Source organism: Furipterus horrens, unplaced genomic scaffold (genome assembly GCF_987537825.1).
Source record: "Furipterus horrens unplaced genomic scaffold, mFurHor1.1.pri manual_scaffold_11, whole genome shotgun sequence".
NCBI classification, from domain to species: domain Eukaryota; kingdom Metazoa; phylum Chordata; class Mammalia; order Chiroptera; family Furipteridae; genus Furipterus; species Furipterus horrens.
In genome coordinates, this window is record NW_028327181.1 from 77131672 (window position 1) to 77275850 (window position 144179).

Consider the following 144179-nt stretch of genomic DNA (forward strand, 5'->3'; position numbering starts at 1 on the left):
GCTTCCTTCTTTCATTTATTCAGTCCTTTATTCTCTTCCTTTGTTTTTTTCCTGATTATCAAAGTAATACATACTCCTCACTGGCAATATTTTAAAAAGCATCAAGAGTAAAGCAGAAATTAACCTGAAACCCCAAATTATATCTACCATTAAAATAATTGGTATATTTTTTCTAAAAAAGTTGAAATTTAAATAAAAGCCAAGGTATTACTGTGTAAAACTTTTGTCACCTCTCCACAAAATGTGCTTTTCTGGTTCGATTCCCAGTCAGGCACATGCCTGGGTTGCTGGCAACCACACATTGATGTTTCTCTCCATCTCATGCCTGTCACTAGTAGTGGGGCCCCAGGTTGTCCACAACTTCTGTCTGACTTGGCTACAAATGAGAGATCCCCACGACCCCTTTCTTGGGTTCCGCTAGAGTGGTTCATAGAACTCAGGAAAGGAGTTACTTATTTTTACCTGGTTATTAAAAGGTATGATAAAGGATACAGAACAGCTAGGTGAAGAGTTATGTAGGCTGAGGTCTGGGATGGTCCCTAGTGCAGGAGCTTCTGTCCCTATGAAGTTGGAGTGTACTGTCCTACCAACTCATGGCTTTGTTCATCCACTGGAAGCTCTCCAAACCCACTATCCTTGGGATTTTTATGGAAGCTTCCTCTTGTAGGCATGGTCAATTATTAACTCCATTTCCAGATTCTCTCCACTCTAGAGAAGTTGGGGTCAGCAGGCTGAAAATTTCAGTTTCTAATTATGGCTTGGTCTTTCTGGTGTCCAGTGCACATCCAATACCATCCAAAGTCACCCATGTAATAACACTGGAAGATGCTCCTAGTGTTCTTATTACGTGGAATGTGCAAGGGTTTTAGGAACCCTGTGTCAGCAATGGAGTAAAGACCAAATATTAGATGAAGTGGTAGTGCTCTTACCACTTAGGAAATTACAAGGGTTTTAGGAGCTCTGTGCCAAGAACTGGGAACAGATATATATATTTTTTTATTTCACATTTGTATATTTTGTGTACATACAGATCTTTTATTCCCATAGACTATAACTCAGGGTTTTCAGCCTTGGTGTTTTGGAGGCCTGTCTTGTGCATTGCAGGATTTTTTTTAGCAGCATCCCTAGCCTCTACCCACTAGATGCCTGTAGTACTACACCCCTGACAATCAAAAATGTCTCCAGCCTTGCTTATTGTCCTTGGGTGGCAGAAATTGCTCCTCTGGCCCCTGCAGTTGAGAACCACTGCAATAGCTTCTTGAGGTCAGAGGCCATGTCTTATAAATTCCTGTATCCCCTAAGACGCATAGCACATAGTAACCATTTTTGTTGTCCAAACAGTATCATTGTCTCATTAAAATAAGTTAATATTTGTAAAGCTCTTAATCTTTGTATTGTTCTAAGCTGTTTACATATGTTAACTTATTTAATCCTCACAAACAACTCTTATGTGATAGGTACTATTATGCCTTTTTACAGCCAGGAGGCTAAGGTTCAAAGACGTTAGGTTTGTTGCTCAAGGTTACTTAGTTGGGAAATGACAACTGGGATTTGAACCAGGCAGTCCAGCTATAGATTCTGGGCTCTCAACCATTTTTGCTCTCTACTGCTTTTATACAAAGGAAAAAAAAAATCAACTTGCAAAAAAAAAAAAAAAAATCCAGACATTCTTCATCAGTCTACAGAATTTGTATAGGCAAACACATCATAAAAATAAAATTTCCTATTCTGCCTTTTTGACAGAACATGATATAGCAAGGAATTTACTATGTTGCAAAAAATTCCTAAATTGTTTTAATGGATACATAATATTCTGTCAAGAGAATAGACAATACACTAACATAACCAGTCCCTTATTGGGCATTTTGGTTGTTGCTAATGTATTTGAAACATAATCAAAATTTTTGAAGTATAGTTTACATGCAATAAAGTGCACCCATTTTAAGGATACAGTTTGGTAAGTTTTGACAAATGTATAAACCCATCTTCCACCAACCCAATCAAGATGTAGAGCATTTTCATCACCTTTGTTCCTTTTTGTAGTGGTGTATAAAGTTGGCTAATGTACTAGTACCAGCTTGGGAGAATCAATTATGTACATTCCTCAAATCTGCAGTTAGTGACATCACATTAGTAGCTCAAAATTGACCATATTGGGAGTATTTACACCACAGAAATTGATAAAAGTGCCACTAACCAGGGCTTTATTTGAGAACCAGTATACCAGCCCAATTTACTCTTCTTTGTAGTCAGCCCTCTATCCTGCAATCAGAGACTGCTTTCAGACATTCTATTGTTGGTTTTAAAGAACTCTATATAAAATTCAGACTAGATCCAGCCAAGATGGAGGCCTAGACTGACATGCTCCATCTCCCTCCACAACTAAGAAGGAATACAACTACCACAAAACCAGAAATAACCAGAAGTTCCAGAAAATAAAGCTACATAGAAGTCCAATGTATGAAGTTATAAACAAGTGGTGCTCGTCTGGATGGGTAGGAGGGGCAAAGCCGGGGCGGAGAGGTCAAACTGTGCTGGCGGTGGCAGCTGTGGCGATGGCGGTGGGACAGCAGTAAGCACAGACACCCGTATTTAAGGGGAGGTAAGAAGTGCCTGGGAGCACCCCTAGCTGCAGACCAAACCCGTCAGCTTGCAATTCCAACACCAGGGAAGGCAGACCCCCATTGCCTCGAACTGTGAGGCCCAGAGGGCGTGGAGACAGAGGAGGAGGCTCCCGGCCTCTCAGCAGAGAGTGAATGGCAGGAATCCATCTTGGGCCCCCGCCCCTGCACAAAGGTCCACAGTGCGGTGAGAAGGGTCTTCTGGTAGTGACAAGTGCACACAGCTCCACCCCCGATAGCATAGTGGGGTGAAACCCCCGCCCAGGAAGCAAAAAGCTGCCAGGATGGTAGGGATAATGATAGAGATCCTAATCACGCAGCTGACCAGAAAGCAAAAATACATGAATTAACAGACAAACAGATAGATAACCTTTCTGGGGCTCAGTTCAAAGCTATAGTTATAAGACAGCTTACAGAAATAACAGCGGGACTTAAATCAAGACAGGGAAGGAATGAAGGCTAGTCCTGCTGAAATGAACAAAAACACATACGAAACAAGTGGTGAGGGAAGGAAAACCAGGGATCAAATCAACAAATCAGAACATAGGGAAGGAACAGTCAACCAGTGCAGAAAGAAGAAACAAAAAGTGAGGAAAATGAGGAGAAGCTCAGAAACCTCTGGGACAACTATAAGAGCAAACATCCGAATTATAGGGTTGCCAGAAGGTGAAGAAGAAGAACTAGAAATTGAAAAATTATGTGAAAAAATAACAAAGCAGAACTTCCCTAACTTGGGGAAGGAAATAGACTTACAGGTCCAGGAAGCATAGAGAGTTCCAAAAAAACTGGACCCAGGGAGAACCACACCAAGACACATTATAATCAAAATGTCAAAAATTAAAGATAGAGAATCTTAAAAGCAGCAAGAGCAAAGAGAGTTACGTACAAAGGGATCCCAATTAGACTATCAGCTGATTTCCCAAAAGAAACTGCAGGCAAGAAGGGCTGGCAAGAAATAGTCAAAGTAATGAAAATCAAAAACCTACAGCCACGATTACTCTCTCCAGCGAAGCTGTCATTCAGAATAGAAGGGCAGAGAAAGTGCTTCCAAGACAAAGTAAAACTGAAGGAGTTCATTAGATCCAAACCACTGTTGTATGCGATGTTAAAGGGACTTGTTTAGAAGGAGGAGGATCAAAACTATGAATGTTAAAATGAAAACTGTATCACAACAACCAACAACAGAAGCTAGGGAACCGAAACAAAGGCAAACTAAGTAGGCAACGAGAGTGGAAAAAGAATTAACAGGTATGGGGAACATTTAGAGGGGAGTTCAGCGGAGAGGGCGAAGTGGGGGAAAGGGAGGGAGATGATGCAGGAAATAAGAAGCATAGTAGGAGGGAGTGGAGTAGACAGGAAGATGTTGAGAAGAACTATATGCACAACCAATCGGCATGGACTAAGTGGGGGGACAACTGGAAGGAGGTGGGGTCACTGGGTGGAGGGGAGCAGAAGGAAGAGAAATTGGGACAGCTGTAACAATATAATCAATAAAACATTTTTTAAAATTATAAGTAAAATAATGCAGTACATGCACTTTTGTGCCTAGCCTCTTGCATATTTTTGAAATTCATCAACATTGTTGCACTTATCAAAAATTCATTTCATTGTACAGTATTCCGTTGTATGCATATACAAGGTGACCAGAGCCTGTATTGTGGTAAGCAGGTTTAGGATGGGCTAATTTAATAATTTCATTGGGCCCTTGGGCATAGGAACTGTCTCTAGTCTGGTACCTGGCCCTGGAGAGATTAGAGGAGAGGAATAGTGACCTAAGAGTGAGAGCCTGCCAAAGTGGGTGGTTGGGGGAAGGGTTTTGGTTTGGTTGGTTTGTATATAAAAGGTACACTGGTAGGAGAAGAGTTTACTTTTGGCTAGCCCTGGAATGGGCAGTCTCTCTGGGGTCAGCAAGGCCCCAAGAAAATGTTTAAAAACATGATTAATACACATTCTTGAAAGGTTAATCTAGAAAAGCTCTGAACTCTGGGATACTAAGCATAGCTGAGGCAAAGCACTATACTGTAATGAAAAATGGAGTTAGGTGAAGGACTACATACCAAATGGTGAGACACCTTAGCCCCCTTTGTCACGTTTGACCCTAAGATTTTCCCAGCCAGGCTAATACCCTCCAAGCAATTGACTGTTAGGTCCTTCTGTGGGAAAACTGAACAGCCCAATAGGGAATCCCTATGGATACTGTGTTAGTTTCCTAGGGCTGCTATAACAAATAGCCAAAACGTAGTGGGTTAAAACAGAAGAAATTTATTCTCTCACAGTTCCAGAGGCCAGAGCCTGAAATCAAGATGTCAGCTGGACCATGTTCCCTCCAGAGGCTCTAGGGAGAACTCCTTCCCTTACCTCTTCCTGCTTCTGGGGTCTCCGTGTGTTCCTTGGCTTACAGCTGCATCACTCTGATCTGTCTCATCATCAGGTACTTTCTCCTCTTCACTCTGTCTCTCCTCTCTGTTTCTTATAGACACTTGTTGGATTTAGGATCCACCTAGATAATCCAGGATGGTCTTATCTCAAAATCCTTAATTTATATTTGCAAAGATCCTTTTTCCTAATAAGGTCACATTCACAGGCTATGGGTATTAGGATGTAAACATATTTTGTTCTACAGATACTAAGAGATGAGAAGTCCCAGTGAAAGTCAGCTCACTGTAGTAATGCCCACCCACTGAGGAGCCCTGTTTCATGAACACAGAGCTTCCAGACAATTTTAGTGCCTCAGTATTTTTTAAAGAATTTATTTTTAATTGAACTTATTGGGGTGACATTGGTTAATAAAATTATATAGGTATCAGGTATGCAATTCTATAACACATTGTCTGTATATTGTATTGCGTGTTTGCCACCCCAGGTCAGGTTTTCTTTCATCACTATTTATCCTCCCCCATAAAGGTAAACCTCTTCTACCTCCCCCGCCCCACCTTCTGGCAATCACCACAAACGTTGCCTGTGGCCGTGAGTCTTTCTTTTGTTTTTCTTTGCTTAATCCTTTGACTTTTCTCACCCATCCCCCAACCCCCTCCCCTCTGACAGCTGTCATTCTATTTATTCTCTGTATCCATGAGTCTGTCTCCACTTTGTTAATTTATTTTGTTCATTAGATTCCACGTGTAAATGAAATCATAATGGTACTTGTCTTTCTCTAACTGACTTGTTTCACTTAGCCTAATAGTCTCCATGTCCATCCCTGCTGTTGCAAATGGTAAGATTTCTTTCTTCTTTTTTTTTTCCAGCTAATTAGTATTCCATTGTGTAAATGTACCACAGCTTTTTCATCCACTCATCTACTGATGGACACTTGGGCTGCTTCCAGGCTGCTTCCAAATCTTTGCTAGTGCCTCAGTCTTAACCATAAATGGACTGTCAGTGATCACCAGGTAGTTGAAGAAAGTCTCTAACATGAGACACAGAGACAAACAAATAAATAAATAAGAAAATTGGAGAATACAGAAATAGCACAGAGGACAGGACAAATTCTAAACTTAAAAAGACGACAAATATTCTCAGAGTGATATGGAGATGTTGCATACATGAAACAAGAACAGAAGGTTATAAAAAATAATATCAGGGGATAAAACTTTTAAAATAAAATGTGATAACCAATAACTTCAAAAGGCTGGAAAATAAAATTTAGGAAATATCCTTTAAAAAAAAAGAAGCTAAGAAATAGGCATGAAAAGATTTTTAAAAGCTAGAGGTAGCCTAGGAGGACTAACATTTAACTAAGAAGAGTTCCAGAGAAATAGAAAAATAGAGGGCAAGCAATCATTGAAGGAGTAATTCAGAAATCATCTCCAGAATGAGAGCCCCATATAATGAATCAAAGAGGAATAGAATTTCAGATCATTGAGTAAACAGAGGAAGGTTCCTAATCCCTTCCAGAGAGGAAACACAGTCACACTTAAAGGAAAAGTGGCCAGAGTGGCACTGTGCTACTCAGCAGCTGTCCTGGAAGACTGGGAGAAGGCTTTCAAGTTATTTGTGACCTGTCACTTAAGGAATTAGCCAAATTGTGAACTCACAGAAGTAAGCACATTTTCAGTTGTGTGAAATCTTAAAACTTTTACTTCCTATCCATGTACCTTTTCTCAGGAAACTACTGGTGGAGGTGGTGCATCAAAATGAGAAAGTAAAGTAAGAAACAGGAAGACATGTGGCCCCAGAAACAGGATATTCAACATGTGAGACATGAAGAGAATCTCCAAGGTGATGAAGGGAAATCCTAGGGTGACAGCAGCCTGGCAATAGGCTTAGAGAGTAGTCAGTCAAGATTGGGGCAGGAGGATAGAAGGCACCAGAAGGGATGTCTCCAAGAAATAAAATGAAAGGAATAGAGGGAAAATGTACACTTTTGGTGATAGTGGAGAATAAACTCATTATAGGGGTATGGAAAACTAAGCAATTAAAAACCAATTTGTTTTTTATTAATAATCCCAGGAAGTTAATTTTTCTAAAAACTGAAAAAGAAAGAAAGCTTAATTATAGCAGACTAAGTAACTTGGCTGTGAGTGGTATTTATGGAGACATAATTGTGTAAACAGTATATGGATCGCCACCAACCCCAGCATTCATGGGCTTCCACCTTGCAGACTGCATTCCAGCCAGCAGGGGCTCCATTCCAACCATCCTGGGTTTCTTTTGGTTAAGCAGGAGTTGAGTTTCGTACTTCAATTGGTAAATTAATACATTAAGAAATTAATTGTTGAGTTAAAATATCAACAAGAAAAATGGGTCTAAGCAAAAGTCTCTGTGAACAAAAATACACACATTTTTTTCTCTTTTATACTAACCACCTGTAAAAGATTGCCTGAAGCTTTAAACTTGTGTAACTAATTTAAGAACTTTGATTTACATATCATATAAACTATGTATCATAGTTTATACCCAACCTTCATCCCCTTATGGGGAAGTAAGTGGTGTATATTTGAATTCAGTGTATGGTAGATTGACGCTTACCAAATTATACTGTAAGTTTTATTTTTCAACTTCTGTTTTTTTTGTTTGTTTGGTTCCCCCACCTCCCCCCACTATGCTGTGATCAGTTCAACAGCAGGTTCTGGCACCTAACACAGACCTTGGCTTTTTTTTTTTTTTAATCTAAGATTTATTGAATCACCACAGAAAGCAGTTTGAGATGATGGTGATCACATCTGATATTTGCAGAGCATTCAGTTACTCACCAACACTATCACATATCTCTGTCCCCCACTGAGATTGGTGTTTTTATTATCTCTTCCACTCTCCCATTTTGCAAAAAAGGACTTGAGCTCCTAAGAGTATCCTGCCCAAGGTCACACAAGTCAGTGTTTGAGCCTCTACCGGTATCCAGGTCTTTTTACACCCAATAATGCATTTTTATATTTTCATTGAGGTTTTAAAAGTTACCATTTTAACCATTTTTTAAAAGATTTTATTTATTTACTTATAGAGACAGGAGAAGGGAAGGAGAAAGAGAGGAAGAGAAACATCAACATACAAGAGACAGATACATCGATCACTTGGTTGCCTCTCACACGACCCCAACTGGGGACCTGGCCTGCAATCCAAGCATTTACCCTGACTGTGAATAGAATTATTGACCTTTCAGTTCACAGGCCAGTGCTCAATCCACTGAGCCACACTGGCCAGGGTACATTTTAACCATTTTTAAGTGTATAGTTCTACTGAATTATATTAGGGATATTCACATTATTGTGCAATAGATCTCCAGAACATATTTTACTTAAGATTTTTTTTTTTTCTTATTTATTGATCTGAAAGAGAGAGAGGAAGCGGAGGTGGTGGGGAGAGACAGACATTGATTTGTTGTTCCACTTATTTATGCACTCATTGGTTGATTCTTATATGTGCCCTGACCAGGGATCAAATTCACAACCTTGGCATATGGAGACAATGCTCAACCAACTGAGCTACTCCAGCCAAGGCTTTACTTTTTTTTTTTTTTTTAAGATTTTATTTATTTATTTTTAGAGAGAGGGGAAGGGAGGGAGAAAGAGAGGGAGAGAAACATCGATGTGTATTTGCCTCCCTCACGTCCCCATCTTGGGACCCGCCCCACAACCCAGGCATGTGACGACTGGGAACTGAACCAGTGACCCTTTGGTTCACAGGCCAGCGCTCAATCCATTGAGCCACACCAGCCAGGGCACATTTTTTACTTTTCATTTTTAAAAAATACTTTTTCTTTTTTTAAAAATATTTTTAAAATTTATTTTTAGAGAGGGAGGGAGGGAAAAAGAGGGAGAAAGCTTCAATGTGTGAGAGAAACATTGATCTATAGCCTCTTATATGCCCCCAATCAGGGACCTGACCTGCAACACAGGCATGGGCCCTCTGCCTGATCAGGAATCAATTGGCAACCTTTCAGTTTGCAGGATGATGCCCAACCCACTGAACCACACCAATCAGGGCTGAAATAATTTTTCTTTTAAATTAGTTTACATGACAATTTTATATTAGTTTCAGGTGTACAATCCAGTGATTGGATACCCATATAACTTGCAAAATAATTACCCCAATAAATCCAGTACTTATCTGGTACCATACATAGTCATTACAATATTATTGACTATTTCAGAACTTTTTCATCTTGCAAAACTGAAAACTCTATTAAACAACAACTCTCCATTTTCTACTCATCCCAGCCTCTGGCAACCACCATTCAACATTCTTTATGAATTTTGAGTAGTCTAGGTACCTTATATAAGTGAAATGATACATTTTGTCTTTTTGTGATTGGCTTATTTCACTGAGCATAATGTCTCCAAAGTTCATCCATGTTATAGCACGTGTCAGAATTTCCTTCCTTTTTTATTTTTTTAATCCTCACCCAAAGACATGTTTATTGCTTTTTTTAGAGAGAGAGGAAGGCAGAGAAGAAAGGAGAGATAGAAACATTGATGTGAGAGAGAAAACATTGATTGGTTGCCTCCTGTACGCACTCAGACCCAGGGATGGAACCACCAACTTAGGTATGTGCCCCAACTGAGAATCAAGTCTGGAACCTTTTGGTTCCGGGATGACACACCAACCATCTGAGCCACGCTGGCCAGGGCCTTTCCAACGACTAATAGTCCATTGTATGTATGTACCACATTTTGTGTAGTCATTCATTCATCTATGGACACCTGGGTTGTTTCCACCTTTTGGCTATTGTGAATGATGCTACTGTGAGCAGGATCTTCAAGATCCTACATTCAATTCGTTTGGGTATATACCCAGAAGTGGGATTTAAATTCTCCAGCTAATTCTGAAATGACTTGAGGCCACTGTCCCAGCACCTTCATAAGTATTTAAAAAATGTTCTGCCCTGGCTGGTGTGGCTTGGTGGATTGAGCACTGGCTTACAAACCAAAAGGTTACAGGTTTGATTTCCAGTCAGAGCACATGCCTGCGTTGCAGGTCAGTTCCCTGGTTAGGGGCATGTGAGAGGCAACCAATTGATGTTTCTCTCACACATCGATGTTTCTCTCCCTGTCTCCCTTCTTCTTTCTCAAAAAATAAATAAAATCTTTTTTAAAAAGTTCTGAATCTTGAATGAATGAATGAATGAATAAACGAAGGGGCCAGAATGGAACAGAGCAGACAATGGAAAGGAGGGACCTAATGGAAGTCTTGATGGAATAAGTCTTTTCACCTTTACCGTAACTCAGGAGGTAGCTGCAAATAAATTTAAGATCCATTAGAGATGGACCAGAGTGGCCATCTACACAAAGGTGCCTGAAACATTCCCAAAGTCACATTCAGAGTAAGCCTTGTACATGTAAAAATGTCACAAAGGAGGGATACAGTATTCATAGGACTTGGTGTACATGGAGACAGAGATACAAAATCAGATATTCTGGGCTGGTTGTGGGAACTTCATAAAGGAATGATCTAGGCAAAGAGACTATGGCATAATATGCTGGTCATATGCCATTATTCACCTCCAGACATTTTTATGTGAAATACCTTGATTTTAAACAGCTGGATTTAATTTTCAAAAAGATTTAAAAAGCATCGCATAGGTAAAAGAAAAAATGTGAGTTTGCAATGTCTGGTGTGCAGCAGTGTGGAGCATTTATTGTAGTCAGTGACCTCTGGGGAGGAGACGTATCTGGTTTGTTTGACCAGAGCTGGGAAGGCTGCAATCAAATGCTTACACCTGCCAAAGCTGTGCCCTTCTGCACTTGGGTAATGTTTAATGTGTTGCAGGCAGAAAGGAAGTGGCCCAAAATGAACCATTAAGTTCTCCATGGTAGTTTATCAGTGCTGGTCGGATTGGAGAAGTAAACCCCAGGTTTCTCATCCATTCTGTGAGATTTGGTTGTGCCTACCTCACAGAATCATTGTAAGATTAAATTGTTGCAGATTTGTAAAGCTGTTAAATTTTTCCTAAGATGTAGTGCAGATGCTAACCAGGATAATTATTTTGCCATGACCAACAGTTCAGAGGAGTGAATGTTTTTGGAATGATGGTAGCTTCTGCAAATGCTGACCTCAGAGAGATGCTGGACCCAAGCGCTGGCTGGAAGAAATCAAGAGGAAGGAATGTTTTAGTGGTTCTGCTCTGGGGGGTTTGAGAAGGAGGCAGAATACTGATCTTCTCTGGAAGTGGTGTTGGGAGTCAGCGTGGAGTTAATACCCATGGCCATAAATGGTGTGATGCGGCTCCAAACAGCTGAGCTCACCCCTTGGCTTCATGGACCTCACACTGGAAATTTCGACTGAAATAAACTTCTGACCTTTCCATTGGCTCCTTGAGCAAGTCAGGTTTTTATAGACTATTTGATATTCCCACTTGGGAGATTTGAACTATTACTTCTATTACTTAAGGAGGCAGCATAGCTTATAATTACTGCTAATATAATGTTAGTAGTATTCCTATAATGCTTTATAACTTACAAAGACCTTTCACTTTTATTCTTCTCGTTTTGTCTCCTGGTAACTATGAGACAGCAATTATTATTCTCACTTTACAGACAAGGAAACTGATGGTTTCCCATTGTCCTTCAGCTAATGCGTAGACTCTAACGTGGCCTAAGTCCCTCCCCAGTCTGACCCCTGCCTTACCTCTCCAGATCCCTCTTTTGCCACTTTCCCAAGACCTGACTATGCTCCAGCTATTCGGCTTTTGGTTCCTTAAATAGGTTCTTTGCAGCCACAGGCCCATTGCACATACTATTTCTTCTGCCTAGACCACTTTTCCATCTCCTCTTTGGCTAGCAGCTAGTCATTTTTCAGGTCTCCATTTAACCATTTCTTCATGGGAGCCTTTCCTGCACATTCAGACTACATTGGACTCCCTAATATCTTCATATTCCACCCTGCACATCCCATTCCAAAGAGTCATCACACTGAAAATTACTTATTCAATATATTCTTGTTCCTGCTAGATTGTAAGCTTCACAAGGCAGAAACCAGATGTGCCTTATTTGATACCACAGCTTCAGTGCCTAGTACAGTAACCTGTTGCCCTGAAAGCTTTTGTAATCACTGTCTGCTGCCTGAACTCCATGGAACTGATAGCCATGGAACTAATGTGTCAGAATCTTGCTCTCATGTCCAGTGCTGAGGGGCTTTTTGGACAAGCTTCTCCCAATAATTCAATGACCAAGGCCTTTGATTAGTGACCAAAATGTACACACCTCCCACATCAAACAGCAGATTGTGGGGTTAGAGCGCAGTGTGGCTGTATTCTATTTGATAACGACTGAAAATGGCTGGTGTTCTCACCTCTTCTGTCGTTCTTGTGAGGTTCACATAACAATGAGAACCTTTGCCTAGCACCCTATTTGGGGTGCTCAAGGGTGGGTCACAGATGACGGGAACATTTGAAGCTATCCAGACTATTCCTATCGCAGATCTTTGGTTCGATGCACACTTGGGTCGGGTCATTTACGGATGGCTGGTACAGGTTTTTTTTTTTTTTTTTTAGAAGCAGTGATATTCAGTCACTAAATTAATGGTGCAAGTATAGGAGTGGATGTAACACAGTTGCTCAGGCTTGCGTGGCAGGCATTCGGCAGGTAAACAGGGCCCAGGGGAGGAGCTGGTGGCCTCATTTCAATAAGCACAGCAAGCTGAAGTCCCCGCAGGTTGCAATCTGTGAAAAGGGTGCGTTTTTTTTTTCAAGCCAGCTACATCTCTCCTCACCAAAGTCTTTATGAAATCCATCACCATATAATTTCCTATATCCAGTTAATGGTGATAATAACCAAAATTTGTAGCTAAACACCCAAGCAGCACTATATAGGGTTGTAAATGTTCCAAATACTGTGCAGTTCACATCTATGTGAGGAATGAACATTGAGTGAATTCATTACATGAGCCACTTCAACTGAGCTGGCAGCTTAAAGCTACCTTCCTCAAATGTGTGCACTCCACAAAATGGGCATTTAACATTGGGCATTAGTGACCAGTCTGGCTAGACAACTTTCATGAACCAATGGTTCTAAACAGGAAGTCCTTCTCAAGGTATACATTTGCCAACTGTTACTCGGTTCTTCTGTCATCTTTGGTGATTAGCTTCATGACAGAGCACGACATCAGGGTTGCAGGTCTGAGCCTGGCACACTTAGCTTCATGAGGCAAAGACTGAAATGTGTGGTGCTGGTTACAAAGGAGATCAAGCAAAGAGGCCACAGCCTATCTCCATTGCTAAAAATAATTGAATGCTAAATTAGATTGTAATAACGTAACTGGAAGAATATGCTCCAAACTTACCTGTTAATCATGACCGTCTTTGGGAGGCGGCTTTATAAGGAGCCTTCAAAAGTTGGAAAATGAATGTCTATTACATTGGTGAACAGAAATAAAACTTAAAGTGGATTGGGGTTAGTGATACAGTGTTCTTAGATGAATAGAAAATTACAATGAGGTTGGTAAAGAAAAATGTATGTTTTCTACTATGCACAGATATACTTGCATATATTAGGTACAGAACAGGGTAGGTAGACCAATATAACTTCAGTGATGGATATGATCCGTATCTGTGCTGCCCAATGTTGTAGCCACTAGCCATGTGGCTACTGAGTACTTGAAATGTGGCTAGTCCAACTAAGGAACTTAATTTTTTTAAATTTATTTTTTGTTTTCCTATTACAGTTGTTCCATATTTCCCCTTTTGCTCTCCCCTGGTCCACCCACCTCCTTCCTCTCCCACAGTCCATCCTCATTTAGTTGTCCACGTCCATGGATCATTCACACTAGTTCCTTGACTAGACCCTTTCCCCCTCCTCTCTGGCCACTGTCTGTCCTCTTTTTACATGTCTCTGGTTCTGTGTTGCTCATTTGTTTGTTTTGTTCATTAGTTTCCTGTATTAGGTGAGATCATATGTTATTTACCTTTCACTGCCTGGCTTATTTCACTTAGCATAATACTGTCAGGTTCCATTGGTAGGAGTTTCTTCTTTCTTTTTGCTATGTGGTATTCCATTGTGTAAATGTACCAGTTTTTTGATCCACTCATCCACTGATGGGCACTTAGGCTGTTTCCAGAACCTGGCTATTGAAAATAGTGTTGCTATGAACATAGGGGTGCATAGGGTTTTTTGAATTGGTGTTTCAGGATTCTTTGGGTATAAGCCTAGCAATGGAATCACTGGATCAAAAGGCAGTTCCATTTTTAGTTTTTTGAGGAAATTCCATACTGTTTTTTAAAAAAGAATATTTTGTTTATTTATTTTTAGAGCAAGGGGAAGGGAGGGAGAAAGAAGGGGAGAGAAACATCGATGTGTGGTTCCCTTCACGCTCCCACTGGGAACCTGTCCTGCAACCCAGGCATGTGCCCTGATTGGGAATTGAACCGGCAACCTTTTGGTTTGCAGGGTGGTGCTCTATCCACTGAGCCACACCAGCCAGGGCTCCATACCGTTTTCCATAGTGGTTGCACCAGTCTGCATTCCCACCAACAGTGCACTAGGGTTCCCTTTTCTCCACATCCTCACCAGGACTTGTCGTTTAGGAACTTAATTTTTAAATTTTATTTAATTGATACTTAAATAGCTGCATATGACTTTATTATATATACTGTATTTGGATACACAGGTCTAAAGCCTTTCATTTGCTGGGAATAAGAAGTGTCAGCAGGGGCAGGGAGAGAAGATCAGACTTGGAAGCCAAGAGATTTACGTAAGTCATCTACTGTTTTGCTGTCTATCCAGTAGAGATAGTCTATGTATGCTATTACTGTTTTAAGAACGGAGAGAATTATTTACACTTGTAAAGACAACAGCATTAACTTCATCTTCAACACCCCTTTTACATCTTCCTAACTTTTAAGTGCTTCACTGACAGAAGAGGGAACTGACCTATTAGAAAAGCAGTGATCTCATTAATCTAAAAAATTTTAAATGTTTTGTATTTTTTATACACTGTTTCTCTCCCCTCCATTATCTTGTATATTCAGTGTTCTTGTTCTGAGACTTCACTCATTAAACCATAAGCCATTCAGTATATGATTTTCTTCTTAACTTTTTTAGAATATCCCTAAGATTAGTACATATAATACAAGTCCCCTAATACATTAGACTGGGTTGAAATTGCAGTGTAATGTAATATACCTGCACAATCTGTCAAAATGATAATAGTTAAAGTGGGTTGGGGGCTGGGGGTAGAGAGGGAAGGCAGATGTCTCGAGAGGACCATACTGGTATGGTCAGCTAAACTATAGCAAGATTTATTATCTTTTTCTTATGGGTTGTCATCTTAACTAGTGTATAACATCGGCTGTCTGCTGCTGGCAACTTTCCTGAGAAAGCCCAGATTATGATAGTAAGCTATGTTCCTTCTCTGTTGCTAATTTCACCCCAGTGCTGGAACCAGAAATTCAATAGTGAAAGCTAAAGCCGCCAGTTACCAGCAATAGAACTGCAGGAGCAGTCAGTTCTTTACAAATGGTAGTAACAACCCAATCGACTTTTCTTCCTCCAGCACTGCCATCTATCATGTTTGTTATCAAACGTACTAGTAGAACAACCAATCCTCTGATTTGGTTTCCCAGGGAAAGCAGTTGTTTGGCATAGTATTTTATGAACATCAGGTTCTCCTGTCTTACTCTTGCATTTGAACCCAAACACCTTGACCAGTTTGCATGCACTGGGGTTGGTAGAAGACACAGTCCTTCGTAGTTGGGTACTTTGCACTGTCACAAAAGATAGTTTTATAAACAAAACAAAAACAATACTGAGACGCTAAAACTATCTTAGCAAGAAGACTTTCAAATCTCATCAGTTAAGTTATTATTCAGTCAAAAACGATGCTGTCTGTGTCCTGACTGGTGCGGCTCAATGGATTGAACACCAGCCTGCAAACCAAATGGTCCCCCGTTTGATTCCCAGTCAGGACACATGCTTGGGTTGCAGGCCAGGTCCTCAACTGGGAGGTACACAAGAGGCAACCACACATTGATGTTTCTCTCCCTCGCTTTCTCCCTCCCTTCCCCTCTCTAAAAAATAAATAAAATCTTAAAAAAAAAAAAAAAAAGATGCTGTAAGTACAGTATTCCTTCACTTACGTGGGTATTACGTTCTAGACCCCCACCCCAAAGTAGAAATCTTACATTTATTCTATACTCTTAAACCTACATAACTTTAACAACATACATATACAGTACCGCAAAATCCCGTGATATAGTGAAAAATCCTTGATAAATAACTAAATATAATATTTTTAAAAATCCCGTGATAGTGAGGCCTCGATAACTGAACCACGACATAGAGAGGGACTATGTAAAGATTCAGCACTAAAAATATATTGCCAAAAGCTTGTTTTTCTGACTTGCTGAGAAAAAAAAAATCACTAACCTTACAAATGTAGCACCGAGTCTTTCCGATAACATCCTAGGACCTTTTTGCGTAATAAAATAGAAAAGATTTATTTAAAGCTAAAGAACTCCTCTTATAACCCTCAAATTGCACACTACAAAAAGATACATTCTTCACAAATAATTTCAAGGGATTCCTTGAAAACCCATACTTAAAAACTGAAGAATTCACCCACCACTGCCCACTGTTCCCAAAAGGCTTTACTGCTTCAATTACTAAAAAAATAATATAGCCTTGGCTGGTGTGGCTCAGTGGATTAAGCGTGGGCCTGTGAACCAAAGGGTCACCGATTCAATTCCCAGTCAGGGCACATGCCTGGGTTGTGCACCAGGTCCCTGGTTGGGGGCGTGTGAGAGGCAATCAGACATTGATGTTTCTCTCCCTCTTTATTCCTCCCTACCCTACCCCTCTAAAAATAAATAAAATCCTTAAAAATAAAAATATATAAAATTCTCTAAAGCAAGTATCAACACATTCATTTTTTTTAACATTCTGATTTCCACTAAAATTTTAAACTAAGAAATATTAGGGAAAAGGCAAATCATTAAATATCTTTAAAGCTATTGCCTGGGTAGTCAGACTATATGGTCCTCTAATTGTGGAAACATGACAATTAGCTGGAAGAACACAGGTTTTGGACACTGTCAAGCTTGGGTTAACCACTGGTTCTAAATGTTATATGTGGCATTAACTATGTAATTTTTCTGAGCCTGCTTTCTCATCTGTAAAGTATATTACCTATGATAGAGCGCTATTTGGAAGACAAACAATAAATTAAAACACCTGACACAAAAAAGGTTGGATTAAAACCTTTAAAGATCAGGACTATGGTGCCAAATCAGTCAAGATATTAGTAGAAAACAGAACACACTCAAACTGGGTAACTCAAGGAAGGTTTAATGAAGGGACTATTTACAAAGACATGGGCAGAGTTCAGAGAAACCAAAAAATGATGGAACCCACAGATGGTAAAGGAATCATCCTTTCTGTCCCTAGATTTGAAAGGGTGAAGAGAAGGAGCTAGAAGCTAGAGAGGATTGCTTCATAAGGAGCGTGGTCTTCGATAGAGGGACATAGACAACCTGGGTGACCTGGCAATGAGGAAGGGAGAACAAATTCCCTAACCATCCTTTTCTCATGCCTTTTGATCTTCCGAGGATGTCACTAATCGGATCAACACAACCTGAAGTGAGAGGGCAAAGGAGCTTGTTAATGCCATCCCTATGGGTCAACAACTCCTGGGGCCCAGAAGAGGACGAAGTAGTTCTGAAGGGAAAGTGGACGAAATTCAGCAAACCTCTCCCTAAATGTAACTCAAACTGCTATATTGTTATACACAAAATTTGCATGTATGCTGAAACTATTCTCTTTCCAGTATTTATTTTTCTAGGGGGCAGGGAAAGGAGAGAAGAGAGGGGTGAGACAGAAAGAGGAGACTTTCCAGAATTTCTGATTGTAAAGTTTTTTGTTAAAACAGAATTCTGCTCAGTCTTTTTTGTGGCCCTGTTTTGCAGGTGTCCCTTAAGCACATGCCTAGGATGGCCTGCAGGAAAGCCCTGAACTCGGCACTTGTATAAGGAAGCCTTAATTTCAACTCCTGAATGCCCTCTCTAAGGAGCTCCAAGATTTTTGAGAATCCAGAACTAATTTAGAAGGAATCTTAGGATTTTTCCATTTAGATACTATTCATAAGGAATTTAGAAACTAGATTTTCTTAAGGTTCAAAAAATCCTATGGTAGTAAAATTTACATCCTACTGAATGATAGGAAAGTTTTCAGTTTCTTATCAAAGAGATAAAAAGAAATCAGGACATCAATTTCACATTGACATTTTTATTAACGCCAACTGTTTTTTAATTATTATTTTTTTAAAACAATAGCACAAAAATGTTTCAAGGAAGCAGTCTCACAATCTGATGACCTTCTGAAATACAGTTAAGCCACACCAAATATGAATTCCTGTTAGTAACACAAAAATATTTTTAAAAGAAAAATAAAAGGAAAAGGGGGGAAAAAAGGAAAGAAAAACCACAGGGACAGAGAAAGGAATGAGATTTAGAGTTAAAACTCACTGGATTAGATAGGTGAGGCTTGTTAGTAGGATACACTGTTGAAGCAAAGAGTGGCACACCACAGGCTTATAGTTTTTGTTGCTGTTTTTTACCAGTTACCACTAACATATAGGCCCTGTAGCGGCCGCCACTGACTCCTTACATGCCCAAAATGAACCAGAAGAAGCCAGTGTTGATACTGTCATAAAGAGGTTTCATAGTTGGCCTAAGACAACTATGACCATTTTCAGGAGAATAACTCCTTCAGAAAGATCTGGTTGAAAACCTTTTCATTTCTACTGACTCACCTATATGCCTTTCAGGGTTCTTAAAAGTCATTTAAAAAGAAAGCAGAAAATAATGTATATCAGTTTCTCTTATTTAATGTGGCTATAAAAGATGTTTCCTTATTATTTCTTTATCTCTAAGAAGGACACCGGGGATGGGTGCTGGGAGTAGAACTAAGGGGGGAGAAAAAAACCCAGACCAGGATAGGTCCTTTTTTTTTCTTTTTTTGTCTTTTTTTTTTTTTTTTTTTTGGCCAAGGGGTCACACAGAAGGGAAGGCGAGGAGGAAAACTACAATCCTTGGTTTGGATTGAGTTATGCAGGAAAGTACGTCTTCCTGATCAGTCCCCATGCCAAAGAAAAAACTCACTTGGAATATGCACAGATTCTGCCTATGTTATACCAGCTATGAGCCTTTCATGTTTAACCATCCCCACAATGGACACTACCCTTGGCTTGTAGGCTGCTTGCAGAACCCAATTCACAAAAATCCTCTTCACCCAGAAGCCCCTAGTTTCCTTTTGGTAGGTTATAAAAACAGAACATCTGTCATTAACAGGAGAGTGTTAAATACTTTTAACCACTGACAAGGCTTCAGGAAGTTTCACAGTTTCATTATGCTCTATTTTATTACTATCATATTTACATTTTTATTTTTTATTCTTATTATTATGTTCTCTCTCTCTCTCTCTCATTTTTTTTTTTTTTTTTTTTTTTTTTTTTTGCTGAATTGCTGATTTTCCTTTTTTAATAGAATTTAATTCTGGAGTGTGAGCAGGAACCAGTTAACTACATTCATTGTCCAACCCCCACTGGTTTGAAAGAAGACTCCAAATTCTTGGTATATGAATCAGCTGTTTGGTAGCTCCACCTTATCCCTGCAGCGAAGCAGCAGAACCGCAGTGCCGGCATGCTCAGGGTTCACACTGTGGGTGCCGAGGCTTTTCGCTGAAGGAGGTACTGGTGGATGCTCTCAGCATCTCGCTTTAGCCAAGCAGCATTTAGCAGGATATTTTCACAACACTGCTGGATGGTACGCTCAGCAGAAGGAGCTGGGTGACTCTCGAAGAAAGCCTAGTATAAAACAATTCAGAATGTAGGATCATTACTAGCAATAGTAAGAGGTTAGTACCACAGGTCATGAAAAAATACCCACTGGTCAGTAAAGGGCTCATAAGCTTCACTCTGATGATTTAGCACTGGCCACTCCCAGGCTAAAAGAAAAGAAGCAGCTCCTTGGATCTGCCTATAGGAATTCTCCCCTAAGTATTATATGCTTAAAACCTAATAAAAAGTTAATCATAAAGAGACAAACCTACAACCTTTCTTTCAGGTTCACTGTCCAGTGGTTAATCTAGGCTTTGGAAGAAGGCTTGAGACTTGAATGTAGGCTCGATCATGTACTAGCCTATGACCTTGAGTAAATTAACTGCTCTAAGTCTATTTTCTCATCTATGAGAAAATATTTGGTCCAAAAGATTAAGAAGACATATAAACCATCAGCATAATACTTGGCACAGAGTATTTAGGACTCAACACATTCTGGCTGCTTCAAATAAAGATTTTTAAGGAATGATAAAACCAAGAAGCTTACGTTGCTGTTATACCCTAATAATTTAATACTCCATTGACTCACATTTTTCATACAAAACTATCTGATTTTATTATAATTTATTACAATGATTACTGATTCAAGATTGAATTCATTTTCTAATGAAGTCTACCTGGTTTTACAGAAAACAAAGCCAACTCTTAAATACCAACCAGCAAAAGAATGGGGTCTTTCCTTTGAACTAGTAGCTACTAAGAGAGAATGACTAATTCATTAGATTAAGTCTAGACCTTGTAAAAATCAATGATCTTATTTACAGAGAAGACAATGGCTCCTGCTCCAAGGCTCCTTATCATAGGTGGATTCTTAGGGGCCGAGTAAGATGCAAGACTTACTTTTGTAACAACACCATCATTTACACAAGAGAAACCCGGGAAATATCCTTGACTTTCTCCCCAGCCCCCAGATATGTTCAAAACACAGAAACCATTCAGTAAATATTTGTTGAGTTAAAGATTAACAAAATCAGGCCCCTGAACCTCTTTCATTACGCCACTTCATCCAAGCTACTATATCATTCTTGCTTGGAGGGTTAGCTTCCCAACATCTTCTCTTTCCCTTTTCAAACTACTCTCACACTGCAACCAGGTTGAAATTTTTATAATACAAATTGGATCAAGTCACTTCATTGTTTTTAAGTCTTCAAGGCCTTTCCATTCTTTGGAAAATTTTAATATGGCCTATAAAGTCCTCCATGGTAGGGCCTCTACCTACCTATCTCACCAGCCTTAGCTGGCCACTGCCCTCCCCTTCAAACCCATTATTATGTATTTCTCCTTCAGAGTACTTCTCTTTACAATCAATTGTTTCCATAATACAATGCACAATACTAAATGAAGGCAGAGATCAAGCCTTTCACTGTTTTCTCAAGATCTGAAATCCTAAAATTTTATTCCTACCTATGGCTCGGAGAGTGAACCAGGTGTGGAATTTCCTGATAACCGTATTGCCTTCAAAAAGATGGTGAAAATGACACTTTATATAAATATTTCACAATTAAATGCAATGAAAAGCTTAAAGTTAAGGTTTTCCTAATCAGTGCAGATTTCTCCCACCAAATGCTGAACTTTACCACTATGCTGATTATTAACCTTTTAAGTGCTAAGAGGGATAGTTCCTACTTAGGTCACCTACACAGGTTATTAGAAAGGGAAAAAGGAACTAATATCAAGGACCTACTGTCTTCCAGCCCCACTATGTTACTTAATCTAAATAACAATCTTATCATCACCCCATTTTATAGATAAGCAGAGCAGAGCTTTACACCCAGGTCAACTGATTCCAAGTTCCACATTCTTTGAACCATATTTCAACTCCCTCAAAGCTGATTCCAACTCTAAATTCTTCAGGCATTAAAGAATCAACCTAAGCTGTCTTTCTCCAAGCAAAAAAAAAAAAAAAAAAAAAAAAAAAAAAAAAATCGGAGACACTAAAGTATATTACCCCAACATGCTATGATTATAGTTCGGTTAGTGTTTTTGTTTACTAGATTGAAAAGTGAAAAGTTAACAGTACTTTCCTTACCTTAACCTCTCCAGCCATTTTATCAACTGCAAAACCCTCAACTGATAGCTGGAAAAAAAAACAATGGTTTAAATATTAAGTGCAACTGAAAGAGGCTTGGAACAAACTTCACTCACCCCCAAAACAAATCATTCTATTCTCTCCCAATTTCAGTTTGTTCTAGAAGGTGCAGGATGGGTGACGGAGAAGCCCTTTAATAAGGCTAATAACTAAGGAAATTCTTAAAGAGCAAAGACCATAATCTATGGCTCTAGTGAATAATGAATGTCTCTCAATGACATCCATGATGAGTAAGCTACTCGAAATAAAAATCTTCACATACCTTTATTAGTCTGGATATTAAGAATCCTCCCTGGTATCGATTATAAAGTTCTTCCCAGTTGTCCTTTATAAATTTCCAAGCAGCCTTCCTTCCATGCTTGCTGCCTCCAGCCACTCCACCAATTACTGATACAGTGTCCTGCGGACGTACCTCTTCCTAAAAATAGAAAGAGGACTAAAAAAGTCTACTGTATCCAAAACATCTTCTGGTGCCAGAAAGGGCAAATATTATTAGGTACCCAAGTAATTGCATTGAAGATACTCATTCCCTGTTTTAGAAATAAATGGCACCAGAAGCTTCCAGCGAAGGGGACATTTAACCTAAAGATCAGCCAAACTGAGAATAAGGCATTGAGATAGGTATAAACAGGCCATTCAAAGATACTTGCTTGGGCAGCTTCTACAGGGTGAAAAAGGTAAGAGACAGAAAGTAGGCACAGGGGTAGTCAGCTTTCCAGTTTATTTCCTCTCCCAACTATTTTGATTCTTACCACTAGAGGAAGATACAGAGGCCAAAAACAAAAGCTCGTTCCAGTTTTCCTAGACCAGCAATTTTCAACAAGTGCGCTGTAAGAATTTTTAAAACATGTAATACCTGACTATTTAGTCAGGGGCACTGACCTCTTATCCCTTAGACTGTCAAATAAAATAAACGACAACAGTCAATATAACAATAGCCATCAGAGTCAATGAATCAAAATTATACCAATTTTTTTGCCAGATTGGCAAAAAATATATTTTTGGTGTGCTGCAAAATTTCAGTAATTAGTTTTTGTGTGCCACGAGATGAAAATGGTTGAAAAATCACTGTCCTACTCTGTGGTTAAGGCAGATCAAGAAGATACTAAATCAAAGATACTTGCCACAAATCAGTGGGTAACAATTCCCTCTAAAAGTGGTTTTCGTTGGTAACTTACTGAAAGTGCAAACGTGAGGACTTTCTGAATCAGTTCAGATGAAGAAGTAGCCCCAAGGACTCTTTCAATACGGTTTTTCTCTTCCTGCATATCTGCTTGCTTGTGAAGCTATAGTGAAAAAATAAAGACAGAGATAGTTAACTCTCCCCTGGATGTTATACATATGCTTATACGAGCTTCTTCCCCAATATGATGAAACTTTTGCTCTACATTCTCATTGGCAAAGACTGCAGGGTATGTCCTGGCTGGTGTGGCTCAGTGGATTGAGCACAGGACTGTGAACCAAAAGGTCACTAGTTCGATTCCAGTCAGAGCACATGCCTGGGTTGTGGGTCAGGTCCCCCGCTGGGGACATGCAAGAGGCAACCAATCGATGTTTCTCACACATAAATGTTTGTCTCTCTCTTTCTCCCTCTCTTCCCCGCTCTGAAAATAAATAAATAAAATCTTTAGGAAAAAAGATTTCAGGGTAACAAAAGAATACTTTTCAAGATGTCTGGGCACTAAATTCCTCATATGTCATTTTAGTAAGTCACTACATTTAAGTGCTCACTATATGAATGGCTTGTGCTCCGTCTGGGCAGTCTGTATCACGATCTTCATGGCCAGATTCTTTACATCATTGATGTCTGAATAATGTCCTATATTATATGAACAAACTAATCACTACTAATACCACTGATGATCATCAATTTAATTTACAATAGTGAAAAGCATATGAGATGCATTATTGAAAACACTTTAAGAATGCGTGATGACATAAGCATGTTCTTGATATATTAAGTGAAAAAAGGGGAGACAAAGCAAAATTATTCTAAATTAAAAAAAATTTAATGTGAAGGGGGAAAAACCCTGAAAACACATCAAAATGTTAACATTAAGTAATAATGGTTTCTGAACAGTAGTATTATGCATCATTACATTTTTATTTTAAAAATTACATTACTAAATAAAAAATATGATCTATTATATGTGCTATTTTTGTGACCTGATATTTTAAAATTACAGGTTAAGTTTTATTTTCTCCTTTCTACTTTTCTAGTCTCTAAATCTTTCATAGTTAATATACAAAATCGTTTATCATACTCAGGAACAAAATAGTATATATTCTTAAAGATTAGAATTATAAATGTATATGACATGAGATCTCTATAAGAAAACTTAATTTATAGACTCTCTCAATTGTTTCTTTCCCTCTGAAGAGTTAACACTGACCAGTGTCTGGAAACCCCATCATGGCTACTACTAGTTTCCTCTTCCTTTCCTTGGGACTCTTGCACAGTGGTGTGGTAAAATAGGTAGGAAGTCAGGAGACCTGGTTCTAGTCCCAGTTTGCCTCTAACTAACTGTTTGATCTTGACTAAGACCTTAACCTCTCCAGGTTTCAGTTTCCTCTTCTGTAAAATGAGTGGGGTGTACAGATGATTTCTAAGGTCCTTTTCAGCTCTAGTACTCAAGGTCTGAAAAATGCTTTCAGGAAGCATTTTCCCCCCAAGGAGAACCTATTACACTAGTCCTCTAGATGGCACCATAACACCGATTTCAAATATACTTTGAATTAAGTTATTTTTTAATCCTGCCTCTTTATTCCTAAATTTCTAACAAAAAACAATCCTTCTCCTCTCTCATCAACTGCATTTTTTTTCAAAGAACTCTGATTCTGTTTTCACAAGAGCTCTTTCCATAGTAAAGTTCAATTATTGTGAACTCCCTTGTGTTAAACAGATGCAAATTTCTCATTAAATATACATACTAATATAAATTCTTAAAAGTATGCCATGACATGAAAATGTCAAGGTATCTGTCAGGAAAATTTCAGAACCCCTATTTTGTCTCATACCCTTAATGGAATAGGCAAACCCACAAAGTATCTCATTTTGTATGCAAAGAAATACATGATTTATAGTGTGCACAGGTTCACAGAATATTAAGAATGAGAAGGGACCTTAATATCATTTAGTTGAAAAGTAAACCCAAAGTATGCTTTTACATTAGGAAGGAAACCCTTGTACAAGATGGGTAGTTAAAGGAGTACATTTTGAGATGCAGTTTCTTAAATAATGTTTATATTCTTCAGAACATTCTAATCTTTTAAATAGGATTTGCTTAAAACTAAAATATTAGAAATTAGATTTGAAATTCTGATCCATTTGGGATCAGAAAGTATTCTTAATATATTATAGGAAAAAGTATTAAAGCACATACCACGCCTATCCTGTTCATGGCCCTAAGTGTTGATCTTTCAATTAGTGGACTTTACAGGTCTGAGAGATGATCTGAGTATTTAGGCGCACTTTGCACATTTTATTTGATGGTAATTAGAAGACTCAGTTCCCTTTACCTCTAATGAAACCAACAGAGTCAAGTTATTTTTTAGACTACTAACTCCATGGGCAAGGACTAGAGATACCTGTTCCACAGTATTAGGACTTTCAAACAGGTCACTGCCATTACAAATACATGGGAAGTTGTGCCTATATATTTTTCTAAGCCAGAGTTTAATTATATACCAAGCACCTTGGGAAAACTATTGAAGCTATGCAGTCAGGTGAATTAATTTCTTGTCCATTCATAAGAGGCACTGGCATAGTTCAAACCATAGAGATACCTGATCATCCATCCCTTTTCTAAGTACAGAAACAAACATTTGTTTAAAATGGGCAGAACCCCAAGTAAATTTACAATGAAGGGGAAACTTTTAAGAACTTGACGTGTTAATCAAAAGAAATGAACATTTCAGTGTTATTATTGAAGGTACATAAACTTATGAGTAAAAATAATAAGTGAAAAAAATTGGATTTTTAAAAATATCATGTTGGTAGTATACATGAACAGGCATTATATGAGGTCTGTCCAGAAAGTATCCAGCCATGCCATATGAAAAAGAGGCATTTATTGAAGAAGATACAAGAAACATTGTACACAGGACAATGACGCATCAGTCCCCTTCAAAGCAGGCACCTTGGGACCTCACACAGTTTTCCCAGTGTCTCTTCCACTGTTCAAAACACTACAAAATCCTTTGTTGGAATCACCATAAGCTACCCCGTCATATTTTCCTGAATCTCACTGACGGTCTGAAATCTCTTCCCTTTCAAAGGTGATTTTAGTTTTGGGAAAAGCCAGGAGTCACAGGGCACCAAATCTGGACTTGGGGTAGCTGAGTCACCTCGGTGATTTGATGTTTCGCCATAAAACTGTGAGACGTGATGCATAAGCGGGTACATTGTTGTGATGAAGCTGCCAATCACCAGTTGCCCATAACTGTGGCCATTTTTGTCATATTGCACCTATCAACTGACGAAGAACACTGAGGTAGTATTCCTTATCGTTTGGCCTAGAGGGGTGTACTCATGATGGACAACACGTTCCCAATCAGAAAACAGTTAACATGGTCTGATCTTGCTGCGACTTTGCTGCGCCTTGTTCGGGTGTGGAGAACCAGGTGACTTCCATTGGGACGACTGGGCCTTCGTTTCTAGATCATAGCCATAGACCCACAATTCACCTCCAGTTATGACCTTCTTGAGGAAGTCTGGTTCATTGGTAGCAGTTTGAATCAAGTCATTAGTAACTGCAGCATGATATTCCTTCAATAGTAGCAGAAGCCACAGAACGAATTTTGCCACAAGTTTCATGCCAAGATCCTAAGTCAAAACCCCAGATCAGCTTTTAGTTCTTGCACTGTCAGTTTCCAATCTTTGTTGATTGCAGCCCATATATGTTCAACATCCTCAGGTGTTCTGCTTGTTGCAGGCCTTCCAGAACATAGATCACTTTCAACAGACTCTTGACCATCTTTGAAGAGTTTCTGCCACACTTTTATAATATTTGCACTACACTCATTGCATCATTCCTGAAAGCCTTCTTAATTATCCAGATAGTTTCCATGGAGGAATGTTCAAGCTTAATGAAAAATTAGACACAGATTCGTTGCTCTACTCGCTCAGTCATTTTGAACGCGATGGCCACACAGTACCGCTCCCACTGACTAGTAAAGTGAAGTCATCATTGTTGATGCATGCGCAGTCCAGTCCACTCTCCTTGGCTGCCAGGTTACATCAATGTCACGCAATCTGTTCTCATTACAATAACAATGGATAGACTTTTCCCAGATAGACCATGTATACTTCTCCCATAGTTTCTTAATATTTGGTGTCTGAAATATGCATTTTTCCATATACTTCTTTTGCCAGGACTTTTTTTTAACCACATAAGCTCATAGTATCTATGTTAATCCAAGCTCAGAAGCAGAAAATGGGAGCCCTTTCCAAATTTACTCACCTTCATCATAATGTCTAAGGTAGTACCGTCACCATGCTTTAAGACAGTCAGATAGACCTATAAGAAAATACAGGAACAAAAAAGGAATCTGATTAAATGTATCTTGTCCTAAATATTCTAACATTAAGAAAAAGTCAGGAAGCAAGTTAAAAAAATTGTAAATAACTACATGTAGATGCTACATACAAATTGTGGCAAGGAGCTAAGAGCCCACATGAACCAGAAAGGTAGATGGCATGTTTTAAGTAACAGCACAGCACACCAGCTTTCTCAAGGGAATGTGCACTGATAGTCACCTTTCAGCACCATAATGTGAACTGAGAAACTTTAAAAAAGTGAGAAGCTGGCTACAAACTACCTACATGGAATATATTAAAATAGGGTCGAACATGACTTTTGGGTCAGTAGTTAGGTCACTTTAGTTACTATTAAATACATTCTACACTACATAGAATGATATCACCTAAAAATCAAGGTAATTCATTATGAAAACCTACAGGACTCCTCAGATCAGCAGAGAGAATCTGTTTCCCTTCCACATGGTCCTTAAACCGACGACGGGCTTCTTCTAATGTTGTCTTATGTCCTGCTTTTCCTAGTTTGCCCAGGACCAAGCCCCTCAGGAGTGCATCTAGATGACCTGATTGAGAAGTAAGAGAGACGAAAAACTACTTAAAAAGCCTATTTTTACAAATATGTCCCCTAGATATCTTATAATTGTGTTATACCATGTCTACAATCTTGAACAAATGGAATTCACTTACCACAGTACTTGAAAGAATGCCTGATTTAAATTTATCAAATCATAAGAGTGAAATGAAGAGCTAAACAGACTAGACAGGCAAATAAATCGCTCACTTTGTTTCTATTCCCAAATGCTAACTATCTTTATTTAAGTGTTCACTCCATCTAGGTAATTACACAGTAAAGGATTATGTGTGAAAGAACAGGCTTAGATCATGCAATTATAATGCAAAATTCAGAGAAAGGCCACACACAGAACTAATAAACTATATATAAGAAATAAAAATCTTAGATTGTTAAAAAATCAAAATCTGACGGATTTACTACTCCAAAGATATGCAAATGGCCAGTAAGGACATAAAAGATGTTCAACATCATTTGTTAATAGGGAAACGTAAATCAAAACCACAATGAGGTACCACTTCACACTCAACAGGATGGCTAGTATAAAAAGAGACAATAGCAAGTGTTGTCAGGGATGTGGAGAAATGAGAATCTGCATGCATTGCTGGTAGGAATGTAAAACACTGTGACCAGTGTAAAAAACAACCTGGCAATTCCTAAAAAGGTTAAACAGTTACCATAGGACCCAGCAATTCCACTCTTAAGTATATACCCAAGAGAAATTAAAATATATGTCCACACAAAAACTTGTATACAAATATTCATAGCAACACATTCATATTAGTCAAAAAGTGAAAATAATCCAATAGCTATCAACTGATAAACAAATGTGGTACTGTATATCCATACAATGGGATATTATTTCACCTACAAAAAGGAATGAAGTAATACATGAAGCATGAATGAACCTTGAAAACATGCTGAGTGAAAGAAGCCAGACATAAAAGGCCACAAAGGGTATGATTCCATTTATTTTCATCTATCTATGAGATAGAACCCTGACTGATGTGGCTCAGTGGGTTGTCCTGCAAAGTGGAAAGGTTGCCAGTTCAATTCTAGGTCAGGGCACATGCTTGGGGTACAGACCAGGTACGAGAGGCAACCTATCGATGTGCTTCTCTCGCACATTGATGTTTCTCTCCCTTTCTTTCTCCCTCCTTTCCCCTCTCTAAAAATAAATAAATAAAATCCTAAAAAAATAAAAATCCATGAGCTAGAAAGAACATTTAGTAGGTTTCCCGGGACTGGGTTTACCAGAGAATGGGAAGTGACTATCAATTGGTATGGAGTTTCTTATGAGGGTAAAAAAACTGTTCTGGAATTAAATGGTGGTAAAAGTTGTACAACCTCTGAACATACTAAAAAATACTGAACAGTATACTTTAAAGGGTGCATTTTATGGTATGTTTGTTATATCTCCAAAAAAAAATAACATTAACACACAAATCTGATGACTTGCAATAGTACAGTGGCCAAGTGAGTTGTGGTATATTCGTGTTCGCTTCAGCAACACATACACAGTAGTCCATCTCTATATTGTGGTTCACTTATTGCAGCCTCACTGTATTGCAGGATTTTAAAAAATATTATATTTAATTATTTATCGTGGATTTTTTGCTATATTGCAGGATTTTGCGGTACTACTGTATACGTATGTTGTTAAAGTTACATAGGTTTAAGAATGTAGAATAAATGTGAGGTTCCTACTTCGCGGGGAGCGGGGGGATGTTCTAGAATGTAAAACTGGAATGATACAGAGAAGATTAGCATGGCCCCTGCGCAAGGACGACATGCAAATTCATGAAGCATTCCATATTTTTGAATGTTCTAAAATGTCAAGGAAGTTGCTTGTATTTAACTGTGAACAAATAAAAATCGATCATTTTGCACTAAAAAAAGTTGTGGTATATTTATACAATGAAATACTACTCAGCAATAAAAAGGAATGAACAATCTGGGTCATATGGAGTGACAGAACCCAGATGTAAGAACAGAATAAATATGATGATTCCATTTATATAAAGTTCTAGAAGAGACAATATTAACCTAGGGTAAAAGAAGTCAGAATAGTGTTTGCCTCCCAGCACAAGAAAGGTCAGGAGGAAACACCACTTTTAGTTATTAGCAGATGGTAGAAAATAATCGTATTTATAGCTCTGAAGTCACCATTCTCAACCTTCTCTCACAGAGAACATATGTAGAAGGCCAAATAATGTCCTTAATTCAGAAAACTGGCCCCTGTGTCTCTCAACACCTTCACAAGTTGTATATAAAGTACTTCGTATTTATGGTAATAATAAATAAAATAATCCAAAATTCCCTATAGCTTTTCTTGACTATAAATGGGCCTTTGGAACTCATAAAAGACTTTTATTCCCACCATTTGCTTATGCACAAATCATATTTGGCGATGAATGCACATAACATACCACCACTGTTTTTATGTCAGTAACCCATGCAACTTCACAAGCAGACATAAAAGACCCAAGTCTTAATTTCTAGCTAGCTGAATACACGGTGACCTCTAGCAGATACAAAGATGATGCCACTGCCATTGTTAACCAAAGGTGAGTAAAAAAGGACCAGTTTCTGGCCAATTCTTTCCCCATTCAGTACATCCATTACCTTCTCCAGGTTTGGGGTCCCATCCTAGTCTCTCTCCTATAGGTGAAAAGATATCTTTCACAAACTCCTGGATTTCCTCATAGAAGTCTGTGTGGGACAAGAGAGTTGAGAGAATCCCCAGGTTACAGCTCAGGTCGCTCCATACAGTATAATTGGGCTCATTCACAAAAGCCTCCATGACTTTTAGAACCTCTACAGTGCTAATGATTCCAGCTCGAGCCTGGGATAGGAAAAAATATAAATTAATCTAGTCTTCAAGCAAAAACAAAACAAAAAACACAAGCATACATTTTTGGCATTATCTACTGCTAGTCATCCCTTTGGTTTAAAGGAAATGAGACGGCATAAGCTCAGAACACTAGACTTTCATAGAATAAAAATCCTATATGACAACATTACTTATTTCCTTTCTTTGCTATTTATAAAAGAGCCACTTAAAAAATTGCTAAAATTCCACCAGTTTGGAAAGAATTTTAAAAATAAAGAAAACAGTTAACTTTCGATTTCTAGTCAGTTTCAGGGGCCTTTTGTTTTTCTTTTGAAAATTTTCACACTTTAAGAAAAGTTGCAAAAATATTTGGGGCTTTGGTTTTTGACAGAGGCTCTTTCAAAACTGGGCCTGCAAACTGTGTCAACTTTAGCCTATCCTTTACTCATTTCTAAAAGAATGCATACTGGAAGGCACTACAAATTCAGTCCTTTCAGAATTAGCTAAGAGAGTCAGGAAAAAGAACTTCTGTTACAGCAGCCAACTGCACAAACACACCACTCTCCTGGGACAGGTCTCTTTCAGCAATGAGATCAGCAGATGTGAGGTTTTGTGCATCAATGCTAATCTGTGTTTATACAGACAAGGAATCCAAAACCAGTTACTGCAGGGCAGGGAAAACTTCAAGTCCAATTTAAAGGAACACTAAGAGGAATCTGACAATTTTATCACAAAGACATCTAGAAATTATCTAACCTATGTTGGCATCATAAAGATAACAATACTAATCACTGCTTTAAATCTCTTCTGGAACAAAACCAAATATAAATTAATTTTAAAGTTAATGGACTATTACACTTGAGTAGTAATGGGATGTTAAAAATTCTAGACTTTCCCAGCAAAGCACAGCCACTATTTTAGAAAAATATAAATCACTTCCAATCAATTAAGTATTTTTTAAAAATCACATCAGTAGGGAAGTTTCTTCAAGGCTTACATCTATTTCTATTGAAAAGAATTTCTGCGATACAAAAGATAGTTTAAGTACAGTGGTAAAAAGCTAGCTTAGGAGTATTGAAATGGGATTTGTTTCTGGCAAATTATATAGGTTCCATCTTGTCGTGTTAATTAATAATTAGTCATTTGCTCTAATCCCAAAGGCATTCAACCTTCAGGAAGAACTACAAATATATTCTTCTAATTATGTTTCACTTAGACACTCCAGGAAAAACAAAATCCTTTAATCAAAAAAATCCATCATACTACTTGAGAGAGGCTCACCAAGGAGAAGAGGTCATTCTGTAATCCAAGTCGATCCACAGGGGGCAGAGAAAGGTCACGAATGCCTGGTAATAAACTTTCCAGCATGGCCGAGCTATACTGGGTCCGATAAAACCCAACTGTTCCCAGGTTTAACTGAAAAGATATCCAGTAAGCATTATTAAACAGTTGCAGATATTTTTTAAGTCAATCTTTTGTAGGTGTGAAAGGAGCTCTGGCTTTACTATATCTGGATGAAAAACAACAAAGATCACATTTGCCAACAGGCATTAAAATGAAACAACACAAAGATAGAAATCAGTTATCAAAGATGAATGCAGAAGTAGGAGAAAACAGAAACCTGACATGGTAGGGGCCCAAGTGAAGGACAATAGAAAGAACATGATGAGGAGAGAAGAAATAATATGGGTAAGTGCCTATATAACCTCAGTAGATAGTTTTACAGAAAATATTTACTATAGTGGAATCTCTGAGGAAGACTAAGCCTTTACAAACATTGATCTATTAAGCCAGAGACTCAAGAGAATAACAACTGTCAGGTCCTATATTTTAAAGAATTACATGAACTTTAAAAAACAGTTCATATGATTTTTTAAAAGTTATTTTTATTTTGTCTTTTTTAAAGATTTTATTTATTTATTTTTAGAGAGAGGGGAAGGGAAGGAGAAAGGGAGAGAAAACATTAATGTGCAGTTGCCTCTTGCATGCCCCCAACCAGGGACCTGGCCCACAACCCAGGCATGTGCCCTGACTGGGAATCAAACTGGTGACCCTTTTTATCGCAGGCGGGTGCTCAGTCCACTGAGCCACGCCAGCCAGGACTCATGATTTTTGAAGTGAGATTATTAATGACTGTCATTCTCTGTAGGCTATTTACCAAAAATCAAAAATATCTGTGATACTATTTACATACAAAACATTTAAATAATAATAAGATATAAATATTTTACTGTTTACACATATACAGTAAAAAACATCTCACAATTCTAATATAACTATTATTGTATTGATTACCTTTATCTTTTACTGTAGGAATAACACCTTTATTTACCTAAATACTATCATAATATACATACTTTTTTCTCTTTTGTAAGCAAATGTTCATATTGCTATTTAACCTTTCAGATTATAATTTCAAATGGAAATATAGTATTCCACTGAGTGTATTTAAAAAATTAAAACAGAAGGAGAAATGGCTTTTTCAGAAAAGCACAAAAGTCCAGCCAATGTGTCATTCCTATTAGGAAGGTATAATCGGGAGAAAAGTTTATAGTAGATTCTTTCATTACAAAAAGTACAGAGTATAGGATAATTAAAAATAATATTTAGCAACTGTTATTTCTGTAAACTCGTTTTAAAAAACCAGCTGAACGAATTTCACATTTCAGTGACACAAACTGATCATTATACGTCTGCTCTCACTTGATTATAGTTGTATACATATGATGACAACACATCAATTGAAGTTAACATGTCATTACAACGACAGGATGGTATGAAATTGCGAGGCTACAAATGTTTTGGTTCATGTGACTTTACACAGTCTACTTATTTTTTTCTCTTTAATCTTATCCCTTTGTAACTGCTTATCTACCACTCTCTTACCTGACATAAAGGCAAATATCTAGACAATACCATTTGAAAACTGGCCCTAAATTTCACACAAGGAAATTTAAAATGTTTTTTTCTTTGCCAAGTCCTAGTCTAAACTGAAGCAGAATTTAGAACCAGCCATAAAATGCCTAAAAGAAGTGAGAGAAATAAATCAAGTTAAATAAGATAAAAATGGCCATGCCATTTTTGGACTCACCTTTACCCACTGGTCTGGTTTGACATTCTTCAAGACCACATTCATCTCTGGCTTATCCATTAGAATTTTCAGTTTGGCATGATTGGGATCTTCGCTAGTAGAGATTGTGATAGGAACCATCCACTGGGGACAGTCTTCTCCTTAAACAAAAGAACAAATAGAAAACTTGGAAAATATTTATCACTGTAAAAATTATAGGGCAAGGTTGAGAGACAGATCTGGTATTCCATGCACGGGCTTGAATACCAATAGCTCATTTTATTTTTTAATTTTTTTTTAAAAATCTTTACCCAAGGACACACTGAAAGAGAGAGAGGGAGTGAGAGGGAGGAAGAGGGAGGGAGGAGAGTGGGGGCGAAGACAAAGAGAGAGAGAGAGAGAGAGAGAGAGAGAGAGAGATCGGTTGCCTCTTTTATGTGCCCCAACCAGAGATGGAATCCAAAATCTAGGCATGTGCCCTGACTGGGAATCAAACCCACGACCCTTCAGTTTATGAAATGACACTCTAACCAACTGAGCCACCCTGACCAGGGCAATAGCTCATTTTTAATGGTACAAAAACTCTTTCAGGTGACCTGAATAATATTGGTGGCAAAGGAAGAGAGAATAACAAAATCACAATACAGTATTCCCTCACTTATCGCGGGTACTACGTTCTAGACTGCCCCCCACCCCGCAACGTAGGAACCTTACATTTATTCTATACTCTTAAACCTACGTAACTTTAACAACATATGTATACAGTACCGCAAAATCCCCCGATATAGCAAAAAATCTGTGATAAATAATTAAATATAATATTTTTAAAAATCCCGTGATACAGTGAGGTCACAATAATTGAACCGTGATATAGAGAGGGACTACTGTAATCTAATAATAATAATAAAAATAACAGTTTACTTACAGAATAAGAAATAACAAATAACAATGATTGTTTTCCCTTTACAGAGCAACAGAGACGGACTTTACTATTTTAAAGAAATTTTGAGTGGGTGAAAGCCCTTACGTAGCATTTAAAAACAAATACAGTAGTCCCTGATATCACTGTTCACTTATCATGGCCTCACTGTATTGCAGGATTTTTAAAAATATTATATTTAGTTATTTATCACGGATTTTTCGCTATATTGTGGGATTTTGCGGTACTGTATATGTATGTTGTTAAAAGTTACACAGGTTTAAGAGTGTAGAATAAATGTAGGTTCCTACTTCGCGGGGGGTGGGGGCGGCGGTGTGTCTAGAATGTATTACCCGCGATAAGTGAGGGAATACTGTAGTAAGATGCAGTCTTTCACAGGCATATAATACACTACTGAAACATGAGAGGGTTGGTTTTTATTTTTCTGACAGGATATATCCTGGGAACTGTTGGTCCCCATCATGAACAAGTCATATTTAAAAGCCAAAGCTTTTGTATCAGACAGCAAAATTGACTTTGCATTAAGATGCCAAACAAAAGATAGTCACTCCCCAATAGTACATTGAAGGGAATATTTTAACAAGTTATATATAGCTTTATGCTATCAGGCTAAGCCACAAAGTAAAATTTCCTCTTGACACTGGGATAGTTCAGGTTTTAACACTGCCCATATTGGTCACAGAGTATTAGAAAAACCTGCAAAACCTGTCAGTCCTACAATGCAGATTGCAGGTGTAAGGCAGAAAATGGCAACTGTGACACTTAGGGATTTATTTGGATAATATACCTGTCACTTTACTTATCACACATAATTATTAAGAGTAATTCTAAATGCTAAGGAAGGTTTTAAGGGTGGAAGGCTGTACCTCTTAACATTAGTAGGGTGCATCACATTTTGGTGGGTGAAACATGAAAAGGCATTGGTGACCCTGATATACCCCTCCCCCTGTTGAGGCCTGCTATTTTAAAGGAAGTAAAAAAGGTGTAGAAAAACCAGTTTATTTTTTGATTTTTCAATTAATCTTTAATTTTCTGAGTAAAAAAAATCTAATGACATGTACAAATATTGAAAAAAGCAGAGGTAAGTGGTATAAACTCATAGAATACAACTATTTTGTCTGAATTTCTACACTGTAACTCATTAGAGAATTAACTGAAGGTGACTTTTAGCAATTTACCTCACCTACCTATGCCTCAGCTCCCTCGTTTGTAAAGTGGAAATAATTTTACCTACCTAACAGGGTTGCTAAGAGTTTAAAGTAAGGGTCAGTTATAGTGCTTAGCACCATAATACATCTAAATAATCACTAGGCTTTGTTTGTTTGTTTCCATACTTATTATGCCCAAGAATTTAAAAAAATAATTAGCCACCCACAAATACATGTATCAAGTCTCCTTTTAGGATTAAGGCTAGAGATGTCACTTCTTGGGTGTTCCTATCCTTCTTCATACACTGAGACACATAATTTAAAAAATCTAAGAATATGACAACATTACAAATACTTCATGAATCTCCTTTCCTGATTTTCTGGATTTCATTTTTATTCCATTACCACTTCTTTGTTCTTATTTAATTATATCAAAAATATTTTAAAATGGATTATTATTTCCTATTAGTTGGAACACTACTGGTATGGTATCCAAATGCACTGACTAGCTGCCACTTATAGCCATTTGCTTACCAACATATGGTCCACTCGCACAGAACTTCCTTTGGGACAGCTTCAGTAATCTGTCATCTTCTACCTAAAGAAGCAAAACAGAGGCTATTATAGTATAAGATGTTTTTCTTTTTTGGAGGGAGCAATATTTCTGTGACAAAGGAGAAGGTAAAACCAGTATAATCAAATGTTTCATAAGTACATGAAATGCAATGGTGATGAAGATGATGATGCTACAGAATGGTGAAAATTCACTATTTCTTATTTAGACTTCAAAATAACGATAGCCTAAATAAAAGAGCAAGTTCTATGTAATATGAGCCTTGAGAAAAGATATGTAGCCAGATAGGAACTTTAAAGGATTAAAGTTTTCAAAGAGACACAACAATAAATAATACCACGGCAAGTTATTTTAGCATGTGGACTCATATTCAGAATTCAAATTTTTAGAATGACTGATAAACAATGAAAGAACACACACCTTGTTTTCAAAGGATGAGCTTTGCAATGAAACAAAAGAAGTGGGGGGAAAAGAACTGCAAAAAAACTAAAAAGCCAGAAGCAATAAAGTACATATTTAAAAAAATACTTCAACAAAATCCAGTCATTTGTTTCATTTATCATTAGTTACTACACCCCAGAACATTTTAAGTAACATAAGACATAACAAATTTAAGACATCAAAATTAAAATTGGCCAATGACCTTTATGGATAAATTGATTGACTACTGAAGATAGAACTGAAAAACTAAAAAACTTGAATGAGAAAGCAATGGCCACTTGGATGCCATGGAGAAACAACTAATGAAATTAAATTATACATCATTGATTAGTTATTATTACATTGATTTCCCTGAAAAAGTTGAAAGGTGAATTTTAAATTCATTCAGAAAAAAAGCAAAAATATTTAAATTTAGGAATTAAAAAGTGAGAAATTGATCAAAATATTTTATACACAGCTCTCCTATTTTTAAAAGAATTAAAGAATCATAGGGTTTTTATTGTAATGAAAATCGAGAATGAGTTTGACCATGTTTATGGTAAAAAAAAAAAATTATAACCTAATAGCTAATAGTAATTATTAAATAGTTTAATAGTTTTGAGGTGTCGATAGTTTTTGAAGGAAAAAAATTCACAGAGGTGAAAGGAACATCTTTATATGTTATTAATTCTTAAACAGTCAGATAAAATGAAAACCACTTGTCTATATAGAGTGTCAATGTCAAGTTTGATCAGACATCTCCTATGAAAGATTAGTCCAAAATGGAGAAGGAAGGCTGGAAAGAAACAGAATAGTCACAGCGGTAAGTCACTAAACTTATTGATATTCTTTTCCACAGAATATGATTAATTGCATTCCCTAGAACTGCCTTTTCAAATGCTTACAGCCAGTCTGAGAGGTTCTCCAGTGTGTGTACTTTATTATAAAATATAATTGTATTTAAGGTTAAGATGTGACTTTGGAAGGTTAACTTAAACTGTAATGTACCATGTAAAATTAGGTGTATTTTGAGAATACAAGGGCTGATTTAAATGTCACCCAGAATTCTTAGAGTACAGAGAAGCAAATTTGATACCACTGATTGAATTTCATTCAATCCAATATCAGACAAATTGAGGGATTTTTTTTGTAAGTTTACCTGTTCTGCTTCCACATAAATGAGGGGAAATCCCATTTGTTTGGTCCAGGTATTCATCACTGCTGCTATAGGTTTACCACTAGCACTTTCTAAACTTTCCCAAAGGTCCTCTAGAAGGTAAACACAAACAATGAAAATGTAAATGTTTATATTTTTATTTTCCTAAAAAGACCCAGAAATTTTATATAACTCTTGACACTGCATTGCTGACCACCTCTTTGGTTCTTTCACATTCAGGAAACAAACAGTGGACCAAATTAATGTTCCCCTTGTCTCCCCATTAAGTAACTCTATTACAAAAACTGGTCTTATAGTCTAAGATGTTCTTAATTGTTCCAATTTATTAAAAATTACAAATTATAATAAACAAAAAACAGGTAAGTTTGAACAGGAATAGAAACAAAAAAATGGGAATATAGTCAAGATCACTACTAAACAATCATTCACAAACATAAAATCGTTATACCCATTCAATTAGCAGAGTTAAAAAAAAGGCTAAGGATAGAGGACACATGTGTGGGAGTAATGAGCAATGAGGCTATAAAAGTAGGCAGGCCGAACTGCTGAGAACTCTGTATGGCTTACAAAGTACTGACTTTATCGTTTAAGGGAATGTGGCGCCCCACATTTAATTGGTAGGGTTATGCAATCAGATAATCACTTAAGAAAGGTAACCCTAGCTAGCCTAAGAATGAGAGATGCAATTGAAGAGAGTGGGACAAGCCAAGCACTGAGCTAATAGGCAACTGCAGAATCAGTGAAGAGAACAGAAGGCATGAATTAAGGTAAACGCAGTGAGAATAGAAAGAGGGCACTGCATGAAAACGATGGATGATAACTCAAATGTATTTGAACTGCCAACTATCTTACATAAACCAGAAAACAAACCAGGAAAAGGTACATGGTAGGCCTTGCTATTCAAATGTGGCCTATGAACTAGTAGCACTGGCTTCACCTGGGGGCCTCAGGCCTCACCCTAGACCTACTGTATTAGAAACATTTTAACAGACCCCACATGATTGTATGTCCATTACAGTTTAAGCAGCACAAGGACATAATCAATAAAATATAATTAAAAAAAAAGAAAAAGGCACAAGTTTCTTTCCTCACATTATATAGAGGCATACCTTGGAGATATTGCAGGTTCCGTTCCTGACCACCACAATAAAGCAAATATCTCAATAAAGTAGAGGCACAAAATTTTTTGTTTCCCAGTGCATATAAAAGTTATGTTTAAAATACACTATAATCTATTAAATGTGAAATAGCATTATGTCTAAAAATGTGCAGTTAAAAAATACTTTATCACTAATGGTGCTGACAGACTTGCTTAATGTAGCGTTGTCATAAACCTTCAATTTGTAAAAAACACAATATCTGCAAAGTGCAATAAAACAAGGTATGCCTGTATATGCATGCCAAAAAACCATAAAACTTGCAAGAGTACATTTTTCTGTAGTCCTTCTTTAAGAAACAGAATGCCTATTTCATAAACTAAGATGGAACTTTATGGGGGTCAGGAGGTGTTAAGGTTACATCATGTCCTTAACAGAGGAGATATTTTATTTTTAAATCACAGGTCACAAACAGGAACAGCCTATGGCCAGGACTCTGAACTTTTGTCATTATATTAGACACTAATGACATTACATAAATCTTGTTTTTTTAAAAACTATTTCTGTTCACTAAAGAACCCAAAACTATGACTATGGCTCTTTTTCAATATCCAATCAATTCTTAAGCCTCTATTCATTCTTTTGACTATGATAGCGAATAACCTATAACCCATCGTATGCTAAAAATTTTAAGACTTTACTTCACTGAAACTCTGCAGTTCCGTAAGTTCACTTCTAAAAATAGTTAATTTGCAGCTAATTTAATGGCCAATGATTAATTTAGGGCAATAAAACCAACAAATCACCAAAATGAACAAGCTCTGGCAAGGTAAACAGAACTGTTGGACTCTTTAAGTGGCAAAACACTGAGCTATGGAAAGCTGACTACTGAAGGATGACCAAATGGATGATGGGCCTTGACTTAACAAATGGCATCAAATAAGTCAACTTTATTTCCTGCCCATCACAAAGAAAGTTAAGCAGTTAGAAAAAAATTAAATGTCCCCTTCTCAATAGAATGCTAACACCTTGCATTTTTATCTCAAGCTACTAAAGATTACCTGTGGCAGCATTCTTTTGCTGGAACTTGGTTAAATACATGTTCATTCCTTTCTTAAAGTCCTGGGAAAACACAATTTTTTAAATCCAGGAGTCAGACCTCAGAATTTATAGTATGCTTACATATTAATACTCAAAAGCTACTTTAGTCAAATTCTTATCAGTTACTGAAATGCATACATCTACTGCCTTTTATTTAAGAATGCACATTCTGCCTTCTACTCTTAAGTTTTATACCAGCCTTCCACCCACTCCCAAACATATCTGTACATCATTCAGCTAAGGGATCACACAAGTCAGTATTAAAAAAAGTAATGAAGATAAGCTAGAGCCGTGTAACATCCTTTTAGATTCTAGAAAAAAAATTACTTAGGAACTTAATCTAAATAAAATCTGACAATTTTCCAAGCAAAATTCTATGATTTCACCACAAAAGAATGGAAGACTTTTAAAATTGCTTTCTTACCTTATCTCCAATGTAGTCGTGTAGCATTCGAATGACAGATGCACCTTTGCTATATGATATAGCGTCAAATATCTCATCAACTTCAGAAGGATGGCCCACATTAACCTGGATGACAGTGTGACAAAAAGTTATGGAAAATAAAAGGTTATGACAGGGACCAGACATTCTGTAATACCTAATTACATAAAAAGCTTTCTATCCTGACTGGTGTGGTTCAGTGGGTTGGGCATCATCCCGCAAACCGAAAGGTTGCCAGTTCAATCCTGCCTAGGTATTTGGCCAGACTTACGGTTAGTGGTGTGCAAGAGGCAACTGATCCATGTTTCACTTGTACATTGATATATCTCTCCCCTCTCTTTCTCTCTCCCTTTCCCCATCTCTAAAAATAAATAAATAAGCCCTGGCTGGTATGGCTTAGTGTACTGAGCACCTGCCTGCGAACCAGAAGGGCACCAGTTCGATTCCCCGTCAGGGCACGTGCCTGGATTGCAGGCCAGGTCCCCAGCTGGGGAAGTGCAAGAAGCAATCAATTAATGCATCTCTTTGCACATTGATGTTTCTCTTTCTCCTTCCCTTCCTCTCTCTCTAAAAAGTAAACTGCCCCTAAAAAATATACAAAATGGTTAAAAATAAGTAAATAAATAAAATTTAAAAAAGTTTCCTAGGAAAGCTCTTCTAACAAGTAAGATAATTTTCTGCCTTTAGCTCATTCATAATGTATAATGATGATCCTTAAAAAGAATACAGTAACATTAATAAAGTAGAATATAATAATCTCTTATGGTCCAGTCTTGGCTCTGCTTCACTGGGAGGCAAGTCACTACAGATCTGTTTATTGGTGGTGGTGGTGAGGGTGGGGAGAGAGACGAAAAACGTGCGTTTTCTTGCACTAGTTGTAATGGCTTACAATTATATAGGATCTTGGTTAAATAAGTCAAGGTAGACTATAAGTCTAGTTCTTCGGAGGCAAAATTTATAAATATAAACTAACTGAAATAACAAGCTGAGTAAAGAGAACTAAAATATATATAAAAACAGACAACAGTAAAAGAATATGTTCCAGAATTTTCTTGAAACAAACAATGGAATGAAAACATTCCCCTATGCATATTACCCAACAGGCATGGTTCTCCCATACTATTCAATAAAAATATACTTAGTGAATGCTTATGGGTACACAGTACTTGCCTCTACAGAGATCAATTTTTTAATTAAAAAAATATTTTTTAAAAGATTTATTTATGTATTTTTAGAGAGAAGGGAAGGAAGGGAGAAAGAGAGGGAGAGAAACATCGATGTGCGAGAGATACATTGATCAGCCGCCTCTTGCATGCCCCAAGTGGGAACCTGGCACACAACTGGGAACCTAACCAGTGATCTTTGGGTTAGCAGGCCAGTGCTCAATCCACTGAGCCACACCAGCCAGGGCAAAGAAAAAATTTTTTATACTGCCTACCTTAAGAACAGTTTTGCTAGATTTTCAAGACTGGAAATATAAACAAGTGAAATCACCCATGCAATTTTCAGAGTCCTAAGTACAATATCTCTATAACAAATTATTTCATTAAAAATGAGAGCAAATGGTTGAAATTATGGCTCACTTCAATAGGATGGCTGTTATCTAAAGCATCAAGCTCCTGGGCACGGGTATAATCAGCAGAAACAAACTGAGTCCAGATATCATACTCTGGGAAGCAGTGATCTACACACAGATATTCAATCCAGGATGCAAAACCTTCATTTAACCAAAGATGTGTCCACCATTCCTAAAAACAAAAAAGAAATAGGTGAAGAAAACAAAATGCTTATTATTACAGTAATTTGAAAAACTCACATATCCCTTAAACTATACTCTAAAACTTACAACTTAATGAACTAAAATTCAATTCAAAACAATTAGTAAATAACTCACATCTCTGAACAAAAGAGATGCCTAAAAGAGATTCCAAGGAAGACTGGTGATACTAGCATTATGCCTGAGGGACATTTCAAAACATTAACAAATAACATTTTACTACCAAAGGTAGAAAAGGAGGAAGGAGGGAAGAGTGGTGGGGAAGCCCTTATATAGAAAAGAAGAAGAGAGTGGATAAATGTAGGCTTTTTCCCTGTTATTTCCTATATTGTCATATAAATTTAGTTTAATAAAGATTTCTCTTAAAAAAACAAAACAAAACAACAACAACAACAAAAACCCAGAAAGCTTAAAGAGGACCAAGCAAGGAAAACTGGGAACTATTTCCATAATGACAGAGAAATCAGAGCTACAAAGAAAAGCAGTACTGCTAATATAAGGATTAGGTGAAATGAACAGAAATGCCATGACAGTAGGTAGTTCAGTAATGAATGGTATTGGAGAATTAATAGTGAGTGGACAAAAAACATAATGGGTCACGGATAAAATGACAGAAAAAGAAAACATTTTACAAAGAGGTTTCAATCTAATTTCCATTAAAGTTTATTAAACTCATAAAAAAGCAAGAAACATAAGAATCCCAAGATAAATGCCAAAGGACTAATGCAATGGTAAAAACAAAAAGGCATTTTAAAATTCTGAAAAGATAAAAAATTTTCAATATTGTGATTAATAGCTATTTGTCCAAGCGCTTTATACACTTATTTAACTAGTTGCTTCCATTAAGATAGCAGGTACAAAGCTAGTAATTCTTCAACTTATCTCTAAGCCCTTGAATTTCAGTCAGTAAAATAACTGGCATCTACTAACTAAAAAGTTGTTTAAAAACAATATAATACTAAAAGTTATTATTGGTGGATTCAAAATAAATCATAAAAACTAAGGTCTACTGAAAGCTGAGCAAAAAGAGAAAATGTTTGGTAGCAACACACTTGCTGCATTAAGTAGAAAATAACATTTCTGTACATATTTGAATACAGGTACTAGCATATTTAATTCCACATAAAATTATATTTCAAATAGATTTTTCACCCCTAAGTAAAATTTTAAACATCCAAAGCAAAAGGGAAGGGTTTGCTTTCAAGGGCTGCCTTCCTTTAGAAACTCTCTCAAATATGTCATAGTTGCTACATGTCTTACTTTCTTGCTTATTTCTGTGACATATGGTCTCAAATACGCCCAACCAACTGAGTTACACCAGTCAGGGCTTAAACAAGGATTTCAATGGGACAGTAGAAATTTTAATAAACTTTAAAGTATTTCTGCAGTTTCTTTGCTTTCACTTCTATCAAATTTCAACATAACATTTTAGGCAATGAAAAAAACTGACCCCTATGGAGTAGGGGGAGCAATGAGACAACTGTAACAGAAAAAACAGTAAGTCAAAAATTGAAAAAAACAAAAAACAAAAAGAAAGAAACCAAAAACCTGACCCCCTAAAAATATTTCAACCTAATAGAGTATCAGTGTATTATTTACCAGGTTACTTTTTGGCTAGTGAACTATATAATAAATGACTCAGAAAACTACAGTTGACCTGAAATCTCACTGCATGGAATCTCTCCACCTAAGAGGAATCTTATTCTCTCACCCAAATTAGCATCATGACTTTCCCCACTAGCAGGCAAATTCTAGAAGAGTTGAGGAAGTATCTTTTGTTGAAAAGAATATTGTCCACATGCTCTTGATCAACACAGTGATTATAAAACACTTTTCAATGTGGATCTTTTGAAATAATGTTTTTCTATCATTCAATTATTTTTGGCACAATGTTCCAGGCAACCCTGAAAAACTATGTAGCCAAAATAATGTGCAGCAGGATAAAGATAAATATATTTGAGCACTTAAAAATATTAAATACCATAGTAACAAGATTTCCAAACCATTGATGGGCGAGTTCATGTCCCACAACCAGAGCAACCCACTGGCGTGATGAAGAACAAGAATTTTTTGGATCAATAAGCAATGCAGTCTCCCTGTGTTAAAAAAAAAAAAAAAATTAAAACAATAAAAGTATTGTAATAAAAGCATGTACAAATAGGTAAGGGAGAGTCAAAGAGTAAATAAGATGGTCAAGTTAGGCTTTAGAGATGTCATTTCCTTAGCGTACAGAGGATCAAAAAAGTTCCAGAAAGATTCAAGACTATGTCAGGAAAATTCATACAACAGAAGATAAAGTTGTGACTCAAGTTGAATTATCAGTTTATTGATAGGACAGCTGCCTTAAATTTTAGAAAAACTTTGTCTAAAGGATTTAGAGATTATTGTGCTAGATAGACAGTTCTTCCATTAAAAGAACAGGAGTGCCCAGTGAGGGGGAAGATGCATTCCACAGTCCCCAAAAGAACACTGAGCAGGTTGTCTAAAACAGCTCATCGAAGAAGGCAAGTGAAAGTAGAAGGCAAAAACTTGTTTACAGACCCTGCTTCAAAAATTATACAACCCCACATATTTATATTGTGGTGAAAGACATGTAAAAACCTGGCTAGAAGACATTAAATCAGGGAAGGTTCTTCAAACTGGATAAATAACTATGTAACTACTGGAAGGAAGAGAAGGCACCAAAGTGAAAAACTGAGCCAAAAATATATCTAAAAATGTTACTAATGCCAGATGCTCATTTTAAAATCTTACACTCTCAGATACTAGCTCCAGAGGGTGTTCATCTGCATTCTTGAAATGTGCACAAAAGTGAGGGGAGGAAGGAAAACTTATGGTAGATCATAAAGCAGAAGATACTCAACTGTGATTAGTAGTGAAGCTCTTATGAAATCAGGGATTGAAAAGATAAGGCAGGGTAATGCATCATTAACATACCTATAAGTAACAAGGCCCCAGTTCTCCATGGCACCTTCATAAAATAAATATAAACATTTATTGATATATATACACACTTCTTCCTCAAAAATCACAAAATTCAAAAAAGTTATTACAATTCAGCAATAAAATGAAATTTACTTTACCAGCTGCAAAGTCTGCAATAGCAATGAGATCAATTTTAGGTAGAGGATAAGGAACATTGAAGTATTCCTTATAAAAAGGCAGGGTTTTAGCAGCAACCTATAAAAGTATAAACAAAAGAACCATCTGATAAATATTTTATTGTAATTCATATAGAAATCCACAAAGGAATCCTGTTGTAAACCAAAGTATCTCAAGTTACTAGAAACCAATCCCAAGGAGCCCTACCTCTAAACACTGCCTTAGTCCCAAGCTTTGTACATGTTGGCCAAACTTTAATCTAGTTATAGTTTGGTACGAAAAATACAATTACATATTTTCTCACTCACTCTCTGGATAAATAAATTCCACTCTAATATTCTCTTAATCATTATCCCATAAAATGTTAGTGCAACACCACGGTTGGTAGTCCCAAAATTCTATTACAAATAAAACCAAAGTAGCACAACAAATTTCAGATTAAATTATAAGTATTGTACTAATAATTGATCAGAAATGTAAATTCCCCAACCTGGAGTTATGGACTGTTGGAACAATCCTCTTCAAGTACATTTACCTCTAACGCAAATTTTCCTTGCTCTGCTTTGCCAACAGGGGTGTAAACACGAACACACACACCATCTTTTGACCTTGTTTCTACAAAGTCATATTCACCCACAACAAATGCCACCAGATATGTAGACATGACAGGTGTGCGGGCAAACTTCACTTCCACTACATTTTCATCATCAGGGTATGGTTTCCGATCAATTACATTCTTCAAGGGAAAAAAAAAAAGGAAACATTTAAACAGATTTGCATTAAATACAGAGCAAACATGAGCCCAAAACTGTAGGCTTTGTTGTCTCTCCTTTCCCCTTTCCAGAACTTGTCTATCCCAATTAATCCACTGCTTTTATGTTGTCAAGATCTTTACTATTAAGAAGGAAAGTGATCTGATCTCACGCATTCACACTAAGAAGTTAAGGACAAAGGTGTTAAAACTACTTAAGATTTGTGAGTAAATAGAAACAACTTTTCTGGAATTCCCATTTATGCCGTGACTGGGATATTTTAAGACAGACCTCAATACTTTTTAAGTGAAATAAGGATAGGAGACAATAATTACTAATAAAAAGAAAACGTAATTGTGGAATCTACATTTCAAAGAGTACAAATTCTAGATGTAGAGCATTCTCTGTACCAAGACTGGCTGTAAGCAAATTTGTGAAGAAATCTCCAGTTCACCTTTGGAGTCCCTAATTTCCCTTTGGTGTTCTCCTTTTTCCTATTCAGGCTCTCAGTTTCTTCAAGATCTCTCTATTCTTTCTTCCAAGGAAGACTTATTCAAGAACAGACCTGATAAATTCATACTAAATTGTAAATGAACATTTTAGTTATCCATATTAGCCTCCCCTCTAAGAATATTTGAGAAGAGAATGGCATTCTATCTATGAAATTCCTTCCCCCCATAAAGGAGGCAAAAGCCAGTTACTTTCAGGTGCAGTAGGCCCTTCCAAGTTCCCCAGATTCGTATTATAAGCTACAGGCTACTCTATGTCTTAAAGCAGTCCTAGACAATACACTTCAAGCGGTGAATGCTTACTCTATTTATGAATGATATCAATGAAATCAGTGATGGGAGCACATTTCTAAAATGCCATCATCCAAAAACCTAAATACACTTAATTATGTGGTTATATCTTTTGGTATTTAATAAGAAAATCAGATTGGGGGGGGTGGTAAACACAAAACAATATATAGATGATGTATTATAGAACGGCACACCTGAAACCAATATAATTTCATTAACCAATGTCACCTCAATAAATTCAATTTATAAAAAGGAAGTCAGCCCTGGCTGGTGTGGCTCAGTGGACTGAGTGCTGGCCTGCGAACCAAAGGGTCACCAGTTCGATTCCCAGTAAGAGCGCATGCCTGGGTTGCAGGGCAGGACCCCAGTTAGGGGCGCATGAGAAGCAACCACACATTGATGTTTCTCTCCCTCTATTTCTCCTCTCTTTTCCTCTCTCTATAAACAAACAAACAAACAAACAAATAAATAAAACCTTAAAAAATATTTAAAAATTAAAAAATAAAGTAAGTCAGAATTTTTACTTTCAGGTAATAATTATTAAACTCAACACGTATTTAGGTTTCTAAACTGATGATATAGTTTACAAGGAATTTCTCCCATGAGGTGGGAAACTTTCTAAATAAGGCAATTAAGAAAAAGAAGGCTTACTGTAACTAAAGAAAACTAACATTTGTGTTCTTATTATGTATCAAGCACTATGTTAGGGTTTCATGCTATCCCATCCAATCAGTAAACTAAATATGCTAAAAGCTTACTCAAAATTTCAATATACTTACAAGCACATACATACCATGTTTGATAAAGCTACTCTGTCTTTAGGAACAACCAATGAGATATCAAAAGTGGCTTTGATGGCAGGCTCATCCCAGCAAGGAAAAGCCCTCCGAGCATCAGTAGCCTAAAAACAAACAAACAAATAAATAAATAAATATATATATATCACGGAATTAATTTAACAGACTATTTCCCAAAGTGTCATCTCTTTCTGTCTTTATTTTTATCATTCATTTACTTGTTCAAATATTTACTTTCTACAGGCAACAAGCTAGGCACTGACCACAAAGAAACACAAGGCTTACTATCATTGCCTCACAGTAAGGAACTAGGTCTGCTATAGATCTTAACAATTTATAGCAATGATTTTCAACCAGTGTGCCACAAGAATTTTTAAAACATGCAATCTGCCCTGGCTGGTGTGGCTCAATGGATTGAGCAATAGCCTGCAAACCTACAGGATGCAGTTTTGATTCCCAGTCAGGGTGCATGCCTGGGTTGCGGGCTAGGTCCCTGGTCAATGTTTTTATTGCACATCGATGTTTTTCCTCATCTCTCTTTCCATCCCTTTCCCTCTCTAAAAACAAATAAATAAAATACTAAAACCCAACAAACAAACGTGCAATACCTATTTGGTCAGGGGTACTGACTTCTTTTCCCTTCCATTGTCAAATAAAGAAATGACAATAGTCAACACAACAATAGCCATCTGAATGAATCAAAATCAGCTCGGCAAAAAATAACATTTTTGGTGTGTCGCAGAATTTTAGTAATTAGTTTATGTGTGCCATGAGATGACAAAGGTTGAAAATCGTTGATTTAGTGTCAGAATAACTCAAAATTATAGTTTAATAAAGCACTTAAAAAATTTCATGCAAATGGCTTCATTAAAAATGTTAACACAGAGCATAGGAAGGTCAATAAGTACACTGTAAGAATTCAGAACTGGGAAAATATGGTAAGTTGCCTCTCTGGCTTTTATTTCAAAAATAAAAATATTTTCAGAATCTTTGATGTACTTTGTTCTTTATACGGAATGGTAGCAATGGGAATAAAGACAGACAGATGCTCTATCAATTCTCAGCAGGTCATCTGTTTAATGGTATTTTCATATACCACACATAAAACTGTCACTGCTTGACCTACTTAAAGAGACCTCATTCTTTCTTTAACAATAAAAACAGAACATACTTGTTAAAGCAAAATAAAGTTTAGTGGTTCAGTTATAAAAGGAAGAATTAAATAAAACAGAACAAAACAGAACTAATGACAATATTCTGTGTCATGAAAGAAATAACAAAATACACAGATGCAGAGGAAGCACATACTTCTGATAAAAGGGTTTCTCAGGAAAAATGTTAGATGGCTTAGTCCACTCTCAAAAAAAATTAAATTATAAATTCTGTTAAAGAATAAATAAGACATTTGAAAAGTGAGTATAAGAAAATTTAAATTAGTAGTACAGAAATGAATTTATACTAGAAAAAATGAAATGAATGACATGTGTAATAAGATTTAAAGATTTCTAAAATATTCAAAATACCAAGTGATAAAAGCAATCAGTCCTGGCTGGTGTGGTTCAGTGGATTTAGCGCTGGCCTGTGAACCAAAGGGTTACTGGTTTGAATCCCAGGCAAGGCACATGCCTGGGTTGCAGGCCAGGTCCCCAGTCAGGGGCATGAAGAGGCAACCACACATTTATGGTTCTCTCCCTCTCTTTCACCCTCCCTTCCCCTCGATCTAAAAACAAACAAACAAACAAACTCTTTAACAAAACAAACAAACAAAAACAAAACCCAAACCCTCCCCCAAATAGCAATCAAAGGCACATTTGCAGGATAGACACTAGAGCTACAGCTACTGTTAAGTGATGTTCCCAAAGAAGAGTTCAGGAAAACACACACACACACACACAATAAATTTTCAATACCTGAACTGCTTTTATAGTATGTACTGTTCTTAATTAAAATTATCCTTAGTATTTGACATCTGTGGCTTTTCCTACTAAATTAGTAATAATGTGGTTATACATATACATATAAATCATTCCCTAACCCACACTCCTAATTTCCTACCTCCGATAATGAAGATAATTAGCTGAATATAAAATAAAAATCTAAAATCATGAATATAATTATGGGCAAAGGCACCTAGCCTCAAATAGTCACACAAATAATAAAACAGACCTCTGTCAGAATATCTAATTTAAGACCATAATACTTCAGAAAAGAATAGCATACCTCAAACTGTGTGACAGCAGCATAGCGTACCTCTCCAGAAGGGGTAGTATATTTACTTCTATAGAAACCTTTCATTTTGTCATTCAGCTCTCCAACAAAATCTATCTTTAAGGTTCCTGTACCTGTGATTGAAGATAAATAAAAACCACTTTTAAGGAAATGTTAAGTACAAGTTATCAAAAATAATGCTCTTAAGACACTAATTTGGCTAGTATTTACAATGTTTAAATCAATCATCCCTTTCTCAAACACTCCTCTTGGCAACGTACAGTATTTATTATAGTACATGGCAGACTAATCCTAAACTAAACTCTAAAGTCGTGTTTAGGGTGGGTAACTGCTTAGGAAGTTCTTTATTAATTTAGTCTCAAATTACCACTACACAAAGATAAAAACAGGAAAAGAATGAACATTTATTATTAAATGTATAACATGCTATTGTGCTTTAAAAGTATTTATAAACTTGGAAGTAGGTATTGTCTCCATTTTTACAGATAAGGAAACTGAGGCTGAAAAGTTAAATAACTTGTCCAAGGTCACATAGTTAAGTAGCAAGAATGAGATAAAAATTTAGGCCTGTTTAATCCAAAATTCATGCTCCTTTCCAATTTTACCATGTAAATTTGTCCTTTTAGACAATTTCATGCCAATACCTCTATCATTAAGATGAGACACTATCTGTTCAATCCAAATGGAACACTGATTCTATACTTTTGTAAGGAAATATAAGGAATACCAATGATTTGATCATCAAAACAGCATACAAAAATCTCTTAGTCACCTCAATCATTTGAAATCTGATATTAAAGAAATACATTTAATCAAGTTATTAAATATGAATATAAATGTTTATTCAACCTGAATATATACTTTATTGTTATACAAGAGCAAAACCAATTCAGACAAAATGGGACTTTTTGTGAGTATATATATATATATATTTTCTCATAACAGAAAAAAAATTATCTTACTAGTCATCTACTAAATTCAGATGCACAACAAAATAATCCCATCATACAGTTTATAAATCAAGTCACATAAAAATCTAGAAAAAATGTGTCTTTGTAAATGATCCTTTAAAGTGCCTATATGTTAATAGGAGGATCTAGAGTATGGGTGTGTAACGAATCAAAGATGTAGGACTATAAAGTAATTAGCCAATCATACCCAAACTGTTATATCCTAAACTGTTATTTTAGAATGCTGTGGAACAAGGACACTGACGTATGTTCTTGGCTGTTCACAAAGTCAAATCTTCACCTTCCAAAACTGAATTTGCTTTTCGGAAAGGTCCAAAAGTCACAGAGTCCAAATCTACAGAATAAGTGAATGACAGACTGCAAAGCATTTCTAGACAAAATACTAAGTATGTCTATGAAGTAAAACTGATGATTTTCTTATGTGCCACAAACAGGTTCTGAAAGTAATTTCAAGTGAAAATTTCAGACCTTTGCACCAAAGTCATCACTAAAGAAAGTGCCACATTCTTAAAATAATCATGCTGGAAAAACAAAACAACTCAACTGAAGCTTAACTGAATGAACATTATTTTTTAAAAATCAGACATTCTGTCCAAAGGGGACAATGAATACTTTTTTCTTTTAAAGATTACTGGGATAGTAAATATGAATAAAGTAAAAGAATCTGAAAGAATTCTAAAATGACATAGTAAAACTTTAACTATAAACAATACAAAATTTCTCTCTTTAGGAATCACTAATTTTTTTTGAAAGCAGATATATTCACATTTACAAGAAATATCTATAGATTATAAAAACCCACTCCCTTTTATGTTACAATTCCATAAATAGAATCGGTAAGTTTGTTTTCACTAAGTTAACTGTTAAGATGTCTTTTTATATAACTCATATTCCACAGTAAATCTTTCGACTTTTCCTATTTGGAATAAAACTCATAACTAAATAAGAAAGGCTGCTTACACTTTTACTCGGTTTTAAATCTCCAAGGCCATCAAACCATAACAAGATATTGACAGTGACCACTTCCAAAAGTGGCATACTAAACAAAATACAAAGTATTGGGAAGGGTTATTACCTGAAATTCAAACAAAACACAAGTTAAAAAAATTTTTTTTAAATCATTAATAAATTTAGTGTCACATTGTACAATACTAATTACAAAGTATTTACCATTAATATAGTAGAATTTTAGGGCAAGAACAAAAGAAAAAAAGGACTTCTTGATTAACTTCACTTATCAAATTTATACCATACTAAAGAACTGATTGCCAGATTACCTAATTTTATACCTATTTATACATATAATTTACAATGCTTCCTCAAATTATATACAGTAGTTCAATATCCAATATTTATCTGCTTGGGATGGTAACCTTTTAAAAACATACAAAGAGTTCATTTATAAATTAAACAACCGAAAAATTGGGACTTGCACCAAAAACTACTGTTTACCATTTAGGAGAGTATAATAATTGCTGTAAAAACTGAGAGATCTTGAAATACTTTAATTTAATGAGTCTACTAAATGTTATAAAATCAAAGACAGACTATACAAAAGGGTAAAGGTCTTTGCCTTTGTGTTACCATGTCTTATAACTCTGTTTTTTACTCTTCAAAATATTAATATCCTCTAGTGTTTCTCTACATAAATGCCAGGATCCTTAACCACTGATTCTAAGGTTGTTAGATCTTACTTATAAAGATTATGGTAACTTAACCACTATCCTAGAATGGTGCCAACTTCAGAAAAGATGTTGACATGACTATTAAGTTTGATGAGGCTAAACATCAACATTACTAATGTCCTCCTAACATACAGTCACTATTTACTCTATTACCAGAAAACAGACTACTTGTAAAACATAAAATTTTGAAAAAATAAGGACTTCATTCTTAAAGCAAAGAATGACTGGGTAACTTTGTCTGAGAAAATCTTGGGAAAATGTAAAAGTCAATGACGTTCAAACAAATATTTATAGATATTCAATAATTCAATATAGTTGCATCTACAAATAAGATACTTTTAAAATTCTAATTTATATCAGTTACTTATTTATATTGTTACATCATCTAAAAATCTCCAAAACTCTGTCAAATTATAGTATACTAAAGGTCATAACCTTCCCTGACTTGCTCCTGGAATATATTTGTGGCATGCTAACTTCTGTGTTTTTAAATAGTATTTACACAAATGCTTATAAAAAGCATGGTATACTTTTGAAAGGATATATAGAAAACTGATTGCTTCTGAGGACTGGAGCTGAGAGATGAAGACAGGGATATAATGGCAAACAATTTTCACTATATAGCATTTGAATTTCAAACCATGTCCATGTATTATATACTGCTTGAGTTTAAATTCAGGCTCTGAGGTTTACTAGCTGCGGACCTTGGGCAAGCTATTTAAGTTATTTAAACCATTTATGTGCCTTAGTTTCTTTATCAAGTGGAGATAACAGAATATATCTCGAAAAGGATTTAATGCATTCGTCTTTGTGATGCACATAATGACAGTACCTAGCACAGGTTAGGCATGCAACAGACACATGCGTATATTATACACATACACATATGTACATATGCATATATCACACACACACATCATCTAGGAGTTTCTGTCTATTCTTACCTGGTAAATTCTAACAAATAGATTCTGGCTTCTTTTCATAAATACAGCATCTTTAACTTTTTTGATTTAATAAATGGTGTTGTCATATTTTCTAGTGCTGAACAATAACTGAATCTATGGTACCTTTTTTAAAAAAAATACATTAGATTTAGGTATCTTCTTGGACTATTTTAAAAATTAGTTTTTAAATATTTTTGCTTCTCTCTTCACTTTTTATTTCATTAATTTCTGCTCTTAAATCTTGATTTCTCTCTTCTACTTGAAGTTACTTGCTTTTTTTGTCTAACTTTGATCTTGATGCTTAGCTAATTAATTTTTAGTCATTCTTCTTAGCTAAATATCCTAAGTAATGTCTTACCTCCATTCCACATGTTTTGATATGTAGTAATTTCATTATTCAGTTCTAAAATTTTCTAATTTCCATAACAAGTCTCCTTTGACTCATTAATTTTCAATTTAATTTTTCCAGATATGAGAAGTGATTTTCTCTTTTGCTACTGACTTTGAGCTTTACACAATGTGAACACAGAATGTAGTCTATAATGATACAGATTTAAAATCTCTAAAGATTTTATTTTATATCTGTCAAAGTAATAGTTCATAGCTTAAAACTCATATAGCACTACAGGCTTACATATATAATCCACAGGCTCCTGCCCAATGGTACCCTACTCCTCACAACATTGCCCCCAGGAGCAACTCTGATTTCTAAATACCTTGCTTATAGAGCTATTTCTGCATTATTCAATTTTACACGTTATTTTCTTATTATTATTGAAAGTGAAGTTTTTGCCTAAATTACATCTCCTACATCTTTTACAAAGAATGAAATTTTTTCTGCCTTTGCATATCTGAAAATGTATGTATTTTATTTTACCCTCTTTAAATTCAGTTTAGCTAAGCATGGAATTCTAGGTTGAAAACTACATTCTCATAATTTTGAAGGAATGGCTTCATTAGTCTAGTTTCCATTGCTCCTGATGGTAAGTCTACTGCTATTTTGATCCCTGAACTTCGAAGGGAATCTGTAGAAGCTGTTTGAGAACCTCACTTTATCCCTGAATGTTCTGAAGTTGCTTCAGTATAGGACTTTTTACACCTCAATGTTGTCCTACTTTTTCAGACTGAAGGCTACTGTCCCATCAGTTCAAAGAAATTTCTTGTTTTGTGTCTTTAATAATTTCCTCTTCCCATTTTCTCCTCTCTTTTACTAGATAATTGTTTTATCTGCTAGACTGGTCCTCAAATTTTCTTACTTTTTGAAATATTTCCCTATTTCATTTCCCAAAACTTCTGGATTTTTTATTCCTATTTTATTGTAATTTCCAAAAGATTTCTTGCTCTTATTCTTTCTGTTTAAAGATATTGTGCTCTGTCCTTGTTTAATGAATGTAATATTAACAATATCTAAAGATATTAATTCATTTTGGTTTTTCTGAGAATTTTGTTTTTTCTTTTTCCAAGTTCCTATACTTCTATTATACTTCTGTTTTGCTTTTTGTTCTAGCTTTCATATTAGAATTTTTATCAAATGTCTGGTAATTGTTGCCTCAGTGTCTTTGTGCTTGGCCATGCTACTTGCTTCGGTGAAGAAAACGTGAATGAACATCATGTATACCATCCATACAGAAGTTTTAATCCTTTGAGTGCCAATGTCGCTGAGTGACGCTGACAAATTTCCCCAAATTTCCCTTTTTTCGATGGCTATAAATGTAAATAACAATGGAATAGTTTGTATTTTATGTTTTGTTCTCCTTTTTTTTTTTGTAGAGTTATATACTGATATAACTCTCATGTTGATCCAAATTTCAAATTATGCATGGCACTCAAAGGGTTAAATGTCTTTGTGATTTGGCTCTGTCCTCATCCCTGAACTTCTCTATCCTCTGCCCTGTGAGAGAACAGCATGCTGCTGCTAGTAGCTGCTCACTACTGATCCTAGAAGAGAAGACTTGAGAGTTTAGTGGAGCTCAGTAAGGCTGGCAATATGCCCGTAGAGGATCATCAGTCCTCACAGGGCCATGTATAAACAAAAAATACTTGTTGTAAGCCACTGAGATTTGCGATCCCATTTTTTGGGTTAAAATGTACAATATACTTATCTATACATAGAATATTTCTAAAAGGATTCACCAGACAATGGAAGTGGAAGGGTCAGAGAAGGGGAATCTCAATGTTTGTTATATTCTTAGTATTAGTTAATGCATGTTTATGGCAAAACACTTGTTTTTATAATAATGTCATATAAAAAAATCCTAGTTAAGAAAAGGTAGAATGAAAGGTCATTAAGAGCCCTGAATAAAAGACAACTTGTCCAATTAAAATTTTTTCTAAAAATATTTTTATATTAAAGCAATAGATTCTCAGTTTAAAAATTATGGAAACCAGAGAAAGGTATAAATAAGAATTAAAAAACCTCCAATTAAAAAAAAAAACTCCAAATATGTCAACAAGAAGAGATATACTTTCTTTTGTACCTTCTCAGAGTTATGATTTATCACCTATATATGTAATTTTGCATTCTGCTTTTTAATTTTATATTATAATAAGCACTTTACAGTGTTAAGAATTTACAAGCCTCATATTTAATTGCTATATATATATTTCACCATACAGACATGTCATAGCTTAATTACTTCCTTAGTGTTGGACAAACACATTAATTCCAGTTTTATACTACCTTAAGTAATGTCTCAGTAGACATTTCCAGGCATAAAGCCTTTCCTGTACTTATGGTTTTTCTTTAGGATATATTCCTATTACCAGAATTGCTGGGTCAGAAGACATGAACATGTTTATTAGTCTTTTGATACATACTGCCAGACTGCTTCAAAATAAATTACATGGATTTACAATCCTACCAATAATATCAAGGCAGTCACATCATCGAGAATCCTTACAGGACAGACAAAAACTGGTATATCAGTAACTGTTTTGATATTTCTCATTACTAGAAAGCTAAGTGTCTTTTCACATGTTTATTGGACATATAAAGTATCTGTTGCTTTCCATTTGCTCATTAATCAAAATCTTACGGCTTTACAAATAATTTGCATATAATGTTTCCTTCTATATGAAACTTGGAAAGTCTTCTATTTTCTTTGTGGCTTTATACCTAACAATAATAACATATCAACAAATCTTTCCTTCCATGCCTTCACTAACATAATATCTATCTAGTCTCTAGTTGTACATCAAAAGTCTGTGGGATATTCATCTCAGAGATTTGGATTCAATTAGTAAAAGATGGAGGTAGGTAAATGTATTCTTTTTAATTGTATTTATGGGGATGACATTTGTTAATAAAACTGGTAAATGTATTTTCAAAAAGCTGAGACTGAAAAGGTGAAAAACAATGCATTATGTTCTAGGATAGAATGAGAATTAGTTTTGGGTCTTTTCCTTCTCTCTGTCTCTTTTTATCCCCTGGTGGTTCAAAAGTTGTAACAAACCTGACTTTAACCTGCTTAAAACATGAGGGGAGGCCCTGGCCAGGTAGCTCAGTTGGTTAGAGTGCCAAGGTTGTGGTTCAATCCTCAGTCAGGACACATACAAGAATTAACCCATGAATGCATAAATAAGTGGAACAACAAAATTGGTGTTTCTCTCTCTCTCTCAAATCAATAAAAAAAATTACAAAACAAAACATGAGGGGGAAAAAGTGGCATACAATAAATCTCTTTGGAAGAAGTAAGATGCCAATATTCATCACGGAACTTTACAAAAGCCATGTCTCTTACCTGGTTGGAGAGTGCTAGGAAAAGACAAGGTGACTTTTTCGTCTTCATTCTGATAGTTAAATCCTGTAGCATGTATTTCTGAAATGGAAAAGAACAACAACATTACAATAAATCTGAAGTAATAATGTCAAATGCAGACTGTAGCAATTAACATTTTCAAGAGCAAAATCTCTACTGAAACTAAATATTCTTAATTAAATAAATTAAGTTCCTACTAATATGAGTGTCACTTCAAACTAACCTATTTAAGGATATGATATGACTATGACTATGTTAAATATGCTCCTTAAAAGCAATCTCTACACATCCTATTATATTAAATCATAAAACTTTATGATATAAGGGAAATGGGGCTTATAAATGTGAAAAGATTTTCTACCAGATTCTCAGGACTGCTTCGTTCTTACCTTTGTGTGGCAATATTGCTGTCTATGTTTCAGTCTTATTCATAAGCATTTGAAGCTGAAGAAAACTGCTGAGCTTTCAGTGTTAGAACTATATCAATGAAAGTTCTAGCCCCTACCCAAAGATAGATAACAATTCTAAGACACAAATCATACTAACTTTTAGTAAAATTCTTTTTACATTTCACAGACATAAAGTAGGTGAAAACAGGAGTGTGAGTTAAATTAAGGCTTCAGTTTACTCTCTACCAGGAGTAAGAGACTGCTTATTTGACTGCAACTTCAGAAAACTTAATTGACACTTTAGGGAAAGAGCTAATAAGCAGAATAACTTCCAGTCATCTTACATCCCCATTCCAAATGAAAATCAGCAAAGAGGTAGCCTTAATAAGTACATGAAAAGATGCTCAACATCATTAACTTTCAGGGAAATGCAAGTGAAAACCATAGTGAGATACCACCTCACAGCCCCTAGTATGATGATGATGATGATGATGATGATGATGATGATGATGATGATAATAATAATAATACAAATAAAATAAAAAGATAATAGTAAGTATAAGGGAGGATGTAGAGAAATTGGAACTCTCACACATTGCTTAATGGTAGAAATGTGAAGTACAGCTGCTTTGGAAAACAGTCTGGCAATTCGTCAAAAGGGTAAATAGAGTTATCAATCTGACCCAGCAATCCCACTCTTAGGGTATATATCCAAGAAAAATGAACACCTGTGTCCACGCAGAAACTTAATACCAATGTTCATGGTAGCATTATTCATAATAACCAAAGTGGAAACAACCCAAATGTCCCTCAACTGATGAACAAACCAAATGTGGTATAAAACAAAATATTATTTGGCAACAAAAAAAAATGAAGTGCTCATATATGCTACAATATGGATATCCACTGAAAACATTATGTTATGTGGAAAGAAAAAAAAGGCCACATATTTATCAGAAATGTCCAGAATAGGAAAATCTATAGAGACAAAAAATAAATTAGTGGTTGAGGGAAAATGGGAAATGACTGCTCATGCGTACTTTCCTTTGGGTATGATAAAAGTGTTCTAAAATTGATTCTGGTAATGTTTGTACAACTCCGTGAATATACTAAAAACCACTGAATTGTACACTTTAAATGAATGTGTTGTATGGAATATGAATTATATCTCAATAAAACTGTTATAAAAAGAGAGAGGTAGTTTTATCAGCCACAGGCTTAGTTTGATACACATAACAATGACTCAGATTTAATAACATTTCATGAGCCGGACAAGATGCCTAAGACTGAATTTGCAATGTTTCTAATATCATATGGTTCAAATGTCTTTATAAAGTCAAAATCTTTACAAAACCAATAAGAAACTATAATTTCAGATTTTAAAAGAACTTTAATCAATTACTCCTCATTTCACAGAGGAAGAAAATGAAGTATATAAAGTAAATGACTTGCCTAAGGTCACATAGCTGGACTAGAACTCAGTTCCCTTCCTATTCCTATTGCCAAAATTCTTAATACTATCATAAGCTAGCTCCTAAATTTGAAAAGAAACTCAAGACTTCGCATATACACAATACTGATGAACTCTCTACTGAAACAATGACTTTTTCTGGAGAAAACTAGAACTTTGCTCTGATTCCCTAGAATTATACTTAGCCTATAGGAAAGCTAAGAATCACCTCAACATTTAGGAATGCACCTTTCTGAGAAGCTGGTCAGGGAGAGTTCTTTTATGTGTGAAGGGCAGGGCCTCCTGAAATGGGTTTGCCCCAAGAGAGGGGCCTGTTTCTAAATCCATACATACGTACATACATACATAAATAGAATGTACCTTTCTGACTAATATATAAAACAGCATTATTGTAACTCTGAATTATTGTGATCCAAGACCATCTCTATAAAGGTTTACTAAAGCTAACTTGTTTTTCCAAATGCACAAAAAAGCTTTGAACTGATAAAAAATGAAAACAAAAAAACGAAAGCATAGTAGTTTTAAAATTGAAACAATCAAATATTGTATTGCTAGATTTTATTTTACAGCACATGCTTCCAAATGTACACATCAAATATATTACGTGTGTACAAAAAAAAGAGCAAAATTTTCTCTTAGAAAAGAGGGAGTAGCCATATATTGAATTCTTAAAAAATCTCTTGTATTATGGGATACTCTTCCAATTACTTTATATTGGACAATATTCCACTTTGCAAACATACATTAGTTTGAAATAGCCATGGCCAATCATAGTTTTGGATATTCTGTAAATGATACCACCATTTATCCAGTGGTTGAAGCCAAATATATGGACTCACCCTAACTGCCTTCCTCCATGTCCGTCCACCTCTCATACCACACACCCAATAAGCAGATTCAGTAGTCTATACCTTTAAACCCAGACGTTCCAATATCTCCACCTCTACAACCCCAGTGCAATGTACCATTATTTCTCTCCTAGACCACTACACAATAGCCTACTGTTTCCATTCTTGCTTTACACAGTGGCCAGAGTAATGAGAGATCAAAGCTTCTAATGGAGTCCCAAGGTATTCGGAATGAAAAGCTAAGTCTGTTTGAGGTTGGCAATTATTTGTTAAAGATGACAAAAACAAAACAAAACAAAACAAAACAAAACACTAACCATAAAAGAAATGATTAAATTTCATTAATATTTAAAACTTATGATTATCAAAAGACAGTTAAGAAAATGAATAGGCAAACCATATGTGTGTATGTTTTGTCATATATATGTATATCTGGATACAAGTTCTTTGTCAATATGACAAAGAACTTGTATCCAGATATATATAAAAACTTCATGTCAATGCTAAAAAGACAGACAACTCAATTAAAACATGGACAGAAACTTGAACAATTTCATAAAGAAAAATGTATGTATTTTGCCAAATTTCATCCACTAAAAAGCAAATTACAAAGTACTGACATCATCAGTAGGGAAATGAAAATTAAAACCACAATGACATACCACTATATACCCACCAGAATAGCCAAATCTAAAAAGACTGAGGAAAAAAAATGTTAAGGATGAGAAGCAATACCTAGAACTAATATTTTGCTGCTGGTGCCTCTTTGTTGTTCTTCAAAGACTGCAAGCATTTTCCAACCTCAGGGTTTCTGCAACTGCTTGGAAAATTCTTTGTCCAGATAGCTACATTTTATATCATTCAGGTCTCTGCTCAAATCACTTCTTTAGAGATCTGCCCTATCACTTTAAAGAATACTCCTCACTCTGTATCCTGTTATTGTGATTTCTGAACACTTCTCACTACTTTACATTACACATTTGTTATTAACTCTCTTTCCAAAATGAATATATGTATCTGGAATGTTGATTCTTGGTTTTGTCCACAACTCTATCTCCAATACTAGAACAGTTTCTGGTATGTAGTATGTTCAGTAAACATTAGCAAAATAAATTAACTACTTCAAAAAGCAATAAACAAGTGATTATGACATGGAAATGACTCACAACCATTAGAAATCAAGTTGAGTGGAAGTCTGACAACTACAGAATTAAAGAAACGACATCCGTCCAGACTCATAGAGGGGTGGAGGCACAGAATAGGCTGGTTCCACATCCACGTGTGGTGGATAAAAATTCAGGAGGGATATCTTGGGAGAAGGAGTCCCAGCCCCACACTAGGCCTCCCATACCAGGGTTCCAGTGCCAGGATGGTAAGTCCCCATAACTTCTGGCTGCAGAAACCAGCAGGGATTGAGTCGGTGGAAGAAAATTCTGGAGTCGCGCAACCAGTTCCTATTAAAGAACCCACACACGGACATACTATCTCACTCCCTCTGAGCTCCAGCACCAGGGCAGCAGCTTGAAAAGCACCAGTGGCATACAGGGAGAAACTGAAGTATCTGGCATCAAGGTGAGAGCTAGAGGAGAGCTTTCTCCCAGACAGAAAGGTGGGCAAAGGCCATTGTCCCTTTTTTGAACCCTTCCCCACAGTGCCGAAGAGGCGGCAGGCTGGTACCATATCTGAGACTCCATCAACTTGGCTAACACTGCCTGCCCCGCCCTGAAGATCCCCTAAGACTCTGTCCCACCCAATTTAAGGGCCCACACAAGCTGCTTTTCCATATGAATGGCTAGTCTTCCCTCATGCTTCATAACTTCCTAAATCCTCTCAAACAAGCAAGAGCCAGCCCCAGCCAGTCCAAAACCCCCATACTTCTTGTTAAGAGGCCCCAGGCCCAGTACTAGTAGCAACCAGCCTAGATCCACAGCTTGGCTATGCCTGGTAATATCCAAGCCAGCACAAGTACCAGCCATCTCAGACTGCTTTATAGCTATGGTAGTTTGGCCCCACCAAAACACAGGTGGAGGCTGAACTTGGCCTGCACCACCTGAGAAATCCCAGATCCTGCACACCCAGTGGACAGCTACAGACCATGGTGGAAAACCACCTCCCTGCCACTGCACAGCTGATCCTCCACGGAGGGCAGGAGTTGGTGGTCAGTGGTCACAGCCAATCCTTGCAGCTGACTGGCCTTGGGTAAATCCCTCTCATTGACTTGTCAACAGCAATCAAGGCTCTATTACAAGAGGAGGGTGTACTCAGCCCATACAAAGGGCACACCTCGAGTACCCAGCTTGTGCCACTTAACCCTACAGGACACCTGCTACTTTAGGCCACGCAACCAAGACAGGGGGTCATAACAGCTCTACCCACATACAGAAACAAACACAGGGGAGGCTGCCAAAATGAGGAGACAAAGAAACATGGCTAAAATGAAAGAACAGTTCAACTCCAGAAAAAAAAACTAAATGAAATGGAGGTAAGCAATCTATCAGATGCAGAGCTCAAAACACTGGTTATAAGGATGCTCAAGGAACTTAGTGAGGACTCCAACAGCATTAAAAAGATCCAGTCAGAAATGAAGGATACACTAGTTAGTAAAAAGAATAGTTTACAGGGAAACAACAGTAGAGTGGATGAAGCCGAGAATCAAATCAATGATTTGGAACACAAGGAAGCAAAAAACAACCAATCAGAAAAACCAGAAGAAAAAAAGAATTAAAAAAAAAAGAGGGTAGTATAAGCAGCCTCTGGGACAAATTCAAACGATCCACCATTTGCATCATAGGGGTGCCAGAAGGAGAAGAGAAAGAGCAAGAAACTGGAAATCTATTTGAAAAAGTAATGAAAAGAAAACTTCCCTAATTTGGTGAAGGAAATAGACATGCAAGTACAGGAAGCACAGAGAGTCCCAAACAAGATGGATGCAAAGAGGCCCACTCTAAGACACATCATAATTAAAATGCCAAAGGTTAAAGATAAAGAGAGAATCTTACAAGCAGCAAGTGAAAAGCAGTTAGTTACCTACAGGGGAGTTCCCATAAGACTGTCAGCTGATTAATCAAAAGAAATTTTACAGGCTAGAAGGGACTGGAGAGAAATATTCAAAGTCATTAAGAGCAGGGACCTACAGCCAAGATTGCTCTACCCAGCCAAGATATCATTTAGAAGGCCAGATAAAGAGTTCCCAGACAAGAAAAAACTAAAGGAGTTCATCATCACCAAACCATTATTATACGAAATGTTAAAGGGACTTATTTAAGAAAAAGGAGAAGATCAAAACTATGAACAATAAAATGGCATTAATACCTACCTATCAGCAATTGAATCTAAAAATCAAACTAAGCAAACAAGAACAAAGAATAATGGACACAGAGAGCATTTCGATGGTCACCAGATGGAAGGGAGTATGCGGGAATGGGTGAAGAGGTGAAAGTATTAAGAAGTACAAATAGGTAGTCTACAGAATAGCCATTAGAATGTAAAATACTGTAGGAAATGGAGTAGTCATGACCCATGGACACAAACAATAATGTGGGGATTGCCTGAGGGAGTAGGGAGTGCTCTGTGGAGAGGGGCAAAAGGTAGATTTAAAGTCAAACAATGATAATTACTTTAAATGTAGGTGAATTAAAGGCTTTATTTAGAAAACAAAGATTTTCAGATTAGAACTATAAAGAAAAAAGTACAATGAGCTAGTTATATGAGATATACCTAAAACATATGGATTCAGAATGGGTGAAGGTAAAGAATATGAAAAAATATGACATGCAAACATTAACCAATAATTTATAAAACAAGATAAAAGGGAAAAATCAGTAAAAATAAAGATTTAGCCCTGGCTGCTATGGCTTAACGGATTGAGCATCAGCCTGCGAGCTAAGTGTTGCTGGTTCGGTTTCCAGTCAGGGCACATAACCAGGTTGCATGTCAGGTCCCCAGCTGGGGGCGCGAGTGAGAGGCAACCACACAGTGATGTTTCTCTCCCTCTCTTTCTCCTTTCCCCTCTCTCTAAAAATAAATAAATAAACAAATAAAAACAAATAAATAAATTATATAAAAAAGATTTAAACAAAATTAACAAACATGACTTAATAAAACATATATGACACATTATATCCAACAACTGCAGAATCACACTCTTTTCGAACATATGCAAACATTAAAAATTTTTACCATATCTTGGGCCCAAAGCGAGCCTAAAGTCCAAAGTACTGAAATCATGTAGTGTGTTCACTGACCATAATACAATGAAAATCCCAAAATCCCCAGGTACATCTAAACATTCCATGGATCAAAAATCAGAAAATATTTTGAACAAAATAATAAAAATTACTGCACATCAAAAAATGTGGAAGCAGATCAGGGTTGCCTGGGGATAGGGGAGAAGAATAGATTACAAAGAGGCATGAGTAAGCATAGGTGTGATGAATTTGCATTGTCCCCTATTGTATTCCTAAGTCAAAAGTATCAAATTATACATTTTAATATGTACAATTTATTGAATGTCAATACTGCATATACCTTGCCTTCATGTGGCTATTTAGAAAAGAGCCCTAACCCTGGCTGGTGTGGCTCAGTGGAGTGCTGGCCTGCAAACCAAAAGGTTGCCGATTTGATTCCTAGTCAGGGCACATGCCTGAGTTGAGGGCCAGGCCCCCAGCTGAGGTATGCAAGAGGCAATCAATCAATGTTATCTCTCACACATCAGTGTTTCTCTCCCTTTCTTACCCTCTCTTTAAATAAATAAAATCTTAAAAAGAAACAAACAAAAAACAGCCCTGACCGGAGTGGCTTGGTTGGAGCATCATCCTGTATAAACCAAAAGGTCATGGGGTTCGATTCCCAGTCAGGTTCCAGGTTCAGTCCCCCTGGTGAAGGAGCATGCAAGAGGCAACCTATTGATGTTTCTCTCTTGCAATAATGTTTCTCTCCCTCTTTCTTCCCCTCCCTTCCCCCTCTCTAAAATCAATAACCATGTCCTCAGTGAGAATAAAAAAAGGAGAAGAAAAAAAGAGGAGAAACAGGAGGCAGGGGTGAAGGAGGTGGAACAGCTTGTAGAATTTTCAGTAACAGTCACTGCCTGTAGAATTTTTCCCCAAAACAAATGAAGAAAATGTTTGGGATGCAGCTAAAAGCAATAAATTTTTATGGGGGAAAATTTATAGCTTTGAATAAATACACTAGAAGAGCAATTCATAAGCCAAGCATCTACCTCAATAAGTTTTTTAAAAAATTGCAAAACAAATCCAAAGAAAGTAGAAGGAAGTAATGAAGATAAGAGCATAAGTTAAGGAAATGAAATAAGCATTCAATTGAGGACTTAAAAATCAGAAGTTGAATAGAGGGACAGATAAACAGCTTCCTAGACAAGAAAAAGCTAAAGGAGTTCATTGTCACTGACCCACTATTACAAGAATGTTAAAGGGACTTCTGTAAGGCTTCTGGTCAAGATGATGAAGGAGGTAAATACAGTACTTGCATCATCCCACAACCACGTCAAAATTATAACTAGCCCTGGCTGGGTGGCTTAACTGGTTGGATTGTCATCCTGTACACCAAACATTGTGGGTTTGACCTCTGGTCAGGGCACATACTAGGTTGTGGTTCAATCCCTAGTTGGGGCACATATAGGAGGCAACTGATCAATGTTTCTCTCTCGTATCACTTTCTCTCTCTCAAAAGTAAATCAATCAAAAAAATCAATAAAAATAAAAGCATGAGGAAAATCACAACTAAACTACAGAACAACCATCACTCAGAACTGCCCAATATCTGGCTAAATGGAAGTCCTACCACTAGAAAATTAAAGAAGCCACACTGAGACTGGTAGGAGTGGCAGAGACAAGAAACAAGCAGGTCCTAAAACCACATGTGGCAGTTAAAAATAGGAGTATCTTGGAAGTAAGAGGTCCCAGCCCCACACCAGGCCCTCCAACCCAGGGTTCAAGTGACAGAAAAAGAAGTCCCACAACTTCTAGCTGTGAAAAGCAGTGGGGATTGTGGCTGAGTGAGGTGGAGGGCTACTAAAGTCTCAGGCATTCCTCTTAAAGGGACCATGCACAGACTTACTCACTGACTGACTCACTGCCTCTGAGCTCCAGTGCTGGGGCACCAGCTCTAAAGATGCCAGTACATACAAGGAGGAACTGGGTTGTATGGCATCAGGGTGAGGGCTGGAAGGGCAGCTTTCTCCTAGACAAAAGTGCTATCAGCTTTCTCCCAGACAAAAGTGCTCCTTTTGCTAAGCCCTCCCCCTGCAGAGCCAGCAAGTAGGCACCATATCTGAGTCTCCATCAACCAGGCTAGCACTGTTTGCCCCATTCTGGCGATTCCCTGAGATCCCACCCCACCCAACTTTCAGGCGCACCCAAGCCCTTTCCAACGGCTTTTCCATACAGTCTATCTAAGCTCATGCTGTGGACTTTCTAAAATCTTTAACAAGCAGAATCTGGCTTCAGTGTGCCCTTTACCTCTTGCTAAGCGGCCTTGGTTCACAGTTTGGCCTATCTTGGATACCTTCAAGACTGTCATAAGTAGCAACCATCTGCAGATTGCATTGTAGCTCAGGCTGGGTGGCCCTGGACGGGGAACAGGTGGCAGCTGACCTTCGTCTGCACCTCCCAGAAGGCCTCAAAGCCACTGTACCCAGTGGATAGCTTCAGGCCACACTAAAGCACTACCCAACCACCTCCATGAATGACACATTCAAGGGGCAGACTCAGTGGGGACCAGACCCTCACTGAAGTGAGTCCTGCTGCATGGGGTTGACCCCTGTACAACAGATCCTCTGCTGTGGTCACAGCCAATCCACTTGGGGGTAAATCTTTCCAACTGATGTGCCAACAACCATCAAGACTGAACTACAATGGGAGGTGAACACAGACCACACAGGGGTTGTGGTGTACTGAAGTCCCCAGCTTAGGTGACCTGGGAGATAGCGCCACTGGGCCCTATAAGACACCTATTACATGAGGCCCTCTACCAAGACCAGGAGACACAGCAGCTCTACCTAATACACAGAAACAAACACAGGGAAGTAGCCAAAATGAGGAGACGAAGAAACATGTCCTAAATAAAAGAATAAAACTCCAGAAAGAGAGCTAAATAGAATATAGACAAGCAATCTATCAGATGCAGAGTTCAAAACACTGATTATAAGGATATTCAATTATCTGAGAACTTCAACAGAAGATAGGAAACATAAAAATAAGAGATAGAAAACAAAAAAGAACAAGTTAGAAATGAAGAATGCAATAACTGATACCAAGAATAATTACAGGGAATCAACAGTAGAGTTGATAGGCAGAGGATCAAGTCAGCAATTTGGAAGATAAGAAAACACCCATCAGAAAAGCAAAAAGACCTGGCTGCGTGGCTCAGTAGATTGAGCATCGGCCTGCGAGCCAAGTGTCGCTGGTTCGATTCCCAGTCAGGGCACATTACTAGGTTGCACGTCAGGTCCCCAGTTAGGGGCACAAGTGAGAGGCAACCACACAGTGATCTTTCTCTCCCTCTCTTTCTCCTTTCCCCTCTCTCTAAAAAAATTAAAATTAAAAAACAAATAAATAAATTATTAAAAAAAAAAAAGCAAAAAGAAAAAAAGAATGAAAATAAAAATTAAAAAAAAGAGGGCAGTTTAAGGAGCCTGTGGGACAACTTCAAGCATACCAACATTCATATGCCAGAAGAAGAGAGTGAGCATGGAATTGAAAACCTATCTGAAAAAATGATGATGGAAACTTTCCTGCCATGGCTAGTGAGGCTCAGTTGGTTGGCGCACCGTCCCATAAACTGAGGAGTCATGGGTTCAATACCCAGTAAGGACATATGCCCAGGTTGTCAATCTGGTACCTGGTTGGGGTGCATGTGGGAAGCAGCTGGCTGCTTAATGTTTCTCTTTTACATTAAGGTAGTTTATTTATTTATAGAATAATCAGTAAGCATGTCCTTGGATAAGAATTTAAAAAACAAAAAACACTATCTTAACCTGGTGAAGAAAATAAGACATACAAGTCCAGGAAGCATAGAGAGTTCCAAAAAAACTGGACTCAAGGAGAAGCACACCAAGACACATTATAATCAAAATGTCAAAAATTAAGGATAAAGAGAAAAATCTTAAAAGCAGCAAGAGAGAAGAGAATTACTTACAACGGGGTCCCAATAAGACTCTCAAATGATTTCTCAAAAGAAACTCTGCAGATAAGAAGGGACTGGCAAGAAATATTCAAAGTAATGAAAAGCAAAAATGTACAACCATGATTACTCTATCCAGCAAAGCTGTCGTTCAGAACAGAAGGGCAGAGAAAGTGCTTCCAGGACAAAGTAAAACTGAAGGAGTTCATTAGATCCAAACCACTGTTCTATGAGATGTTAAAGGGACTTGTTTAGAAGGAGGAGGATCACAACTATGAATGTTAAAATGAAAACTGTATCACAACAACCAACAGCAGAAGCTAGGGAACCGAAACAAAGGCAAACTAAGTAGGCAACGAGAGTGGGAAAAGAATTACAGGTATGGGGAACATTTTGGGGGGAGGTCAGCAGGGAGAGGGAAGGGAGGAAAGGGAGGGAGATGGTACAGGAATTAAGAAGCATAGTAGGAGGGAGTGGAGTAGATAGGAAGATGTTGAGAAGAACTATATGCAACACCAATGGGCATGGACTAAGGAGGGGGGCAACTGGAGGGAAGGGGGTCACTGGGTGGAGGGGAGCAGAGGGAAAAGAAACTGGGACAACTGTAACAGCATAATCAATAAAGCATATTAAATAAAAAAAATAAAGTGAAAAAAAGAAGTAAAGTTTATTATTTAAAAATAAAAATCATCACAATTTAGAAAACAGGATGCCCTGAAGGTTACCAAAGAACTGGGAAAATATTTGGTTCCTCAATGTAACCTGAAATAGTAATTAGCTTATGCATTAATTTACCCATTCTTCAGAAGAGTAACAGCACATAATAGACTTTTATGTTCAAAATTCCCAAAACTCAATACACCTGGGAACAGTAAATAAACCAGAGACAAAACAGAAACATAATCTCAGATACAAGGCCATTTTAGTGCTTGAAAAACTCTAAAAGCTATAAAGAGGTATTATGCTAGATTCTGAATCTTTTAAAAGAATATACCACTGAAACATACAACACACTAAAACACCTTGCTTAATATATTTAACAGTAATATGGCATATTATACATTATGTCAGTTTCAATTAAGAACCTAAAGAATCTCATAAGGTTTTTCCTCTTTTTAATGAGACAATTACGCTCAAGTCTTATACATTCATGTCCAAATGATAAAGAACATGCATAACACACCAAACTTCCCTGGAATCCTTCTTCAGAGGTTGCAAATTCAACAGAACTCAATATGGCCCACAAATATGTTCTGTTCAGCTAGAAAAGTTCTTTAAAAGTTGAAAATATCATCCTAACTGGGTGGCTCAGCTGGTTGGAGCATCATCCCATACACCAAAAGGTTGCTGGTTCGATCCCTAGTCGGGGTGCGTATGGGAAGCAACCAATCAGTGTTTCTCTCTCTCTCTGTCTCTGTCTCTCTGTCCCAAATCAATATCCTTGGGTGAGGATTTTAAAAAAATGAAATAAATGAAAAAATATATACTTATTAAAAGTTTAATATATTTATGTGAGACATAGTCTCCAGCTCAGCCTCTATCCCAGCATTCTTATTTTCCTGCACCCTGCTCAATTCATTCATGCCTGTTGTTTGTGTAACCCCAGAGTAACTTTGGTTTAAGGCTCCTACCATATAGCATTATTTTTATAATTAAAGTTATACTTAGATTCCTTTCATTTAAAATTTCCTTATGAAATTCTATATATTTCAACACATTTGTATTATAAATAGATATTTTCCCTTCTCTTTCAGTCTTCCTAATTTGAGGCTGGCACTTAATTAGTTATGTATGCATTTTGCAACTCTATTGCAAAAGAGATGGTGGTTTATTAATGTTATTATTAATTCACATATAATTGTATGATAGAATATATATTACTAATAGTTGGACGAAGGCTTCTGATCAAGTGTCAGGAACTATTCCTTTTTCCAAGTTAATAATTTTGCTCTAAATTACTACTTGGCAATATTTCTTCTGACTAAGGTGTTTTATCCTTTTATTAAACATACACATGTACATATGCACACTGAAAAACACAATCCTAATTCAAGAATAAACATGCTGAAGTTTACATGCCTTGTATGCATAAACCAAAGTGATGCTGTTGGATCTAAAACTATATATTAGAATTTTGTATGAAATATTATGTCACTGATGAAAAAAATGTTTTTCTTACACAGCCAATTCTACAAACATATGTATCTGGCAGAGTATACTATGGGAAAAGTTGGTACAAAACTTTCAAGTGATCATTTCTATGTGGCTATGCCCAAGCCATCTATTAATGAAAAATTAAAAGACTCTTTACCTGTCCGGACCTGAGTTCAGGCACTCAAAAGTTTCGTATTTCTCTTGCAGAAGCTGATGACAATACTAATCCCTGCACTGTGTAGGGAGGTGCATTCCTTGCACTGGTTTAAGTGCTAGTGATTTCACCAACCCTTGAAGTGCAGAACAGTAAAAAAACAGTTTTCAGCCGTTTTTCTTACTGATGTCTCATTAAAAAATATATTACAGAGATCTCAAATAAGTTTTTCTGTTTGAAAGGCAGTGTCTTAAAGAGACACATGCCAATAGGTCTTTCTGGGTTATTGTACATATCACACGATGGCCCTTTTCATCAATTAAGAACTTACACAAAGGCGGCACAATTCTGTGCCCTTAAATAATTTTATGATTTTACCTTAAAACACTAAAATTTTGTGGCTGCAGATATATACATCAGTGTTGCAGAAGGCACTCAATAGAATTAATAGGTACTACATGAGATTAGCTGGATTAATAAATGGTATCTCTGCTATTGACTCATTTGTTCCCTGCCATCAGTATATAGCCCCGGAAGGAGTTGGCTGTCAAATTCGCAACTACTAGTTTATAAGAAACAACATGTTATACTCTCTCATAAGATAAAAATTAAAAAATGCCACCATGTCCAAGGGCAAAATTAAGCTACATATATCTATATATAGATATATCTGGAAGGCCAAATCTATCTTTGTTTCTGACTGAAACGTTAAAATGCCAAATTCATACAACTTCCATTCTCTTATACTCTAAAATAAAATGGGCTTACTACACAGGACTCCAGGATTTTCCTGTTGTTATAGGAGAAATAGGTTGAGATATGTACCTTAGCTAGTTTCAAAGAAAATATTTTATGTATCTAAAAAAACTTAATGTTTTATCTGAATTCTCTCCAAATCCTCTTCACTTCCTTTAAGTTTTCGTTTCTCTTCTGACCCTCTTAGTGAGAAAACTTAACACTGCTTCCTTGAAATTCAGATCAGTATGAGCTTGGCACCATCTAGTTATGCATATTCAAAACATTTAAGTTCTCGAAATTCTTACTTGACATTTGAGTAGAAGAAGATAGAAAACAAACCTGAGCTGAAATCATACCAGCTGGACGGTGCATATTTCTTTTATTACCTCTATCTATCTATACTAGATACCATTTAAAAACCCTACATTTGAATTTAAATGTTCTCTACCTACAACAAAGAAAGCTTGCCTTGATATGCTTGGTTGATGTGCTTGCTTCCTTTTTTCTTCAGTTAAAGAAATTAAATAATCTCTCTTTCATTTACCAATTTTTTAAAAAGTTGGCATGCATTCAAAATCCACTTGAAGAATCTGTTCCTCTAACTTAAAATTGCAGCAGTTTGATCTCATTTACGATCAACTGAACATAAGCACTTCTTGGCAAAAATATGCTTAACTGCTACTTTATTTTTTTTTTTTGTCTTCCTATGGATAATTTAAGAAAAATTCATGAAATACATATTGCCAGGCCTTAAAATGTTACTTGTATGCTTCTTTTCAGTATAATGTAAAGGAGAGAGGAACCAGCAATACATAATGTAAATTAGAAGGTCAAATTGCTAACATATTTTATATCAAATGAGAAGACTTTCTAAGAGGAAGTTTCAGAGTAGTAGAGACTAACCAATTCCGAAAAGGAATGTCAAGGTGACGTCAAAAGTTAAAAGCAATAGATCTGCAATATTAATATACCTGTGAGTGTATGCCAAACTTAACAACTTTTAGAAATACAGCTTATGTAGAAATGAGTTCATGCCAGAACTGACTACTAATTTAATCTTTATTGTAATTACAAGGTCTAAAATAGTTCTCATTTCAAAGATGTGCTCTGAATTCCTACACATTCTATACCATGTTTCTTTTAAAACTATTCTTCCCCTGTAACTAACTCCATCATCTAGCTTCTTTTATATTTGATCTCATAAAGCAAATATTTTTCTCAGTTATGAGTAAGACTTATCTTAATCTTAATCTACAGCTCAATCTTAATCTATAGCTCAAAGTCTCCTTGTTAAACCCTTTGTGTTCAAATTGCTTAATTTTTAAAATATGTCTTCAGCTTTATATGTATGGTATTATATTCATTTTATATTTTTTAAAAATGTGATCTGTCTAGAGTCACAAAGTAAGTTACTGTTTGAAGTAGAATTAAAATTGTGACATTTCCTTTATCTCACAGTACAAATTATACTATTCAAACATTTCCCATGAATAGTTAAAGAATTTTCCTATTTCTACAGTAACAGACATTGATATCTTAACCTAAAAATGTATATTTATACACACACAAAAGAACATACAAATACAGGATGGGGCAAAAGTAGGCTTACAGCTGTTCGTATAAAAAATAATACAATAATTATGAAATAATACACGAATAAACTGTTTCACATACTCACAACTGTGAATACCTACTTTTGCCTGACCCTGTACGTATCATACACACACAAAGAGGGACAGCCAATTAAAATGAAAAACAACTCTTACCTTCATCTCCTTCTGGTACATATGAAGCTGTAATAATGTCAATATCAGCACAATTCATCACAATCTGATTGGTTGCCTGCCTCACCTAAGGGAGAAGAAAAACCAGCAGTGTTCAGAAGTAGCTTGAGTAATAATATTTACATCTTCAACTCAGCCTAATGTATGTCACAGGCAATTTTCTTTAACATTTTATTTATTTTTTAGAGAGATGAAGGGAGCAAGAAAGTAAGGGAAACACTGATTGTCTCTCTTTCATATGCCCCCAATCAGGACCCTGTTCCCAGCCCAGGCATGTGGCCCAAAGGGGAATCAAACCAGCAACCCCTCAGTTCACAGACTGGCATTCAACCCACTGAGCAACACCAGACAGGACAAATGTTTTTAAACCCAGACATCACTAAAGTCTAAATGATTTATGCATCACAGGTAAAAATAAATGAGTAGTTTTAAGTACCCCAAAGCAATTCACATTATATTAAAAGCAATAATAAAAGCGTATTTCCCAGAAATTAAACATCTGACCAGTGAACTAAAATAAAAGTAATCTATTCTACTGAAACCTTGATTATACTACCTCTTAATACTTTTAATTTAAAAAAATTTAATTAGAAAACATTTCTTATATGTTGCAATTAATTATGTATTATAACCCATGAAATCCATCATGAAACCTTTTATAAAGATAGATGAAGAAAGGTAGCATCATTATGTCAAAACTTCACAAAACTCTCTTCAAATTTTTTCTTTTCCCAAAGAAATATTTTGGATATGAGACACTAATGACTCACCACCAAAACTACATAAAGTTTTAGAGCTTTGTCTTACTTGCTTCAGATCCAAAAAGGAAATAAAATAGAGAAAAAAATAAAAGCCCTCTCTTCTCTTTCTCATTCCCTGGAGATAACCACTATCTTAAGACAAATGTTGTCTTCTCATGTATGTTTAGTATATGTATAAAAATCAGCAAAAACAATGTTTTTAATTTTATATAAGTGGTATCAAATTGTGTACATATAACCTTTCACAAGCTGCTTTTTTCATTTAACATTGTTTCTAGGATGGGTAAACGCTAATAAATGTATATCTAATTCATTTATTTTAACTCTTGCAAGCATTTTCTGGCCAAGATGGAGGCATAGGTAAACACTGTTAGCCACCCTCCACAACCATAAGAAGAAATACAACTACCTCAAAACTAAAAACAACCAGAACTACCAGAAAATCAAACTGCATGGAAGTCCAACAAACAAAAATATAAAGTAATACTCATCCAGATAGGTAGGAGGGGTGGAGCTGGGGCAGAGAGGATGTGATGTGGCAGGGGCTGAGGCCGGTAGAAAGTGTAGTCACACATTATAAAAGTTGGGAGGGACACCTGGGGAGCGATCCCAGCCCAAGACCAGAACACGCAGCTCAGGGTGCCAGCACTGGGGAAAATAAACCCTCATTGCTTCTGATTGAGTCCATTTGTTTAGAGGGCCCTCACAGTCCTAGAACATCCACAAACACACCCACTCTGGGAACCACAACCAGGGCAAGAGTTAGAGGGGTACCAGTCCCATATGGGAAGTGGGAGAAATGCCTGGAAGAGGGGCAAGCGCTGACGAAGCGGCACTGTTCGATATTGGACCCCTCCACCATATACAGCACCAAAACGTGGTAAAACAAGTCGCCCAGCACTGTATAATGTAACAGGTGCGACAGCTCTACCTAAGACACAGAGGCAAACACAGGAGCCTGTCAAGTTGAGAAGACAGAGAGAAGTACAGTAGTCCCTCTCTATATCACAGCCTCACTGTATCACAGGATTTTTCACTATATCGTGGGATTTTGTGGTACTGTATATGTATGTTGTTAAAGTTACGTAGGTTTAAGAGTGTAAAATATGTTTAAGAACATAAGTAGCATTTATAAAAGCGTGGAAAAGGTTAATAAGGGAGTGGGAACAGTTTATAAGTGTGTGGGAAGAGTTAATAAAGCCTTAAAATATATATGTAAATACTAAAATAAATGTAACGTTCCTACTTCGCAGATTTTCACCTACTGCGGGGCGGGGGGGGGTCTAGAACATAATACCCGCGATAAGTGAGGGAATACTGTATAGCCCAAAAGAGGGAGCAGATCAAGTTTCCAGTGGAAGAACTAAGTGATGAGGAGATAGCCAACCTAATAAACGCAGAGTTCAAAACACTGGTGATAATGATGCTCACAGACTTGACAGACATGACTGAGTATGGCAAATGCGCAAGGGAAGAAGTGAAGGCTATACTAAGTGAAACAAAGGAAAATCCACACAAAACCAATGGTGAAGGGAAGGAAGTCAGGGTTCAAATTAACAATTTGGAACATAAGGAAGAAATAAAGAGTCAAGCAGTAAAGAATGAGGAAACCAGAATTGAAAAAAATGAGGAACCCTGGCTGGTGTGGCTCAGTGGATTGAGTGCTGGCCTGTGAACCTAAAAGGTTAACGGTTCAACTCCTGGTCAGGATATATGCCTGGGTCACAGGCCAGGTCCCCAGTTGGGGATGTGTGAGAGGCAACCGATCGATATATCTCTCACACATCAATGTCCCTCTTCCTTTTTCCCTCCCTTCCCTTCTCTTTAAACAAATAAAATCTTAAAAACAAACAAACAAGGAGAGTCTTAGGAACGTCTGGGACAACTTTAAACATATCAACATCCAAACCACAGGGGTGCCAGAAGGAGAAGAGGAAGGGCAAGACACTGCAAACTTATATGAAAAAATAATGAAGAAAAACTTTCCTAAGTTGGCAAAGGAACTAGACATACAAGACCAGGAAGCACAAAGAGTCCCCAACAAGCTAGACCCAAATAGGAAGACACCAAGACACATCATAATTAAAATGCCAAAGGTTAAAGATAAAGAGAGAATCTTAAAAGCAGCAAGAGAAAAGCAGAGTTATCTACAAAGGAGTTCCCATTAAGACTAAGTTCCCATAAGACTATCAGCTAATTTCTCAAAAGAAACTTTGCAGGCAAGAAGGGACTGGCAAGAAGTATGCAAAGTGATGAAAAGCAAGGACCTACAATCAAGATTACTCAATCTAGCAAAGCTATAGTTTAGAATGAAAGGGCAGATAAAGTGCTTCCCAGACAAGGTAAAGCTAAAGGAGTTCATCATCACCAAGCCCTTATTACATGAAATGTTAAAACAGTGGTTCTCAACCTGTGGGTCACGACCCCTTTGGGGGTCGAATGACCCTTTCACAGGGCTCGCCTAAGACCATCGGAAAACACATATATAATTACATATTGTTTTTGTGATTAATCACTATGCTTTATGTTCCATTTGTAACAATGAAAATACATCCTGCATATCAGATATTTACATTACAATTCATAACAGTAGCAAAATTACAGTTATGAAGTAGTAACAAAAATAATTTTATGGTTGGGGGTCACCACAACATTAGGAACTGTATTAAAGGGTCGTGGCATTAGGAAGGTTGAGAACTACTGTGTTAAAGGGACTTATTTAAGAAAAAGATCAAAACTATGAACATTAAAGTAAAAACTGTATCACAACTATCAACAACAGAAGCTAGGGAATGGAAACAAAGACAAACTAAGCAGACAACCAGAGTGGGAACAGAATCGTAGGTATGGGGCGCATGTAGGGGAGGTAAGCTGGGAGGGGGAAGTGGGGAGAGGAGGGAAATGGTACAGGGATTAAGAAGCATAGTAGGAGGGTGCAGAATGGACAAAGGGGTGTTGAGAAGAGCTTTATGCACGATCCATGGACATGTTGGAGGAAGTGGGTGTTGCTGGGTGGAGGGGAGCAAAGGGAAAAAAACATTGGGACAACTATAACAGCATAATCAATAAAATATACTTAAACAAACAAAAAACCTCCTGCATAGAATTCCAGTCTATAAATATTTATCCATATCCTTCCTGAAGGAAGTTAGGTTACTTTCACTTTTTAATTTTTATTTAAAATAGTGCTGTAATGAACATCTTGATTCATGTTTTCTTTACAAGAATTACCAAATTATCCTCCATAGTACTGAATGAAGAAATCCCACTTTCAGCATCCTCTAAAAAAACTTAAAATTTTTTGACAATCTGATAGGTATTAAATGGTATCCCATTATTGTTTTAATTAGAACTTCCCTGACTACTAGTAACACTGGTTATTAAGCGTTTCTTTGTGTTTTTGTTTCGTTTTGCCATTTTTCCTAAATTGCTTGTTTGTAATCCTTGCCTAATTTTCAATTTGGTTGTAATCTCATTTTTATACACTTGTTGCATTAAACAAAACCTCAAGTTAATTTTCAGACATTTGAATGGTCTAAATCTAAAATAACAAAAATATAGATACCCTATATCACCAATAAATGCCTGCAGAGGCCAGCCAAGCAGGTGAGTGCTGTAGGTCAGGTGAAAGGTATGCATAAAGGTATGCATAGAGCAGAGGGAAAGAGCCACTTCTTGGAGCCATCCAATTATTGCTGAACTGAAAAACAGACTTAGTGCTGATAGATCTTCCAATTTTAAAGAAGCCACAAATTTAGATTTCATGTGCAATCTCCTAATTTTTAACTGATGACAACTCAAAATTAAAACAAAAAACAAAAAACAAAAAACCCACTGTGTAGACCAAACAAAACCTATATGGCAATAGTGCCTTGAGATCACAGAACGGACCACAAAACTAGGTAAAGATACAGAGTAATGTAATATCTATTATACATGAATAAGGTATACCTAAGAGTAATAATTTTATTAACAGCCCATGTATAAACATAATTGTTTTTAAACTAAAATTATTTGACCCATATTACAGATAGAGAGTATATTATTAAGCCTATATGTAACAGAGTACGGTAATCAAAATCTCTAACACACAGAAACAGGTAGAGGGACTTCCAGTCAAGATTGAGGCACAGGGTAGACATGCTTCGCCTCCTTGAGCAACCACAGAGAGAATTACAACTATATCTCAAAACAAACAACAACCAGAACTGTCAGAAAATCGAGCTGTATGGAAATTTGACAACCAAGGGTTTAAAGAAGCCACATTCACCCAGATGGGCAAGAGGGGAGGAGTCATGGAGGGGCCCTAAGAGACTCAGAGACAAGGGGTAATGCTGAGAAAGGTGTGGTGCTGAGAGGTGGTAGAGATGGAACAGGCAGTCCCACACTCAGGTGTGGTAGATAAATATACGGAGGGATACATTAGGAGCAAGCATCCCAGGCCCAGGCCAGACTGGGGTTCCAGCACCAGGACAATAGACCCCCATAACTCTGGTTGTAAAATCCAGGGGGATTGGGGCAGAGGAGGAAACTGCCAGATTTTCAGGAGAATCTGTTTAAAGGGGCTGCACGAATTTAGAACATATGCAAATCTGGGATTCACCACCAGGGCAACAGCTAGAAGGATGCCAGTCACACACGGGAAGTGGGTGAAATGACCAGAAACAAGGAGAGTGCTGGGCAACCTCCAGAAGCCAGGCAGCGACACTGTGCCCTCCCCACACACGGAGCCAAAAAGCAGTGAAGTGGGTTGCCCCACCCTGGCAATTACCTAAGGCTCTGCCCCACATAATTTACAGGTGCCTTTTCTAAGACAAGGAGTCAAAGCAGCTCTACCTAATACACAGAAACAAACACAGGAAGGCTGCCAAATTGAGGAGACAAAGACATATGGCCCAAATGAAAGAACACAACAAAACCCCAGAAAAAGAACTAAATGAAATGGAGATAACCAACCTATCAGGTGCAGAGTTCAAAATACCAGTGATCAGAATGCTCAAAGAACTCACTGAGTACAGCAACAACATAAAGGAAGAAAGAAAGGTTACGCTTAGTGAAATAAATAAAAATCTACAGGGAACCAACAGAGGAGAGGATGAAGCTGAGTCAAATCAATGATTTGAAACACAAAGAAGAAAAAAGCATTCAACCAGAACTGCAGGAAGAAAAAAAGAATAAAAAAACAAACAAAAACCAAAACGAGGATAAGCTTAGAAACCTCTGGGAAAACTTTAAATGTACTAATATCCGAATCATAGGCATGCCCACAGAAGAGGAAGAGCAAGAAATTGAAAACTTGTTTAAAATAATAATGAAAAAAAAATTCCCTAATCTGGCAAAGGAAATTGATATACAAGTCCAGGAAGCACAGAGTTCCAAACAAGATGGACCCAAAGAGGACCACACCAAGACACATGCCAAAGGTTAAAGATAAAGAACCTTAAAAGCAGCAAGAGAAAAGCACAGTTACCTACAAAAGGGTTCCCATAAGACTATCAGCTAATTTCTCAAAAGAAACTTTGCAGGCAAGACAGGACTGGCAAGAAGTATTCAAAGTGATGAAAAGCAAGGACCTACAACCAAGATTACTCTATCCAGCAAAGCTATCCTTTAGAATGGAAGGGCAGATACAATGCTACCCAGACAAGGTAAAGCTAAAGGAGTTCATCATCACCAAGCCATTATTACGTGAAATGATAAAGGGACTTATTTAAGAAAAAGAAGATCAAAACTATGAACAATAAAAGGGCAACAAATTCACAATCATTAACAACTGAATCTAAAAAACAAACTAAGCAAACAAGCAGAACAGGAACAGAATCATAGATATGGAGATCATATGGAGGCTTATCAGCTGGGAGGGGGAAGGGGGAGGGGGAGGGAAAAGGTGCAAGGATTAAAAGTTTAATTGGTAGGTACAAAATAAATAGGGGGAAATGTCAAGAACAGTATAGGAAATGGAGAAGCTAGAGAACTTACATGCACAACCCATGGACATGAACTAAGGTTGAGGACTGCAGGAGGAAAGGGGGGTACCAGGCAGATGAGGGCAAAGGGGGAAAAACTGGGACAACTATAACAGCATAATCGATAAAATATATTTAAAATTTAAAAAAATCTCTAATACACAATGTGTTGGTTTATTATATATTTTGGCTCATAAAAAAAAAATCTGCTCTGGCCAGTATGGCTCAGTTGGTTGGAGCATCATTACATACACCAAAAGGTTGGGGGTTTGATTCCCAGTCAGGGCACAAATGGAAGGCAACCAATCAATGTCTGTCTCTCTCTTTCTCTCTCTCTCTCTCTCTCTCTCTCTCTCTCTCTCTCTCTCTCTCTCTCTCTCGCCTTCCCTCCCTTCCTTCCTCCCCGTCCTCTCTAAAATCAATATGGGAGCAACCAATCAATGTTTCTCTCCCCCCACCCCCCTCTAAAATCAATAAACATATTATTTTTAAAAATCCTTCTCATAGCCCTGGCTGGTGTGGCTCAGTGCATTGAGCGCTGGCCTGCAAACCAAAGGGTCGTGAGTTCGATTCCCAGTTAGGGCGCACGCCTGGGTTGTGAGCCAGGTCTCCAGTAAGGGGTGCACAAGAGGCAACTACACATTGATGTGTCTCTCCCTCTCTTTCTCCCTTCCTTCCTCTCTCTCTGGAAATAAATAAATAAAAATTGTAAGAATCCTGCTCATAAATAAAATCCTTCCTGTTCCTAAACAAAAATGTCATTTAATAAACATGTTTTAATTTAGTAAGTGATAATATTCCTTCACAGTGTTTATCTCACCAAAACATACCTTAATAGCACTAAAATATATAATAGGCAAGATATATATATATATAGTAACTTTTAAAAAATTCAGAAACAGAGAAATGAAGCACTTACTGGGTGCTCTCTAAAGGGTAAAATGAATCAAAACCTTGTAGACTTTGAAGTTGATGCCAACAGAATAATAATAGTAGTTTAGTTATGCATCTTAACCTTTATCTAGGCAACCATATTTTCATCCATCAACATCTACAGTGAATTTAATGGTAGCCAAGTAGTTAATCTATCAATGTCAAGATACCTATACAACACTCATCGGCAGCCATCCGTCTCGAGAGACGATGGTGTAGCTTCTTAAGAGTCTATCTGCACCGCCGAGAATGGCTGTGCAGTCCGACTCGGGAGTGACACGGTATCTGTCTCCTCCCGTGTTGAATCGACATCTTGTGATGACGCTGGAGTGTCCTCTCCAGTGGAGCTGAAGCTACAGAGCCTGGGCAGGGTGATATGGAGGGTCTGCTGTTGCCCATGCAGCAGACCCCCCCTCTCTTCGCAGCTGAAGGGTCCAAGGGAAAGACGGAGTCAATACAGCTTGGCTTCAGGTGCGCCGCAGGAGTTGCCGGTGTTGACTACAACGTCAAACCGCCTTAGGAACTCCGGCTCCGGATTTTCTGTCGGGGTTTACTCCCTTAGCCTTTCCCCTGAAGAGGTATGCCGCAAGGCAGCGGAGGTTTTTTGGAATCAGAGTTTTCCTTCTCTGATGTGCCCTGACTGGAAGATCGAACCAGCGACACTTAGCTCGCAGGCCGACGCTCAATCCACTGAGCCAAACCAGCCAGGGTTCTATACAACACTACATATGCCAAATTATACTATATTTATCTCACTACTATTATAACATTCTGAGGGAAAGAGTGTAGTTTGGAAAGGCACAGTGCACAACATCCAATTACAAGTACATTCCAATTCCTCCTGTGACTAGAGAAAACTAACCTATTACACTAAAGAATTAAGTTACTTGTTGAATGCAAGAGGCAACCCATCAATGTTTCACTCTCACATCGGTGTGCCCTCCCCCTTTCTCCCACTCTTTCCCTCTCTAAAATAAATAAATAAAAATCTTAAAAAAAAAAACAGAATTCCACTTCAATTTAAAAAATCAGACAGTATATATTGTCTCATATTAGAGATGCATTTTAAACAACAGGATAATCCACAGAAAGTGCCTGTTGTAGCATTTAGTACCTGATACACAGTAATCACTTAATAGACATTATTAAGGCACACACGCACACAAAGACCATGATTAAATGTGTTCTAATCATAAAGATGTTACTCTGAATATCATATAACAGCACTCACCTAAGTTTGTAAGTGCCTGATCAAAATCATATAAAATTTAAGAACTATGTACTATAATACATACCACTCTGGATATCAGTGTATACATACTGCACAAGGAAGATAATTTAAAATATCCATGTAGACTTATGCATATGCTTGTTTGACTACTACACTATAACACTACTCTTTTTTTTTTTTTGGTTTTTCAATTACAGTTGTCCCCTTTTCCCCTAATTTCTCTCCCCCACCCATCCCACCCCCTCTCCCACAATCATATCCCTCCCCGTTGTCCATGTCCATGAGTCTTTTATGCAGGTTCTTTAACACTACTCGTTTTGATGCTCTCCCAACAATAGCACTGACCTGATGATTTTTGTATGTGATTTCTCATATTAACATCTTGTTAGTGTACATTACCTGTATGCTCCACTATAAAAAATACAGGTAATAATGCAAAGAAACTTTAGCATTAAGATCTTCAGTTTCCAAGCTCAAAAGAGAGCAAATTATTAAAGGAGGCATATAACATTGTGTTAATAACAAGCTCATTTTCAACTTTGCCATTTGATGTTATTAAAGAATGGAAGATTAGTGTATTCTTCGTTTCAAATCCAGGGTTAAGTCTTCTTGGAGTCTCATCAGACGGCACTTCAACAGAACCAAAACTAAATAAGCGCTCTACTGAAGAGGCAGCTTGACCATTTGTAAGAATTTTACAGAAGTTTCCTAAGAGCTAGGAAGCAGCAATCTGAGAAAATTTTTTTCCTGAATGAGTCTTTACTACGACCATTCAGAAATACACCTTACACATACTATGTAAGACTCAAGAAGTTTTTTTTTCCTGATTGCCAAAGTCCTGATATTTTAGTAAAAGGAAGTCTCCAGTGTGACAATTCCAAATACCAGTCATTCTGAAGCTTGAGTCACTTTGCCTAACAAGCATTTTCACTGTTAAAATTTTGTAATAATTGTTGTCTTTGTGGAACAGAGTAATAATTTCTGAAGACAATAAGGAGCATATAATAATTAAATACAAGTTGAGCCAAGTTTTCTAACAAAAGAGACATTGAAAAGAGCAAGGTGCATAAAATCATAATAACTAACACTAATGTGAAAATGTTAAACATATAAAATACTGCTATTTATTGTCTTGGCTACTTACATACACAACAAAACTTTTAAACTACACATAAGAATAATGCTCACCTACCTGAAGAGAGAAGTTACCTTGGGGGTATAGGTGAGAAGAGATGGAAATGGGGCTTTAGAGGTATCTGTGACATTTTATTTCCCCCACAAAATCATGCAGCCTGAAGCAAATGGGGCCAAACATTAGTATCTGTTAAATCTAGGTGGTGGGTTACTTTTCTTTATTTCTTAAATATGTCCTATTTTTAAAATAAAATTTTAAAGTGATTACAAGTGGCCAAACAAAACTGAGAACTACATGCTTGTATGGTATTCAACATGAAGTCTCCAAGATCTGGAGACCTAATCTCAGTTAACAAAACAAGTACTAGAAGATCCAGTCCTTTGCCACTGACTCACATATAGATTAGAATAAAACTTACTTTACAATAAGAACAGGCTCATTTATGTAGCAAAGTTCAGAGAAGTTTCATAGATAATTTACTACTTAAGACCACATTTATCCAGGCTGTATTGGGCAGTATCAATTATCAAGAACCAGGAAGTTAAAAAAAAAAGAAAAAAAAAAAACCTGTACAAAAAGCCAGAATAGATGATACAAAGTCCATACAATAAAGTTCACACTCTTCACTCAGAGGAGAATACACCAAATTCTCATTTAGAAATTAATTTTTAAATTCAAACAAGTTTGTTTATCTGGTTAGACTCTTCAGACCAAGTTCAGTAAAAGAGAAGAGGGAAAGAAATTTCACAATAGGGCAGAAGTAAGGAAAACAAACAAAAAACTTTAAAAGAACAGATACGAAATTAATAAATCATGGTACACAGTTTTGGGTAATCTATGGCTATAAGTATCAATGACAGGTGTTCAGAATGATGTCCAATATTTTAAAAAAGAAATAAACTAGATTATGAGGAATTATAGTATTTCTAAAAATATATTTTAGGAATATTTCCATCCAAATCAGTAAATATTTTTTAAATTCTAAATGTCTCAAAGGGTAAGCTTCATTTATCTGGAAAAGTCACTGCAGAATTCACTGCCAGATAATATTAGATAACGCTTAACATTTACAAGTTTCTTGGGCTTTGGCTGGTGTGGCTCAGTGGACTGAGAGCCACCCTCAAACCGAAGCTTCACAGGTTCAATCTCGTATCAGGGCACAAACCTGGATTGTGGGCCAGGTTCCCAGTTGGGGGTGTGTGAGAGGCAACTGATTGATGTTTCTCTCTTTTATTTTCTCCCTCCCTTCCCTTGTCTTTAAAAATAAATAAAATCTTTTCTTTTAAGTTTCTTAGGTGTTTCCTCACAGATACATTTCAAGTAAAAGAATAGAAAATCTGAATAAATTCAATTCCTTATCATTAATCTTTCAAATTTAATTCCTTAAGACCATTTAGTGACCTAGCACAATGCTGGGCAAATCATTAATTTTATCATTTTTTAAAGTAATAAAAAAAAAAAAAAAACCTACCAAAATGACTGCATAGAAAATATGCAAATTTTGGGCAGAAAATTCCATAACACAGGATTGACAATAACATCCATTTAGATGCCAAGTTTTAGTCTGCCAAACAAACTACTATATCTGTGACTCTCCTGTAAGTGCCAATTTAGTCATCAAGGACATGAATATTTTGTTGGTGGAGGCCAGGGATTTGTCTAGTATATCCTGACTTCTGTCCTTAAAGGATGAAGTTAATTTCTCTAACAAAGGTGAAATATTTCCATAAGAAAAAAACCCACCCTGGCTGGTGTGACTCAGTAGCTTGAGTGCCAGCCTGCTATGAACCAAAGGGTTGCTGGTTAATTCCCATTCTGGGCACATGCCTGGGTTGCAGGCCAGATCTCCTCTCTCAAAAAATAAATAAACAAATCTTTAAAAAAAATAAAAGGAAAAAACCCAACTACTGTATAAACCACTATACAATCATTACAAAAATTTGTAGCCACTCACATGAACATTTAATCTATTTAATTATCCACAATGCAAGAATGTCAGATTTTGAAATAGCTACAAAAATCTGTTGCTCTCAAATATCCTAATGTAAAGGGAGGATAAAGGAAATGTCCATTTCTCTAGGCCAGTGATTTTCAACCTTTTTTATCTTATGGCACACATTACTAAAATTCTGCGGCACACCAAAAAACATTTTGCTGATCTGACAATACATAGGTATAATTTTTATTCATTCACACTGGATGGATGTTGTTGTGTTGGCATTTTTAAAAAAAGATTTCATTTATTTATTTTTAAAGAGAGGGGAAAGGAGGGAGAAAGAGAGGCAGAGAAACATCAATGCATGGTTACCTCTTGTCCACCCCCAACTGGGGACCTGGCTCACAACCCAGGCACGTGCCCTGACTGAGAATCGAACAGGTGACCCTTTGCTTCACAGGCCGGCACTCAATCCACTGAGCCACACCAGCCAGGGCTTATTTTTTGACACTCTACAGGAAAAGAGGTCAGTGCCTCTAACTAAATAGTCGGGTATTGCATGTTTTAAAAATTCATGGAGCATACCAGTGTGCCTGCCACGGTGCAGCGGTTAAAAATCGCTGCTCTAGGTCCATTATAACCCCTTCTCAAAACTTGATGAATTAGACCACATTCACTTGTGTAAAAGATAACTATTTTTAAATTAGCGCACAGTGACTAATTTCTTCACCTTCCCCAGGAAACCACAACCCAGGTCAGGTTAAAAATCCACTAAGTTTCTAATATGTAACCTGTACATATACTCTAGGCTTATCATAAAATTCTGCAAATAAAGCAACCAAGCGACTTGCATACTTTGTATAATGTGATTCCAACTATTAGGAAACTGACCCAATACCAGTTATAAATCTGGGCTTCTAGAGAGGTAATTTTGTCCACATTTTTAGATTTCTACTATAAGATACCTCCTAATACCACAATTTATTGCTCCAATGCATGGATATAAAAAATATAACCATATGGTTTTTACTAGTAATGTTAACTGTTTACTAATGTTACTTCTTCTTTACATTTCCAAAGGTGGCAATTCAAACAATTAAGAATCCAACTGCCCTTTAATGACATGTTAGAATTCACTATAATGCCATCTTTCATCTGTGTTGCCACCTCGCCTGAAAAGGATTTCTGAAAAGAATGCTTTGAAAAGGTCACATTCATTTATTTCCTTGTATCAAATGAACAAGTACCTAGCATGTTACCATGTGTTCCCTCAATGGCCGAAACCATTCTTTAAATATTTCTCATCTCTTTGGAAAAGCAAGTAGCAAAGTGATAAGAAGTACTCTCGTCGTCGGCAGCCTAAGAAGTACTGGGTTGGCCAAAAAGTCCATTTAGTTTTTTCTATAAAATAAAAGACACATTTTTCATTTTCACCAATACCTTTATTAATTTGGATATTTTGGCTGTGTCGGCTATCTCCCACTATTGGCTTTCAGTGGGTAGAGGCCAGGGGCCCTGCTAAACATCTTCCAATGCATAAGACAGCCCCAGAGCAAAGAATCATTGGCCAAAATGTCAATAGTACCAACTTTACAAACCATTTTTGACACATTCGATCAGTCACAACACCTCCGTACACTGCAAAAAATCTTTTTTCCATTTCAGTTGCATTTTTACCTGTCTTGAAACACTAAAGCATAATACTCCGAAAATATTGCATGAATCTTCTTCCTTCTTCAATATTAAAATGGCTACGCACAAAAAAATCACGAATTTTGATTTTTTTAATGCACACTGATATAACAGCTGTCACAATACGATCTAACAAAACTGTTTAGAATGAAGTTTAAGAAAACTAAGCACTACTAGAGCCATCACACGAAAAAAACTAAACGAACTTTTTGGCCAGTGCAAGACATCCCTGCTTGTTTTATCCTAACACTTAAATAAAACTGTCACTCCCTAATAAAATAATCATTTAAAAATCCTTATTGACAATTTTTCTTAAGTATTTCCCTAAATATATATTTCTCTCAGAATTATGAACCTATTATGCCAAATCATGACATAAAGAAACAAATGATTTTTTTTTAACGTTAAGTCTTTCCACATAGTGTGAACTCATTCATCACTAGGTCCTTCTTCCTTTGCCAAGTCACAAGACACACTACTGTTTACAATCCCTCCCATCTGCCCCATGCCAATATATATCAAACACTGTAGTCACTTGGCTTAAACAAACAGTCTCCCTAATAACCCCCTGAAATCCTAATTTAGACCCCAGATGCATTCATTCTGATTCATATTCTTAATGGAAAAATCCTAAATCATCTGACTTTCACAGGGTTAAGTTTTGCCTTTTGATGCAGCCAAACTCTATAGAGCTCTCATGCTTTCCACACAAGTGCCCCAAATCTGACAGTATACTTTTTAATCCTACACTTTTAGACATAGTTTTAATCTGAGTACTCGGCTTTCAAAGACAACGGCCAACTTTCAATTCATTCAAACACCAGTCTACATTTCTTTCATTTCACTGCTACATACACACCCTGTTCTTTTAGGTTGAGGCCTACTGATTTTTCCTCCTCCCTGCAGTGGAAAGAAAAATGAAACAAAATATTTTTACCATCATTCTTTTCGAAGATAACTGCTAAACAGTTCCCATTTTTCATTACAGACTTCACATAATATATGTTACCACAAATGCCTACTGTTCAGGACCTTTGTAGGGCATCAACATTAATAGCCTCCAAAATCAAGCAATACTTCAGATAACGCTGCGAGCGGGTGAGGGGAGGTGGGGAGAGCATGATTCACCAAAAACTGCAATGAAGAGTAATGGAATATTTTCACCAGTGGTATGCTAAAACTAATAGCTTCTTTCAGAGGAGGGTACTACTAAGAAACCATCGCTGTAGCAATAAATCCACCTGCTCCAAAGGCTGCAAAACCAGAAGATGGAAGGAAAAGCGAAGATGGGGTCTTCCTTCAGCTTCTCTAGGGGTTAGCAGAGAATAAAGTCACTGCTGCACTGTCACTTGAGGAGAAGGGGAGGGGGGAGGGGCGGATCATACTGGAAACCCAGCCCCTGGGCCGGAGCAGGCGGGGAGAACTCAGGGAAGCTGCCTGGGATTAACATTCTCCTCACCCTCTTCCCCCTTCTAGAATCGCCCCTCCTCGCTAACGCGGGGAGGCCGGAGGAGTCCCAGATGACCGACCGCCCCCTCCAATGTGTCCTCCGTGGGGCGTAGGGAGAACCATAGAAAAGAACTGAGTCAGGAGGCTGAGGCAGAGCGTGGACTCCGGTGACCCCTCTGGCCTCTCCCAACACCCTCCAGCCTCTCCCAAAACACTACCAAGCCGGGAAGGGCCAGGGGTCAGGGGAAATGCCCCGCACAGGTGTGCTTGCTTTGGAGGGCGCAAGGGCCGGGCCTGCCGACTTCCGCAGCGCTCCCCGCACCCCAGCGCAGCAGGGCAGAGCACGCCAGACCCGGCGCCCCGCGGCCGCCCAGAGGGGCGCGTCCGTCCCGGAGACAGCCTCCCCAGCCCCAGGCCCGCAGCGCCCCGGCCCGCCCGCCAGCCCGCCCTGCCGGCCGGGCCCCCAGCCTAGCCCGCGGGCGCGGCCTAACTGCTTGCTCGGCGGGTCGCCGTACCTGGGCGGCGGCCTCCAGCTTGCCCTCGAAGGTGAAGTCCAGCAAGTCGGGCTTGAGGCAAAGACTGTAGTTGATGGGGGAGACGTCAGTAGGCAGCCTCTCGAAGGGCCTCTTCTCTGGCATCGCGGCGAGGCCCAGGCTGTGGAGGCGGCGGCGGCGGCGAGAGGAGCGGCTGAGGAGGAGAAGGAGGAGGGGAGGAGGCGGAGGGCCGAGAAAGAGCAGGCGGCGAGCAAGGGAGGGGGCGGCGGCTACCAGCCACATCCACCGAGCGCGGGCGACCGCTTGAGGAGAGCGACCCGGGGAACCTGGGGGGCTGGGGAGAGACCCAGCCCGAAAACCAGGGGCCAGGACTGAGTCAATGCGGGCGGGTTGACTGCCTACGGGGAAGGGGGCGGAGGGGAGGGCAGGGGAGGAGGGCCTGGAGGGAGGGAGCGAGGGAGGGAGGCGGTGGCAGCGGCGGCAGCTGCGTGCGCGGCCCCGGCGGCCGGGCGCGCCCCCGCTGGTGTGTGCGCGCTCCGGGGCAGGGGCGGGGCGGCGAGGCCGCGGCCGGCGGGGCGGAAGGGCTCGGGGTCGCGGGCACGAGCTGTGGGCTGGAGGCGGACCTGCACGCTGCACCTGTCGGCATCACTGGGGAGAGCGAATAGACTTTAGAAGGAAGAAGCCGGGAAGGGTTTGAGAAGCGAAGGGGAAGGTGTGAGGTGCCCCCACCTCCAGTTGTGTTTGGAAATTGAAGCCTAGGTAGTTGGTCTGTGTAGTCAAGGTTAAATGTTAAAATATCAACTCAGAGTAAAACTCTAAGAGGGATTTTTACTTCCAGATCAGTGGAAAGCCATAAATAGAGGCCCTGTAGCCATAATTATTCCTGTTATTTTAAGTAGCAACTTCCAAGGAATGATATTAAAAAATTAGAAAATCTTTAATAATCCACGTGCTATTTAGACCTTTGAAGGAGTGATTTAAAAAGTTAGAAAGATTTTTGTTTCTATGATTTAATGTTCAAAATAAGATATGTTTGATCTTTTTTCCATTTTCATTTTTATTTCTGCTTAAAAAGAAAAACTTCACCAATTTTGGCCTCTTGAAAGGTAAACTAACTGGCTCCCTCAGTTCTGTAGCTATCTTGCAAATTGAGGTATATACATATTTTAAAATAAAATATATATTATGTACAAATATGTATATTTTAAAAAATATTTAAAGTATTAAGGGCAAGGGGATTTATCTGTAATCCCCATATGCCTTTGTAGAACCTCTTCATGTAGAACCCCTTAATTTCCAAACTCAGTAATGAATGTTGTACTGGACCAGCACTGTACAATAGGAATATAATGTGAGCCAGCTACCTTTAAATTTTCTAGTAGCCACATCAAAAATCTTAAAAAAAGGAAAAAGGAAGCAGGAGAGATATGTCTTATTTAACCTAACATACCCAAAATATTATCATTTCAACATGTAATCGATATAAAAATATTAACGATTTTTTTCTGTACTAAGACTTTGAAATCCAGTGTGTATTTTACAGTTACAATACATCTCAATTCTGACTAGCCACATTTTGCATGTTCAATAGCCCATGTGACTAGTGGCTATTGTATGAGCACATTCTGGGACACTGGGCTTGCCCTCTTCATTCTCTGAATCCTACTTACCTTTCTTTTAAAAAATATTTTATTTATTCATATTTAGAGAGAGGGGAAGGGAGGGAAAAAGAAAGGGTTTGAAACATCCATGTGAGAGAGAAACAGTGATTCGTTGCAGTTGCTTCTCTCGTACAGACCAAACCCACAACCCAGCCATGTGCCCTGGCTGGGAATCGAACCCACAACCTATTGCTTTATGGGACAGTGCACAACAAACTGAGCCACACCAGCCAGGGTCCTACATATCTTTTAAGACAGACTGAAAAACTGCAGTCCTTTCAAACTAACATGTGAGATGGGGCCTTTTTTACAGAGATGCATTTCTATGACTTCTTCTTGGTTATAGAAAGAATAACAGAGTAATAATCTAATTCGTCGGCAGCCGTCCGTCTCGAGAGACGATGGTGTAGCTTCTTAAGAGTCTATCTGCACCGCCGAGAATGGCTGTGCAGTCCGACTCGGGAGTGACCCGGTATCTGTCTCCTCCCGTGTTGAATCGACATCTTGCGATGACGCTGGAGTGTCCTCTCCAGTGAAGCTGAAGCTACAGAGCCTGGGCAGGGTAATATGGAGGGTCTGCTGTTGCCCATGCAGCAGACCCCCCCTCTCTTCGCAGCTGAAGGGTCCAAGGGAAAGACGGAGTCAATACAGCTTGGCTTCAGGTGCGCCGCAGGAGTTGCCGGTGTTGACTACAACGTCAAACCGCCTTAGGGACTCCGGGTCCGGATTTTCTGTCGGGGTTTACTCCCTTAGCCTTTCCCCTGAAGAGGTATGCCGCAAGGCAGCGGAGGTTTTTTGGAGTCAGAGTTTTCCTTCTCTGATGTGCCCTGACTGGAAGATGGAACCAGCGACACTTAGCTCGCAGGCCAACGCTCAATCCACTGAGCCAAACCAGCCAATAATCTAATTAATAATTGAATAATACTATATTGAGTGCTTGCTAAACACTTTTCATATACTAATTCATTTAATCCTTTCAACAACTCTGTTAGGTGGATACCATTATCCCCATTTTACAGATGAGAAAACAGGCACACAGATTTAGTGACTTGCCCAAGGCCATGGCTAATAAGTGGTAGAGTTAGCATTAGGATCCAGCCTTTTTTTCCCCCCTCTCTCTCTCCTGGAAAAATTTGCAACAGTTTTTCTGTTTTTCTAAGTCTCCAGTTTTGTTTTATTCTAATATATCTGTAGCTCAGCTTCTTTAAAAAGTTAATTTCATTTTGCAGGAACCCATAAGGCTCTCTTTTGTCTGTTAAAGAAAATTCACTTTATAATCATTTAAGACTAATCCTTACCATTTTCTCAGACTCGTTTCTTCTTATCCTTTAGTATAGTCTCCAGTCTTAGCAAACTAACCTGTTTACCATTTGGCTCATATTGCTTGCGCCTTCTCTCTTCTCTACCGTTGCTCACGCATTATTGCTGGAAAGACCTCACCTTTTTCAGCAAACCTGTGCCCCTCCCTTCATTTAAAACTCATCTTTCCTAGATGGTCCTCATTGACTAACTCCACCCAACTCTAACCCCTTCCCCATCAGTTCTCAAGTACTGGCTTTTGCTGGTTTATTTGTATTTGTTTTTGTTGTTCTGTGGTTGTATTTTTAAATTTGTTTTTATATGAATATCTTTTCAAGATGTACTGCTAGCAGATTGACCTCTAATTCATTTATAGCTGTCAGTACTGAGCCCTGCACAAAGTACAACTCAGTTGTTATTCCAGTTGACCAAGAGAAAATATTTTACTAGTCTGTAGCCTTTTCCTTTATGTACAAGATGTGGGCCCCACTATGTGAACCTAAGACTAGAGGCAACTGTCTTTTATAAAATCACAGAAAATGATTTTAAAATCAAAACTGAAAACATGCTAGGGCCATAGACAATTATTGGCAGCAGTAATTGTGACCTGCTGAAGAAAAAGAGGAGAAACTTAATTGGCTCCATCCCTAGTCCAATGACACAAGAGATTCCAATGTAGCAAGTCAAGAGTAAACCTAGAGCTACTACCTACAACTTGATATAGGGGAATTGAAGGTCTCATATAGTTCCATAAAAAAAGACTAGCTAACAATCTCACATATGCTCAAGGCAGGTTCTCTGGAATAACTGAAGTGAACACAAGTACTCTTGGAAATTCATTTCCCTCAGAGGGGAGGGGCGGTGGGGGGACTGGGTGAAAAAAAAGTGAAAGGATTGCCCTGGTCCACGTGGCTAAGTTGGTTGGAGTGTCATCTGTAATCTGAAAGGTCGAGGGTTGGGTTCCTGGTCAGGGCACATGCCTAGGTTGTAGTTTGGTTCCCGTTGATGTTTCTCTCCCTCTCTTTTTCCCTCCCTCCCCTTCTAAAATCAATAAGCATGTCCTCTGGTGAGGATTAAAAAAAAAAAAAAGAAAGAAAAGATCAAGAAGTACGAATGGTAGTTCAAAAATAGTCATGGGGCTATAGAGTACAGTATAGGGAATCGTCGGCAGCCGTCCGTCTCGAGAGACGATGGTGTAGCTTCTCAAGAGTCTATCTGCACCGCCGAGAATGGTTGTGCAGTCCGACTCGGGAGTGACACGGTATCTGTCTCCTCCCGTGTTGAATCGACATCTTGCGATGACGCTGGAGTGTCCTCTCTAGTGAAGCTGAAGCTACAGAGCCTGGGCAGGGTGATATGGAGGGTCTGCTGTTGCCCATGCAGCAGACCCCCCCTCTCTTCGCAGCTGAAGGGTCCAAGGGAAAGACGGAGTCAATACAGCTTGGCTTCAGGTGCGCCGCAGGAGTTGCCGATGTTGACTACAACGTCAAACCGCCTTAGGGACTCCGGCTCCGGATTTTCTGTCGGGGTTTACTCCCTTAGCCTTTCCCCTGAAGAGGTATGCCGCAAGGCAGCGGAGGTTTTTTGGAGTCAGAGTTTTCCTTCTCTGAGCAGTATAGGGAATATAGTCAGTAATATTGTAATAACTACATATGGTGCCAGATGGGTACTGGAAATATCAAGGGGAACACTTTGTAAACTATGATTGTCTAACCACTATGCCGAACACCTGAAACTAATAGGAAATAATATTGAATGCAAACTGTAATTTAACCACACCCCAAAAATAACAAGGTTGAGCCCCGACTGGTGTGGCTCAGTGGATTGGGCGTCATCTTGCAAACCAGAAGGTCACCAGTTCAGTTCCCAGTCAGGGTACTTGCCTGGGTTGCGGGCCAGGTCCCCAGATGGGGGCTTGAGAGAGGCAACCAACTGATGTTTCTCTCACACACATCGATATTTCTTTCCCTCTCTTTCTCCCTCCCTTCCCCTCTCTTTAAAAATAAATAAAATCTTTTTAAAAATTAAAAAATAAAAACAAATAAATAAAATCTTTAAAAGAAAAGAACTAGAGTTGAACATGTTCTATACTTAGATTGTGGTGGTTGTTGCACAGCTCTGTGAATATGCCCAAAACCAAACCATTACTTGAGTAGATTTTATGGTATGTGAATTATATTTAAATAAACATGTTTTTAAAATGAAATCAAATTAGGGTGGATACCCAATACTATAATATGGTAACATTAGGTCCAATAAACTGTCTTTGATTTAAAAAAATTATTTCCTTCCATGATACTTCAGAAGGAGTGGGAAAGTCAGTACTGTAATGGGTCAAAGTCATTAGCCCTGCCTCTAACAGATTTCTAGGCTTCTTTATGCAAGTTGAAAAACCTATGCAAGTTGTATATTTCAATAAAAAGAGAAAAATGAATGAAAGTCATTCTACTCTTAAGCACTTTTGTCTTTAGTTTTCAAGCACTAGTCTGAGTCTGATCACATAGTCCCAATTTTTATCACTGATTTGTCTATGATCTAGAGAAAGTCTTACTAATTTATTTGCTTCAGTTTCCTCGTAAAGACATAGAAGAGTTTGGAAGACTGTTATAAAGCCTATCACGTTAGATTAAAATAAAGCATTACTTTTACTACTTAGCCTCCCTGACTTAGAAATTGTGGCCTTCAATGTCAATTTCAAGCATGGAAATTATAACTCTAATTTCACTAATATGAATCTTACATGCGGAAGATGGTAACAAGGTTCCAAAAGCCAGGAATGCAAAAAGTTGAAGAGCAATCCATAGGAAGGTGGTGCCACAAGATCCCAAACTCAACTCTTTTCTGTAACTTAAAACAGCTGTTGGGATGACCGTTAGAGATGTGGGGACTAGGAATGTTGCCTACTCTTCTTGTGTTCCTCCTGAAAGGGAGGTAGATTAATTCCATATGCTTTAAAATGTATCCTATACTGGATAATAACTATGTATGATATAGCAGGTGATATATATGTGTGTGTATATGTCTATATGCATATACGTGTACATAAATATATACTTGAGATTGGCAATATGACATTATATACATCCAAATATGGCCAAAGAAAGGTCCTCAGAGCTGAAAGAGTTTTTTATTTCTCTTGGGATCTTTCCACCAGGAAGTTGAAAAAGTCATACGTTTCCACCTCTCACTTCCTTTCTAGCTCTTTCACCCCTCCCTTTTTATTTCAATATTTTTGCTTCCTTTTTCATAACCACTGCCCCAAGATCACTTACCAATCCCAGGTGACTGACAACTACATGACTAAACTCAGGCCCTTTGGTGGTGATCTTCAAATTGAGATGAACCTGTTTGACTATACCCTCTTACAAAGGGTTAGCCACTGGTGTCTTGCAGAATGTGAGTTAGGGAGTAAAGCCAACACCCTCTGCTACAGGCAAGAATGCATATGTCTGTGTCTGATGCGTGGGTCTCTGGAATGCTGCTACATTTCTTCTGGAAACCCAAGTCTTTAAAGGTTATAGTTGCGGGAAGTAGCATTCTGGAATTGACTTAGCAATGATGTTGCCCTGACTTCAAATCCAAAAAAAATTAATGAGGTGTTGAACCAGACCCATAGAGTAGCCAAGAGGACTAGAAATCTCAGAAGTTAGGCAACAGTCAGATGGCCTCAGTTTCTCCACCCTTGGCTCTATTTCTGTTTGCTTTTTAAATCCCTAACAAGAACAATTTTTATCAGAATTAGTTCTCACCCAGTCAATACCTGATCTTGAGCCTAGTGAAGAGAATAATTTTCAACCTCTGTCCAACCCTAGGTTAAGGGTAGGGTGAAGAAGAGAGACCCAAGACATTAAGGCCTACCATCTTGGTCAAATCACATCTTAGAGGGTGTTATTTTATGAAAGCAATTTGCATTGGAGTTTTAGCCACATATCTTAAATAACAGTGGATGAAAATCTTCCTGCTGCCAGCTTCCCTAATTTGCATAGGGATCAATAGTAATAAACACTTAAAAAATGTAAGAGAAGCTAGAAATTGGCTTGTGGCCTGCTTATGCATGGACTGAACTGAAAGTCATCTTGCCCCCAATAAATAATAATGCTGGAGCTGTAGAGAGACTGGAAGGTAATCATTTAGGACCATTTTATTTTCAGCTATTCTGCATTTTCTAGGGAATAGTCTTGGTATGGAAGCTAGCCTTTGGGATCTGGTGCCTTATTTGTTTTAATAAAACCTAGATGGTAACATCTCTATTTTGTGAACTGACTCAAGAAGAAGCCAAAGAGACAAAAAGCAATTCAAACTGCTCAGATTCTTTAGTTCTGGGAAGCTGTATTCTCAGATTTCTAGATTTGGTCTATTTTAGTTCAAAGTGGGATCACGCTGTATAAAATATACATTTACTGAGAATGAAGCATAGCACAGATATCCTAGGGAGTAGAAATCAGGAATTAGGACAGGCAAAAAGAAAAGAGAGAGAGAGACAAAACTCTTTAGGCAAACAGGCACAATTCAAACATTCAAGTGAGAGATTTTTCTTGCTCGAAACCTGCATTAACTATGAAGTGGGAGCCACAGTTTTAAGAATTCTGCATCAGAGGACCCTGAACTCTTACTGCGCCTTATCCTGATGTGTCTCAGTGCTAGGAGATGCCAAAATATGACGTCTTTATTTAGCCCTATATGCTTTTACTAAAGAGATTCACTACTGTCTCATCTCGGTGTAAGAGGATATTAATATGTGAAAGAGAAGGTGACAGGATCAAAGGAATTGAAGACGTGTAGGGGAGAAAAAAAAGTCACTATTTTACAGAAAGTGTTATTGCCACTGTCTGATGGGGTAAACCAATTTCTTTAGTTCATAAGTCCCTTTTATTTTTCTAACAGAACACCATAGTTCTATTCAGGTTGGGTTCAGACTTGAATTTTACAAATCGCAGTCTTCAAAGCAGACACATTTCATTCTCCTAATCAAGGAATTAAAATAGTGATTTCTTTTAAGGCCTTTGTTTTCCATAAACCACCCCCCCCCCACCCACACACACTTCCTGGTAAAGGGACAGAGAAGTCCAATATAGCATGTTACAAAAACTAGGATTCGAACTTAAAATTTAAGAATAGACATAGTAAGTTTAAATGAGTTCCTTTAGCTTTATTCTTTTTTATTATTGTAATAGGGGGCTTCAGATAAAAGAGGACCAGAAACACAGGGCAGAGATAGAAGCAGTAAGTTGCCCAAGGTTAACTGCAAAACAGTAACTAAAGACATGATGAGAAGAATTTTTGACCCCCAGTCCTGTATCTCCTCCAAATATCCTTGCAGTTGTAGGTAACTGTCAGAGAACAAGTGTTGAAATATTAGGGGGACTATTTGTCCTAGATTCTACCAGACAGTCCTGGTTTCACATTATTCTCCACTGTTGTCATAACCATGTACCTGTCCTAAAAATTCCAATATTCCAACATTTGAGTTTCAAGAAAATGAAAGAATTGTGTGCCTGAGAGTCAAAGCAAAGAGGGCACATGATAGCTAGTGTCAAGGCCCAATAACAGGAAGGAGACAGCAAGATCTGATTGCTAGAATAACCAGACAGCTCAAATGAGGGTAATAGAATCCCATGCTGCAGAGAACATCAGCTGATGCTGAAAAGAATGCTTGCTTCACGAGTGCTTAAAACAGACTCAGAGCAATATTGCTGTTTCAACCCAGCTCTGGAGCACTAGTACTCCAATTTCCATTTGAAGCAGGCTTCCATCTTGGAGATCTGAAATAGTATGACAGGTCCTATAAAACAGAACCATGGGGCCCTGGCTGGTGTGACTCAGTGGATTGAGTGCAGTCCTGAGAGACCAAGGGTTCCTAGTTCAATTCCCAGTCAGGGCACATGCCTGGTTTGTGGGCCAGGTCCCCATTTGGGGGCATGTGAGACACAGTCAACTGATGTTTCTCTCCCTCTCTTTCTCCCTCTATTTCCATCTCTCTAAAAATAAAAGTAATAAAAATAAAATTCTTAAAGTAGAACCATGGGGATAATCCTTTAGTGAAAGGGGTGGGGGAAGAACTTCATTAGAAAAAAATACATTTTCATGTATTTTGAAGTCCTCAAACTGCTTTACAAAATCAGGTTTTTTTATTCCTCACTAATAGCAAATTTAGCCAGAGAAACTAGTTCTCTAGCTTCATCTATCCATATGGTTAATCCTGGGCTCTTAGCCCCTACACAAACAAAGCTTAGAGATCCAATTGAAGTATCCTCTTTATTTAGTACCAGTAATCCATTATAATTCTAAAATGAAATACATTTAAATGTTTTCCAAGTATTTTTCAGTGTGAAAGAGAGTAGAAATCCATGAAGCAGAAGAAGAGTTCAAGTCTTCTCCTTGTACCATGACCATTGCTAACCTTGTAATTCCATGTAGTAACCCTTTGTAAAGACACAGTCTCATCAGCCAGGTGGGACCTCTTATTCTACAAAGTAGAACAGGTAATTCTCCCCAAGGGTTGCCAGATAGAGTACAGGATACCTAGTTAAATTTGATTTTCGAGTAAACAATAAATAGTGTTTTAGTATAAATATGTCTCAAATTTTTCATGGGACATGCTCATACTAAAAATATGCAATATTTGGAGGGGAATACTTATACTAAAAACTATTAATTGTTTATCTGAAATTCAAATTTTATCAAACATCCTGTATTTTTATTAGCTAAGTCTGGCAACCCTGCCAGTAGTCTGCTTTCAGATTTTAAAGATGGCAGCCAGTGGATTTTGAACTGTTTAATTATATAAAAGGGAACTTTAAATAGCTCTGTATGTTTGCAAAATCCTTTTCTAGAGAGTTGATTGGTACTCTTCATGCTTAGTTTTTTAAATGACTCTCTCTCTCTCTCTCTCTTCTAATTTTTGTATACTCCAGGGTATTAACTTTAGTGGAAAACAGCATAGTTTAATATCAACTGACTCCATACAAAAATCAACTTGTCGTGGATGGGAAGAATCAACATCATTAAAATGTCCATACTACCCAAAGCAATTTATAGATTCAATGCAATCCCTATTAAAATACCAGTAACATATTTCACGTACCTAGAACAAATACTTCAAAAAATTATATGGAACCAAAAAAGACCCCAAAGAGCCAAAGCAATCTTGAGATGGAGGAACGCAGCAGGAGGAATCACAATACCTGACATCAAACTATACTAAAAAGCCAGTGTGATCAAGACAGTTCAGTACTGGCATAAGAACAGACATATAGATCAATGGAACAGAACAGAGAGCCCAGAAATAAACCCAGGTCTATATGGTCAACTAATATTCAACAAAGAGGGAAGGAACATAAAATGAAATGAGAAGAGCCTCTTCAACAAATGGTGCTGGGAGAACTGGACAGGGACATGCAAAAAAATTAAACTAGACCACCAACTTACACCACACACCAGAATAAACTCAAGATGGAGCAAAGACTTAAATGTAAGCTGTGACACCATAAAAGTCCTAGAGGAAAACATAGGCAGGAAATTTTCAAATACCCCATGTAGCAATATTTTCACCGATACATCTCTTAAGGCAAGGGAAATAAAGGAAAGAATAAACAAATGGGACTACATCAAACTAAAGAGTTTCTGCTCAGCAAAAGAAAACATCAGCAAGATGAAAAGGGAACCAACCATATGGGAAAACATATTTGCCAATGATACCTCAGACAAGGGATTGATCTCCAAAAATATAAAGAACTTACACATCTCAACACCAAGAAGACAAGACAGCCCAATTAAAAAATGGGCAAAGGACCTGAACAAACATTTCTCCAAAGAGGATACACAGAGGGTCCATAGACACATGAAAGAATGCTCAACATCACTAGCCATCAGAGAAATGCAAATAAAAACCACAATGAGATACCACTTTACACCAGTCAGAATGGCGATCATCAACAAACAAGTGCTGGTGAGACTGTGGAGAAACGGGAACCCTAGTGCACTGTTGGTGGGAATGCAGACTGGTGTAGCCACTATGGAAAACACTATGGAGTTAACTCAAAAAACTAAAAATGCAACTGCCTTTTGAACCAGTGATTCCACTGCTAGGATTATACCCGAAGAATCCTGAAACCCCAATTCAAAAGAACTTATGCACCCCTATGTTCATAGCAGGGCTGTTTACAATAGCCAAGTGCTGGAAACAGCCTAAGGGCCCATCTGCAGATGAGTGGATCAAAATACTGTAGTACATTTACACAGTGCAATACTATGCAGCAGAAAGAGAGAAGGAACTCCTGCCATTTGCGACAACATGGATGGAACTACAGAGAATTATGCTTAGTGAAATAAGCCAGGCAATGAAAGGAAAATACCGTATGATATCCCCTGATACAGGAGACTAAGGAACAACACAAACAAATGAACAAAACTGAACAAGGAACAGAATAACAGTTATCAGGGGAGAGGGGGGAGGGAGAGAAGGGGAGTAAGTAGGGGAAGAGTCTAGTCAAAGAACAGGTATAAATGACACATGGACATGGACAACAGTGTGAGGAATGACTGTGGGAGAAGGGGTGGGCTGGGGGGAGCAATGCGGGAAAAATGGGACAACTGTAATAGAAAAACAATTAAAAAAATCAATTTGTCTCTTCAGATATTTCGAATGCTTTAAATACTTTTTCTGATATTAAATACCCATGTCCCAAATAGGGTGGTTATTGTGCCATGTTTTATAAGAGAAGTTGCTTTGAGAGTGATGTTGGCAAGATTGTGTGGAGTAGCAGCCAAATGCTGATCTACCACACCGGGAAACCAATGGTAGTTTTTATTTCTTTCTTTCACCACTGTTACTATATTAATATAGTTTTAGCATTTCTACTCACTTGCAAATGATGCAGTTAGACATTATAGACCTGATTCTGCCACTCCTGCACATATCAAAGTTTAACTAGTTTAATGGGGCAGGGAAAAAAAAACACTGTGAAGAATAAATATTCACAAGATTTTCATCAAGGAGTTTCTCAGGAGAATCTCACATTTTAACATAACTCAGGAGAAGGAAATCTTTTCCATAATTATTAATAATTTGATCCTTTAGAAAAATCATTTCTTCTTACTTGTTTCTTAAACATTTATTGAGTGCCTAGTGCGTGCTACTCGTTGTGTATGTGTCTTCTTTAACACAACATAATGTTTTTGATCTACACATGTTGAGTGTATCTGTAGTTCATTATTTTATATTGCTGAGTAGTATTTTAGGACTATACTGCAATTTTTAAAAGAACAATGAACACCTTTATTACATGAACTAAGGATAGGAGGGAAGAGGATTTATTTGCCTTTCTGTTTGTTTGTTTGTTTAGAAAGGGAGAGAAACATTGATTGGTTGCTTTTCACATGCCCCCAGCTGAGAACCTGGCCCACAACCCTGACATGTACCATGATGGGAATTGAACCGGTGACCTTCCGGTTCGCAGTACAATGCTCAGCTCACTGGCGCACACAGGGTGCCTTTCCAGGCCTTGATTTTCCTCAGGTAAAATTCCAGCTCCTTGTCTTCTACATAGCCATCTGCTTGGTCACATTGGTTACATTGGCCTGGTCTTGGAGAAATACACGCAAGAAGCTTGTGCTGCTGATGTCCTTCTGTAGAAGACTACTGATTTTGGCTTTTTTTTTCTTTTCATTATATTTCTTCTGAATTTTTAAAAAAGATTTTGTTTATTTACTTTTAGAGAGATGGGACTGGATGGAGAAAGAGAAGAAGAGAAACATCAATATGTGAGAGATGCATCAATTGGTTGCTTCTCGAATGCCCTTAACTGGGAATCTGGACCACCACGCAGGCTTGTGCCCTAACTGGGAATCAAACTGGCAACCTTTTGGTTCTCAGACTGGTGCTCAGTCCACTGAGCCACACCAGCCAGGGCTATTTCTTCTGAATTTTTTTTGATCTTTTTGTTTGTTTGTTTAAAGTCTCTGTCTCCTCAAGAATCAGCTTGGCCCCCTTCTTGCAGCTCAGGGGCAGTGCCCAGTGGAACTCGTACCACTTTGCAGCGGTACGGTGTGCTGGCAATAAGCATGATGCAGTTCTTTACTACAGTCTTGGTGAGGACCAGTTTATTGTTGGATACATGTAGACATCAATAATCCTTGTTTTGTGTGTGTAACACTCAAAGCCCCAGGAGAAGTTGTCCACGTTTAGCCTCAAGCCACAGTACTTCTCATTGCCTACCTGCATGCAGACTATGTGTATGTGGCAGGGGCCAATTTTAGTGTTGGCATAAGGGTCAACACTAAGCTCATATTCTCACTTCTTGTGGTAGGGTTTTCTCTTGCCCCTGGTTTGCAGTATTTGTGCCAGTTGTCCCAAGAGATGCTCATGGCTCAGCGCCAGCTGGAAAGAGGACTATACTGCAATTTATTCATTTTGTTTTCTTTTTTTAAAATATTTTATGTATTTATTTTTAGATCAATGTGTGATTGCCTCTCGTGCACACCCAACTGGGGACCTGGCCCACAACCCAGGCATGTGCCCTGACTGGGAATCAAACCGGCGACCCTTTGGTCTGCAGGTCAGTTCTCAATCCACTGGGCCACATCAGCCAGGGCTATTCATTTTATTATCGATGAACATTTGTGTCATTTCCAGTTTGGGGTTATTATAACTAAGGCTACCTATGAGCATTCTTGTACAATTTAATGGATATATGTCTTCATTTCTCTTTGGACATACTTAGGAATGGAATTGCTGGGTCATAGGCTAAATGCATGTTTAACCTTACTAAAAACTGCCAAACATTTCTCCAACATGGTTCTACCATTTGATACTCCCATCGGCAATGTATGAGAGTTCTATTTTTTTCACACTTTCACCAACACTTTGTATTGTTAGTCCTTTTTAACCTTTCTAGTGGATGTGAAATGGCATCTCCTTGTGGCTTTATTTATTTATTGTCCTCACCCAAGGACATTTTTTCATTGCTTTTAGAGAGAGAGGAAGGGAAAGAAGAAGGGAAAGAGAGGAACATTGATGTGAGAAAGAAACATCAATTGGTTGAACCCACAACGTAGGTATTTGCCCTGACCAGGAATTCAACCCACAACCTTTCAGTTATGAGACCAGACAGGGCTCCTTATAGTTTTAATTTGCATTTCCCTGATGATTACAGATGTTCAAGATTGTCACAGGTTGGGTTCCTTTGGAGATTAGCTGGCAGGAGGTTTTCTAGAGAGTGAGCTTTGGCTCAACACCTGTGAAAGGAAAGAGACAGAACCACAGTTGGGCAGAGGCAGAAGTTAAATTGTGCTATAGTCTCAAAGGCCTCAGCTGACCCTACAAAGAGCACAGAAACTGGGATGATCCTTTAAAGAAAAAGAAAATCTTCACTCTCTCAATATGAAACTGAAGGGTGATTACATTAACAAGATGGCAAAACTTCTCAAAACCCTCTCTTCTCCCTCTTTCTCAATGCTCAGTCCTTCACACATAGGACAATTATTTGAAGCTCCTCTCCCACTAGCCCCTTTTCTCCTGTTTCCTCCCTTTCTTCCTTTTCCCATCATTTTTTCCTCCCTAACCCCAAATATTCTGATAAAATTATTCTCGCTTTTCTGTAAATATGTCTTTTTCAATGTAAATTAAATTAAAGCTGTATTTCCTTTTCGCCAGGACCCAGTCCCCACATTTTACTGATCTAGCAGCAAAACATTCTTGCCCTGTGAGAGAGAGAAAGGCTGTGAAAACTCATACTTACTGTATTCTTTCCCATCATATCAAGAACTAACTTCACTTAGGTAGATAGATAGATCTCCCCCCACCCAACGTTTGATTGTTCCCATAGGCTAAATATATAGAAGTAAAATTCTGGATCAAAGATGAACATTTTTAAAGGCTCTTAATACACATTGCCAAAATGACCTCCAGAAATGTGCCAGTTTACAATTTATAGTACACTCCTTTCAGCAATATATGAAGATACCTGCTTTCATACCCTTCAGCATTACTAGCTTTGTTTTCTTTTCATCTTGATTTGGTAGGTAAAAGTGGTACCTCATTGCCATTTATTTTCCATTTCATTGATTTCTTGTTAGGAAGATTTTTTTTTTTTTCCAGTTCGGCCATATTTACCACTTTGGTGAACTGTCATACACTTTACACTAAGTATTTTTTCACTTATTCCCCCAAATACTGCATGCAATCGATGTTGTTATTTTCATTTTGGAAAACTGAGAAATGTGTGGGTTAAATGACCGGCCTGGGATCTCAGTTGCAAAAACCCAAGTCAGTCTGACTCAGAACAGGCACTTTCCTTCTCAACACTCGGTCTTCCCTTGCTGTAAATGCCAGGGCTGATGTAATTTAATCAAAGAATGGAACGAGACAAGGAGGACTAGAGCTTGAGTTCCTATTTAGCTTATCCCTAACAGATTCATGGTGCTTAACATGGCCCACTCAAGAGCAGATGAGTTTCCATCACCTGTTTCGTTTAAATATTAAGAACTACTAACGGGACGTTTTCCCTTGATGATCCTCAGAATTTCCTGACTTTCCAGTAGTGCCACCCAAATCCTTTATCTAGCTCTGGAAACTTCAGGTGTTAGAATAAGATATATACATGCAAAATTACAAAATTACTATGTTGTATACCTGAAACTAATATAATATTGTATGTCAACTATTATTGAAAAATACATTTTTTAAAAAGGAAGGAAAAATTAGATATTGTATTAGATAATCTTTGAAGTTCTTTTTAGCTCTTAAATTATTTTTTCTGCTAATTTTCTGTAGAAAAGTTATTCTATTCAATACTTTCATCCATCAGCTTTGGCCAATGAGGGCTACATTCAACGGTTTGTGAAGTATAGGAAAGTTCCCTTAAAAATGCTTTTTTCTTTGTGATATACCTTTCTGTGCGTCTCACCATCTTTTCCCATTGATATGTTGCATTATTTTCCAGAGAATTTCTCTCTGTCTCTGTCTCTCTCTGTCTCTCTGTCTCTTAAGAGACAAGACTTTATGATTCCCACAGCACAAAGGAGAAAGTGGGTGTACAGATAGGTTGTGAATTTCCAAAGCTCACAGTAAATTGGACCAGATCTGAAACCAGAAACTGGGTTTCTCTGCTGACTGAGTCTCTTGTCCGTGGCTTTTTGTCCCACAAGAAGCTGTCTGGTTAATGTACAGGATGTGGCTTATGTATTGCTCTTGGAAAATGAACCTCTATCTTCCTCTCTTCCTTCCTCCCTACCTCTTACCTGCAAACACACACACACACACACACACACACACACACACACACACACACACACACACACACAAATAACCTCACTTTATTAAATGAGCAAGAGAAAAAAAATGTCCTTAACACAGGTGATAGCCAGCCACCTAGAAGCAGGGAAATGTCTGTGGTCACTGGTGATTTCAGTGATTTCTTTCCCACCACCAGCTGTCATCATAATTTCCAGAAAAGCTGCCAAGAAAAAAACAGTAATTAGCATTTCACAGAACCCTCTCCCCACACACTGTTATGGATATTAGAACTTTTTCTGACTGCTTTTTGCCCACATACCCTTTATCCTCCACCATTTTAGATAAAGAGGCAAGGTATTTGACCTCACCTGCAGTTGAAGAACTCAGTACTCTTTTTAATTATTTTTAAAGATTTTACTCATTTACTTTTAGATAGAGGGGCAGGGAAGGAGAGAGTGAAGGAGAGAAACATCTATCAGCTGCTTCTTGCATGCACACTGACTGGGTACCAGTCCCACAACCCAGGCGTGTGCCCTGACTGGGAATCGAATGGGTGATCTTTCAGTTCACAGACTGGCACTCAATCCACTGAGCCACACCAGCCAGGGAAAGAATCCAGTACTCTTGACAGTGCTTCCCTTTGGCCAGAAACCATTACTAAGACTGAGTTATTATTCCTTTCCCTAATCTGGGTTGTTTCCTTCTAATCCAAACCCCTAGGAATAAACACTTTATTCCCCTTTTCCCCTTTCTTCTCTTCAGCTCTCTCACTGCAAACAATACACTCGGGTCTCTAGCTCTTGAGACACTTATTACGCTGTAGGTAACTGGCAACTGAAGTGCTTATCTTAACTTCTAAGGCATCTGACTTAGGTATGTTGTATTCTAACCCAGCACAATGCCAGGCCCATTGTTGAGACTCCCTCAACCGGCTGTTGAATAGAACTTGCCTAAACTGGCCTCAGGCACCTCCTGAATTTCAGTGTGTTGAGTTCCAGGGAAAGTTAGACTGAATAAGTCAACTGCTCCCTTCCTGTCTGGGGAGACCCACCCAAGGACCAGAACAGGGAGGCCACATCTCTGCAGATGCCCTGCCTCTGCCTATGATCCTACCCCACACTTTCTCCTCTGCCACAGGGTAAGGAAGGCAGTCCTCAAACTTGTTTCTTCCAACACTGGTGGAGGCAGAGCTGCTAATAGAAGGGGGCTGTGGACTAGGTAGAGGCCAGAGCCTGAACTATATAATGCAGAAACCACTAAGAAAGGTAGGTTAGAATTTGATAGGAACCAAAATATTGCACTAGACTAATCTCGCGAAAGAGGTTTCTGTCTGTAGGAGTGGCTTAAGAGTACAGTCTATAGAGACCTACTGTCTAGGTTCAAATAGCATTTGTGCAATTTTTAAACTGCGTTACCTTGAACAAGCTACTTAATCTCTCCATACCTCAATTTTCTCACCCATGAAGTAGGGATAATAATGGTACCTGTATCATAAGGTTGTTGAAGCGTTAAGTAGGTTATTACACATTAGTGCTCAATGTTGTTATTACTAAGGAGAATGGCTCTGGATGGCAGCAGGTTTACTATGTTGAGGTTTTATGTTTAAATGCAAGGTTGAGGCAGAGTTAAGAAGTAGGGTCTGGAGATAGTAGAGTTTCTTTGTATAAATTAGTGCAAAGAATTTGGAGTTTGCAATGGGGGAATAATCAGAGAACAGAGTAAAGAGGAGAAATAAGGAGAAGAGAAAAATTAAAAGCAATTTCAAATTTATAGTAGTATAATAGCAAGACACCTTTTAAGAGTAGGTATATTTCATTTGATATTGCTTATGTTGCTGAGATCTAAACCACTACAAAAGTAAATCACCTTGGAGAGCAATTTGGCACTATCAAAATTATAATGAACATATTTTTGAGCCTTCAATTCTATTTCCAGGAATTTATCCTACCCTGGTACTTGCAAACCGACTCATAGCCTCTTTGTAAAACCAGAAGTTTGGGAACCACCTAAACATCCATCAGCATAGTATATCTATGCAGTGGAATAGTATGTGACCATTAAAAATATTAAGGCAAAGTTATACATATTATAGCCAAGCTAAAAAAAGAATTGTATCTTAGGCAGAGGGGAAACACCAAGAGCCTAGGAGGAGCTATGCCAAAGTTCAAAAGAGTCTAAACACTTGGAAGAATTTAGAGACATCATATTTGGAGTGGCTGATGAGGGTAATGAGGGATGGGAATCACAAAGCCTCCCACAGAGTTACATGGTGTTTGTAGGTCCCATACAGAAATCTTTAGTTGTATGGTCCCTGGGTGGGTCTGGTTTGCTTAATGGGCCAGAGGCAGATTGGAACAAGAAGATGGGGCTAGGAATATGAGCCTGGGGAGCTGTGGGAGGATATTCAGTTATACGGATTTTTAACTAGCTTTTCAACTGAGCTCAAAGAATATTGATTAAAGATTGATATCAACAAAGAGAGGGGCCTCACTGTTTTACTAAATTTTTTAAAAAATCAACAACTTAGATCAGTGATTTTAACCTTTTTTTATCTCATGGCACCCATAAACTAATTACTAAAATTCTTCAGCACACTAAAAAATATATTACATTTTTTTCCAAACTGACAAAAAATTATGTATAATTTTAATTCATTCACACTAAACAACTATTGTTGTGTTGGCTCTTGTTATTTTTTTTATTTGACAAGCTAAGGGAAAAAAGGTTAGTGCCTGTGACGAAACAGTCAGGTATTGCATGTTTTAAAAATTCTTGCGGCACACCAGTTGAAAATTGCTGATTTAGATGATGATCTAGCTGGGAAAGATAATTAATGGAATGGATGATAGAAGCAAGATTTAAAATTATCTTGACAGATTAGAACAAAGTGCCAAAATAAACAAGAAATTTGACAGGGATAAACTTAAGTCCTATATCTAGGTTTAAAAAATCAGTTGTACAGGAAGGAGTGGGACTGGCTTGACAGCATTTGACGTGAAAAAGATTTTGATCTCACTAAATCCAATGCAGTCACAGTTTCATGAAAAGACACAATATCAGATCAGGAGGGATAATAGTCTCACTACATTTTGAAGTGACCAGTTCTGGCTGCTCCATATTAAAGAAGATATTGATGAACTAGTGTATGCCCAGCAAGACATCAGGTTGGAAGAAGATCCAGAGAGTTTATCAGGTGAGGAAGAATGGGTCAACATTCAGAGATGTTAAATACGGGGAAAAGAAGACTAAGATGGATAAATAATAGCTGTTCTCAAATAGTTTATTTTGACAAGTATAAGGCTAACACTATGAAGTTGCCAATATTCAGCCATTTTGATCTCTAAAATGTCTATTTTAATTGGTTCAACCTAGTAGAAGAGGATGTAGACTCTTGTAATGCTGTAGAAGACAAATGAGAATTATTGGGTGAAAGAGGGAAGCAAAGATTACATCAGTATAGGAAGGAGTTTGACACAATCAAATGCTTTAGAGCAGATTGAGCTGCCTTGCAAAGTTCTGGGTTCCTTGTCACTGAGAGAGCTCATGCAAAGCTGGGTGACAGTCAGTTGGGGATATTTAGAATTTTCTGCATTCAGTGGGAGGCTCTTCATGGTCCAGCCTGGTTCTCCAACGTCTCCAGCTAAACCCCACAATACAAAGACAACATATTACACCTGTGAATGCCCTGGCCTTCCTGTATTGTCTTACACTGCTGGGTCTTTGTGCACATCAGCCCTAGAATTTCACATCTCCTCACTATGCACGCTGCAAATTCCTACTCATCTCTCCAGACTCAAATGTAGGCTCATATGAATTCCCCAAATGGTCTATGATACGCTCTCCTTTGCACCTTGTACCTTGTGCTTACTTCTGTAGTGGCACTTAACATTCTTTTATAATTTCTTGTGGACTTACCTCTTTCCTACTAAATGCGAGCTGCTTGTGGGTCAGAAACATGTCTTTTCCATTTTTAAAATTTGTTACATATATTTAAAAAAATACCAATTAATTAATCAAAATTAATGTCCTTACTATGTGTGATACCCATTAATATTTTCTATTCTACTTTGTTCACTTTAAAAAATGGAAGTCATGCCCTGGCTGGATAGCTCAGTTGGTTGGAGCATCATCCTGATACGCCAAAATTCCTAGTTGATCCCTGGTCAGGGCACATACAAGAATCAACTAATGGATGCATTAATCAGTGGAACAACAGATCTATATTTCTCCCTCTCTCTCCTTCTCTTCCTTCTCTCTCTCCTTCCCTTCCTCCTCCTCTCTCTCTCTCTCTCTCTCTCAAAGCAATACATTAAAAAAATTATTTTAATGGAAGTTATGATCTGGGTTCCAAAAAATAATGTAAGTTTCCAGCCTTTTTCTGAAAAGCAAAACAAAACACTGAACTGCATGGTCAAGAGCAGGGATTTGAATGGAATGTATAAGAACCTGATGGAAGCTGTGGGACTTCTTGCCAGAAAAAGGCATGTGTGCACTAAATTGACATTCAATGTCAGAGGCTCCCTGTGTCCACTAAAGTCCTTCTGTACATCATGGTTACAAGAAAGTTCCTCTTAACTCCTGTTTTACTGAGAAGCATCTAGAAGTAGTCTAGGAACATCTAAGAGTTACCCATAGAGAGAGCACAAAATTGGAAGGGAGGTACATAAAGAACAAAGAATAGAGAGAAAATTCTGAGGCAGGGCAGGCAGGACAGTTAACTACATGTGAAAGACAAAGGAATGGGGAGCAAAGTAAATCCTGGCTAAGGGTTAGGAGGAAGGAAAGGTGTAGAGCTCCCGGGCCAGGATATTAGGCCTGCTCATCCGATACTCTTCTCAAATTATGGAGCTTGGTGTTCCAGCCCTGTAGCTTTCATCTCCCCTTCCTATGGCTCACTTTCCCTTCCTCCCCTTTAGGCAGCTTTTATGGAAACTCTGAAACTCTTTTTCTCTTTTCTTCCAGATGGGGAGCTCTGGCAGAAAAAAAATGTTCTGGCCTGTGTGCAATGACGCCGTTCTCTCTGCCAAGGGATAAAGTTAAAATCTGCTTTCCTGGAAACCAGCTAATGTCTTTAAGAAGCATGACCCTTGTTAGGGAGAGATTGGGACCTTTAAATAAAGGAGGGATAGGAAAATAATTTTCAGCACCCACTAGTATAGCGACTCACAAGGATAGAATATGAACACCAACTAACGATTTAAAAATGGAATCTCCTGTTTCTGAGATCTAACCTCAGGATCCCAGACTACTACATAGGTTTTCCTTGAATCTTAGATAACTCTAAAGTGTTTTCAACAACCTGTCAAGGAGGCAACAAACATATATCTTACATTTCCACAGGACCTAGAGCAAGAGGGACATGAACATAACTGATTTCCTATTGACCCTCAGAAATTTGGGATTTTAAGAACTTGAATAAAGTCCAGAAAGCCCAGAACATTATTATAGTCCATAATTAACATGGCTGAGGGAAAGAGAAAGGAATCTGGGGTGGGGTTAGAAACCTGAGTTATGTGCCTAGATAGGTCCTGACTCACTGTGTGATAATGTCCAGTCATTTCCTGGCTCAGTGTTCCAGTCCATCCCCCATCTCCCCAACCCCTTCCTCTGCCCGAGTAAAATAATTTTTTTCTTTCTTGAGAAAGTTAACCCTGATTATTTCTATAAATCACTCTAGAAAATAGCCAGTCTCTGAATGTAGCAATATGAGATGATTTTGTTCATTGTATAGCCAATGTCCTACGTGGTGTCTAAAACCACGAGGATTAAATAAACTTGTTTGTTGTTGGAATCCTCAAATGGGAAGGAAATACCTAGGTGGTCCGCTTTCCTCTTCTCTTCTGTCTTCTGGGACGACACTGTCGTGTTGCTAACAAAGGTAACACCCAACTAGGTCAGGGAATGAGTCAGGGCTCAAGGACTCGATACCAGCCTCTCCCACTCCTGCCAGGAAACCTCTGGGGCGAGACAGAGTGAGAAGGAGCCAAGCTGAGCCGAGGAGCGGCCTCACGGCTGCTTGCCCTGGAGCCTCTGGCTTGCAGTTTCACCCTCGTTTGCCCTGCAGGTGTACCGTGTCTGCGGACGGGCAAGCCCTGACATGCTCTCCCTCAGTCCCAGAAACAGATGGCACATTCCACGCAGAAGTGACTGTAGGAGAGATGAGAGGAAAAGGGAAGAACTGAACCAGGTGCAGATGTGGCACTTCAGAAAACACAGGGCAAAATGCAGAGCTGTTCTGTCTAGGAGGTGAGAGTAGGAAGGAGAAACTAAATATCCCTCTGAGGAGTGAGGATAAGTAAAGAACAGAAGAGCACCATGGCTGGGCAGACACCGATGACAGACGGAACGGGGTTGAGGGCTGAGAGTGAGGAGGACCAAAGCACTAGCCTGGCAAACCAACAAGACTGAAGTCGCCTTTCTTGTTTGGAGGTCCTCAGCTCTTGCAAATCCATCTCTCTTTCATCAACACCATTCCCAGTTTGTGACAATTCTTAGAGCTCCCTTTCGGAGGGGAAACAAAGCCCCAAAACAGTTTTAGGCACCTCAAGTCTACCAGAAACATGTTTCCATATATAATTTTGCTTAGTGCTCACCACAGCCCTGTGAGGTAAGTTTTATTATCCCCACTTCACAGAGGGGTACACTGAGACGTAGAGGATTTAAGTGCTTTGTTCATAGAGTTTGGAAGTAGTGGGGTCTGTATCAGTTGCCAGAGTGCCCAGAGATTTCACTACACCAAGCTGCCTTTGCTGTGAAGTCAAATCGAGTCAAAACAATGTCAAAATAGTAGAGAGTTCTTAAGCCATCCAAGGAGCAGCAAGGAGCAGACCAAATAAAGAGCAGTGAACAGTAATCTCTAAATCTCTAAATGCAGATATTTAAAAATCCTGGACTTGTTGGGTTTGCATAGACCTCCCTGCAGTCTGAGATGCCAGTGCAGCCTTGGTACCCTCTAGTGGAAGTTTTCTGCATTCACACAGTTTCCATTCCACCCCGAAGAGCTACAGGGCATCCCGAAAGAATGGTCAGCCGAAGGTACATGTTTATATGTCAGGGTTTACGGCAGGTAGAGAAAAGAATACAGACTAGAGTGAAGGTGTGCTGAGCACTTGATTCATAAGGGGCCCCAAAGAGAGCTCTTTTCAGTGTATTATAAATGAGCTCAGGCCTTTGTGCATTATTTTTTAAGTATATTTTATTAATTATGTTGTTACAGTAGTCCTAATTTCTTTTGCCTTTTGCTCCCCTCCACCCAGTACCCCCCTTCGTTCATGTCCATGGGTCGTGCATATAAGTTCTTTGGCTTCACCCTTTCCTATATTATCCTTAACTTCCCCGTCTGTTTTGTATCAACCAATTATGCTTCTTAGTCCCTGCACCATTTCCCCATTTCTCTCCCTTCCCCCTCCCAGCTGATAACACTCCAAATGATCCCCATACCTATGATTCTGTTCCTATTCTGGTTTGTTTAGTTGGATTTTGTTTTTATTTTTTAGATTCAGTTGTTGATAGTTGTGAGTTTATTGTCATTTTAATGTTCATAGTGTTGACCTTCTTTTTCTTAAATAAGCCCCTTTGACATTTCATATAATAATGGCTTGGTGATGATGAAGTCCTTTAGCTTTACCTTGTCTGGGAAGCACTTTATCTGCCCTTCCATTATAAATGATTGCTTTGCTGGATTGAGTAATCTTGGTTGTAGGTCCTTGCTTTTCATCACTTTGAATATGTACTTCTTACCAGTCCCTTCTTGCCTGCAAAGTTTCTTTTGAGAAATCAGCTGCTAGTCTTAAAGGCAACCCTTTGTAGGTAACTTTCTGCTTTTCTCTTACTGCTTTTAAGATTCTCTCCTTATCTCGAACCTTTGGCATTTTAATGATGATGTGTCTTGGTGTGGTCTTCTTTCGGTCTAGCTTGTTTGGGACTCCGTGCTTCCTGGACTTGTATATCTATTTCCTTTGCCAACTTTGTGGAGTTTTCCTTCATTATATTTTCACATAAGCTTTCAATTTCTTGCTCTTCCTCTTCTCCTTCTGGCACCCCTATGATTCAGATTTTGGCATGTTTCAAGTTGTCCCAGAGGTTCCTAAGCCTCTCCTCATTTTTTTCAGTTCTTGTTTTCTCATTCTGTACTGGTTGACTGTTTTCTTCTTCCTTATGTTCCAAATCATTGATTTGAACCCTGGTGTTCTTCCCTTCACCACTGGTTTGTGTGGATTTTCCTTCGTTTCATTTAGCGTAGCCTTCTTCTCTTATGCATTTGCTATATTTAAGCATATCTGTCAAGTCTGTGAGCATTTTCATCACCAGTGTTTTGGATTCTGTCTGTTAGGTTGGCTGTCTCCTTATTGCTTAGTTCTCCCACTGGAACCTTGATCCATTCCCTCTTTGGGGCCATACTTCTCTGTCTCCTCATTTTGACAGGCTCCTGTGTTTGTTTGCCTCCATGTCATAGGTAGAGCTGTTGCACCTGTTATGTTGTAAGGAGCGGAGCCTTAGGTATTCATCAGTACAGGCGACCTGTTTCACCACCTTGTGATGCTGTATGTGAGGGAGGGATCTGAGAGGGAACAATGCTGCTTGCTCAGTACTTGCCCCTTTTCCAGGCACTTCTCCCACTTCCATATGGGACTGGCACCTCTCTAGCTGTTGCCTTGGCCATCGTTCCCAGAGTGGGTGGGACTGCAGACGTTCTAGGACCATGGGGGCCCTTTAAACAAGTGGACTCTGCTGAGAGACCGGCAGTTTCTTTCTCTGCCCCAACCCCCACTGGTTTGCACAATGAGAAGCAATGAGACTATTTTCCCTGGCGCTGGGACTGTGAGCTGCGCAGTCCGGTTTGGGGCTGGGAGCGCTCCACAGGTGTCCCTCCCCACTTTTTAAATTGTGTGACTGCGCTTTCCGCCAGACTGCCGCTGCTGCCACTGCTGCCGCTGCTGCTGCCACCGCACTGCATCCTCTCTGCCCCGGCTCTGCCCCTCCTACCTGTCTGGATGAGTATTTCTTCTTTATATCTTTGTTGGACTTCCAGGCAGCTCAATTTTCTGGAACTTCTGGTTGTCTCTAGTTTTGAAGTAGTTGTATTCCTTCTTAGTTGTGGAGGGAGACGCAGCATGTCTGTCTAGACCTTCATCTTGGCCGAAAGTTCCTTAGTGCATTATTAATAAGAGCTCAATATACATTGCACAGGACTGTAGGCTTTTAGGACTCTGGAGAGTGACTTACTTTTCTTTATAAGGGAAAAATTAGTGATCAGAGATATGAAGTTACTGTGTTTCCCCGAAAATAAGGCAGTGTCTTATATTAACTTTTGCTCCTAAAGACGCGCTAGGTCTTATTTTCAGGGGATGTCTTATTTTTCCATGAACAAGAATTCACATTTATTTTTGAACAAAAAAATCAACATTTATTAATATACTGTAGTCATGTCATCACAAACATCAGCATAGCCAGCCAAACTCTGAATTCCATCAAGAATTTCTTGTGACTCTATTTCCATGTACAGGAAATGCGGCAGCTGCAGCGGCAGGCCTCTTCCAACTCCCCCATGCACAACGGTCCTCAGAGCAGTGGCCGCAGTGTTCTCCCTTTCATGTTCTCTGGGCAGCAGATGCCTCCCACACAAGGTAAGACCTATTAAATGACCTGCTAATGCTAATGTATGGTGTGGGGGGAGCTATAGCAATGACTGCCACTAGGTCTTATTTTCAGGGGAGTCCTTATACTTCTAAGCTTGAAAAAATTTGCACTAGGTCTTATTTTCAGCGAAATAGGGTACTTGCCTTAAGACAGGGTAAATTCATGTCAGCAATGATGGTTCTAGAACCCATGTCTCCTGCCTACAAACCCAGAGCCCTTCCCAGTATATCTTACTTTTCTATTTGTTGGTAGGTTGATTTTAGACATAAATTGGTGTGTATATAAAGATCTGAGGTTGTAGGTATAATCAGGAAAATTTTGCCTTCATCTGCCCAGAATTTATACACTTTTCAATCTTTCGTTCAACACACTTATAGAGTACCTAATTGCCAAACATTACTCTAGAAATGTCTTTTACAGGGTACCCCAGGGTATGATAACAGGCCCCCAGGCTCTTGAAAGGGGAGTCCACAGCCCTCCTCTCCCTCCTGGAGATTCTTCCCTATTTCCCAATGCTAAGGTGTCAGATTTCTTTCTGTCTCCCTCCTCCTGCAGAGGTAATCCCCTGGAAGGAAGTAGGTTAGAAACAGATTACTCTGATCCAGGCGCTTTGCTCTCTCTGTGAATATGGTGCTTACCCTGGGTGGGGGTGGAGGGTGGTCACAAATAGCCTGAAATTCCCTTTTAGGATTATTGCTTCATTTAGCCAGCTGGGTGAAAGTGGAGCAAGAAGAGGCGAGGGATTAATTCTAGACTTAGTTTGAACAGCGGTTGGCATGGATTTCTTTTCTGGCTCCGCCAGAATGAGCAGTTATCTCTTCCTAAACATACCTTTAGAGATAAGGAGTCTGAGGCAGGCAGAAAATGGTAAAGGAAAAGGTCTTTGTTCTCAGCAGCAGGAATGAGTGGGAGGATAGATGAGAAAGAAGGGAAGCTAGAAGAAGAAATCCAGCCACAACCCACAGAAGTAAGAAATCACTTTTGGGCTTGAAAACAAACCTGCCTTTAGTTGGTCTTGGTTTCAACAGAGGTGAGAACTGTTCCCTGGGGGGAAGACAGCTAATTTACAGGGCTTCCTTCAGATTTCCAATTCATATGTGGGTTAGGAGCTCTCTTGCTTTAGGGACACTGCAATGAGGTGGACTCTGGGGACAGGGATATCATCTGCATCCAGCACAAAGAGCAATTACACTAATCAGGACTCTTGTTGGGCTCTGTATATCCTTTCCAGGGTCATGGGACTTGGGAGCAGTTACCATAACTAACCAGAGTGGGAACATGTATTAATTCATTAAATGAGTTAATAACAAGTCTATGAGTTAGGTACTTGTTTACCCCCTTTCTATAGGTAAGGAAAAGAGGTGGAGCTAAGATATAAACTTAGGCACTATAGCGTCCTTAACCATTATGTGAGTCATAGATAGTCAACTCTTGGATTGACAAAAAAGCTCTACTAACATTGTTAGCTAACAATCTCTGGAGAACATTTCTTAGAAAGTCAGAATTGTTGGTTACTTCTATGTCACCTTCTCTGGGAGAATCCACTTCTGTTTTTCATGCTCTCAAGGGAAAGAGGTACAACATAAATACATGGCAAACCTATTACTTGCATTGTAATCAATAAACACATTATAATCAGATTTTTCAATTCTCCAGAAGGATTGTCCTTCTTCAAATCAGTCGTGCTTCTAGGATGTAGGCTGCCTGGCAGGACTTCGGGAATTTCTATCTTAGATTCTGTCACCTGCTGCTGGAAGGAAAAAAAAGCAAGTCCATGTCCCCCACTGTTCATGGTATATCCCATTTTCTTCAACTCTGTTTAGAAATTTCAATAGGGCAGCAGTGTTTGGAGAAATAAGAAACCAACTTTGTCCTCTGCTTCATCATATTTCAACCAGGATTCTATTCATTTATATTTTTTAAAAAAAATTTAAAGACTTCATTCTTATTTATATTTAGAGAAAGGGGGAGGGAGGGAGAAGGAGAGAGAGAAACATCAACTGGATGCCCCCAACTGGGGATGTGGCCTGCAACCCTGGCATGTTCCCTGACCGGGAATCAAACAGGCGACCGTTTGATTCACAGGCTGGCACTCAGTCCACTGAACCACACCGCCAGAACTGGGATTCTATTCATTTATTGAATAAATACTCGATTGTCTACTATGTGCAAGACTGTCCTTTGTGTGAGGCTGAGTGCCTAACCACATTATTCTTACCTTAATTACACAATGAGTTCCCTTCTCTTGTTCTCATCTTGCTTTTTCTGAAATGTAAATTACTAGGATTGCAGAATTAAGAAATATCCTGCGGTGTTACATCCCCAGCAGACAGCTCCTAATTTTCCATGGACTTAGTGAGATAGGAAGATAATATGAGTTTTCCAAAAAAGCAGTTAATAAAAAAAAAAGGAGTCCATTTATAATTCATCTCAGAATGAATTAAATGAGGTCCTGGCCAGGTTGCTGTTAAGGCATTGTCCCAATACACCAAGGTTGTGGGTTTGATCCTCAGTCAGGGAACATACAATAATCAACAATGAGCTCCGGCTGGTGTGGCTCAGTGGATTGAGCACCAACCTGTGAACCAAAGGTTTGCTGGTTCGATTCCTAATCAGGCACATGCCCGGGATGTGGGCCAGGTCCCTGGTTGGGGGCATGGGAGACGCAACCAACTGATGTTTTATTCACACATTGGTGTTTCTCTCCCTCTCTTTCTTCCTCCTTTCCCCTCTCTCTGAAAATAAATAAAATCTTTAAAAACTAGAACAATAAATGCATAAATAAGTAGAACAACAAATTGATGTTTCTCTTTTCCTTCCTCTCTCTAAAATCAATCAATAAAGTCTATTTTTTTAAAAAGAACGAGTTAAATGATATTGACACCCTTTATTATTTCATCCAGGTTAATATGAAACAAATTTTCATTCTCTGAGAAACTGATCAGAGGGCAGGCAAAAGAGGATCTGGGATGTAATGACTACCATGTGAGGCCAACATAAAACAGTCCCAGACTATATCAATGTTCTGTATTAACAGATAACCACTCAGTGGAGTGGGTTTTTTCACTTAGGTGGGGAGACCAGTTAAAAACAAAAAAGTATGATTTATTTTCTGGGCATAGAGTAGAGAGGAGTCTGTTAAGAAATAACTAGCTATCGCATTTGAAAGCTTAATAACATATATTCTTTAATTAACACATACAACGGCATCTAATTTTATGTCGCTATTCATGTGTAATGCTATAGGTTTAGTGCTGTGTCTAGGACTGGTAGGGGAATTCTTACCCTTGAAGAATTTGCAGTATAGTTGAGAAGTCAAAAATTAAAACAATACATGGGATCCCCAAACCTAAAAGTAATCTTTTTCCTTTGATAGTCCCTAACATTTTACCTGATATTTTGTAGCATTTCTACTCCAATTTATAAGCTCTTGTCTGTACATACCATAGCTCCTAACTCATTGCAAAATACTGTAGGTAAGTGCTCAGTAAACGCTAATTGTCAGAATAAGGTTAAGTATGGAAAGTATTTGCCATTCAGCAATAATTTACAGCACTGGATTTTCTAGATGATCCCAGTCATGTATCTTTTAACAACTGAATATGAAACAGTGCAGCATAGTAATTAGTGTGTATGGATTCTGGAATTAGACTGCTTGGATATGCATACCAGTTCTTCCAGGTATCAGCCATGTGACCTTAACTAAAATTTGTAATTTCTCCACAACCCAACCCCATATGTAAAATGAGAATATTACTCGTTTGTGGTGAGAAGTAATTTAATTAAAATATGTAAATGCTTCAAAAATTGCCTGCCACCCGGTAAACATTTCCAAGTGTAAACTATTATTTGTTAATACTAGTCCTGTGCTTTCCCAAAATGACAAATAAGAAATGTTTTTGTCCGTTCACGTGTCTTTTGCTTCAATAAACACAGTAGTCATTATGTTTGTTCAATAAACATAGTACTCATTAATTGCCTTTATTTGACATTAAGAAAAAATTTTCTTCACCCAGTACAGAGTGGGAAAACTAACTCAAGGTTAAGGTTACAAAGCATATTACGGTCAACTATAGACCAAGACACTATTCGTTTTTGCCCTTTTTGGGATCAAAGTAGGCACTGAAAGGAAAAAAAAACCACTTGTCTCAGAAGCGCCACACCTCTTCATTACTCTCCGAGTTGAAACAACGTGCTGTAACACCAGACTCACAGGAATGCAGCAACTCCTGCCGAAAGCCTTTCGCGCAGGCGCAGCTCCCGCTCCAGCAGTGTTCGGTAGGCGCGTGACAGCCGCGCGTTCCACCCTACCCCCAACACCGTTTTAGTGCGCACGCGCAACGGTACTCCCCGCGCACGTGCGCGTTCGCGCCGCTCACACCTCCGCGGAGGGCGCGCGCCCTGGAAAATTCCGCACAGGCGTCAGCTCCACCCTATGCGCCCTCTCGCATTCCTCAGGCTCTTAACGCTTAGTCTCCATCCCAGCAGCCTTTGAGTGAACAAAATGGCTGCCCCCATGCCGCGGGGTTTGTTTTGCTTATCCAGGGCTTTAGGATGGTGGTCTCAGCAGGTGGGTAGGGACCAGGCGAGTAGGACAGTGGGGGCTGGAGGAGGAGAACAGAGGGGAGGGGAATACTCCCTGCGCAGTTGTCCTTGGTGAGCTTGGATGATAAGAGTCCTACCAAAGCTAGGGAAGAGTTTAAGGTCCAGCTACTGAGCTAAGTGGCCCAGTAGTGAAAGCCTGGTTAGGGCCATGAGGGCGAGCAAGTTATCGGGGACTGTCTTGTTTCGTCTGGGTTTGTTTGGCAGGAAGGGCTTAAAGGGGAAAGACGTAATGGTTTGGATGGTGGGCTCGCTTCCCATTGACTCCAAATGTTCTAATGGAAACATTAGCTGGAAAGGAGGGAATCCAGTATTGTCACGGTACCTGCCTCAGCATACCTTGTGGTCAGAGAGAAAAGAGACCCTGCCTTTAGAGGGCTTATTAATAAGTTCGGAGCTAGAACGACTGAAGTTTATAGTGAGGATACCAATAGAATGGGCAGAATATAATCTCAGTAAAAATAGAGGAGATGCCAGGAAGGCTCTTCTAATGCTTTAATAATAGTATTCTGCTCGCTTCAGCATTGGGTTGATGTTTATGTTCCCTATCAGATGAAAGTTCTTTTGAAAGCATAAGCCTTGTTTTAGTAAGTATTTCTAGGAGTTGCCGAGTAGTAAAGGAAAGCCTTTAGCAAATATTCAGTGGAGTTAGTAAATGTTGCTTACTAGCTTCTAAGAAGAAATACCTGTGTTAAGGGAATAATGCCTTTCCCCCCTGATATGTGGTTTTATAATAGTTTCTAAGTCATTCTTTGGATGTGCTTTTTCTACCTTTGCTTAGAGTTTGTTCAAGATCATATTTTTTCCAGGTTATCTATACCCTAATCTTTCCTGCCTTCCAGCCGGTATTGGTGACTCAGTCCATAGCCGTAGTTCCAGTGAGAACTAAAAAACGTTTCAGACCTCCTGCTTATGAACCCAAATATGAATCAGGAAAGGAGTTTATACAACAAGCCCGGAAAGCAGGAGTGGTCATCCCTCCAGAACGTTTAGAGCGTCCCATACATCTGGCTTGTACAGGTGAGGCATGGTATTTCTGAGACCTTGACCCAGTCTCTTTCTGTCAGAGATAATCTGGAAAGGGGAATGAGTTGGAAAATGATTGATGGTATTTAACCACAAAATCAGTTGAGCTTCAGTAATGATTTACTTTGTATACACTGTATTTCATGAGGTCATCTTTGATCTTCTTTTCACATCATTTCTAAAAGGCAAAGGTGAAATTTCCCCATTTTGTACAAGAAGAAACTGAGGCTCTGAGAGAAGACTTAAATTATCTAACTATTTTTTCTCATTTAACACAATTTCCTCTACTTGGAAATCTAATTCATTAGTTTACTTTGTCCAGGATCCTTCCCAGTTAAAAAAAAGATTTTATTTATTTCCTTTTAGAAGAGAAGAGAGGGAGAGAGACATCAATGTATATGACCTCACGATGACTTTTTCTCAGTCTTGCAGTGCTTTCTTAGTTTTCTCCTTCTCTCATTACAGCTGGTATCTTGGACCCCTATGTTCCTCCAGAGGGTGATGCTCGTGTGTCACCTCTTTCAAAGGAAGGACTGGCACAGAAAACTGAGCGATTGAAGAAGATTGTGGCATCACAATTGTCGTAGGTGTCTGAGACAGCTGGGAGTCAGTATTAGAATAAAATTTCCTGTTACTATTTTATTCCAGAGAGACCATCTTTGGTTGATTGCCTTAACAACTTGGCAGTATTTTCTTATTCTGTAATAGAGTACATAGTTAAAGTAGAATGATAATGGGCATTCTGATTCTTAGCATCTTAGCCTTTATTGGTTGTTACGCAGCTAACTGAAGTTTGTAGGACTTTTTGATCACCTATTTTAAAATTTAAAGTAATGATAAAAGAAAGCATATATGAGAAGCATATAATAGAATTTAAATTTCAGAGAGTAAGAAAAGCAGAAAAGGATCAAGAAGACAGACCTCTTCTTGAGAGCTAACTGAGCCTTAGTTAAGGAGCAGAAGCAAAAACCTTCTGAGTCCCTCTTTGAGTTGAAAGGACAGAAGCATTTAGTATTTGTCACTCTCAGGTTCTTTAGGGTCATATATAGATTTCTCTGTACAAGTACATTGAGTTGGTGTTAATTCTTCATGTAGTCTTAACTTATTCTCTAAATATAGATCTTATCACATCACCTTTCCTGCTTAAAATTCTTCTGTGCTTTTCTTTTACCTGAAGAATAAAATCCAGATTTCTTCCGTGGTATTCAAGGCTTTTTATAATCTGACTCTTACCTTCTCTCCGTCATCATCTCCTTATTCCATTTTTTTCATCCTAAACTTTAGCATGTCCAAATGAATTGCCAGTTCCTTGACAGTATTGTGATATGCCTCTGTGCTTTTGCATATCTTTTTTAATGTTTAAAAAATTTATTTATTTTTAAAATATTTATTTTTAGAGAGAGGGGAAGGGAGGAAGAAAGAGAGGGAGAGAAACATCAATGTGTGGTTGCCTCTTGCACACCTCTAACTGGGGACCTGGCCCACAACCCAGGCATGTGCGACCATTTGGTTCACAGGCCAGCACTCAATCCACTGAGCCACACCAGCCAGGCTATTGATTTTTTTAGAGAGAGAGGAAGAGGGAGAGACAGAGTGAGAAAGAAAGAGAGTGAAACATCGATCTGTTATTCCACTTATTTATGCATTCATTGGTTGATTGTTGTATGTGCCCTGACCAGAGGTTAACGTAAGCTGTGAGTTATAGATTTGAATGAGGTCTTTAAAAATGATTCTTATGCTTAATTTTACAGAATACGGAAGATAAGAGAATATGATGCTAATTTTAAAATAAAGGACTTCCCTGAAAAAGCTAAGGATATCTTCATTGAAGCTCACCTTTGTCTGAACAAGTAAGTGAATTTCCTATCTTAAACCATGTTCTCATTTTGTAGTAGAACTCCCTACGTGGGAAATAATTGGGCCCTGTAGCTATCCTTTGTCATTCTTCCCACTGCTGGGGGTTTTCACCATTTGATCTGGCTCAGCTCCACCTATGAGTTTTGGGAGACCCTGCTGAACAGCTGCTATTCTCACCCTGCCTGATCCCTAATTCTTCCTGACCCTTTCTGTGTGTTTGTACATTTCCCTTTCCTCAGTTATTTTGTATACGTTTCTTTTGAAAATTAAAACAATTTTATTCATTTTTAGAGACAGGGGAAGGGAGGGAGAAAGAGAAGGAGAGAAATATTCATTAGCTGCCTCCCCACACTCCTAACCAGAGACCTTGCCCACAACCCAGGCAAGTGCGCTGACTGGGAATTGAACCAGCAACCTTTTGGTTTACAGACTGGCGCTCAATCCACTAAGCTCACCAGTCAGGGCTCTTTTGAAAAAATTTAACATTTTCTTGATTCAACCAAGGAAAAGTCAAGGCTGCTAGGGAGATGAAAAACCATGTAGGGCCCTGGAATAATCTTAAGTACCAGTCCTTGGACTGTTGCTGACATTCTTGAGCTGTGGCTGCTATGACTAGGCTTCAGGTAGGACCCCAAATCTGTACTCTAAAATGCATTAATTTTTTAAATTGTTTTTAAAATTATGAAGTAGTTCAAACATATAAAAAAAGTGCCATTCATGTTAATAGATGTTTACATTTTGTTGTATTTGCTTCAGAATCTCTTAATTGGCAGAGGGGCAGGGATAAAACATAGATATAGCTGAAGTCTCATCTCCTCATTCTTTTTCTTCCTATAGGTAACCACTATCTTATGCATAATTCCCGTGTATATTTTGTTTTTATACTTTTCACTAAATGTACATGTGTAAATGTAAATAATGAAAATTTACATGAATGATATCATTGTATATATCTTTTTGAAACCTACTATTTTTATTTTTCAACATTGTTTTTTGTATTTTGATATTTTTCTGCCACATTATTTTGTGCATTCTATTTACTGTGATTTTTATTTGCTTCTTTTTCTCTTTCCATTTATTAGATTGATATAATTTTCTTCTTTTTTATTCCTTCCCTTCCACTTGTTAGGAAATATCACATTCTGTTTCTGTTTTTTCAGAAGTTATTGTTAAAATGTTTAAAATGTATTCTTTTTCTTTTTTTAAATTGATTTTACAGAGAGAGAGGGAAGGAGAGAGAAGGGGAGAGAAAGAAACATTGATTTGTTGTCCCACTTATTTATGCATTCATTGGTTAATCCTTGTATGTGCCTGACTGGGGAATCCAACCTGCAACCTTGGCATATTGGTATGATGTTCTAACCAAATGAGCTACCTGGCCAGGGCATGTATTCTCAACTTAATAGTATAAGAACCTTAGAACATTTTAATTCCAATCAGCACCTCATTCATCTAACATGTTATCGTCATCTAGTCTTTTAGTTCTACATTTAAAAAATTCCACCTTTATTTTTTGTTTTTTGGGTTTTTTCCACTTCATTGTTTAAAAAATTTTAATTTTTAATATGTTTTATTGATTATGCTGTTACAGTTGTCCCAATTTCTTTTCCCTCTGCTCCCCTCCACCCAGTGACCCTCCTCACTCCAGTTGTCCCTCCCCCCTTAGTCCATGCCCATTGGTTGTGCATATATATAGTTCTTCTCAACATATTCCTGTCTACTCCACTCCCTCCTACTATGTTTCTTAATTCCTGCATCATCTCCCTCCCTTCCCCCCTTTCTCCCCTTCCCCCTCCCCACTGACCTCCTCCCTATATGTTCTCCATACCTATAATTCTTTTTCCGCTCTTGTTGCCTACTTAGTTTGCCTTTGTTTCGATTCCCTAGCTTCTGTTGTTGGTTGTTGTGATACAGTTTTCATTTTAATGTTCATTGTTTTGATCCTCCTTCTTCTAAACAAGTCCCTTTAACATCTCATATAGCAGTGGTTTGGATCTGATGAACTCCTTCAGTTTTACTTTGTCCTGGAAGCACTTTCTCTGCCCTTCTATTCTGAATGACAGCTTAGCTGGAGAGAGTAATCGTGGCTGTAGGTTTTTGATTTTCATTACTTTGAATATTTCTTGCCAGTCCCTTCTTGTCTGCAGAGTCTCCTTTGAAAAATCAGCTGATAGTCTAATTGGAACCCCTTCGTACATAACTCTCTTCTCTCTTGCTGCTTTTAAGATTCTCTCTTTATCTTTAATTTTTGACATTTTGATTATAATGTGTCTTGGTGTGGTTCTCCCTGGGTCCAGTTTTTTTGGAACTCTGTGCTTCCTGGACTTGTAAGTCTATTTCCTTCCCCAAGTTAGGGAAGTTCTGCTTCATTATTTTTTCACATAAGTTTTCAACTTCTAGTTCTTCTTCTTCACCTTCTGGCAACCCTATGATTCGGGTGTTGGCCCGCTTATAGCTGTCCCATAGGTTTCTGAGCCTCTCCTCATTTTCTTCACTTTTCGTTTCCTCTTTCTGCACTGGTTGACTGTTTGTTCCTTCCCTATGTTCTGATTTGTTGATCTGATCCCCGGTTTTCCTTCCCTCACCACTAGTTTCGTATGTATGTTTTGTTCATTTCAGCAGGACTAGCCTTCATTCCTTCCCCGTCTTGATTTAAGTCCCGCTGTTATATCTGTAAGCTGTCTTATAACTATAGCTCTGAACTGAGCCTCAGAAAGGTTATCTGTCTGTTCGTCTGTTAATTCATGTATTTGCTTTCTGGTCAGCTGCATGATTGGGATCTCTATCATTATCCCTGCCATCCTGGCAGCTTTTTGCTTCCTGGGCGGGGCTGTCACCCCACTATGCTATCGGGGGTGGAGCTGTGTGCACTCGTCACTACCAGGAGACCCTTCTCACCACACTGTGGACCTTTGTGCAGTGGCAGGGGCCCAAGATGGATTCCTGCCATTCACTCTCTGCTGAGAGGCCGGGAGCCTCCTCCTCCGTCCGCACGCTCTCTGGGCCTCACAGTTCGAGGCAATGGGGGTCTGCCTTCCCTGGCGTTGGAATCACGAGCTGATGGGTTTGGTCTGCAGCCAGGGGTGCTTCCAGGCGCTTCTCGCCTCCCCTTAAATACGGGTGTCTGTGCTTACTGCTGTCCTGCCGCCATCGCCGCTGCTGCTACCGCCAGCACAGCTTGACCTCTCCGCCCCGGCTTCGCGCCTCCTACTCGTCCAGACGAGCACCACTTGTTTATAACTTCATACATTGGACTTCCATTTATTTTCTGGAACTTCTGGTTATTTCTGTTTTTGCAGTAGTTTTAGTCCTTCTTAGTTGTGGAGGGAGATGGAGCATGTCAGTCCAGGCCTCCATCTTGGCCGGAAGTTGCACTTCATTTTTAAAGGGTGCTTTCCTTTGGGTTGAGAATTCCAGGTTGATAGCTATTTTCTGTCAGCATTTTGAAGATGTCATCTTTTAGTTTCTGTTGTTTCTATTGAAAAGTTACTTCTTTCTTATTGTTTTTTTGAAGTTAAAGTTTCTTCATTTTTTTTTTTTGGATTTTACACCAGGTTTATTGAGGGAAGAAGGGGAAGGGGGTTGGAGGGAAGAGGAACCTCCTGGACTGAGGGCCCGTAGCAGTAGGGGAAGGGGAAAGAGGGAAGGAAGGGGGAGTGGAGACTCCCATGTGGGCCCGTAGGAATTACCTGCCTCTGAAGTTAAAGTTTCTTATTTTCCTCTGTTTGCTTTTAAGATTTTTTTTTTCTCTGCCTTTAGTATTCATCAGTTTACTATGAGGTACCTGTGTATGTGTGTTTGTGTGGGTGTTTTTATCTTGCTCTGCGTTTCTGTTGCTTCTTAAATCTTTGGTGCATTTTCTGTGTTAGTGTTGGAAAATAGTTAGAACATCTTTTCAAATGTTGCTTCTGTTCCACTTTCTTGTTTCCTTTTGTGCCTCTGAATACACATCTGTTGGATCTTTTCACTGTGTGCCAAATGTCTCTTAGGCCTTTTTCTATATTTTCCAATCTCCATGCCGTCCCCCCAACCCTCCCTGCCTGCTTCAGTCTGGATATTTTCTTATCTATCTTCCGGTCCCATTTTCAGTTATATCTAATCCTCTGTTAAACTTATCTGTTGAGTTCTTAATTTTATACTTGCTGTTTTCACTTTTAGAATTTTTATTTGAGTTTTGTTTGTGTGTCATTTTCTTTGCTAAAATTCTCCATTTTGTTATCTAATTACTTGAACATACTAATTACACTTATTTTAAAGTCTGTGTCTGGCCCCAGCTGGGTAGCTCAGTTGGTTAAAGCATCATCTCAATACCCCAAGGTTGTGGGTTTGATTCCCTGTCAGGGCACATACAAGAATCAAACAATGAATGCATAAATAAGTGGGACAACAAAAATCGACATCTCTCTCTCTTTGCACTCCTCTCTCTCTCCCCCTTCACTCCAGGAACACAGGCCACTATCCCCACAGTCATGACAGGGCTAAGAGAAGGGGGATGATAGGTAGTTTGGTTTGTACATGTTCTTCTACCCAAGATGATTAGCCTCTCCTCTGGTGGTTATATGTGTCTAGTCAGAATCCAGAGTTCTGAAATAATGGTTCTCATCATTTTCCCTAATTTGCCAGTTGTTTCAATGGAGGGACCCACCCCTAGAGCTTCCTACCCCGTTATTTTGCTTGGTGTCTGTGTCAGTTGATTTTGCTGGATGGATTCCAGGTCTGCTTTTAATATAATGTTTTGTTGTAAGCTCATTCTTAGTGGAGAGTGTTTCTGCTGAGGGAATTCTAAACAACCTAAGTTATGAACATGTTTCCAGAGGGATTTTGTGTGTTTCTGCCAGATACCCAGGGATATCAATGGCTTGGTATGTGTTTTTATGTTAATTTCTTAGCTTAGGAATTCTTACATCATACTGGTACCATAAATTCTACATCCATGTTTGCTTATAATGTGAGCTTAGGGCTTTAATTTTTCAGCCCCCCACTCCTTAGAGCCCTAGACAGAGAGAAGCTTTATCTCTAGGTTGGTGGGCTACTTTTCTAGTCTCCCTTTCCTGCAGGTGCAGGACTTTTTATGGCAATGGCTTTATTCAGGGATTTCAGTTCCAACTTCCAGAGGGTTCAAGGTTTTATGAAGAGTATGGCTCCTGGCCATTAGATCCTATTTTTGGGTCCCTTCGTCATCCCTTAGCTGTTGTAGCAGGTTGTATGCTTTCCATCTGATTTTAGTTTCCTCCTCCTTTCTGGCATCTAGGGACTTACCTTTCTTTCTAGTGAAATAGGATAGCATATTTAAAATGTGCGTGTGTGTATTATATTCTCTCCAACATTTCTAGTGTTGATAGAGTAGTTTTACATTAGCTCATTCCATTATGTTGCCAGAAGTAGATGTCTTCTTTTTATTTTTCAGTGTAAGCTCTATTGCAGAATAATAAGTGAACTTGTAGAAAAGGGAATTTTTTTTTTTACTGAGGATTTCTAGGCCAGAATAGTGAGGAGGAAGAGTGCATTCAGAACTGCCAGGCATGATGGTCTTGGTAGGTAACACCACAACTCATCTGGTCTAGGCTAGAGCTACAGTGGGAGGAATGAATTGGAATCTTTTCTGTTTGGAATAGAGGTGAAAGGGAAGCAGAGAGAATTAATCCCCTACCTGTTCTGGGATTAGAGACGAGAATTTTGAAAGGGACAGAGCCTTAAACCTGGGGGGTGGGGGTGGGGAGGTCATGAATGTGTATGTGCTCTTAGGTTTATTTGAAACTCCTCAACTCCCCAGTTAGGAATCCTCCTAAAATCTTGTAGGTACAGGGGCTGGGGTTTTGTTATCCTTTTTCTCACTCTTACTGCATAGAATCAGCATGACTAGCTCACCGTGGCAGTAACAAAGATGGGCATAGGGGAGGGGAGGATGGGCCAGAAAAGATAGATGATTATCTTGGCTAGGTTCAAAGATGACAGTGTAAGATACAAGGCCAAGCCAGTTTGTACTGGTGATGTGTTTGAGGTAAGGAGAGAAGATGAGCTATTGATTGTTATTTATGTTGGATTTTTTTCCCCTGTTGCAGCTTAGAGCAAAAACCAGTCCCCATCTCCCAGTAGGGGTCTCTTGCCCATCTTAAGGATATATAATAGTTTCAGAGAAATTTCTTTATACTCCTGAGATTCAGACTCTGCTATGAAGTTCAGGATTTTCTGGTAAATCATGTTATTTATCTTTGTGTCACCAGAACTTAACATATTACCTGGCTTATGTTAGGAGTGAAGTACAATGTTTGTAAAAATTAATTGTTTTCCATTTTCCACATCATTTTCAACTTTCATACAGCGTATCATAAAAATAGAAGTCAATTATATATCTTTCTTTCTTTTTTAGCTCCGACCATGACCGACTTCATACCTTGACAACTGAAAACTGTTTTCCGGTAGGTTCCCATCCTTAGAATTATGGGATGCTGAATGGGCATATTGTAGACATCTCCTTTTTTTTTTGTTTTTTTGTTTTTTTATTTTTATTTTTAAGAAGGATCCGTTTTGAAAGTGCAGGAAGTTTAAAGCAAAAGCTTAGGTTCCATTGTTTTTGCCTGAATGTTAATGACCTGACATGGACCCTGGTAAGGGCCATGCAAATGAGGAAAGACTGGTCCCTCAGCAAGCAGCACTGAGGCCTCAGGGGTGGGTCCTGAAGTCAGGGTGTGGGCCACATTGGGCCAGCCTGCACTTGCCTACAGTGTAATAAGGGATTTCACAAGAGCTCACGAGGGTTACATTGTGTGGTAATGGATGCTGGGGGCTTTGGCAGACCTTCAGGGAGGGGGTACTTTGTGATTTAAGAATTAAGAACTTCAATTTCTATCAGTTTGGCCTTATCTCCCTAGGGACAGGGATAGCTAACCATGTCTTAGTCGTTTAGCCTTTATATCCCTGTAAAATCCCAACCTTCTCTGCAAAAAGGTAAAGTGGGGGGCAACACATATGCAGTGAGCAAAAATACGTGTAATAATTAGCAGAGTATGAAAGTGTATGGGAGAGAGAAGAATGTACTAAGAAAGTTGGCAGTTTGGAGTGTGCTTTTCAGTGATTTGGAGAAGGGTCCTCAAGGAGGTAGAGTGGTCTTGAGTTGCAGTTTAAATGAAAAGAGAGTTGAGAGGTGGGCTTGAGCAACAGCTTCATCAGGACTTGGGATGGTTGAAAAGGCACCACAAGAAAGCATTTGGTGGGAAATGTTGCATTTTGGCTGTAGTCCTACAAGAAGTGAGAGCAGGTGTGGAAGGAAGCACCAACTTCCCTAAAGGGAGGAAAAAACTTAGTAGAACTTGTTTTCTTCTCTCAGGACATGGTCTGGGACATCCAATATAAGACTGTCCGCTGGAGCTTCGTAGAATCCTTAGAGCCACCCCAAGTGGTTCAGGTTCGCTGTACAAGTATGCTGAACCAAGGCAACATGTATGGCCAGATCACCGTCCGCATGCATACCCGTCAGGTAGGGGCACCAGTCTGCTTTCCTCCCAGCTTTTCGTCACACTCAGGCTGGCCACCTGCCTCTGGAATTCTGGCTATAGCTGCCCAGGACCATGGGCTCTCAGGAAAGGTTCACCATGGTCTTCTTGTTCTGTCACTACGCCCTTCCCACTGCTAGAGGTTAGCTCTACTAAGGCAGGTGCAAGGATATTCTTTCCCACGCTTCTTGGTATCAATATCCTCCTTTCTCCCCACTCCAGTCAAAAACAACAACAAAAATTACCTCTAAGAGTAAAATGTCAGTAGTCGATCAGTTAGTTTAGATTCAAAATTCTGAGATGATTTGTTTCTACACATTAAAATGTATTGTTATGGTTGTTTTAAAAATGGTTGTGTGCAAAAGCAAAGCAACAACAAAAAGTAGGCCCTGGCCAGGTGGTTGGAGCATCATCACGTACGACAGAAAGGTTGAGAATTTGATCCCCAGTCAGGGCATGTACCTGGGTTGCGGGTTTGATACCCGGTTGGGGTGCAGACAGGAGGCAACCAGTTGTTTCTCTTTCTCTCTCTCCCTCCCTCTCCCTTCCTCTCTCCCTGTCAGTAAACATATCCTTGGATGAGCATTAAAAAAACAAAACACAGAAACAAACAACTCTGAGGACTAACAGGCCAGACTTGCTCTCATCTTTGCAGACTTTGGCCATCTATGACCGGTTTGGCAGATTGATGTATGGACAAGAAGATGTGCCCAAGGATGTCCTGGAGTATGTTGTTTTTGAAAAGCACCTGACAAACCCCTATGGGAGCTGGAGAATGCATGGCAAGGTCATCCCTCCGTGGGCACCCCCTAAACAGCCCATCCTTAAGGTAAGGTAGCTTCTGTGGTTTAAAAGAGCTAAGGCCCACCCTGACTGGTGTAGCTCAATGGGTCGGGCATCATCCTGCAAACCAAAAGGTCCCGGTTTGCAGGCAAGGTCTCTGGCTGGGTTGGGGGCCTGAGAAAGGCAACCGATCGATGTTTCTCTCCCTCTCTTTCTCCCTCCCTTTCCCCTCTCTAAAATATAAATAAATAAAATCTTTAAAAAGAGAGCGAGAGCTAAGGCCCTACTAGTGGCATCTTAAGCCAGTCTTGTTGGACGCCACCTAGTGGAGAGAGGGGGTGATGCAGCATCAGGGAAGGGGAATCCTCCTGTTAGGGTTGGGCATGAAGGTGAGAGTGATCTCTTCTGCATGAGCCATGGGCTTGGATGATAGATAACTCAGCTTCCTGCTCTTTCAGACGGTGATGATCCCTGGCCCCCAGCTGAAACCCTGGGAAGACTATGAAGAGCTACAAGGAGAGGCCCATAAGCCTTAGCTACCCTGATGGCAAGTGTGATTCCTGGGGTGAAGTATGGGTGATGAGGTGGCCAGGAGCTGTGAGGTCCTCCATCTCCATCATGCTGTAGAAAGAACTACCTTTTTTCTCCCCTCTCTCGCTTGTCCAACAGTCTCATCTTCCATAACCACAGCTGATGGCTAGGCCCGGGCGGGTGGCTGCTATGCACAGCCCTGGACCCACTTACTCTTTTTTAAGTTTTGTATCTACCTTCTGGGTCTAGATGAAAGACACTTTGTTTCGGAGAACATCTGACACCAATCTTTCCCATAGCAGGGACTGTCAGGAGCAAAGTAGCAAAATTTTCTTATCACAGGACAGGAATCAGAGTTTGAAATAAAACACTCTCAGTGTTTTGGATCAGTTGTGGTGGGTTCTGTCTATATTCCCCGGTTCAGGTTAGAAGTAGACCAGCCTTCAAATGGCAGAAATGGAAGAGGCTTAATTGTGAGTGATGTGACTTCCAGGAAATCCAGACTTGGGAAAAATAGTGTTTGTAAGTGATGGTGTCATTTAAGAGGGTCTTTTCTCATACACGGACTCACTGAATCAGCATTTGTATTTCACAGAAGAATGTAAATACAAAGAAATGATTTATCCCCCAGCCTTTGGATTGTGTTCTTAATTATCAGCTGCGTCTTGGCATGATCCTAGGAAGTGGGGGAGGCAGGGGCCATGGAGACGTTCATAGATTTGGGTAATCCATCTGTTAACACTTGGTTCCCTGATTTCTAGCACCTTTTAGAGATGGTGACTATTCTTCTCAGCCCAACACTGGGAAGGCAAAGGTATGAGAATATGGACCTGTGTAGAGTGAAACAGCCCAGCTCCTCCTTGTTCCTTAGCTCCAGCTAGCTGTTGGGAAAAGGAAGTGAAACTTCACAGGTCCATGAGGCCCGGTCATTGGAGGTAATGACAAGGGAGATCACTCTATACCAGCAGCAAGCTTGGCTTATAGTACTGTTGCTTTTGTCAGCCCAGTGGGACCTTAATACTCATACTATCTATTTTTCAAGCCTAGAATTTCTTTTAAGGAGTCTGTGAATTAGGTTAAGGATTAATCTGTTCTGACCTTGTGCTGAGAGAAGAGTCCAAAGAAACTGGAATCGGGTTGAAAATAACCTACCTCGTCTGTCTCTCTAAAGCTACCATCCCAGCAAAGCAGCAAGCAGACCGGGCCTCACTGGGGGAAGTGGTTGTCCACAACAGCAGCTGAGTGCTGACTGTGGAAACAAGATGTGTATGCTTAGGAAAGAGGCAGCACTGGTGGGTTAATCCAAAGCAGCCACTCTCATCCTGCTACTTAGTTTCAGCCCCTTCGGCTTAAAATGTACATCATTTTGCAGCCCACTTAAGGTTTGGTCATATCTTATTTGTATGAGTGCTGGATTAAGGCAGAATGAGATGGGAAGTGCTTTGAGCAGGATCCACAGCCATAAAGAGTAAAGGGAGGTAATCCAGGTTGGTCAGGAAAGCAGAGAAACGAAGCACACTTACTGGACAAAGGATACATTGCTTTCTCTGAACATGTGAAAACAGTGCTTTAAATAAGCTTCCACCCCACTCCCCCAGATCTGTCTCCTGGGTCTCTAGATAATCCTAAATAGCAGCTAAGCAATAGCTGCCACCAGGGAGCCAGAGGATAAGTGCAATTTTCATTTCCCCTTAGGATCCAATCCAGCTGAGTGAAAGGATCAGACGTAAAGGATTGGCCAGAAGGACCAGGCAAGAGGTCATCTGCAGTGCCAGCCACAGAGCTAAAGTCCTGAAGACAGTGTTGTTACCTTGGGCTTTAGAGCAGGGATTGTTTTTCTTCTTGATCATGTTTAAAAACAGTGAAAAAAAGAAAATCACCATAATGAATAAGCTAGAACCAAGTGCCAAGAAAAGCATTATTTTTTTACCCAAAGTTTATTTGACAGCAGTGGGTATAGGGACAACATTGTTGTTCCCAGCTAGACCAGACCTAATGGGATTGTTCTGAGGTGCGCAGTTAGCGAAACTTGCATTGGCTCAGAAGCTATGGGGTTAACCAGCCAGAGCCCAAAGCAACAACACACTTCAATTACACTTCTCTGAAAGCCCAGGGCAAGAGAGCTAGGTAAGTGGAAGGGCCTAGATATGGGAACAAGGGTATGTAGTTCCTGAAAAAGTAGGTTATTTCATTCTTTTTCCTCCTTTTTGGAAATGGAACACTTGCTACTTTTTTGTGATGTGCTTTATCTGCCCAGAGCATTCAGATGCAGAGTCATTACTTCCCCATTGAGTATTTGGTCTTGTTTGCCTTTTCTCCTCATATGGCATCAGTACCTGTTCAGTTAGCAGGTGGGTTTACTGCCATCTTTAGTGCCCCTGCCCAATTCTGCAATGTTTATAGCCTGCCTGTTCCCACCCCCACTCACCCATGCCAATGCTGGGACTTCTTTGACCAATGTTTTTCTCCTTCATTTCCCTCTGGTAGTATCATCTAATTCCAGCACTCTGTTATCTATGATTGCTTAAGTAGGGGTAGCCTGAACTGACTCCAGAGAATAGAGCCAAGCTAAGACCAAGAGAGAGCTCCCTAAGAAGGAGGCTTTGTATTTACATGATTCCCTTTTCCCAGCCCGCAGGCCTCTAACCTACCCGGTAGCACAATGTCTGAGGGCAGTTACAGTGTTGGCTGTAAACAGAACCTCCTTTCTATCTCAGGGTTCTCAGGAAGGAGACTGATGTGGGCCTCTTATTACTGAGCAAGTGATTTGGACTGGTTCACACATCAGAACGAGTTCCTCCTGGCTCCAGTTGCATTGACAACAGAGAGGGGTCCCTTTAACGACAGCACTGAAAGGCTAGGAGGGGGAGAATGAACCAGTGAGATGAACTCTGGAGACTGGCAAGAGATGGGACAGGAGGAAGGGAAGGCCATCTGAAAAAGCTAGCAAGAGGCATGCTACTTAAACTGGGAGACAGGGTGTCTGGAAGGGAGAATTCGACCTTGGCCAGCATAGGGAGGACCTGGAGCGATTGCCTTTCCTTCTCTGCTCTGTCTCTGATACTGCTTGGGATGCCAGATGGTATGGATATGAGTGCTTGATTGGCTCTGCTTCAATAGTCAAGCAAGGCAGGTGAGGATCAAATTAAACGGAAACTGGAGATCCAAAGTCAAAATGACAAGATCTTTAAGGCATTTCAGGTATGACTTTGGAGTTATTTATTTTTAGAAAGGGGGAGAAACACTCATTGGTTGCCTCACACATGCCCCAAACCGGGGACCTGGCCCACAGCCCAGGCATGTGTCCTGACTGGGAATAAAACTGCCAGCCTTTCAGTTCGCAGGCCAGTGCTCAATCCACTGAGTCATACCAGCCAGGCTTTTTGAACCATTTAGATTTTTTCCTCTTATTTATCTTTGAATTTGAGTTAAGCAGCTTCATAAGCTTTCTGTGGTGACTGTGTAGCCGTCTGTGACCCTCAGTTCTTATGTAGCCAATGCCTTATGTGATTTAGTTTCTGCTCAGAAACAACAAAACAAGGTTCTTTGTATAGACTTCAGAGAAGAATAGGATCTCCCCATAAGAAAACATGGGTGGGGCACTGCTGACTTTTCATTCCTGACTTGGCTTTTCAAGTGAGTGTCTAGACACAAATGACTTGTGTTGAGTACTCTAGCTGGATAGGAGGCTTCATTAGAAGCAGAGGGTCTAGCCTTTTTTCCGTACAGCAGGGAGAATTGAAGTAAAGAGACAGTACAACTTCCTGTTGGGGTTTGAGCTGCACCCTTATGTATAGCTTGTCTTTGAGTGAATTGACTTCTGGCCTTCCTGGAGATGGGAAGTAGCCAGGTGTCTATTTCTAAGCTCTAGGACTTGGAGGGGACCTTGACTCCTGAAAGCCAGCCACCCATTGTTTGACCTCATCCCAGTTTAAACTGGGAATTGTTACTCCCAGTCCCAAGGATAGACAGTTGGAGGGGTGAGTTCTTCATATGGAACGTTGGAAGCCACTTTTCTGTGGTCTTCACGTAGGGAAGAAGAATCCTGAGCCTCAGCTTCTTGGAGACTTGGCTCTGGGGTTAAGCTTGTCCTTGGCCCAAGTCCTGAAGGTCCTTGGAATTCTCTGAAACCTTCCAGAGTAAAAGAACTGGCTGGCTTGCTCACCTTGGGGCGGGGGCTTTTGCTTTCTGGAAAGAAGCCACCCAGAGATCTTTGGACCAAAAGGCATGGTGGGTTCTCAGGGTCACTGGGGAAAAATACTGCTGCCTGAGCTGCTGTTAAAGCCAGGAGGCCAGATTCCTCAGATGGGGCTCCAGTTCCCTCCCAAGGACAGATATCTGCCATGGTGCCCTTTATTTTATTCCCTTCTGGATCTATGACTTCCCATTGATACAACTCTGCCACCCTGCTCTCCGTACTACTTGCTCCATGGGAATAGACTGTGGCTTGGTCAGTGTCCAGAGCATCTGGCTGGGAGAAGAGTCCCCCCAAACCCGTGCCGTCCCAGGGGCAGACTGTCTCCTGCTCTTGGCTGCTTTTTGCTGCTGCTTTTGAAGAGTGTCCTCCAGTCCCTCCAGACCCTGCCATTTGAAGGAACAGCTCTCCTTGCCCTGGGGGTTTCCTCTCCACCTCCTGTTTTAGGCCACCTTCCTCTGCTGCTGCTTTACTCATCTCCCAAGGGCAGATTTCTGCTCTCTTGGCTGAGCAAACCTCTGCCGCTTCCCATGGACACACTTGTGCTACCCTGGCCTCCACGTTGCCTGCTGCCTCCGAAGTGCCTTTGCTGCTGTCAGAAGCTTGTGGAGCTGGTTGTGGAGTCAGACCTCCACTATCTTGACTCTCCCAGGGACACACAGCCTCCTGTTTCCCGTCTGCCTTTTCTGGCTTTTTCTGAACTGCCCCAACTTTGGGCTCTGGTTTTTCTGAGGCTTTCCCCTCATCCCCTTTCCCATTCTGTATTGACACTCCTTCAGGGATTCTCTCAGTCACCTCCCAGGGACAGACCTCCGCTTTGGTGCTGTGGTCAGGCTGATGAGCATCTGGTGCAGGAGCGTCCCATGGGCACCCCTCAGCGCACCTGTCCCCAACACTGACCAGTCTCTGAGAGCCAACTTTCAGTTGGTTATGGCAGTGACTTTCAGGGTGGGAGGGAGAGACTGCCAGGGCCATGCTCTTCCACGGACAGATAGATTGTAGCTCATTTTTTACTTTTTCCCTGTCTTCAGTAGGGACTTCTGCTTTTGAAGATGGAGCTCTTTCTTGGGTTATGTGTTCTTGGAGGAAACCCATTTTTGGGTCTTGTATCAGGTCCCCTTTCTCTGCCACCTCATCAGTGACTGCCAAGGAATGCTCCCCTGCCACTTCGCTGCTCATGCTGCCAGACGAGTGTGAGATCTCAGGGGCCCGAGCACAGGGTTCCCGCAAGTCCTCCTCCCAAGGACAAACTGCTTCCTGCTCTTGACTCAGTTTTGTCTCTCCTTTGGTTATGTCTTCTTCCAGGGAGGTGAGAATTTTCTCACTCCCCCTTTCTAGAGTTTTCTCCCTCGGCCCTGCTGAATCATTCCCCATCTTTTGCTCCATTCCTTTCCCAGCATCTCCTTCATTCACCTCCCAGGGACAGATCTTGTTTCTTTCACTGGTAGATGCTTCCTCCACTTCCCATGGACACACCTCAGCTGCCCGGCACCCCACAAGGTCCAGTTCCCAGAATCCAGCTCTTGGTGTGTCAGTGTCTATAGTATCTGAATGCTGAGAGGAGTCCCCTGGATCCGCAGTCTCCCAGGGACAGGCCACCTCCCTCTCCTGGGCCAGCCTGTCTGGCTTCTTTGGAGCAGTAACTATTGCCTGGCCAGGTCCAGAATCTGCAGAGTCCCTTTCTGTAATGTTTGGCAATTTCCTAATAGCTTCAACTCCCAAAGCTCGTTCCTCCCCTGCTCCAGCACTCACCTCCCAGGGACAGATCTCTGCTTTCTCAGCAGACAGTTTGTCCTCCACGTCCCATGGACAGGTCACTGCAGTTTTGCTTCCCACACTGCCTGACACCTGGAAGCTGGCTTTGGGTCTATCTGTGTTTTGAGGTTGTGGGGGAAGGCTGCCAGGGTCCATGCTCTCCCAAGAACAGACTACTTCCTGCTTTTGGAGCTGCCCCTCAGACTTTTCCCAAGCTGTGACATCTTTGATTCCTGATGTTTCAGGCATCTTCTCCTTGTCCTTTTGAGATTCTTCTCCTTTGGGTGCCTGTCGTGATATCCAGTCCTCTGTTCTTTCATTTACCTCCCAGGGACCGATTTCTGACTTGGCAAGTGTTGCTGCCTTTAACTCTGGCCTGAGGTCTTCCTGTGGACGTACCTGCGTGGCTCGACTTCCTCCATTGCTGAGGAGTTGGCTACCAGCTCTGGTGGAGGAATTGTCCACACGTGGGCTGGAGTGCCCATGGTCTGTGCTCTCCCAGGGGCACACTGGCTCCTCCTGTGGACTAGGTGTCTGCACTACTTTCCCAGTTTGTTCCCCCATCTCTCCAAAGAGCCCTTTCCTGGAGGCTTGCCCCTCTCGGAGAGATTCTCCACCTGTCCCGTGATGCAGCATTTCCTTCCTCACTGCCTCATCACCGAGCTCCCAGGGACAAATTTCTGCTTTCCTGAAAGCAGGAACATCTCCCACCTCCCATGGACACACCTCTGCAAGGCTCCCCAAGTACTCGGAGGTTCCTGGGGCCTCAGCAGAGATTGCTAAGGAGCCACGGAAATCAGTCCTCTCCCATGAACAAAGAGACTCCAAGTCTCTGCCAGATTTCTGTTCTTTCCAAAAGGTTTCTTTCTTGGGGTTTTTCTGCTTTTCCTGGGGGAGTCTCTTCACTCCCTCCTGGGACGGTTTCTCATTCTCTCCTCCTTCACTTGCCTCCCAAGGACAGAGCTCTGCCTTGGCAAAGTCAGGTGTACAAGCTCCTGGGCCTGTGGCTTTCTGCTGAGACTTCTCCACCTCTCTAGCCTCAGATCTGCCCTTGGTTCTCTCAGAGTCCGGAGGGGCTGACTGAGGGGACAGACCCCTGGGATCGTCACTCTCCCAGGGACACACTGCCTCCTGCCCCCTGACCAGCCTCTCTGGATTTTTCCGAGCAAGGGCAGCCACATCTTTGGGCTCTGATTCTTCTGGGACTTTCCCTCTCTCTTGATGGGAGTCATCTAGATCTTGTCTTAAAGCTCCCCTCTCAGGACCTCCTTCACTCACCTCCCAGGGGCAGATTTCAGCCTTGTTGCTGTCAGGCAGACATGTTTCTGACTGGGCAACTTCCCAGGGACACACCTCTGCCACCCTGCGGTCGGCACTTGGCATGCGCTGGAGGCCAGCTTTGAGCAGTTCCTGCTTCCCTACAGGGGCTTTTTTTGCTTGCTCGGCATTTTTGTCCCCAACTGTGCCCTGCCTGACTTGCCTCAATGTGGCAGACTCTGTTTTACCTGCTTTCTCAACATTTCCCTCCCCTTGGCCCTGGGATGCCCTCCTCCCTCTGTCTTCTTGTTCCCTGCTGCCCTCCTGGTGATGGACGCAGAGCATTCTGCTGGTATGAGCATTCTGTTGGTTCTGGAGGGACTCCTCATCCTCGCAGGGGGGTAGGGCTGCCTGCTTACTCATCACCTTGCGCCCGCCTAGCCTGGGGGATCTGGGGCATGCACCCACACCCTCTCCTGATACTCTGCCCTTCTCCCTCTCAGGACTCCCTTCGCCTCTTGCCTTTTCTCTGTGAGTGCTCCGAGAACGGGTCAGAGCTTTGATAGCCAGTCCCAGGCTGAGCACAGAACCCTGCTGAACAGGGGTCTTGAGGCTGTGGGATTTAGAGAAGATCTTGGGCCTGTCCTCATCCATGTCATCAGCTTCCCCCTGGAGATGCCTGTCCTCTGTGTCCATCCCATTCTCCCCAGCACCCTTTTTGTCTACTGCAACAGAGAGGGCCCTCCAGAGCCTGGCTCGAGCTGGGGTGGGGGAGCGGTTGCCTCGCTCTGGCCCTGAGGAGCCTTCTTGTGCCATGTTTTCTTTCTTGGTGGGCAGTTCTGCATTCTCCCAGGGGCAGATGAAGGTGAGAAAGCTGGGGCTTTGGGGGGTTATTGGGACTTGTGCTAGGGTGGGGACTGGGGCCAGAGCCAGGGCTGAAGCTGGTATCAGAGCTGGAGCCAATGTAGACGTGGGAGACAGCATCCTTGGTTCTCCCAGGCAAGCCCCAGGTGGGGCTTTGATGGGCGTGGGGACCTGGTGCTGGCTGGGTGGCTGAGGCAGCCTTCTCACAGCCCCCTCCTGAAGTGTCGCAGAGGCATGAGAGCTGTCCATGCTGCTGCTCCTGGCAGGGGAAGGTGGGGCTGACATAGGGGCACCTTGAACTTGCTCCAGCCTCCTGGCTGAGGGCCTGCGAACTGGGCTTGCCAATGCCGCCTCTGCCTTCTTTCTCTCCTTTTGCTCCTTTGCCTGCCGATAGGTCTCCTCCAGATAGGCCTGGCTGGCCACGAGCAGGGCTTTTTCACTGGAACCAGCCATGACACTAAGCGACTTCTGCAGGGGGGCAGGCCGGGCTCTGGGGAGCCTCTCTCCCACTGCCAGATTGTGGGCACTGGCTGACCTAAAGCCCAGGGCAGGGGGCCCCTCCACTGGCTCCCGGCTCTCTGCCCGTGAGACCCTCTTGGCCAGCTTCCTCCTCAGTAGGGAGTTGAGGAGAGGTGGGTCCTGCTCCCTGCAGTGGCTGTGGTTGTAGGTGCTGTGGTACTTGCGCAGAGCTGGTGGCCCCTCGGGTTCCTGGAGGCTGGAGCAGAGGAGCCTGCAGCGGGAGGAGCTGGGCAGGCTGCTGCGGCCTGGGGAGCCTGGGTCCTGGGAGTGCTGCCGGGCCAGGGCCTCAGGGAACTCAGCCAGATACCTCACGAAGGAGCGGCCCAGGCCCTGGCGCGAGCTGCCCCGCTTCTTGGGCAGGTGGGGGTTGTTAGCAGCCATCTCCTTGGTCTTGTGGATCTCTAGCTGGGCGTAGAGTTTCTTCAACTCATCCTGGGGGAAGAGAGGAGCCAGGAGAACAGAGCTGACATTGGGGCGAGTGGGCTAGTCTCCATCCCCTGGCTGCGCCATGGGTCCCCTCAGGCCTTATTAAAACCATTTTCTCTGGGGGAATCTATTTCCCACCAAGCAGTGTCCCTTCCTTGCTTTTAAACCTCTCAGAATTCACATGGTTCCCAGATGGACCCACTCAGCTCTGAGGATGCAGCATGTACTCCCTTCTCTGGGGCACTGTGGTCTGGTGCGCAGTCACCAACTTGGGGGACAGGAAACCTGAGTTTGAGGCTGGTGACCCATCATGTGCTTGAGCCTATTTTCTTAACCTCTGAGTCTCTGCTTCTATTAAATAACAGTGACTGGCTGCCTAGTGTTAGGTTTCTTACGAGGATTGTATGAGATGGGTGGGACTAGGGGCATGAAAAGTGCCACATTCAGGTGTAAGTGATACAGGGGGGGCTTTGCAAGTCTTTTTGACTTTGGATTTCTCCCCAGAGCCAGCATAGAGAGTAGATTGGGGTGGCTTGGCTGTGGCAGTGGTCTGCACACTCTCTGGGGTCCCTGCTGGATTGGGGTTTCAGTTCAGCCTATGCCCAGGGGCAGGATGCAGGGCAGGCAGAGCTCAGAGGGTATGGGGGGTGCAAGTGGGAACGAGAGGTGGAGGCAGCTGGACACAGCAGGAGATGGGAGATCTAAACAGGTCAGGTGTAGAGGTGGCCCCAGCGGTGGTGGGGCGGAAGGACTAAATGGCTTCCTGAGACTTTCCCCCATGGAGGTTTTATAAAACAATGGGCTTAGACCGCCAGGTCTCCCTTTTCCTACCCAGAGCCCTGAGCCCCTCACTGGGGTTCCCTTGACTCTAATGACTTCCCTAAGCAGAAAAATGGGAATATGGATGCTCTCCTGAATATGGATGTAAGACTTTGGAAGGACTTTCTTCCTCTAAGACAGCCAGGTCCAGGAAATGGGGATCCTGGTGTGGAAACCCTTGGTAGCCACTCACTGCCTGCACTGCCCAGCCCCAGCTGCCACCAGAGTCACCAACTGCCCTGAGTGCTGGGCACTCGGGATTTTTAGTCTGCCACCTGTGATGCCCCTGCTGCATGGAGTGGGGGACACGGGAATTAGAGCTTCACTTTTGGGGTCTTCTCACTTGGGTTATGTGTGGCCTTCTTTAAACAGTCAGGGGAGGTAGCTTAGGGCAATGATAGAGAATGAAGGGAGACACGTCTTAGAGGGAGGGGAAGCTAGGAGCAGGGCAGCAGGCTCCCTGCTCAGTCCCTGAATGCTGACACAGGAAGGAGGCAGGGAGGGCCGAACCTACCCGAATGTCTCCAGGGTCCAGGCTGCGCTCACTCCAAGCTGAGGCAGTGCTGCCATCGAAGTAGGATCCTGAGCGCTGCAGGTCCAGCTCGTCCTCGTACACTTCATCCACCATCTCCTCTCGAGGAGGAGCCCCCATCTTCCGGAACTGGCCAGGGAAATGGGCATGATTGGGAAAAGGACTCTCCTTGCCCCCCTGTTCACGCCTCCTCCACCTGCCCCACGGAATGCATCGATCCTTCATGAATCTTCAGCCCCTCTCTGATTCAGAATTCCGGGGTCCAAAGACTTTTGCTCCCTCTCATCTTCCCTGATATTCTCTAGCTTAAAGACCAGGGGGTCTCAACCTCCTGCCCCCTCAACTCCTAGCCATGTCCTCAGCTCTCCACCTCTCTGTAACTGCTCCATGTTGATTTTCAGAGTCCACCAACCCTAAAGCTGTGTTACAAGGACCCCTCCAGTCCTAGCTGTTACTTTCCTTGTCCAGGGATTGGAGGCTTCCTCCCCCAGCCTCCCCCAAGTGAACTCCTTGCTTAGGACCCCCATTGATCAGAGCCCCCACACCTGCAGGGTGTCATCCTCACCCTGATCTGGAGAGGGTGCTGCTGTTGCAGCAGATCCACAGTGCCCCTGACAAAGAGGCTGGGTGTCTGCCTTACATCCGGAAGGAGGAAGACCTCACCTTAGGGATGAAGATCAGAGCCAAGGTGGCAGTGACTGTGCTGTGGGTGTGGAAGAAGACGAGGAGGAGGCTCCAGTCCGGGTGCAGGGAGGGAACCAGCACAAACCTGAGCATGTGATGGGAGGGAGATTCTTATCTGTGGGTGGGAGTGGCCTCTTCCTCCTCACCAGCCTCATTTGTCCCAGCCCCAGCCCTGAGCTCATGGAGGTGCTGGTGGGCTGAGGAAGCCACTCTTCCTTCTTCTTGCCCTCTCTGGGATGTGGGTCCTACCTCAAGGCTCACGTTAGCACCCACCTCTGAGAAGCCCTCCTATAATACTCTAGCTGGCCTTCTCTGGCTGCCTGTAGTACAGACTTGTGCCCCACAACTCTATTATGTACCATCCTGTGGAAGGATTCTGCCTCCACCACAGGGCCAGGTCCTAATGGACCCACAGGAGGCAAGCTGCTGGGACAGTTGAGGGGTGAGTGAGGAGGGAGAAGGCAGGAAGAGCTGAGCAAGTGTGGGAGGGCGCTTCCTCTTCTTGGGTGTTGGGTGAGACATGGGGGGCAGGAAGGTCATCTGTGGGATAGGGAGAGAACTACAGGTCGGGGCCTTCTCACCTGTCGAGATATAGCAGTGTTGTAAGGGTGGCCATGGAAAGGGGGTACCCTTATCTGGGAGAAGTGAGTGTAGTGTTAGGTGGGGAGGAGTCATGGGTAGGTGGACCCATCCTCACCTGGCTGCATGGAAGGCAGCAGAGAGAAGCAGTTCATTGTGCAGGGCGATGCCCGTGTAGCGTGGTTCGTGGAAAGCTGAGGGTACAGCCCGGGTGGCGTAACAGAGGAAGCTGCCCCAGCACAGGAGCAGCATCTCAGCTGTGCGGAAGCAGGGAGGGACAGAGCTGGCACCACCTTAGCAGCCAGGCCACCCCTTTCTCTGTAGGGCTTGCTGGGGGGAACCTGAGCCAGGGATCTGGGTCCAAGGCAGGAGGAGCAGGACCAGAGTACTTATGGAGGTGCAGAATCAGGGGCCAGAGTGAGACTAGGCTTGGCAAAAGCAACTCACCCGCAACCATGATGTAGTCCCAGTGGTCATGGTGGCAGAGGTAGAAGTGACGGCCCATGGGAGTGTGGCCTCGTGTCACCAGCGGCACGTGCAGAACGCCTCGCTCCAGGACCCGCACTGTCCACACAGCCAGGAAGCCCAGTACTAGCAGCAGAAGCAGCCCCAGACACCGAAGCAGCTGCCCACTGCTTAGGTGGGGGCCCCGCTGGGCCGTTCGAGACAGAAACAGCTGGAGCGCTCTACAGGGTATAGAAGGTGGGCGGGTGTAGGGGAGGGGGCCAGGGCTCTGTCCTCTGGCCATTGCTCCCATGCCCACTGCATATACCTGTCTTCCTATCCCTTCCAGGCTTGCTGCCTCCTTACCCCCAGAAGAGTTATGTGGAGGGAAGGACTATAGTGACTATAGTGATGGGGGCAGGCTTTGGGGACATGGGATTGGAACCGGTAAGAGTCTTACTGTGAAGAACTCCATTCCCTCAATGAGCCGGGGTGGCCGGGAGCGAGCAGCATGAGAGCAAGGTCTGCTCCAGCCCCTACCTATAAAGCTTGAGTGTAATGGTGCCATAGACAATGGCAAAGCCCAGCAGCCGGACCCAGCGGAGAGCGATGCAGCGGAATACACTGGGCTTGAAGTACAGGATGAAGACCTGGTGAGGAGGGGGCAAAAATGGCTGTTTTCTACTCTGCTCTCACTATGTGCCAAGCACATTGTTGATCCTCCTATCAGCCTTGCAATGGAAGCATCGTCACCTCCATTCTGCATAGCTTAAGCAGCTTAAGAATCAGAGGGATTCAATACCTTGTCCTAAGTCACACAGCGGGTCATAGAGCTCTTTTAAACCTGCACTGTTTGCTTCCAGAGCTCAGTAGGCCAGCCTGCCACTTGTGGATCTGAGTAGGAGGACTTAGAGGTCTCTGAATCCCCCCAAGAAGACATGAGGAAGCATTCTGGGGTTTGGAGGGTATCATGTTGGGACTGTGGGAACGCTGGGAGGGGGAGGTCA

The 144179-nt window shown here is 39.7% G+C and overlaps 3 protein-coding genes and 1 non-coding gene across 7 annotated transcripts in view; 2 read left to right on the forward strand and 2 right to left on the reverse strand.

Annotated features, from left to right (window-relative positions):
• Positions 1-17319: 17319 nt before the first annotated feature.
• NPEPPS (aminopeptidase puromycin sensitive) lies at positions 17320-89385 on the reverse strand. 2 transcript variants are annotated; one of them, XM_090257849.1, is made up of 23 exons: positions 88995-89385; positions 73359-73443; positions 57682-57759; positions 50333-50454; positions 48109-48216; positions 46299-46499; positions 45745-45841; positions 45599-45632; positions 44643-44757; positions 42468-42632; positions 40867-40971; positions 40403-40463; positions 38227-38336; positions 36608-36671; positions 34007-34146; positions 32197-32331; positions 30708-30927; positions 27932-28074; positions 27435-27491; positions 23151-23258; positions 22235-22390; positions 21913-21960; positions 17320-19850 (listed from the first exon to the last, which is right to left on the reverse strand). In XM_090257849.1, the coding sequence occupies exons 1-23, from the start codon at positions 89253-89255 to the stop codon at positions 19698-19700; spliced, it is 2766 nt and encodes a 921-aa protein (XP_090113975.1). In that variant the 5' UTR covers positions 89256-89385; the 3' UTR covers positions 17320-19697. The 2 variants fall into 2 exon arrangements, with proteins under 2 accessions (XP_090113975.1, XP_090113976.1); XM_090257850.1 differs by lacking the exons at positions 73359-73443; positions 88995-89385 and adding an exon at positions 52273-52387 and having other exon boundaries at positions 57682-57721.
• On the forward strand, positions 29797-29902 carry LOC149998337 (U6 spliceosomal RNA). Its single transcript, XR_016507378.1, has one exon. It is a non-coding gene; the product is annotated as a U6 spliceosomal RNA (small nuclear RNA).
• A 29894-nt stretch (positions 89386-119279) lies between the features above and the next one.
• MRPL45 (mitochondrial ribosomal protein L45) lies at positions 119280-131728 on the forward strand. Its single transcript, XM_090291145.1, has 8 exons — positions 119280-119376; positions 120251-120428; positions 120900-121017; positions 122186-122284; positions 128662-128710; positions 129619-129768; positions 130440-130613; positions 131026-131728. Exons 1-8 carry the CDS (start codon positions 119311-119313, stop codon positions 131101-131103), a joined length of 912 nt encoding a protein of 303 aa, XP_090147271.1. The 5' UTR covers positions 119280-119310; the 3' UTR covers positions 131104-131728.
• A 3316-nt stretch (positions 131729-135044) lies between these two features.
• The window catches only part of GPR179 (G protein-coupled receptor 179), a 14580-nt gene continuing 5445 nt past the window's right edge, over positions 135045-144179 (reverse strand). For 2 of the 3 annotated variants that reach the window (XM_090291712.1, XM_090291711.1), the window contains exons 6-11: positions 143713-143822; positions 143176-143414; positions 142847-142985; positions 142129-142234; positions 141448-141594; positions 135045-140120 (exon numbers count right to left, since the gene is read on the reverse strand). In XM_090291712.1, coding sequence (XP_090147838.1) covers positions 135045-140120; positions 141448-141594; positions 142129-142234; positions 142847-142985; positions 143176-143414; positions 143713-143822 — 5817 coding nt within the window. The remainder of the gene's footprint in view (positions 140121-141447; positions 141595-142128; positions 142235-142846; positions 142986-143175; positions 143415-143712; positions 143823-144179) is intronic. The other variant, XM_090291713.1, reaches the window with a different exon arrangement.

Coding starts and splice junctions, on each gene's coding strand:
- NPEPPS (XM_090257849.1), bottom strand. CDS start 89,255: ATGTGGCTGGTAGCCGCCGCCCCCTCCCTTGCTCGCCGCCTGCTCTTT. Junction 44,758..45,598: donor TGGGGCCTTGTTACTTATAG/GTATGTTAATGA, acceptor TTTTTAACACAG/GGAGACTGCATTGCTTATTG. Junction 27,492..27,931: donor CTGCTGATCTGAGGAGTCCT/GTAGGTTTTCAT, acceptor ATTTTCTTATAG/GTCTATCTGACTGTCTTAAA.
- MRPL45 (XM_090291145.1), top strand. CDS start 119,311: ATGGCTGCCCCCATGCCGCGGGGTTTGTTTTGCTTATCCAGGGCTTTA. Junction 121,018..122,185: donor ATTGTGGCATCACAATTGTC/GTAGGTGTCTGA, acceptor TTAATTTTACAG/AATACGGAAGATAAGAGAAT. Junction 129,769..130,439: donor TCCGCATGCATACCCGTCAG/GTAGGGGCACCA, acceptor TCATCTTTGCAG/ACTTTGGCCATCTATGACCG.